Below are 141,235 nucleotides of genomic sequence, written 5' to 3' on the forward strand. Positions count from 1 at the left end.
AGCATACGCGTACACATTACAATAACAATCTCATTGAAACACCAGCATTAACTTTAACAAAAACATGGCAGTCCAGCACTTTTCTAAAGCCACCAGGGTGTACCGATTCCGATAACACCACAATGTGTAAATACAGTGAAACCTGTCAAAAGCAGCCACCTGTGAATGTTAGTAGTACAACACAACCCATTAAGACAGTCAACTGCTTAACCCAGGTCAGTTTTTAGTAACTATACTGTAATAGATAAAATTTGTTAGAATATAAAATGTGGGTTTTTAAAATAGATGGCCGATTACTAGAGGTGACTGCAATTTTACTGACAGAATGTTGAATTTGCTAATGAAAGCAGTTCTTCAGCATCTGAATTAGAGGAAATACTGTCCACTATAATGGTTATATACAACAAAATATTACAATACAGTAACGGTATGATGGTGGTGGTATGGGGTACGTAATAATCTCCTGAAGATACATATAGGTCAAAAAGATAAATGGAGTGAAGAATGAAAGTTAAGGTCAAATTGTGATGATTTTTTTAAAACAAATATTCAATAGTTTAGAATGTTTCCTAAGATTTTTGCACATTTCGTCTGCCAATTTTATTACCATGGCAGCCATATTGATGTAATGTCTCACTCCACCCACCAGACTAATTAAAATAGTTTCAGATTCATTTAAAATATATACTGATTTTACTGCATGTTTGTGATGTATTATTCAGTTCAAAACAACAGTGCTTTAGTGTATTGTGCACTAAATTAAATGAACTTTTTAGTTTAGGCTGTATTTAAAAACTGTTATTTGATAATTCCCCATCCCTACCCTTATTCATCACACCCAAAAAAATGGTACAAATAATAAGCACAACCATAACATTTCAGAACTCTAAAAAATTTAACATAAAACATTTAGCAACCTGCATCAACTTTTTTTTTTTTTTTAAATATAAACATCAGACATTAACATTTTGCTACAATTTCTGCTGTAAAAATCAACATACCACTCAGCTTATGTAAACATTGAAATAATTATAAATGCAACTTTAATATCTGAAACGACCTTTTAAACATTCCATACACCACTTGTGCGTTTTATTATTTAAGTCTGGCATTGAACTAATAATACTTGGCACATTAGTGATCATAATAAACCTCTAATGAACCCAAGACCCTCTGTTAGAAAATTATTGTAAAGTCAACAATTTAGGCAAAATACCATTAACTATTTCTTGCAGTCTGTGTATATATATATATAAAATTCATCAATTGGCTAATTTGGCTACTACAAGTAAGACCTGCAACACTAACTTAGCTGGCTATAATGTTTGTGGCAATGCTAGCATTAAAGGTTTAAAAGCAAATGTATAATTTAATATAAAAAACCAAAAAAAAACCCCAAACTTGATGAGTTGAAAATTAAAGCTGCAATTTTCCATTTAGTTTTATAAGCTGCTGGACCCTGCATATTAGCAGTATAAAATATTTTTGGTTATTACAACTTTTTTCCAATTAAACTGAACATTACTAAACACTCTTTAGCTTTAATTATCAATTCTAGCAAATCCAATGTTTCTGGTTGATCTAGTGCTCGTAGCAGCTTTAAATTAATTTTATATGAAATAAAAAAAAGTTTCAGATCTCAGAAACAAAGACCAGCAGCTTTCATGTTTAAAGTTTAGAATATATTCAGTTTCATTTTACTCTTTGATTTTCATTAGCTGGAATCTCTACTCTGTATCAAGTAAAAAAAGCAACATCTGCTATATAAATAATAAAATGGCAGAATACTTATATTTCACTTTTGTTTGACATTAGCAAATTAAAAGTTTTTTGGAAATAACAAAAAATATATACAATTTATGTGTCCAGTTTAGAAAACAACCGGCTCAAAAATAAATAACTTGTAGTAAATTCCATAGCATGAAAACAGGCGTTCCCCATATTTCTACCTTGTCCTGGTCATTTACATAACCAGAGGGAGGGGGGAGGGAGAGGGAGAGGGGGTGGGGGGAGGAAGTGTCCCCATCACATCTTACAACCCCAAGTGCACTTACAATGGTGGCGATTCTTTCCATCTCCCCCCTCCCTGCAACAAATAGAATGTAGAATAGTTATCATGTATTAACTTTAGCACCAGTAGTTAAAATACAAGTTTATTAAATCTATAGTTGTTTGATTTGCATTAGTAAGCAATGTGACAGCATAGGGAAGCTAGATCGCAGCTTTAATAATCCAACTCTAAATATGATCAAAGGTAAAAGTTGATTTGATGAAATACTATGTGAAATGATGATTATTGCAATTTATTAAAATCAAGTATTATATGTTTAATTTAGATACACATTTGAATGAAATACATTATTAAACGATGTTCCTTTTTAAGACATTAGTGACCGTTCACAATCAACAATATACTTTTGACCATACAAATCAATACATTAGCAGGGCTTATACATTTTAAATAATAAATAACAAATATTTAAAAAAATACAAATAAAAATTTTGTTTAAAAAAAACAGCAGATAAAAATTATCCATTGTAAAATCAACTATTTTTATGTATGCTTTTTTATGGGTAGAGCAATGGATTGGCTCAAAAGGTACACTTTGTACACTTGTAAAAATAGTTGTGATTGTGAACAGCCACTTAATATTAAAAACTTCAATACATTCCAGACATTACATAAACTGAAAATTGCTGTGCGAACACAATTTCCATTCTAAAATATTTACCAACCTTTTAACAGGACTCCCAAGAATGCAAAATTTTTATTTTGTTTTGGGTTAGACTATAAATTATCAATTTTTTTTCAAATATACATTGACTTAAGTGTGCTTGTAATAATTAAATCTATTTTGTATTCTAAATTGTTAATGAGAAACAATTATGAAAGTGAGAACTCTTTCATGAATAAAATCAACAGGTAATTTTTAAAAATATTTAGCCGTATTATATAAATGAACACATGGGTCTTGTCACTGTTGAATGTGTACCAGCAATCTTTGCTCTCTGGCTTCAGTACCACTACGTGGATGGACAACATGCTTTTATCTTAACCAGATATCAGCACAAAAATAAAGTAAAATGAATACTTTACATGTTTTCTGACCATTTGACAAAATCTGGTCCTGCACCATAACCTGGCATGTATGTGCAGGCGCAGGTGCACGTAAGGGTTTCAGGGGAGAATGACTCACCATTCTCTATGAATTTCCAGATGCACCTGCTGAAATTCCAGCAAATACTCCAGACGTCCAGGGGCCTATTTCACAAAACATTGTAAGTTTATGTCTGCGACTAGTGGTTATACCGGTCATACATGTGTTTGGGATCTATTCCACACAGAAAATTACATCATTACAGAAGATGGAGCATTTTAAGGACAAAAGAAAATTACATCATTACAGAAGATGGAGCATTTTAAGGACAAAAGAAAATGAAATATGTGTATTTTAAGCTACATTTGTTGTACTATAATAGTAATACAAATTTTGGTTTAGTCGTAGATTTATGTTTACGTTCAAAACTAGGCTTACGATGTTTTGTAAAATTGGGCTCTGGCCCTGCAGTGTAAGATGGGATAACCATGATAATTCATTTGTTAAAAAAATTACGGTTCAAAACTTGATGCCAAAATGGGTCAGGACTTGCAAAAATAACCCACTTTGCAAGTAACATAGACACACTGCACATGTAAGAGATGATGGGCCAAATTTATGAAGCCCATTTTTCTTAAATGCAGATTTAAGCATAACAAATGTATGTAATCAAAAAGATGCTTTGTAAATTCAGTCCGATAAGGTATATCAAATCAAAATGTCAAGACATTTAATAAGATATAAATGGTAGTACATAGTTTAATAGAAATGAGGAGCAAGGAAAAAAAACCCAAATGAACTATAAAGACAGTAACACTATCAAAATTACTAATTTGTTGGAATTAGGATTTACAAACAGTCAAATGGGCCATTGCTTGCAAAAATAATCCCACTTGGCAAATTAATAGAGATTAACACATGCACTCGTGTGTCGTACTGATTTTACAAAACAAATGTCTGGATTCTTGTATTGCCGAAGCCAGAGTGAGAGTAATACATGAATCTTGACACCGTTTCGTAAAAGCAGTACGACTCACACACAGTGTAATAATTTCTTTATCATCCATATTATTACTAATTTTTTACAAGGACCATGTCAAAACATTTCTAACTAGGAGCTGACAAAATGACGTCATTTTGTTAAGCGATGTCGCCTTCCCTTTATAAAAAATTACATCACAATGAACTACCAATGAAAAAAACAATTAATGTTACTTTATTAATGAAATATAAGAGGTTATTACAATATTTCACTAAGACTGGGGAAGCCATGCCATGTTATGACATCGCTTCCCGAAAATTACGTCATTGGTTTGTTATGTTATTACAGGTGTGCTTCATACAGTTTTTACCAACTCGGTTATCTTCAACCTGGTGTATAATAACAGAGTTATCCTGCATGTAAGAGATTATATTTTCATAAATATGTCAAATGATTCAGACGATCAAACATTATAAATTATAGGTATATGCCATAACATGGAGGCTGATTACTTTGGTTGATTACCAACAAGACTTTTGATACAGTATAAAGGGCTTAATTCAACAGAAACGAGGAACGGAAAACATTCAACCAAATGAACTACAAAGAATGGAACATTACAGAACTTTCATTTCACATTTTTGCTATCGGTGTTCTGTGAAACAACAGATATTAAAAACGATTGTAAAAGCAAAGCCTATTTGTTGAACCTAACATGACCATTTTAAAAATCAATATAATACATTAAATACTAAAGCACATCAAACATTAATATTATTGGTTTAAATATTATGCAAATTGCTTTCACCAGACTGCAAATAACTGAATCTTCAATACCAAATCTTCAGCTTGGTTTGTTTTACTCCTATGAAATCAGTGGAACATACCTAATAATTAAAGGGACATTTCTGAGTTTGCTGCAATTTTTAAGATGTCATCGACTAACGGGAGACTTTTTAATGATTATAATTACATATCAAATATATTTTCTGCATAAATTATTAGTGGCTGTATATTAAACGTGTTTCTGTTCTAATATTTGTACTAGGTTAAATTTCATTTTATGTTCTAAAATATTTTTTTTCGTACGTACGAATTTATTTAAAAACAAATTCCAATTTGGACCTCTTGCAAATATTAAGATGACCAGAAACACATTGAATATACAGACACTGATATTCTAAACCAGAAAATATATTTAGTATGTAAGTTTAATCGGAGAAATATTTTATTAGGCGGAAACATCTTATAATGCAGCAAACTCAGGAATGTCCCTTTAACAAGTTTTACAATAACTGTCTGCATAAAAATTACAAAGATTTTAGAACTGCAACCATCTTTTTCAATTTTATCAACTTGAAAAGGAACATTAATGATTATTGATCAACAGATTCTCTATAGTCTTTTGGTGGGCTATTTAATAAAATGTTTGATCAGTTTCACCTAACAGATTAAAGTTTTATTTTGTAAAATTATTTTCAATAACATGACACACTGTAGCAAGGGATATACAGTAGAAAACCATCACTCTAAACCCTGCAATACCAGTCCTACATGGACGTCACAAAATATTGGTAAGAGCGAGGGGTCTTCAACCTAAAACTCAGTACGAGGTGTCATGCGTGTTTTTATTTCAATTTTATTATTATTCTAATTATATGCATTACAGAAAAGATGAAGAGATTTTTTTTTAATTGAGAATCTGAAGTCCAAAATACTTTTCTTGTTGGGAAGTACTTGGGAATACGATAAATGTTATTTTCTTTTAAGAAATGCATCAGATTTAATCCATAATTATATTTATATACAAACCCATGCCCCTTGAAAACATTTCATGTAGATTGGTTTAAATCCCCCAGAAACTAAACCTGTATGAAAGCACATTCAGAACAAATTTAACTGAAGTTTAATAATCAAAATGCAATATTTTAAATTTTAATCTATTTTTTGTGCTCATGCCAACTTAAGTTTGAAGCACACGGTCTTAGACACCTACCCCGGACAGCAGTTAATGATTAATTTGTCATTGAAAGAGAACTTGGTGGTCTAGCTCATCCCCACATCTTCGCAAACCAAGGGTCCTATTCCATACCTACTTGATATGTACCCTTGGCAAACACAGTAAGGTCCCCTAGTGACATTTGATTATGTCCAATAGATAATGGCACTGCTGACCAATCACAGCATAATTAACACTTAACAAGAAAAAATGTCTACTTATATAGTTTATTCAAACACAATTGGATGCATTCATAATAACTGAACAAAAAATTCCAATAGTAATTTCACTTTGCAAGTTGTTAGTAGGGACATGTGATGTCATTTGAATTCAAATACTGACGTCTTTTGCAGTTTATGGTGAACAAATTGTGTCCAATGCAAATTCTTGGATGTTTACCATACAACTAAAATTTAACAGATGATGTGATTCACACATCTGGGTTTTATTGTATCAAATAAAACTGAAGAACTTCTGACATCGGAAAACTGACACCATGGGTACTGAGTAATGTCACAGAATTGGACGCTTGGTTTACAAAGATGATGCCTTTTTGTTGTAACTGGTACTGAGATGGAAACCCAGCACATTTCTGCCTGAATGGCATAGTTTAACCACAACACTGCTGAGGTTTAACCACAACACTGCCGAGGTTTAACCACTACACCGCCGAGATTTAACCACTACAATGTCGAGGTTTAACCACTACACAGCCGAGGTTTAACCACTACAACGTCGAGGTTTAACCACTACACTGGCGAGGTTTAACCACTACAATGTCGATGTTTAACCACTACACTGGCGAGGTTTAACCACTACAATGTCGAGGTTTAACCACTACACTATCGAGGTTTAACCACGACAATGTCGAGGTTTAACCACTACACTGTCGAGGTTTAACCACTACACTGTTGAGGTTTAACCACTACACTGTCGAGGTTTAACCACTACATTGTCAAGGTTTAACCACTACATTGCTGAGTATTAACCACTACATTGCCGAGGTTTAACCACTACACCACCAAGGTTTAACCACTACACTGCTACGGTTTATCCATTACACCGTCAAGATTTAACCACTATACTGCCAAGGTTTTACCAATACACTTCTGAGGCAGATATAACAAAATAAAAAATAATAATGCCCCAAATTTTAGCCATCTGAAATAATTTACCAGCATGTACGCCAGTTCATCTTTTCATCAATCGTCACTAGTTATGCCCAACTACTAATATTTAAAATTAAAAATTGATCCAGGCTAGGACAGAACACAAGCATAAACTAGAGGTTTCAATAAAGTCATACCCATACAAAATAGTATGTAGTTAAAGCCTGGAGACTTTGCCAAGTCTCGAATGCAGATTCTAGCTACAAGTACACGCCCAGATTTATCTACAAGTACTCAATACAGTTAGAATAAAAATTTATTCTATATGTTTCTCTTCCTGGTTAAATTGGTTTGTTATCTACTTTGTTTCATCAGACCAAGAGAAATTTTCCCAGTAAAAGCCAGTTTTACCAGATTTAAGAGATAATAAATGCTTAAAAACAAAAACATATTCTTTTCAGGGTTTGTGTTTTTAACCCGTTACCAACAATTGTTAATGGCTGTTAGCAGGTTTATTTTATCCACTTTAAAATCTTATTTTACCTTGAGGTCACATGCTTTTAGCTTTCAGAATAAGAAAAAGGTTTCTCAAATGCCCCAAACACATTCCAAATGAGAATACTAATGAAATTAAGTAACAACTTTCAAAATGATGAAATTTGTTTTTAAAAAAAGGCTTAATGCTGAAGAATACATCTTCATTATAAATGCTCTGTTTTGTTGTAAGAATTTGTATGCCATTCATGTATCTTCATAATAGTGGCTATAGTAATTTTTGGTATCAAGGGAGATAACTGTTTCTCTGCAAACTGTATTCCATGAATGCACGACTGGAAGAACTCCAAATGAACAAGACCACGAGAGCAAGGAAACCTCAATTATACATTCTTACAAATATTGTTTCCTGAAAAGAAAAAAATAACAACAATAAATTTGTAATAACAAAATACAAGAGGAACATTTCAAAATCAAATTTAAATTAAGTACAAACAAATCTTCATAAAAATGTTTTTTTTAAGAGAATTAACATTTAGTCAATCCTTTTAAATTTAATACAGAAACCCAACAATATTAGAATTTTGTGGGAATATTTAATGACACCCCCATTACATGATCAACAGCTATTGGATGGCTAGCATATGGTAACTGGTACTTGGAAAGAATACACTGTGCCGTTTATAACCTGTTATCGATTAACAGCATATAAGGCTCATGGGCGGGATTTAGCTCAGTCGGTTGAGTGCTCGCGGATGGCTAGCATATGGTAACTGTGGTACTTGGAAAGAATACACTGTGCCGTTTATAACCTGTTATCGATTAACAGCATATCTTTTATATGCTCATGGGCGGGATTTAGCTCAGTCGGTTGAGTGCTCGCGGATGGCTAGCATATGGTAACTGTGGTACTTGGAAAGAATACACTGTGCTGTTTATAACCTGTTATCGATTAACAGCATATCTTTTATATGCTCATGGGCGGGATTTAGCTCAGTCGGTTGAGTGCTCGCGGATGGCTAGCATATGGTAACTGGTACTTGGAAAGAATACACTGTGCTGTTTATAACCTGTTATCGATTAACAGCATATCTTTTATATGCTCATGGGCGGGATTTAGCTCAGTCGGTTGAGTGCTCGCGGATGGCTAGCATATGGTAACTGTGGTACTTGGAAAGAATACACTGTGCTGTTTATAACCTGTTATCGATTAACAGCATATCTTTTATATGTTCATGGGCGGGATTTAGCTCAGTCGGTTGAGTGCTCGCCTGAGGTGCTCGTGTTGCAGGACAGAACAACCTCGGTAATCCATTCAGCTGATTGGCGGTTTTCTTGCTCCAACCAGTGCACCACAACTAGTCAAATGCTTTCCTGTCTGTGCATATAAAAGATCCCTTGCTGCTAATGGAAAAATGTAGCAGGTTTCATCTGACGACTATATAGCAGAATTATCAAATGTATGACATCCAATAGCAGATGATTAAGGCGTATCATAAAAATATTGTTTGTTTCCGGTTAACAGACCGACCCTAATTTGAACCTGCTGACCATAAAACCTTTTTTCGTATATCCAATTTTTTTTTTTTTAATATAACAACTATTTCCACGAACACATTCCAAAACTATCACAAGCACTAATTTGGTGTCATTTAGGGGATAACCCTACTGTGTTTTCCGATTTGCAGACGTATATCGGTGGTTTTACCATCGCAAATTTAGTTTTAATGGCGACCCGTTATCCACGAAATGTTTTCTTCTAACAATTGACTGATGGAGTTACTTCCCTTCAAACTGAAGTTCGGTAACTTTCGTGAGATATCGGGTGAAGAGTCGGAAAATTGTTTTCACAAATATATGCGATCTTTTCCGATTTACTCTACATCTAGCATAGCGAGGTGTTCCGATTAATAATAATAATAATAATAATAATAACTATATTTAATCATTTACTCCAGCGACAAACTGGCCGTGTAGAAATTTAGTGACCTTCTGATAAACTAGGGAAGGGAATGTTTACTGATACTGATGAAGTTTACTGCCAAATCAAATGATTAAATATGTCAGTAAGATCTCGATGCGTTTCGTTATTTTTTGTAAGTGGTCACTGGGAACTTCGCTGGTTTCCTCTAAAAATAGTGTCAGAATGACCATGTGTTTGACGTCCAATAGCCAATGATATTAAAGATAAAAATCAATGTGCTCTAGAGGCATCGTTAAATAAAACAAACTTTACTTTTCAACATTTGTTTGAGCATCCTGAGCATTTGTACTGCATTTCTATTCATTGAACCAATTGATTGCTTCAAATCAAGTGTGTACTTTAATACTGGATGCATACAGAATAAAACTAACATTGCAAATTATAAAATTGGTAAGTCTACCATTTCTTAGATACACTAAGAAAGATAATATTCATAACATTTTAAAAAAATGTTATTGTTGGACAGATAAATATAGAACCCTTCTTTTCAATTTTCATTAAAAGAAATTGTTATAACTTATTTACTGGTTTCTATCCAATTAAGGTTCAACCAAGTCTGTCCTGGACAAGTACAGAAGTTAAGAGTTAGTATGAGAGTAAACCTTCTGCCTATTATTAAACAGCAAGGGGTCTTTTGTATGTACTTTCCCACAGATAGGTTAGCACCATGTTGCCCTCAAAATCAAAATGCCTTGCCTTTTATAAACTTATAAGTTGCCCATGTAAAAAGAAGCCGTTAAACACACCTATGTGGATAGTACTACATATTTCCTTTTTTTAATTGTTATAAAATAGATATAGAAAGTAAAATGGCCATACGGTTTTTGTCCTTTTGAAAACTGTATAATGGAGAAAAAAAGCCCTTATATTTAAAACTGCACATAAAATATGCCCCCAAAATGTCACTTCACCATGCCTTACTTCATTTCTACGGAAAACACGGTGATGAATGGTATTATTGATTTGCATAATGCATTTCTATACATGCAGAGGTTATTTTAGATACCGGTAGTCAACACCTTTATTTAATATCCATAAATAAAATTATTTTCCAAAATAAAATGTTTTTCCTACCTACCTACCTACCCTATATTTTATCCAGCATGTAATAGGAAACAAGTAAAAAAAAATTCCCGGCCTAATTAATCTATGTGCTCAAGTGTTGTCGTTAAACAAAAAAAACTTTTAACTTTTAATATGCTCTTTTCCAGAGAAAGGATAGTGTATATCATAGCATGTATTAGTTGTGAAGAATTGGAATTTTCAAGAAAATTTCTAACTGTCCAGGAAATAATATTTTAAAATAAAACATGGAAAATTGACATTAAAACCCCCAAACCACAACCCAAAACTATTTAAAAACTTACCTTGGAATGAAACTAACTGTCATGACTTGCTTGTGGAGGCTGCAGATTTAAGTTTCTTTTCCTGAAGAGCCTGAAATAAAAACAAATTTTAAATTGAAAATAAGTCAAGTGTCGTCTACAAAAGAGCAGGATTAAAAATTTTTTTCCAGCAAATAGCAATATTTGAAAGGAACTGAAATTTACTTAAATGTTTCTTGACACTTTTTCAGACATGATTTTCCAACATACTAACAATATTAATTTGTCAAGCTTACACACTGAATGAGGGTAGGTTAAAATGAGGGTAGGTTAAAATAAGACATTCTTTGTATATATATACATATATATATATATATATATACATACACGTATAGTCTGACCTCGTTACAATGACTGTCTTTATGACAACATTTACACTATCCGATCACAAACTATCAGAAACAAAGGTTATTCTGTTCATTACACTGGAATTCACACCTTCTGACACCGACAGAGCATCTTACGTAGAACATTGACAGCACACACAGCCATTTGACATCTCGTTGCGAGCTGTTCGAGTTACTGATGTCTGCTAAATCTGTAGACGTGTATTGCTTTTTCAAATAAGCCTTTAGTCAACTCAATTAAAGGATTAACTTTGAACAATCAAGTCTTCTATTTTGATATTTCATAAACAAAGTTGGTACCAATTATAGATGTCTTTAACTAAGGAATGATTAGACTAACAGTGAATGTGCCTTGATCAGTGACGTAGCAGGGTTGGGTGACCTTAATTAATATATTTTACAATATTTTTAAAAGCATATTCATGTTTTGTTGTTTTTAATAACAATGTCAATGCATTAATTATTTAAATGCTATTCAGTTTTTAATTAATATTAATAAATATTTTTTCTTCCGTCATTTTGGCAAAGGATATAACTCATGACAAATTAATTTTATCCAACGGACATTTCGATATAACAACAAAGTGGCCCAGGGAAAAACATGGTCGCTGTAACGATGTGTGACTGTGTTAGATACTTCAAGCTGATAAATGCATTACTAATGCCAGTGGTAACACTGTTGATGATAAACCTTTCAAATATGTATTATGTATATTTGTTATTACATTGTCAAATATCCTTTTTTTTTTTTTTAAATTCAAAGACAATGATTGCATATCATCATCATTATAATGCAACCAATTTTGAAAGGTTTATCATCAGTAGTGTTACCATTGGCATTATTAATGCATTATCAGCTTGAAGTATCTATTGGTGATACATACCTTATGCTTTGGACAGAGTAATGAAAACCTTTCTTCGTCCAACAAGCAGGCTTAAACAAGAAATAAAAGAAAGGAAAATGAAACAGTTAAAGTTTTGTTGATTTGATGCATGTACGCTATATATATTTCTGATCTCACTGTCACAGTATTTAAGCAACCTGGGTTAAGACTGGTAGATACTGGGTTCATTTCTCATTACCGGCTTCAAACCAGAGAGAGTCCTTAACTTGAACAGTTGAACTGAATTCTCTAAATAACCTATTTATTATTTTTTTTGTCCAGGGCAATATCAATGTTGTATATAATCCCTATACATAATCCCTAGATGCGGACTGTGGCCATTTTTAGTTAAGGTGATTTTACATCTATTTCCCTTAAAATTTAGGTACAGATTTGTTTGGCCTCCTAAAATTACCCACAATGATATAGAGCATACAGTAATATTAGCTATCCATTTATGTTCAAAATTACGCTGTGCATTCAAACTAGCAAAATCTTATATCCGACTGATCTATTTTTAAAGTTACTATTTGTAGTTCGACTGTTTTTGAAAGCACATAAGAAAATAATCCTCAAACGAAATAATTAATTTATTGATCATAAGTAAATCTTTGCAAGAGAAAATGAACACTGAATAGATTTGTATTTAAATTTATGGGGAATTCATTCTAACAATTAAGAAATATTTTATACTATTTTAAAGTATTAAGTAATTTCTATTGTTGATACTGCACTACAATAAGTGAAAATAAATTAAAAACACCACTCACCTTTCTCTACTGCACACACAAAGTGATACTTCTGACTGCAACCTTTGTAAAGACACCCAACCATAGCACCATTTTCTTTGCAACTTGAACATACCTACATATAGACATAAGGAAGAAGGGAAATGTTTTATTTAACGACACACTCAACATATTATGTAGACATAAATGAATATATGCAGGCCTATACAGTATTAAGGTACTTTTTAAATGTTATACAAAAGTGTGTTGTTTATGTAAAGTTTTAAATATATGTACATGTATTTGCCATAAAACCCCCAAATGAAGTCAAAGACACTGTTCCATGTTATGACACCCCAAATGAGGCCAATTATTATACTCATGGTTTTAGTTGTTCCTGCCCTACATGCAAGTCAAAGTGAATTTAAAGTTGCCAAATATACTGTATTAATATAGTTGTTACTATGCAAATAATATATAATATATTATTACTGATTTATCATACAAGTAACAAAATGGCCAAAGAATTCTGAAAACCAGTTTAACTATATTAAAAATAATCATTAGAAAATGTATCTACTTTTTGGAGGTAATTTTTTTATAACTTGTCAGGCCTTTCCCCAGGATTTTTTTAAGGCGCTTACATATATAGCATCATTATAACACAAAAATCAAGCCAAAAGAAGTGGGGTAGTGGGTTGAAAACAGTTAAGTGTTTGCCTTCAATCCATCAAATCATGTTGGGGTTGTTTTTGTGGGTTTTTTTTTTTTTTTGGGGGGGGGGGGGGGGGGGGGGAGAGAGGGTTGTTAAAACTTAAAAAAAAAAAAAACCCCATCAATTCCCCACCCCCAACAATTTCATAATTTACGCCATGTTGTTGCTGTTGATTTCAGCGTTGTGTTAAATGCTTGTCACCTCACAGTTTAACAAATACATATCTAGCATTATTTAACAAATATGATTATTGTAAACTAATTCAGTGTACGTTTAACTGCAATTTGTATAAATACTGCATGTTCATTTCCTGCGATCGCGATCTCAGTGCGTGCTCTCGACCATAGGTACAAAATTAACAAAGACAAAGGAAATAACGAAACTGCAGTTAGGTATTCATTGATGCAAACAACTATTGTTTTTCTACACATTCACATCAAGATTTACTTCCGTGTAATCATATTGTTCATGTCCGCAATGATGTCTCTTGACACGTGGGTGTCAGCTGACTCTGAAGCGTGACGTATATTACGCCGAGAGCTTTCCTCAGTTCAACCAACGAACGTTCTTCCTAACGTTCGCGAACTATTTGATTGGTGTCCGTCGTGTCCATTTGGTTTAACGTGAAGCGCACAAACCAGTGTAGCGAACGTTTTATTTTCGCTTGGTCTGGCTGAACTCAGCCCTTGGGATAGCCGACATGTCTTTCGGCCCTGAACTGGCATGTGTATTCAAATTGACATGCAGTGTCGGTTTGTTTTTATTACTTTGGTTCAAAGACTTTACAAAATTAAAATAATGTTGACATGTTTTACTCAAGAATTTCACCTTCAAAGATGTTTATTCAATTAATAGGTATTTTCTTTGATTTGTCTTGATACGTAATTCCCAAGCATACAGACATTATTACAACAAGCAGTTATCTGGCAGATTAGTAGTAGCCGATCACCTGTACCACGTGACCAGCACAAGCCCGCCGACAATTAAAACGGTGCGATCAATGGACCTCAAAGTGAACATCTAAAGAATTGCAGAGATACCAAATGGAAGTGTGATAATGTGTGGTGAATGACGTTACGGATCATAGCTCCATTGTTTTGTATACATGTTACAAATTAAGCCGACACGGTCCTGCAGTTAAGGCGCTTACCAGACATGAAGGCGCTTACTTGGCTGGCTAAGGGAGCACGGGCCGTGTCGGCTTATCGCTCTAGGGAAACCCCTGCTTGTACTATCATAAAGTTACATTTAATAATCATATAAACAAAAAAATTACAATGAGCCATTAGGGAAAAAATGCACCCTGGACAACCTCCGACAAAAGCCCCACAAAAAACCATTGTAGTCTTTACATATTTATAGAACAAAGTCAACTACTCATACAAAGACGGGGCGGAATGTAGCACAGTGACAAAGTGTTTGCTTGATGTGCGTTCAGTCTATGATCAATCCTCATCGGTGGACCCATTGGGCTATTTCTAGTTCCAGCCAGTGTTCCACAAATGGTATAACAAAGAACGTGGTATATATTATCCTGTCTGTCGGATGGTGCATATAAAAGATCCCTTGCTGCTAATTGAATAGAGTAGCCCATGAAGTGGCGACAGTAGGTTTCCTCTCTCAATATCTGTGTGGTCCTTAACCATATGTCTGACACCATATAACCATAAATAAAATGTGTTGAATGCGTCATTAAATAAAAACATTTCCTTCATACAAAGACAGTCCAACCATGTTATAATGACTTGTCAATATGACACTAGCATTATTATAAACCTTGTTACAATAACTTCTCAAAACAAAATTATTATTTCTACCTTCTATCAAAACAAATAAATAAAAAAACTAATAATAATTAAAAATGTATAATGCTTTTTCACATCGGAACCAACACAGTAAATTAGAACGAAACATGCAACAGTCTTCGAAAACATTTCTATATGATAACAATACACAATGATGCAATAACACAATTAACATATTAACAAGTAAACTTGTAAAATCTACGAGTACCATTAAATAGTCACGCTAGCAATTTACAGTTTAACATTGCTGTTAGTCATTCGAATTCTTGTACCAAGATGAAGAGTTTTGGTTTCAGACTGGCAGTTTCAAAATATTTTGCCTCATCTATGTCTAGTAAAACTGCCTGTCAGTTGCAAAGAACAAAATGACTATAATTATTTCAAATGTCAAGTTTTAAAGTTGCTTCAATTTGACAAGGGCAGAAAATTATAAATTCATGACAATTGAAAACCCATAATATATTGACAGAGACCACGAGACAACTGTACTACTACTACTTACAGTAGAGCAAGCCACTTTGACAGCCTCTTCGAGTCCATAAATCTTTGATCCAATCAGAAAGACACCGTCTGCCCACAAGACACAATCCTCATGCACCCACACCTCGACAGGTTTTGGTGCCGGTGGATGTTTAACTTCCTGAACTGCACTCAAGCGTCTATCGCTCGGTCGGCGCCGAGTGCTTCGCGTAGGCTCAGTCTTTGGTTCAGTGCCACTTTTAGACTGAACGTGTGTTTCCTTTTTGTTACTGTCTTCAGCTTTAACCAGAGGCAAGTGACTCTCGAGATAATACGGTCCAAACAGGTCCCCGAGGGACTTGTGACTCGTTTGTCTACCACATAATGCACACAACCAAGACTCTTCTGAAAGTATTCGATTGAACCAAAGCATCACAGACTTGTCCGACGGAATATTAGAAACCTGAATTGTTGGCACAGACACAAACCCAGTTTTGTGGTTTTTACTCGATTTTGAGTCCTTGTCATCAACAGGTGTCTGATTGAACAATTTCACAACATTTGGAAACTGTTTGGTACCTTCAATTCGAAGAAAAGGTCCCATAGAATTATTTTTCTTCTTTTTTTGACTGACCGATTCAATTCTTTTTGATAAGTTCAAACTTTCAAAGGATTTAATATGCTTTTTCTGATCTTTAATTCCTTTTCTGGTTTTGTTTTTCGAGTTGTGGGGTTTTTTGATACCATTTTTAGTATACATTGACTGACCTTGTTTGGGATCATAATGCTTGTGTCTTGTACTTTCCCTTTCCACAGTTCTTCTGTTCTTACAAGCGGCAGGAGAATTCCTGACACAGTTCTCATATTTGACTTTCAAACCATCAATAAATTCTTTATCTGACATACTATTGCTGTCTTCCTCAGCTTTAATACTTTTTGTAGAAACAAAATTCCCCCCCAATTTTTCACCGCTTTCATTGTCACTGCCACAATTCATGTGATGCTCTTCCTTGGCATTACCATCTTTAGTGCTTTCTGTCATAACAAAATTGGAATTTACAAATCTCAATGGAGAAAGCTTTCTCCTCGATATATTCTTCTTGCTGCTGTGCTCAAGTTCATCACTTGATTTGCTGCTTCGTTGCTCAGAGGTCAAATCATCACCTTCCAAAATGTGTTCCTCATTTTCTGTATCACTACCATCGGAATCATCGACATCTTCTTCCTTCTTTGTGCTACTGTCTTTAGTAATCACCACTTCTGTAATACTGGAAGATCTTCTGCCCATACCCACTTTCCTACTGTTAATATTTTGATCTATTTCAGATTCCTGTTTACACAAAACAGCTAAATCTTTTTCTTGCTCTAGATTACTTTTTCTACACGAAGGATTACACACAACTGGGTTTTGTTCCTTTTGTTTTACAGCATCGACCATCGATTCTGTTCCATCATCAGAACTATTCTTGAGCTGAGTTTTCCGTCTGGGCCTCACTTTCTTAATGGTTTCAAGGTCTAAATCCTGCACACAAACAATTTTAGTGGTCAGATCACAACTTAGATCCACAAAGCATTTATTCAATTTAGAATGCTCAAGGTCAAAATTTTCTTTCAGTGTTTCTTTTTCTTTAATTTCAACTGAATCCGATGAACTTAGTTTCCTTATTCTGCCTTTTAGCGACTTCTTAGGTGGCAGAGATTGAACAGTGTCAGATTTTTCAGATAATTTAATTTTCTTTGCTGAAACATCATTGACATCATCAGAACGCAATCGTTTTGATCTACTTAGCAGTTTTCCCACTTTACTTTCATCACTACACTTCTTATCTGGGTATTCCTCACTGTCATTCAATTTTTTAACAGAAGGGTTTTCTGACTGAGAGCTAGAAAAATTAAGTTTCTGTACAGAAGATGTATCCGACCTAACTGGAGAAGAACTAAATGGTTTTGTTACTGGAACATCAAAATCTTCACTATCACTCAACTCTTGTTCGAAATCATTAAAATCTTCCGTTGACTTCAGAAATAGTCCCCACCCTGAACAAAAAGAGCTTTCACTTTTCTTATTGCCACTTCCCAAAGTCAAAGGTTTTGTACTTGTCTTATTTATCTTCTTATTATCTAATCCAATGTTGGTTTCATTTCTTCTGCTTTCTCCTTCACAAGACTCTTCAGAATTCGGTTTTACCTCTTTTGAATTTTCATTTTTTTCAAGTATTTCATACTTATGTGACAATGGTCCATTGCCAACGTGAGTGTGAAAACCACTGTCAGATTTGTCGGTTTTTGCCATGTCTCGATTACATGACACTGTGGTATCTGCACTGGAAATAGCATTATCATCTACATCATTCTTATTTTCTGGAATATTCTTAGCCATTTTCTTGATTCTCGTTTTAGGATGTTTCCGTGCTGAATTTCTTAAAGAACTATCCATGTTATCCAACAAAACATCACCGTTAACCAATTTTGATTCACTACTTATGCAACTAATAGCTGAAGAATCTGATGCACGACACTGGTCTGTATTTTTTCCAAAAACAGTTTCAGAATTTTTATGCTGTAAATTATCAACTTTTCCCTCAACAGAGCCTAAATTTTCAGTATTCTTTAAATTATTACTGGGCGTTTCGTTCACAACAGAATTCTCTGTGGCTTCATGGCAGGCATTCTTTTTTGCTGTGCCACCTATCTTTGAATTGCAGTTTTTCTCTTCCTGTTCTCCATCACTGCAATTCTTGCCGTCAAGGCAACGAGGACTTTTACCGGAGGTGCTCACACCTCGGTCAGCTGTGTTTGAACACTCTGCAGATCCGCTGTAGTCCTCTCCCAGCCGATCTGCAGAGCTATCACAGTTTTTTGAACCATCGTTACTTTGTGGAGATGGTAAGCAGGCATCATTGACAACACTCTTGGGATCAACAACACGCGACTCGGGCAGCATCACCAGCTTCTGGAGAGACTGGAGAGGATTCGACACACAGGTGCTGGCCTGCCCAGGTTCTGAACCTGTCTCACTAACATATGGACTCGATGAGGTAGAGGGGTTGTGGTAGAGCTGAGACTGCGAGGAGCCATGGATGTCTCCCTTGGGAACAGGGTGGTACGCTGTTGTTTCCTGCTGACTCTGTGGCGAGCCAATCACTGAATAATGCTGCTGCTGCTGTGAAGAGGAAGTGCCACTGCTGCAGGACCTGTGGGGCGATGACCCCATTGGTGATGACATGTGACTGGCCGCCATCGTCCTCATCTGCTGACTCATGGCCATCTGCTGCATGTCTGATGGCGACCTCATTCCTCCAACAGCCTGATGATATCCTGGCGAGGGCACAGGAGACCGGACTGTGCCTGTCGATGTCGGACTATGCAATGAACCTGGACTAGGCATGCTCTGATGACTGTGATTGCTCTGCTGGGATATCGGGCTGTGGAGCAGCATTGGACTTACTGGCGATGTCCTGTTTGGTGGGTGGTGTGGAGAGGATGAAGGGTAGACCATGTGGCAATTCGTATCCAGCGGGTTTGGACTGTTAGACTGCATACTGTAGTGTGGAGACCTTGACATGTTCATCCCCATTTGAAGCGTGCTTGGACTGGTCTGCATGTTGTAGTGGGGAGATCGTGGGATGTGGTATGGAGTGTGTCTGTTCTTGTTATTCAGTGGCACCTGTACGGTCTGCTGCTGTGGGTATGCCGATGCCATGTGCAGTATGTTGTCAGCCACCTGCTGTGGGCTTGTACTCACAGATGGTGCCTGCCTCATGTGGTGGTGAACAGGAGTGGCCTGGGGCATTTGCTGCTGAGGTGCATTTCCATAAAATGCACTGCTTCCCATTTGACCATGGCTTTCAGAACCAGGCATTCCATAAGATGGTGGGTACTGACTGGCTGTGTTTGAGTGTTGTTGCTGCTGCTGCTGCTGTTGCTGTTGCTGTTGCTGCTGCATCATGTAGTGCTGTGACTGCTGGTACATGCCACTGTGAGCTGCCATTGGCTGCGACTGGTGGTGTTGCTGGTGCATCATCATGTGGTTTTGATCACCATAACCATGTGCTAATGGAGGATAACTAGAGTTCGGTACCATGCCTCCCTAAAATAGATTAAAATATTATTAAAACCAAGTAGCAAAATGACTTCAAATAATTTCTCATAAATATAACTTGAAACAATGAAACAATGAAACAAGCATTCTGAGAGTACTACTAAAGCAATACAGTATCCCTACCGGGGACAAAACAATTTTGTATCTCCTAAATTCAAGGGCCATAAAACTGAAAAAAATTGGTAAATCGCCATGAAAGTTAAACTTGATTTGTAACAGTACATACTACATTATAAAGCTATACACACTATTTCAGCTCAATATCTCAAGGCACTGTAGAAAAAACATGCAGAAAACTAATTTTTATATCTCCTAAGTCCAAGGGCTATAAATCTGTCAAAATTAGCTAAACGGTATGAAAGTCAAACTCGATCTCAATCTAATTAAAATTAGCTCCACTATTACATGTGGATTTAACACCAGCCAATTGGAGCTCATGTCCCCCAATCAAAACCTTACTTGCAGAATCCTGCCAGTGATTTAAAAATAATTTGAAAACATTCCGAATTATCCTGAAACGATATGTTTCATGTGAATTACGAATGCCTTAAAACATGTTTTATTTTATAAAATAAATAATTTGTAATGTAAAACTGAAGACTGATAACCCACCCCGTACGTATTGGTATGGTTCGCTGTACTGCGGCCACTAAAATAGACTCGCCCGATATTTTTAGAATTTGTATGCTCCCAAATAACGTTATAAAAGGTGAAGTGTGATTGGTCAATGTTTAAATTATTATTTGCAGACAAAATGTTACCTGGACATTGGGGACTACATAGTGTTGTTAGCAATCCGATTAAAATTAGTTCTACTGGTCTAAATAAGGCATTCGTAATTCACATGAAACATATCGTATACCCTCAGGATAATTTGGAATGTTTTCAAATTATTTTTAAATCACTGGCAGGATTCTGCAAGTAAGGTTTTGATTGGTGGACATGAGCTCCAACTGGCTGGTGTTAGATCCACATGTAATAGTGGAGCTAATTTTAATTAGATTGACTCGATCTCTAACAGTACATGATAAAACTAAACACAAAATTTCAGCTCAATATCTCAAGGCATTGTGGAAAAAACCCCATGTGGTAAACAAATTTTCACATCTCCAAAGATCAAGAGCCATAACTGTCAAAAATAAGTAAATCGCCATGAAAGTCAAATTTGTTAAGTTCAATATCTCACGGCATTGTGAAAACCCCCATAAAAACACTATATGTGGGATAGACTGACAGACTACAGACTACGAACAGACAGAAAGACAGAAATGAAACCTATAGTCCCCTCCGGTTGGATTGGTAGGGGACTAATAGCATGAGTAATGTGTTAATTCCATGTGCAATCTTCCCACTTTCCTTGACACTTGCATGAAGGTTTTAGGAGTGGCCAATTGATTGCCTGACAATACAAATATTAATACTTTTTATTTTAAACTTCCAAATGATTGTTTGCCTAACAGTACCTGAGTATAATCTTTAGCTCGCCTTGACTTTGCTCAGGGCAAGGTTGCATGTGTGCAAAATCCTGATTCAAAAGACGTAATGGATGTGGAATTAATGAGCTCAACTCTGTATGTGCTGAGTGCCGGTAAATATTCCGTACCTTTTCCAAATTATATATACAGAACCAGCCTTTGTAATTCATATAAACTGCAGTGATAAAAGTAGTTTGCTCCCGATAAAATACACTTTGTACTTTAAATATCTATAAAGCGACTCAATATTTTTATGAATAAAAAAATCTTTAAATTTATGACCTAAACTAATATCTTTAAAGAAAGAGAAACATTTATTAAATCCTAGAATATGAATTAAATTAGAACTGCTTTAGAACCTACCACATTAACATCATCGTATCGACTTGTATAGCCCATGCCTGCCATCCTACCACCACCAGCATCAAAGCTTCCGTACTGATCAGAATAGTGGTTCATACTTCCTGAAACAACAAAGTACAGGTGGTTAATGTTGATAGTCTGTCATACACAGGTAGCAGTAACAAACCATCTTACCAAGTTGATAAATGAATATCAGCAATAATTCTCAAATAAAGTATCCTGTAACACAACAATTCTGCAATAGTTCGGAAATAGTGATGTCACACAAAGGGGATAAATCAAGAACACCATGCATCAAACACCAATGTCTTAATGCTGAACCATAACGAAAAAGTAGTTTTGCAAACTTGTCGTTGCAGGATAAAATTTGAAAATATTTTTTAAAATGTATTTCTGCAGTTTGTTAACAAGTGAAAAACACATGATTTATGACCCAACAGTATGTTGGCCATTATTCTAATGATAGTGTCACTCATACACGTAGTAAAAATTTCATAAATAGATCTACTTAATTTCCCTATGAGGAAATGACATACTAATTGTTATGGATGACAAACATTCACCAACTGAAACTAAGGAAACAAACAGACCTTGTTCTATGACATGTAACGCACATTATTTACAATAATCAACAAATCCTGCCCTTTCAAGCCAAGTGAAATAAACATACATGTATGTATCACGTAACTCACATAAATCTGTCTGACACGTCACTTATATTATGTATGTTCAACAAAAGACAGAGAAAAAAACCAAGAAGAAAGATGTGAAAATTATTCAAGTGAATGTTTTTGAATTATTAAGCACCTCACTACTATTGGGTACAGAACAGATCAAAGTGTTAATAAAAATAAAAATTGTTCGAACAAATGGGTTTTTTTCATTGGTTATAGGGAATGGTACTTTTGTTTTACATATAATAGGTCAACATCTGGCCCTCGAGTTAGCATTCATTTCATTCATTAAGTTAGTATTCAATTCATTCATAAATTGACCTTTGTTTAACACCCAAAAGCTGATGTATTTTTTGTGCTGGGGTGTCGTTAAACATTCATACATTCAATCACTGATATGTATCTTTACAATAACAATATAATCATTTATTAATAACTTTGCATAAGTAACAAGTAAACCACCTAGCAAAATAGTACTGAAAATTTCCCCTTTTTGTCGATATTAATTTCTCGTTATCAGCAAATAATATAACAATAATAGGTGATTTTGTCTTCTAGAGATTTTTGAATAATTACTTTATCGAGTTGATATGCTCTTTTTAATGAATTTTAAAAAATCATTATCCATACTAAATTGTCCAGAGCATGCCCTCGAACCCACCTACACACTTTTCTTGGCTCCTTTAACTTTGGCAAACTGAAACTTGCCCTTTTTAGCATTTTGTGACCACTCCTCTTTACAAAATCCAGGATCCACTCCTGATTAATTAATTTTGATATTATTAGAGGCTGATTTAACCTGTACACTACTATAAATCTTAAATATACCGTATATCTTCGCCTATAAGTCAAATTTTTTTCACCCAAAAATTATTTTATAACTTGGGGGGTCGACTTATAAGAGGGTAAAAAAATTTCACCAAAAAATATTACTGTTTTGGGGATTATTTTACAAGTTTTATTGCTGAAGTATGCCATGTATTTATACTCAAATATGTTAATTTGACACATTTATTTTTTATAACCTATTTTTTTTGGCATTAGAACGGTTTTGGTTATGCGAAAAGGCGTACGATCTCTCACATGCCAAGACAACAGTCCACTTAGTTAAATTAACAGTCATAACTAATAGTAAAAATGTAAACAATACTAACTACCTGTTGCCTGAGTTTATTTTGAAATCTGGTCACTGGCATTAATGGTTGTTCAAACAATGTTTTGGCGGTGATTAACTTCATGAATATTACTAAGCTTTCCCTTAAAATAGACTGATCTCTGCAGTTCACTTATCTAGAGCAATAGGGACACACATCATTTGGTACAAAAACCAGTGTACTTTCCAGAGTTATCCTCCTTACATGTATTAATATGGGGGCAAAACGTGATACTTTCAGTTTTATCGTAGTGATCTGTTGTCAGTGTTTATAAATAAAGTTATTGTCTGTGCACAAAACCATCTGTACAGTACTATACAGTAACAGTCAAACAGCTTTCACTCTCTACTAAGGGAATATTTCGTTTTGATGCTATGTAATAATGATAGTTTGATTGGAATAGTCTGATCATATTGCGATGTACAAAACGTGAAAACCGAAGTTTGTAAAATAATTTTCTTTTGTTCAAATTTATTGTTCTCATGTGCTGAAAATAAGAAATATTTCAATATATATAAGTAGTTTTTCATGGGTCGACTTATAAACGGGTCAATAAAAAAATACGTTTTCAGGGCTTGAAATTAGGGATTCGACTTACAGCCGAGATCGACTTACAGGCGAAGATATACGGTACTGACAAGCACTATCTCTACACAAATACTGAAGATCTACCTGAAATTAATACGACCATAATATTAATTCACATGAATAATATTACGCATTTATTTCTATATGTATCCCACGTTATTAAAACAACTACAAAAAATATTAAAATTCTAATATATTTATAAAATAGAATGGAAAACAATTCATTGTAGGCGAGACAGACTAATTGTTGAATAGTCCAGTAAGCTATGTGTCACACGCTATTAAAACAAAGATTAAACATTTTAATATATTCATAAAACTGGAGCACAATTCATCGTAGACGAGACAGACTAATTGTTCAATAGTCCAAGCAAGATTCCAGCCATGTGTGACGATTGCAGGGTTTTTGGCTACCCTGTCAATGCAGGGTCTTTGGCTACCCTGTCAAAAGCTCACACAATGATCGGATCCATCGCGTGTGAATGGGTTTTAGCAAGCTAATGCTGTGGTCGATCGTTGCTTTGCCATTACTGTTTAAGTTCCATGCAACTGTTGGCATACAGTTGTAATGGTACTTGAATTGCATGCTAATGGTTAGCCAGATTTATGTAACTATACACGTGGTAATAAAGTGGAAACTGTCCATATGCAAGGGTGTAAAGAATATTAATTATTAGGTGTGAAAAGGAGTACGACTAATATGATGATATACTGTGGATTAGGAAGATTACCACTGAACATGAATAGAAATATACACATTGTTGAATATTGGTTGAAATTGTTGGAAACGGATAACATCAGTACTATGATACATTATATGATAATTGTTTAAGAAAACCAAGCACGGTGAATTTGGCAAGTCTTGTATATGATTTCTTCTGTAGCCTTGGACATGCTAATATTTGGTAGCACCAGAAAGTTCACAATAATGTTATATTTCTTACTGAAATTAAACACAGAATGAAAGACCAATTCACCCAATCCATGTATGCTATTCTTGACACATATGAAACTACATATAAACAACTTATTCACAACACCCCACTTCACTTTACAGGGCTCCAAACTTGACAGGGTACAAGAAGAAATGGCTGTTCAAAATACACAATATACTGTCTGATAATATCAATACCTAATACTGCATCTTAATTTCTAGCCATTGCTTTAAGGTCAACGACAGTTACTTTTCGCACTCTTGTTTTAGCTTTGTACACAATAAATAAAATATATTCAACGGTAATTTTTTGACATGATATATTTGACAAAAGGTACTGTTTATTTTTTTTTCATCTTCATAAACTTAATAATTTATCCAGAAGTATGAAAAAAAAATATATACTGACCTGTAAAAAGCATTGTCTGCTTGTTAAAGACGTTTGACAGGGGTCAAGGTTAGCAGACCAGCTTTTATTTTAATGTGGTGAAGCACTGCAACAATATAGCTACATGTGTATTTTGAATGATGTCAAAAGCTGGAAAAATTCCAATGCAAAATTGCTATTGAAATTTGTTTGTTTGAACATTACTACAAACCTGAATGTGTTTCAAGAAAATCTTGTGATTAAAAAACTGCATCTTTTACGAAATACGGATTTCAAGTGAAACTACGGTAAGATATGTTATATTTATTGCGTTATATTTATTAAGTCAAAACAAGGGTGCGAAGAGTGACTGTCGTCAATGTTAAGATTAAAATTTGAGAAGCAAAGATGGCTTACCACTTCACAAGCCTTGATCTTATCCAACAATTTTCTTTTAGGTAACGAGTGGGTGATGAATCCGAAAATCATCAACAAAAAAACAAGTATTCCACTTTTATTAAGTAACAGTGGAACTTTGTTACCTATAGAGATATGTATGTGAAATGTAACATTTCTTTTAACCCTTCTTACAATATAAAGGATACCTTTTCGAAGTCAAATCAATTAAATATGTAGTTAAAATGGGTATGTTATGTAACAGGTTCATTTAATGAACATTAACCAGTTGGCCAGTGAGTCACACTGAATCACACAAAACATATATATTAAATGGGCCATTGGCAGCTCATTCATGCAGTATTTACGAATTACAGTCAACCCTGTGTTAAGCAGCCACCTGGGGGTGTTACACAAAGAAGCTGAGGGCGTTACAAAATAACAACCTCTTAATACACCTCAACTTGCACTGTATTTGATAATTTGGAAGAATATTTAGGTGACCTTTTAGGAAAAGCTTAATGGAGATAGTCTGTGTGTCTTACCTGGAAGCATGAACAGCTTACTGCTATTTATGTTATGTTATGTTTACCTTGTTGTGACCTCAAGTGTAGTATGCCTGATATGCTCTGAGCATGTCAAGTCACTTGTCTATTATGACTATTTTTAGAACATGTCTACCGTATATCTTCGCCTATAAGTCGAATTTTTTTCACCCAAAAATTATTTTATAACTTGGGGGGTCGACTTATAAGAGGGTAAAAAAAATTCACCAAAAAATATTACTGTTTTGGGGATTATTTTACAAGTTTTATTGTTGAAGTATGCCATGTATTTATACTCAAATATTTTAATTTGACACATTTATTTTTTATAACCTATTTTTTTTGGCATTAGAACGGTTTTGGTTATGCGAAAAGGCGTACGATCTCACTCACATGCCAAGACAACAGTCCACTTAGTTAAATTAACAGTCATCACTAATAGTAAAAATGTAAACAATACTAACTACCTGTTGCCTGAGTTTATTTTGAAATCTGGTCACTGGCATTAATGGTTGTTCAAACAATGTTTTGGCGGTGATTAACTTCATGAATATTACTGAGCTTTCCCTTAAAATAGACTGATCTCTGCAGTTCACTTATCTAGAGCAATAGGGACACACATCATTTGGTACAAAAACCAGTGTACTTTCCAGAGTTATCCTCCTTACATGTATTAATATGGCGTCAAAACGTGATACTTTCAGTTTTATCGTAGTGATCTGTTGTCAGTGTTTATAAATAAAGTTGTTGTCTGTGCACAAAACCATCTGTACAGTACTATACAGTAACAGTCAAACAGCTTTCACTCTCTACTAAGGGAATATTTCGTTTTGATGCTATGTAATAATGATAGTTTGATTGGAATAGTCTGATCATATTGCGATGTACAAAACGTGAAAACCGAAGTTTGTAAAATAATTTTCTTTTGTTCAAATATTATTGTTCTCGTGCTGAAAATAAGAAATATTTCAATATTTATAAGTAGTTTTTCATGAGTCGACTTATAAACGGGTCAATAAAAAAATACGTTTTCAGGGTTTGAAATTAGGGACTCGACTTATAGCCGAGATCGACTTACAGGCGAAGATATACGGTACATGTGTACAGACATACACAATGGAACTTCTTACCCACAATAGTAACTAGTTTGTTTACTTGTACTTCGCTAATGAAAATATAGACATCTTAAATCGTTGAAAAAAACACACACCTCCAGCTTATAAACCAAAGATTAATCATACATGTACACATTACATACAGATTTACTCTTTAACTTAATAAGTTGGGTGACTAAATTAAAGATGGAATACCGAGGGAAAGGAAACATGCATACAAACATTTCCTTACTGCTACCGATAGATCTTCTAGGACAAATTGGGCTTAGCCAATGTGTCAAAAACAGAATTCTTGCCCAACACTAATATATTAGTACTGTAACCTCTGCTTGCACAGCACAATAGGACTGGACTAGAGTTGAATGTAGGCATGAATCTAAGTTACATGGCCATCAGAAAATTATCTAATTGGCAGGACGTCAAACAGAGAAAAATAGCAAGAACTAAAGGAAAAAGTGATTCCACTAAAGGAAATAAATGATTCCACTGTTATAACATTGTGTCATTAACCTTCACTTGCTTTCTTTTATATTCTGAGTGATCCTTTAAATGTAGTAAATTCTGACACTGTATCATTTATTATAAATGGAGTCGGTAACAGTATCATGTCTTCCACCAGATACAAATCAATATATATATGTAGATACTGCAACTACAAATTGATACGGTTTAGATTCATGTTTGTGTGTTAGCTGGCAGCATTGATTTTTTTTTTGGCAGGGAGAGGGTGGAGGGTATGAAGCATTAGGCTGGCACTTTTAATGCTTCAGTCTCAGCACGAATGCCTTACCTCTCAGATAGCCGGCATTTACCGCTACTGATTGGAGGGCAGAGCTGGCAATATTCTCCGATGAATGCAAACGAGATCTCTGATTGAAATGAGATGATTTCTGGTTTCCAGCTGGAAAGATATTGATTGAGAGTAGATCAGACAGTTTTTCATTTAAAAATGTAACTGGCTGTGCATGTGTTTTCCTCAAGATGAGGCACCGGCTCCAGTCCTACAATACACAGTAACATTCTACTGATCAATATTTCAAGTATTTCTGTAATAATAACCACAGTAGCACCAGGTTCAAACAAATCACACTCAAATATGGAGGGATGACACTTCAACCAGGGATTGCTAAATTAGGCCATGACATGCATTAGGATTTTTTTTTTTTTTTTTTTGATTTGTATCTATAATACACTGTCCAATTCCAGTTTTCATTATTACACAATTTAAGTTACTAATTAAAATAATCCCCAAACTCAGTCTTTTCAACAAGAAGTATTTCTCTCCATATTGAGTAATAATTACTGACACAAATCTTTTGGCTTTGCAACCTTGTTCCTGCCTCCTATCTTTAACAACAATAGGTTCACTGCTGTTGTATATGTTTATAAAACTGATCAACACGGTTTGCCCTCCATCACCAAGCACTTCCTAAATAAATGTCCACCATCAATTTGGGTATAAAAGGTATCAGGGCTGTTTGCTGTTTGCTACTCTCGATTTACTAATATCAAAACCCATATTAGCTCGGCCATTTACCTTTCGACCGACCGTTCAAAATTGCGCCAAATTCCCTCAATCAAAATTGCACACCCTTTTCTCTTTGCATAGCACCACCACCACCCCTACCCGCCTACTACCGATTTGATCGGACTGCTGGTGCTCCCTTGCACCTGCCAGTGCAGGCGGTCCCTCCTCTCCCCTCCCCCCACCTTTGCTGTCATGGACGGAGGAGCCGGCCAAGGCCGGCTCTTGTGCCCACGACAGCCGTGCGCTACAACAGCTTGTTCTGAATGTGCACGTAAAACCCTATGACATGACATGACATTTGCTGTGAACATGTTTATATTCATTGAGCATCTTATGGCTAGTTGTGTCTATCAAATGGTTATTGCAACACTTGGAGTGAGACAGTGAGAGATAAAATCCTCTCTTACTGAATAGCAGCAGCAAGGTGGTTTCTGAAATAACTTTTCCAGACTGGTCAGCATATATCACGATATTTGATATACCAGCTATGGGGCACTGCCTGGGATAGTGGAAATTAAACTGTCCTGTACACTCATTTTTATACCATACTATTCTTTGACTAGTGGACTAAAAAAAAAAAATTACTTACCAAGCAAAAAGGTTGCTAGCCACATCACTACTCCTTTTGTATGAGTGTTATTCAACCATCAACTGTTTACATGCAATGTGTGTGCCTATGTATGTATGTGGAAAGTAATGCTGAATATCATGATTGCCAATGACTATGATTATGACTAATATAAAACTGCATGACTGTCAATATGAAGTCACATGAAGTAACAAGAAAACCATACTGTGGAAGGAGCAACGAGGAAAGCTGTAACTCATAAGGGTGTATACTACCAAATCAAATCCCATAGACGACAATAGTAACATATGCGGCTAAAACTCCTAACTGCAACGTATCAACCGACATAAACGCCACGGATATAAATACTACCACCCCTTACACTTAAAGTGAATCAGAAAAAAATGGGGGTCAAGCTGCTCGTTTCTGAGATAACGGGTAGCGTCTATGACTACCCTAGTTTCGCACAAAATTCGAGTACTTTTTTTTACAGGTACCCCATACATGTTTCAAGCACAAGGCTACTTGACACATTGGTACTAGATGAAATAAAATTGCACATTTATTTTACCCAGATGAAACTATTATTTTTTACAACCAACACACTCACATTTATAACCAATCACAGGACTTGTGGTGTTCACTTCTCTATCAAAAGTTGGGTGCACCTCGAACTTTGACCCAGCCGGAAGTTATTTGGTATAGTACTACCATAAATTCATGAAGGTAAGCAATAAAAAAAAAAAAACTAGATGAATTTTGTAAGTAAAACTACTTTAGTTTATTGTAACAATATCATCAGGCCTCTCCGTGTGAGGCGAGAGACTTGTGCATGCCTCATACTCGCCTAAACCTTAAAACTGGTGAGTAGTTTATTGCTCGCCTCAATCATTTTGCTATAGGCTATTGCTGAAAAAAGTCATGACTTAAAGAACTGTTTCAAATTGTAAAGCCATTAAGGCAATATCGTAAAAACAGCCGTTTCGTTCTTTAACACTAAACTATCACTGCAACAGAACGCGTAGACGTTGATAACGGGCTATTATTATTAGCGTTACTTACTGCTTCTACGTCACATCCACCGGTGAACGATTAAGAAAATACCTCTTGAAAAATAACCCTAGTTTTAAAAATCAAAATGGTTTGCACACAAATAATTAGTTATTCAACCACTGAATATATTTCAATATGTGAGTTGTGTCATCTGTCAACTGTTTCAAATTATTAAATAGAAACGTTTTGCATGCTTGCGTGAGAAATCCGTTTTCAATATGGGTACGTTTTCATCATACATCGGTGGACGTTAGATCGTAGCTGAAAGGGGTTTCCGGTCTATTGCCAAGATGATGAAAGGAAAATTTGTAGAACTATCAACCTGTTACATTCTAAATAAAGCTATACACAATTTGTTGTTTATTTTTAATTTTTGAAACTAATCTCCTTATTTGGTATTTCTCGCCTGGGATCATATTCAGGACAGCAGTGGATTGCTCTCCTGCTATTTTCAAACAGAGAGGCCTGAATGTCATGGAATGTTTTTAATATCTTCTCTATCTAGCACATTTACCAATGAATTTTGAAGTGCCAGGGATCTTTTATATGCACATGCAGACAGAATAGCACATACCACGAATGAAAAATAGCCAAATGGTTTTTCATTAAAAACAAAAACAAAAAAGTTAAAAGTTATATTAACCCAATATTATTTTCTAATTTTCAAAGTTCAACAAATCCACTAACCCGATGCTTTTTAACACAGGGCTAATGACAAATGCCCGATTGGCTAGTGGGTTAAAAAACCCAAAACACATGGCTAACTTGAAATGATTTTTTCCCTCCACTGATGCCTGTTTGATAAATGTTAACCTGACATTGGTCACTGCATATCAACAAATCAATAAATATATCCATGGTAATTCCAGCGTTAAGGACGTGGCATTTTGTACAAAAAATGTGTATATTTATTCAAGTGTTTATTTTGATGATGGACTATGACTATGATTATGATTATGTCCTTATGTACAAGTCTGTATAATACATAAGATCACTGTGTACTCGTTAGTTAGTGAAAACCTGTTATGGACATGGCATGTTTTGAAACACTTTGACCCCCAAGTGTATTATATCTGCAAAACTGCTCTGTTTAATATGATTTTTTAAATAATAATTATTTATATACTGGTAATAATAGTGATACTGGATGTAAGAATAGTTTGTTTTATATAGTAAATAATCAGTGCTATCTGCAATATTGTGTGTTACGGACGTGGCATCATGCAAACTGTACAACAGGATCTGTCTTCATTTGTTTAATTTTGTTTATTTATACACATAAATGAAAGAAAATATTATAAAGACTTGGCAAACTGTTGTACTAGGTGCTTAAAGGGACTATTCCTGAGTTTGCAGCAATTATAATGTGTTCGGCAAATGTAACCTTTGTATTTATTAATATACATGTATGTATGTATATATTTTAGCTTAGAAATTGAATATCTGTGTATTTAATGCATTTCTTATAATTCTAATGTTTGTTAATAGCTCACTACTCAGGCCTGCACAAATTAAAAATTTGCATAACCGGAAAATCGGTTATGCCAAAAAAAATTGCATAACCTATTTTGATTTGCATAACCGGTTTTTTTTAAAAATGAAAAAGAACTTTAAAATAATTTTAATAAAGAACACCATTGTCATGTTGAAGTAAAAATGAACTGTAATAATATACCTTTATAGTATACACGTCAAACTTATACAGTCAAATTTTTCATCGCCATGTGTGATATTTGACAATTTCCCGTAATCAGCCGAAGTTTACCGATTAACGTTTATTAATGGAAGTATCGCAATTTCTGATTGGCCGCATTTTGAAGGAATTCCCTTCGGTGACATCCAACAACCAATGAGAATATCTTACACTTCACAATATAAGTATTTTAGCTAGACTGGTATCTGCCATTTCCGTAACATTTAATTATAATAACACGTCGGAAACCAGTCAAGTTGTTTGTACCCGCGATGTATCGTACGGTCACACGTTTTCGATCGACACGCGTTTCTGATCGTTCACATTTGTAATTGCAATAGTGCGAGAATGTGCGAACACTGATGTCACCACAAGAACGAAAACGAACACGGAAGTCACTGCTTTGTTCCGAGAGAAAAATTATTAAATACTTATAATTTTTTATTTATATTTTATTCATATATTTCGCTTAAGCGATCGAAAACCGGTGACTCTAGGACATTTTATTCAGAAAGTTTTGCACGAACGGTAAATCGGTTATGCGAAATAAATTTGCATAACCGACGCACGAACGAAACGATCGTTCGTGCAATTTGTGCAGGCCTGAGCTCACTACTGACTTCTGTCTACAATCATTTATATATATATATATCAGTTTACTTTGTCTTCCAACAGCCAAACAAAATTTGAAATAATTGGCTAAACATATTTATCAATATGATACTTTGTATTTCAACCGTTTAATACAATTTACTATTACCCAAATATAATTATTACAGGCGAATGGATTCATCACTGTCTATTTTAATGGCTACAAACATAGTATAGTTCTTTTAAATTAATACTTTCGATGCCAATTACATGTACATGTTCCTTTAATTCGTTTCATATAATTAAACAAAATGTATATAAAATATATCTTAAAAATGCATTTCAAAGATGAAAAGGATCCTTTGATTTGAAAAATGACATTGTATCTTACATATATGTATTAAGTGATAATTATTTAAATAATTAAAAGTTTATTTTTCCAAAGCCACATTATCATCTGATATCAAGTACCAGTTGCTTCCCTACATGTCACGCAAAATGTCATTTTATCTGACCGACCATCTTTGTTCACATGCACAACTACAAAAGTGCCCTGATAGATACATGTTCACCACAGTATATGTATGCCTGAACTTCATGTTTAGAAGCCTATACTGATGGTCTTGTTGAATGTTCATTGCTGAAAGTTAAAAGTCCAGTTTAAACCTTCAGATTCATATTATCACTCATGAAACTAAGGGATAATCAATATGTATCTGAAATACTTTAAAACACACACACACACGGAAAATAAAAAGTTGCTTGTGAAACAGATTCTTCAAATTATTTAATATTGTGCATTTTAAGTGGAATTTGTTGTCTACCCCAACCCCACAATTCAATTACAAGTATTGTCAATATGGTGTCTGCTCCAATGCCAGGTAACAGCCTCGGTGAAACAGTGGTTAAACCATTGGTAGGTACTGGGTTCACATCCTAGTACCAGCTCCCACTCAATGTGAATGGGGAGATATTCTCACACTAACCATTAATAAAAAAAATATAAATCCACACTAGCCTATCAGGCTACTGGGTTTGTATTTATCACTAGCCTGGTGTTAAAAAGCATTAGCCTCGGGCGTCGGGCTAGTGGACGTTTCTAACTCTGCCAAAGACTGCCAACTAACTAGGGTTGGGCATCATGAAAAATAATGTACCATGGTATACCACATTAGTAGTGACATCAGTGTTCTTACTGCTCCATTTAAGCGGGGTGGTTTGCCCCGATATTGCATTTTCCAGCCGCAATCCTTTATTTTTCTGCACCCTCTTTTATTTTCCCGCACACTACTATATTTTACAGCACCCATCTCTGATATTTCCAAATCATCGACACTTTTTTCCACACCAAACTAAATAAATTGATCAGTCTGTGCACGAGACATCAAAGCAAACAAGCTGTGGTGTGTATGGAAAAGAAAATGATATTTACTGTAAAATAATTTAACAGTATTTTTAACAGCCTCTATTTTGTCCCATACCTGTATCCAGTTGTATGTTCTATATATTTTATTTGAGCAATGAAAACATTTTATTTTTTATCAATTCAGTAATCTCCAACTGAAAAACCACTTCTTTGGTGCCAAATTTGTCACGTGATCAGATCCACTAACTATCATCTGAAATTCTGATATTTTGTCCTCAATTGCAGATTCAATTGGTTGTAACTGATGATTTTTACTTTCTGAAATTTGTTTATTAAAGGGACACACCCTAGTTACGGCTAGTTGTTAACCATTACGGCGTTGTTTTTCGCTATTAAACCCATTTTTTCACAAATAAAATTGCACTTTACTTACTGTTTATTATTTAGAATATACATTTCCATTCACCTGAAGTGTTTTTTGGTAATCCTGGTAATCCTGGTGTTTGTAATACCACAAAATGCATTTTTCGTATTTCTGAAAAACGGACGCACGTTTGAGAAAAAAACGTTGAGCAGACAAGGTCTAATCTATTTTTAGACAGGATATTTCCATTTCAATGTCACAGACGTTAGTATACCACATGACCGTTATCATTTTGGTTCGGTTTGTTTTCTCGTGCACGGTTCGCGCAATCAACATCCGATTTGTTGTTGTTCATTTGTGAGATTTTTCTTCACAGTTCGTGAAAATTTTCAGCAACAATAAAGTTCAGACAAGTAAGTATCTCAATACAAAACGTTACAAACCCTTAAAACCAATAAAAGTCCTACGATATCTGGAGAGGGGATACAACCAGGACAGAACAGTTGGAACATGTCCAGGAGAGGTGAAAAGAATGCACCCCAAGTCTGTGCGCACTCTGTGAAATTTGTTGTGTGACGTAGGCATTGTTGTGCTTCGAGCGACATCTACCGGTGACATCAGAATACTAACTTTCAAAATTATTTCAAGCAATTGGGACATGGGGATTCCCATGGTATTTATCGATATAAAACCTGCTTTTTCACTCCATTTGATAAAAACGTGATCTAAGTGTGTTACAGGTTTGTAGATTAACCAAATTATAATTTATTTTCACTGGATGGAACTAGGGTGTGTGGCTTTAAGCAATTCTTTATAAAATATTTAAAACAAATTGGGGGATATCACTGCTTATAAAACAACGGAAGTGGTAGTGTTCATTATTAAAATTGTTTATCTTGAGTGCCAAATTATATATATACACTGCCTTTACCACAAAAAAAACCCAAATACTTTTGATCAGCTGGCAATATCAAAGCGATCGATTTAACTCCGAGAGTTCAGTCCCGTGACCCCGTAACAGGCCTAACATCAAAGGCGATTCACAGCCTTTCAGACATTTTACATGGAAGTGGAACACGTGCATTTTTAAAATGCGAAAATGTTATTCTATTAAATTGAAATGTATGTTTGGAATATTATTTTGAAGATATCTTTCAAATGTGAAACATGGTGAACCATTGTTCGGTGTATGGATGTACAAAAGCTGCAGTTAAAGGCAAAAGAAGTTTGTATATTTTTCCGAAAGACAAACCGACATTGTTTGCACGGCAGGGATTTACCTTGTTTTTCTGAAATGGGGGTCCCTTGGACTTACCTCTTTCTTTTCTGGGGGTCCCAACCTGAAAACAAAGGGTCCCAAAACCACACAAACGACAGAGAGCTGCAGACAACAAATCACAGGTATACTATATGTTTCATTAAAGTAAATTTAACAAGCTGTGTTGTTGTTTTTCCTTTCGGGAAATCATTGTCGGTATTCATTGTTTATTCTTTCAAAATCAACATTTCACTTTGATCTGTGTAATTATTTGAACCATTTCCTGCAAACTAAATGACACTCACAATACCATGCGTTGTTTATGAATCGTGCTACTTGTTTGTTAATGCAAATCAGAACATTTAACCAATTTGTTTTATTTGCCCGGGAATTTCCGATTGTGTTCGGCCTGTTGACAAGAAGTTCCGAATGATTGCAAATCCGCGATCTCTTTCCGGAAATTACTAACTTTAACCGATTAAGCACAGCAAAGGATAAAGACACAGTGTTCCCAGAGATTAAAACTTTTTGTTTTCGATATGGGGAATCCCCATTTGAATACACAGTTTATAGGTAGAAAAGAAATAGTGTGTTACACAGAATGATCGATCTTTGATAGTGGACAGGGTTACTGAAAATTTCAGATATTTTATGCATCCCACGGGACGCAGTATCTCTTTTTTTGCGGGTCCAGTTAAGTTTTAGTGCGTCCTATACGCAAGTTTTGTGCGTCCGGTAAATCCCTGGCACGGAAGCAGTTCTTAAACCGAACACGTGCGTAATGGAAAGGACTGTCAAGATAGGATTCGATTTGCAATGACCACTTCACACCTGGGGATTACGACAATTATCAAAGATGGTCAGTGGGAATGGCACCAAAATGTTTGCTAAAGAACTTGTCTGTTCCATGCCTGTACTCCCTTGTTCAACACGATGCATTTATATATGTTAAAAAAATAAATGTAGGAAAAATATTTTTTAGAAGAAAAAAAATCGCATTTTTCATGTACATCGCCCGAAGACAAAAACAGATAGGCATACCGAATGTTAATGCGATTTTGTCAACAAATTTTTTTTTCCTACATTTATTGTTTTAACATATACAGTCAGACCTCGTTACAACGACCGTCGTTACTACAACATTTACACCATCTGACCACAAATTGTCGGGAACAAACGTACATCAGTGTTATTCTGTTCATTAAAACGGAATTCACACCTTCCGACACAGACAGTGCAAATTAGGAACAAACATGCATCCGACGTCTAAAAACACCTCTTTCCAACGACATTACATAATCACAGATACCGTAGCATATTGACAGTACACACACAACCACTTATATTCCTTGATCTCGTAGTGAGCCAACTGTGTCACAGGGATTTACCGGACGCACAAAACTTGCGTATAGGACGCACTAAAACTTAACTGGACCCGCAAAAATAGAGATACTGCGTCCCGTGGGACGCATAAAATATCTGACATTTTCAGTAACCCTGTCCACTATCACAGATCGATCATTCTGTGTAACACACTATTTCTTTTCTACCTATAAACTGCGTATTCAAATGGGGATTCCCCATATCGAAAACAAAAAGTTTTAATCTCTGGGAACACTGCGTCTTTATCCTTTGCTGCGCTTAATCGGGTAAAGTTGGTAATTTCCGGAAAGAGATCGCGGATTTGCGATCATTCGGAACTTCTCGTCAACAGGCCGAACACAATCGGAAATTCCCGGGCGAATAAAGCAAATTGGTTAAATGTTCTGATTTGCATTAACAAACAAGTAGCAACGCATGGTATTGTGAGTGTCATGGTTCAAATAATTATACAGATCAAAGTGAAATGTTGATTTTGAAAGAATAAACAATGAATACCGACATTGATTTCCCGAAAGGAAAAACAACAACACAGCTTGTTAAATTTACTTTAATGAAACATATAAATGATATAGTATACACGTGATTTGTTGTCTGCAGCTCTCTGTCGTTTGTGTGGTTTTGGGACCCTTTGTTTTCAGGTTGGGACCCCCAGAAAAGAAAGAGGTGAGTCCAAGGGACCCCCATTTCAGAAAAACAAGGTAAATCCCTGTGTGTCACATGCTGTCCGAGCTACCGATGTCTGCGAAATCTGTAGACATGTATTGCTTTTGTAAATAACCCTTTAGTTAACCAATTAAAAGATTAACTGCGAACAATAAATCTTCTATTTTCATATTTTGTAAACGAAACAGGTACCAATTGTAGATGTCTGTTAACTAAGTAATGATTAGACTGACGATGAATGCGCCTTGTTTAATATATTTAATTATGTTTTTAAAAAACATATTTAATGTATGTACGTGTATTTGTTGTTTTTAATAATAATTGCAAAACATTAATTATTTAAATGCTATCCAGTCATCAGTTAATATTGATTAGTATTAGTAAAAAATATTTTTCCTACATTTATTTTTTTAACCTTTAGACTACTGGATTAATTTTTAACAAAAACCACGTTGAGTGGGTACAAGTTTATAATTTTTACTCACATATATTCACTTAAATGTTTCATAAATACATGAAATAAAGTTCATATATGAATTGTAAGTATTATTTTCGTTTCTTTTTTTGTAATTTTTATTATTTTATATCGGCTAATGGTGATTAAAATTAGGCCAAAAATCGAAAAAGTTGCGTTTACTTACGGGCATTTGTGGCCAGCTGTCCAGTATTTATGTCCATTATTCCCGATAACAGTGGTTTTCTGACCAGAATTTTTTTTAAAACCCGAACTACGATTCATATTGCAATATTTGGTAATTTTCGTTGTTGGTAAAACGATCAAATTTATTATCAAATTAGCTGTCACAATCAGCTATCGATCCCTGAAAATTACCGTGACGTGCCGCCATTGTTGTCAATCGAAAATACTTGCCGAAAACCACTTTTTTAACTCAAAATTTCAAGATATTTTCAATTGAAAAAATCAAAACAAAAACCACCATTTTGAAAAAAAATCTTTTTTCTTTAATTATATTTCCGTTTACGGTGAGTGGTGTGTGCAAAACGGCGGGAAATATGAATTGGGGAATGCACTGTATACAGTATATTGACTGACGTGACGTCGGGCGAGAAATCTCGCCTGCAGTAGTCAGAAGGTTAACATATATAAATGCATCGTGGGCTAACCACATAAATGCCATTATTAAAAAATCTTATTTATTATACATTTTTCGACAAAACAGAAAATATCTTGACCAAAAGACCAGATTAATATTCTACAGCTCTTACATATTACCTCACTTAGACTATTGCTCCACAATTTGGGGAACCTGTTCAAAACATTCTATAGGAAAACTTCAAAAAATCCAAAATCAAGCTGCAAGACTTATTACTGAAAAAAGCAAAGAAATGTCCACTGCAGAAATAATTAGCTCTCTCAAATGGCTTAAAATCAAAGAGAGAATTGACTTTAGAACCTGCCAGTTTGTCTACAAAGTCCTCAACAAACTATCTCCATCATATCTAGAAACAATGTTTCAAACAACTTCAGAAATTCACTCCTTAAATCTGAGGTCAACTCAACATAATCACCTTTATGAATTAAAACCAAGAACAGAATTTTATCGCCATAGTTTTTCATGCAGGGGAGCTAAACTGTGGAACACACTACCTTCAAAGATAAAATATTCTCAATCCCTCGCCTCATTCAAATCCAGTTATTTTAAGCACTATTCAAATAATAATCAATTTTAAGATATACCTTTGTTGTTGATTTTGTGTTTGTTAAAATAATTATGATGTATTGAGTTATCACCGACTCAAGTTTCTTAACAAATTGATTTAAATATTATTTATATATTCATAATATGTGCTATTGTTCCTCATGCTATACATATTACATGTATGTTGATGTTGTTTCTTTGAATGTATGTATGTATAATATCATGTATAGATTAGAGAGGGCCTCATGGGAGACCAGTCACCGTGTACTGAATGTGTTTACCCTCTGAAAATAAAGAATTTTATTATTATTATTATTATTATTATTATCGTGTTGAGGTGTATCTTTGTGCCAAATATGAACAATGTACACCTCGGCATTAACATTCGGGGTTTGTTTTTGTCAATGGGCGATGTCCGGGCTCTGGGCTGCAAATAGGCTGACCACATTTGGCTCAACGGATCATCTTCGGTGTACTACGGTTCAAACGGATAGGTAAGTACCCCTAACGGATTTTCTCCTTCCTCACCAGTCGAGGTAGCATTAGAATAAATAGATAAATGCAACAAGTCCGAAATATCCAAACTAACGTCTGATTAGAATGAGCTATTTTCCAAAGAATCATTACATGCTGTCGCCATGCTAACCTACTAATGAATGAGTGGAATTCACCTGATGTGACATCACAGGTCAGATGCGGGTCAAATCGACTGGGTCAGTGTTTATTCCCCCCCGAGCGTTTTACAAAGTCGCTTTATTAATAATTGGGGTGGTATTTTCGTTTTTCATGTTTAATAATGTAATCTTTATGTATTTCTTATATATACTATGTATTAATAATGTGCCATGATTGTGGACCTTTAAATCTTTTGATCGGTTCAGCAAAACAAATGCCCGTGAATGTCAGATCGACAACATCTTCGGTACATAAAAGATGAGTCCACTTGTATTTCGTACCAACTTTTTTGTACCAAATACTGATGGTAAAAATAAGTATTATGTCAAGTCTACAAAGTCGACCAACACACAACAATCAGGGGTTCAAAAAATCCCATTGCCCGACGCCCGTGCCAAGTGGAATTTTCATGCCGGGCAAGTAATTATGTTAACTGCATATGCCCGATAACAAGTGACTATATAATTAACACCTAAAACATTTTTCTTTTCTTTTTTTGTTACAAATCTCGGTAAAACCTTTGGAAAGAGTTCCAATCATTCGAGCATTTACATAGCTCTAAGGAGAACTAACTCTAAAGGCTGGAACAATCGGAACTCTTGCCAACGCTTTAACACCAAAACAGAAAACAATGTGTTGAAAAGTTCAATAACCACTTTAGAGTTATTCCTCTTTTACTATCAACTAAGATCGGTAATTTCCACCACTGAACGTTTGACTAAATTCGTACAAGTAATCGGTTCGATGATCTTCAAACTTGGAAATAGCGTCCAATATGCTTTACAGCTTATGTATAGGGGAATGTCCGAGTAACTCTCAATTCCTGAAAAATAATGGAGACGAGTCCCATTATTTTTCAGGAATGGAGAGTTACGAGGATATTCCCCATCTTAAAATACACCACTGAGTAATAATTTTATGTGAATATATGTTAGTATGGAAATTAACACTAATGATTTTAGTGGGTTAATTAAGTAGGGTTCATCTTTTAATTACTGAAAAATAATGGAGCGTTGAGACAATACTGTGACTTCGCAGGTGTATTTTAAATAAAAATAAAATATACATGCTTTATGAATGCAATCAAAATGTTTAATCCTTACAAAAATTGTCATATTCAAATTATATTAGACGTTAATGCGGTGGACTCTGGAATCTACTCTTTGCAAATGAATGGGAGCATAAAGCATGTTTATAATTTCTGAGTTCACTTGAACAAAACATAAATATTATGAACTGTATTCTTATAAACATTGCAAGATATATTTTAGTTTAGATATCATAAACCTTGTAGCAAAAACATACTTAATGTTTTTCAGTACTTTGCAAATGTAAATCTACATCCATGTAAAATGAACAGGTAAGGTGAAGTTAGATTTCATAAGCCCTACGTCAAAATCGTGACAAGTTAGATTTCATTAGCCCTACGCCATAATCATGATGGTGTGATGCTCTCTAAGCATACATGAATATATTATTTTTTTCTGCTTTATTAATAGTTTTTAACAAATAAATTATGCTCAATAAATTAAAAATACAAGGCTGCAATCAATGTACACCCCGTCCCCTTCTGTTGTTAACCAAACATGCACTTTTTAAAAACATAAACTCATGTTTACTTTGAGCCCAGCCACGGCTGTTTGCGAGACTTTTCTCAGCTATAAACAGGGTAAAAAAAAATTTTGGGCATGGCGCTATGAAACTGAATGTAACCACATAATGAAAATGGGTTAAGTTTAGTGTTAGGGTTAAGAAAATCATACAGTAATGATAAGAGTAATTAATTTCGTGAAAAAGTCAACTGTAAAAAAAAAAAAATTGGGTAAATATGTTGAGATGAACAAGTTGACACTACCAAACAAATAAAGTTTAAATCAACAACAAATGGACACTATTTAAAAAATAAAGTTTAAATCAACAAATAGAGAAGACAGTGGATACTACTGGACAGACATATACATTTAGTACTTCCTGAGTAAGTGTTGTAACCTATTGGCAAAATTCTTTATTTATGTAATCAAACCAATTACTTTCAATATTATTACATTATTAAGCACTGTATTAAATTAAATAGGAGTAACACAATTGGTTACCTTACGAAATGAAAAAAAATAAATAAAAAAATAGTAATACAGTGAAACCTGTCTAAACCGGATGACGTCGGTGACCTAATATTTATCCGGTTTAGACAGGATCCGGTGTTTAGAGGGTCGCGTTTATATAAAACAGAGTTATTGCCCTTGGCGTGCACTTTGCAATGAATTACCCGAGAATGATTTGATTGATCCAATAAACCTGTTTTGTAACGTACAGTTATATAATCATTTATTTAGTTAATGATAACATTGTGCTGCAATATTTACTAATTATTAATGCATTGTTTGTTTCCACAAGTTTCTTTTGCCATGGATCTAGAACTTTCTTTCGTAAATTCTCTGATATGTTCGTAGCTAAAAACGAACATGTCCGAGAATTGCCGAATGAATCTGAATGTGGTAAAGGCAACAAGGGCTAATCATCTCGCCGTATCCCTATTATGTTATATATATATTTGTGAACTAACTTTAAAACAAAACAAAAAACAAAACAAAACAAGTTTCAGTATAATTTAGTTTTTATCGAAACCTTGCATGATTTTCACCAAAAACATGGACCCGATCAACGTTTAAAAAACGAGTCCACAGTTTGTTGTTTTGCTTCTGATTTGCTTTTGAGGACAGTCTTCATAGACATTGATTCAAGTTTCAGAATGTGTTCTAAATAGCGTTCATCCTTTGCAAGAGCAAAATTTCTAAGTTTTTTAATCATAACCAGTGCATCATTGTGCGATATTTCACAACCGTTGGGTTGCAAACTTTCATCGGAACAACTTTCACTCTCGTCATCACTTGATTTTCTGAATCTGAATCTTTAATCAAGTCAAATTTTACCTTCAAAGATAATTCTACACGCCTACGTTTAGCCTGAGGTGGCCGTGACATTTTTTTTCTCCTAATTTAGTAAAGTGTAGCAAAATTCAGTGTGTGTATCTCTCGTTTATATTGCAGAAATGATAAAATTCCCTATTAGTGTTTATTCGGTGTATAAAATATTATGTCACGTGTGTACATTTTACTTGAAGTTTAGTTTTTTCTATCATTTTACTCTAACTGTGCCTGTATTTCAATGTTAAATTGCATTGACCAAATCAAAGGCGGAAACCGTAAGGCGTGAGTAGCGGGCATGTGTTTGAAGGTGAGAAGTCGACAGTTTCAGACAGTACAATTGGAAACAATCAAGCATTAATTACTCTGTCTGCTATTCTGGGCTGAGACCGCAGAAAGCAGTGACCTGTGACGTAACACCGGATGTTGGTCAGTGGAAATTCCGGTCGGTTTTGTTAGCTGGAAGTTGTGTTTTCACGCGAAGTTGACTCTTCATTCATTTACACTACGCCGGTTTGTTCAGGTTAATTTATTAAGGATTTAACATTTCTGAGCGAAAAATCAATCCGGTTTTCGGAATTGAGAGGTTCCAGTTTTATCAGGTTTTTATACATGGTTTAAATAGCAAAAACATTCGGGACCATGGAACTTGGCTGGTTTTGACAGGATTCCGGTATGTTCAAGGTCCGGTTTAGACAGGTTTCACTGTAATAAAAAAAAGCTTCTCCCTTTTCAACATTTATTACATATAATTATATGTGCATTAGAGGTGTGCAGTATTATCAGTATTTTTTTCTGTTGTAGTATGTGCCTATACATTTTGTACTGTACCGATATACTTCGGGACTTTCCGTGAACGATAACGTTACGGAAACTCCCGAGAAATAAATTATCAGTGTCGTGAAACAAAATACATATTTTGAGAAATTATTTAAAAAGCAAAATAGTAAATGTCAAATGCTATTGATTGCTCGTGTTCCATTAACAAATCTTTGAAAAATAACAGAATTTCTTATAGTATTTAGAATCTCAAAACATTGCCACAAAGTTTTAAAAACATGGTAGTTTGTTGTTGTTTGCATCACGTGTGAAATCGGCCATTTGCAGAACTTGCTCTGTTGTTTACCAAAGTCGCAAATTACAAAAAATAATAAAAATTGGCAAAAGAATTTTTGGTGTGGCGAAATAAAATTATAAAAAAAATTCATGTTGCATTATTGATACTAAATGTTTGATTGCTAGCTACAAGAAGTTTTACTTTTTATTAGTCATGTTTCAAGCGTTATATCCGATAATGTTGTAAAATATAGGTCACATGGTTGAATTCATTTCCACAAAGTCTTTTGTATGCACCATCTCACAGACAGGATGCATGGTACATACCAATGCCTTTGATATGCCAAGGCAGTGTTCTAGCTAGGATTTTGATGGGGCAGGGTGCTAATTTAATTGTAGGGCATTTTTAACGCGAAAATCTTATTTTTGAGGCAAGTGCTGGATATGATCGAATTTTTTACATTCATAAATATAATATATGTAGGAATATCTATGCTGGTTTTAATTTACAAAACATTTTTGGAGGGAGGGGACAATCAATTTCTAAACCCAAATTTATTATTCTTAAATTTGGATGTTTGACGAAACAGTACATTCATCGCCATATGCAATATTATTGTACTAATGTATTAAATATAGACACTATTAAAAAAATATCGTTCCAGTTATGCCTACATAGACCAAATAACCAGTGTTGCTAGTTTACTCTGTGCCATATTATAAGGATGCAATCAATATGTCATTGATAAAGGACTACTGACATTAGTTAAAACTACATGTATCTTGGTCTGGATATTTGCAAAGGCAAACATTACTTTCAAATATGTACTTATCAAAATAAATTTCACATTTGACGTTCTGTCGAAGTTTATCATGATGGTCTGCTTTCAACTAGGTGTTTGCTAGGTGGTGTGTGGTGGTGTGTGGTTATGTGCGTGACGGTGTGAGGATTACTTCGCATTCAAGCTCGTCTGCAGTCATATCGACTAACAATAGAAAGAAAAAAAATGCCACCTTACTGCTGTCGGCTTTCACAACTATGGCTAAGCAATGTATTGTCAAACTTTTTTAGTTGGGAATTCAGACTCGTAACAACACTGTACACGCTTTGAGAGGAAAGCAAGATTTTGTATTTTTGTTTGGCAATGAATTAGGGCAGGGCGGCGAGGCGGTGCAGCAACAAACACGGCAGGGCGGCACAAAACTGGGGCAGGGCGCAGCGCCCCTCTATTTATTGCTATCTAGAACACTGCCAAGGATTTCCGATTGTGACAATTTATAAATAGTGACACCATCACACAGGTGTTCTAGTAAACTAGTACTGTGTTAAAAAAATAAAAATGACCAAGAAGAACATTATGCTACTAATAAATATTGTAGTTTATAGATCATTTAGGTCTATGATGGAATCAATATTACAAATATTTCTATTTATATAGTTAGTATTACTTATTTTTTAAAAAAACCCATAAATATTAAATTTAAATAATATCAATTATATTGCAATACATATTGAAATATGGTTTATTATATTGCAATACGGTTTTGACGGATATTTAGTGTCATTATGTAATATACAATCCCATGTCTTGTTTCTCATTGGATACTGAATTAATATTCTGATTACTATTAGAGAATGAGAAACAAAGATTGTATCCTGTTATTAATATTAGACATGGTGACATTTTGGTCCTTGGAATGTTGGGATGGTATGATTGATAATCCCTGCATATAAGTTGTACACCTGATATCATTATCAAGAGATTTGGGCGATTTGGGTAAACAGATTTGAGGCACATGCAAAACGTGCTTACCCAACAGTGTCTGTCTTAAGATGTGAACATTCTCTAGTACTTTTTCACAATGATCGTGTGAAACACCCATTGCCTGCAACTGCGACAATTGTAGCTGACATACCTACAATAACAAAAACAATTGTTAAAACTGCGTTTTAACGGGAATGTATACACAAGATGAATGAGAACGCGGCCATATTGGAAAAACCCGCGATCGCTACTCACCGATTGGAGAGTTTTAAATCCATACGCATCAAATGTATCTGCATATTGTTTACACATAAATGTTCCCAACCATCTTTCAACAGGACCGGGCATCTTCTAATAAATATCAAACAAAAGATAGTAGGAATTTAGTCTCCAGTAAATACGAAGCCATGATTCCGTAACTTTAGCATAATGGCTGAAAGTCACGTGACTTATTTTAGGTCACCTCGTGACACTAACGTTTTACAAAAACAAGCTTTCTTTGTTAGTCTAGTAACTTCTTGTTCACCCTATCACACATTTACATTAAATAGTTTGCATTTTTTTAATTTTTGACTAAAAAATGTAATTACAATAACGCAGATGCCCTTTTGCGCATTTGTTTTTATGGCGCTGTTGTTCACACTGATTCATTATTAACCAGTGGCTAATCGTTGATACGCTAGCATTTTTGAACGGTTAATACCAGTTGATTATGCAATGACCATGTTCAAATCATTTATTTTATATGAAATTAGCATGTTATGTATTAGTCTATGCCTAATACCCGTGGGAACGTCATCTGGAGTGGGGATAAGAACACAAAAAAAAAAAAACTTATGTTAATTTTAAGTGATCGAAGTCAATTTTTTTTTTTCAATATGTAACTGTTTCTTCCATAAAGTAATGGTAATGGCTTGCAGATATTTATTTACAGTCCGCTCACAGGGAGCGTCGTTTATTTTTTTTTTTTACGATGGAATTTACTACAAAGTAATTTCTGAGCAGACTTTTAAATTGAACATTTTTTTTTTTTTTTTTTTTTTAATTTCCAAAATACTTTTACTTTTCGTCAAACCAAACTGAAATTATTTATAAAAAAACATTTTTGTAGGATAGGACCTACTATAAAGTCTTTGAAAAAGATATTATTAATTTTTTTTTTTTTTTTTTTATGTTGATCCATAGATCATCCCCATACTGTCTGTAATAATTAAAAATTAAGTCAAAAGTAAATCTATTATTGGTCGTTTTGTGCCAGAAATATCTGTATATGGTATAATGAAGTAAAAAAGAAAAGAAAAGAGAAAAAAAAAAAAAAAAAAAAAAGGGGGAAGAAATTTAACTTTAAAAAGTCAAACGAAAAGGTCTAGAAATTTTTTCATATTTTAACAGTTCCCATTTGCGGACCTCCACCAACTATATTCTTGTTATAATACTGATTGCATAAATACAATACTAGACCTGTAATTTTGATCAAATATGCACAGTGGTAAGTGATGTTACAATCTCTTGTAACCAATGGCACGTTAAATAAAGTGTTTTACTATTACAGATTTTCAGCTTATTTCATAAAAATTAGAAAGTTATAAAACTTTAAACCCCGATAAACTTTGAGGTAAAATGACAAATGTTTCACAAAATGTGGGTCTGTAATCTAAACATATTTTGTTATGCAAAGAAAATATTTGGGAGACTTCATAAAGTACGTACACTCCAAGGTGAAGTGGGACGTTATGGTATTAATTATGAAGAGCGACATTGTATACAATTGAATGTACCTTAAAGTGTGAACTATATCGGCGAGGTGAGGGCTTGTGATAAACGCACGAAATGTTTACACGAGGAATGGGGTTCAAAATCCCAGATTTTGCCCCTTATTAGCAATAGTTAGTTTTTGCCACTTCCGAACGTTGGTACTCATAAATAAAATCGAATTATTCATCTAAAACGTTTATGGAGAAATGGGGAATGTATACCTTGTTTTTGGATAGTACACGTAGTATAACGATCATATTTAAAAATAAGACAAACGGTCGAGATAATGTCCAAAAAAAAAGAAAAAAATCCTTTATTTTGATAATTTTTTAAACCCTGGTTTGACCCACTGGTACCATTTGGTGCAAGGCCGTCCCACGTTCCTTCAAACGTGGCAATAGAAACTGACATTCTTCAACATAGGCATAGGCATAGGCATTCTTCAACATAGGTCTTCAACATTTTTGTCCGAATTAAATGAAAATACCGGAATCTGGTCAACGATGTTTATTCATATTAGCATCACTGCCCAACGGCTATATAGGGCTACAAACAAATCACTACACATTTTTACATGGATTACAACTAATATTGTGGCTAGACTGATGGAAATATGTCTTAGTCAAGTTAATTTTGCCCAAATAGCTCCATTATTTTTTTGGCCCGAATTTGAAGATTTTCTCCAGCCCAAGAGGGGAGGCAGCGGTCTCGAACGCTTATGTTCTTCACTGAGGAATGATATGGAAGATGATTATAATTCAACTGAACAAATAAGCTATAAAACAACACTCACTTTTAAAGACAGTTTCTAAAGTGTGTATTGTGTATGTGTAACTGTGTGTGTATACACAGTGTTAAAAAAACTCAAAACATGGTTGTATACATATATACATATATACATATTTTATTTAAAAAATACATGTACATTCATATAATATGCAACTGAAGTAAATCATTTCAACTTTATGTACAATATACAAAAATATGCTGTAATTAATTACAAGTGTTGACAATCTTCCCCCAACCCTACTTCACCGAGACTTGAGTCACCAGATTACAATTAGCCAGTGATAATTTTCACATACTTTAAAGAGTACTAAGGCAATGATAACAAATTTATAAATCAGGTCTAAATATAAGAAATAATTGATATATGCAAATGTGTCTTTACAAGAATAAATATGTAATTATTCAACAAAGGTCTTATATACAGCAACTCATCACAGAGGTTTAATTATTTTCAAATTCGAACTTCTAACGTAAATCTTCACCAGGTTTGTACTACTAATATACAATGACAGTAAAAGTAAAGGATTTTTTTTACATTGTGATTGCAAAAGTCACATACCAAACTAAGTTATGACTGATACAAAGCAAAGCCTTTAAATATATATTTAGCAAGACTTTTAAACTGAACATGTATACTGTCATTTTCTAAGGGTTGTTCCATAAAAGATCAAAAGACTGATGTGAAGCATGTGAATGGATATTTGATGGGTACATAGAGAATTTCATGCAAATGATGATTTTTTTATTTATTATATCTATGAATGGTGATGCTTAACAAACCTCCCCTGAACAAAAGATACAGCTCAACACAGAATCTGATTTGGGGGAAAAAGTAAAAAGAAACCATTTACAAAATAACTTGAGACAAATGATTAATCCATAACTTTACAAATGTACATGTTATGGTTTATGAATCAAGTTTTATTAATGTTTTTAATGCAGGCTAAAACAATATCTATTCACCTTTTCCACAATTACAAATCATGCATAATCATTTTGCAAGCATGACGAGATTGTTGTTACAAGAACAATATAATCGAGCACTGTAGGCAGAATATAGGCCTCCCAAAATACTGGGTTTTGGTCTGAAAACTACAATAACATAGTTTTAACACCTCAAATATTGTTCCGATTACCAAAAAACTCACATCAGTAATAAACAATCCCTAAGCAGTTTATTCCAAGACAAGTTTTTATTATTATTAATGAGTCAATTTGAAGTACATATCTCATGAAAACTTTCAATCATAATCATTTAGAAATATTATAACAATGTGGCACATGTCATCATTCAGTTAAGTTGGATTACGCTTCAGAAAATGTGCACTGTACAAACACCATAAGAGTAAAACAAGCCGGTTTTGGCTGAAATCAATCTTCAACTCCTCAAATGTTGTCGGTGATTAAAATTCACAGACACACCTGTGACGCATAACAGATCTGTACTGATGGGTGGATGTGAATGCACTCTCACAAGATTACCCCCACAACCCCCCCCCCCCCCCAAGAAGTTGCTATTAAGGTCCATTTTTTTCATAAACTGATTTCAATGCCAAACATCTTCTGTATGTGCCAGTGTGAAACAAGGATTTAGCGCATGATACATCCAATGACTGGAAAGCACTTTGACTTGAGGTACACCAGAGTTGTCAGACAAGGTATTATTTCTTGACCACTTGTATAACATCCTCATCACACATTAAATGAGTCAGCCCAACTCTCTGTGGACTGTATTTTGTGCTCTTGCCCTAAAAGAAAAATAAATGATGTTAAAAACTAAAACAAAAACACAAATTAATACATTCATGTTAAAAAGACTGATTACTGAATATGCCAAGTGATCCAGTGAAAAACCAATTAAAGAAAGATGACAAAATTAGTCCTCTCGCGTAAAAACATGTATTACCATGATCATGATTATTTAACATGAAAAATGTTTCTGTGAAAAATGTGACCAACTTTTACCACATTTAACAGAAAAAGAAGATGTGGTGATTTGCTATTAACCAGTGTCGGCCAACAATTATTTCACTCATAAAATAAACAATAATGAGTATAACCCTTTCTTGCAAAATAGATAACCTATCCAATAAGCACAACCCAAATTAATATTTGCATTTTTAAAAATCCAAGCTAATATCTGTCAAAAATATTAATAACTCTCCCCAAAGTATCGATTATTTCGTTTTAAAGTTTGAAAAATAGGACCATAGATTTCAACGCAAAACTGATGAAATTACATCCATAAAAATGTTACCTACCCACACAAGTGCATACTTAAATTGCTCTGCTAATGTTCTGTGAATAGCATGACACTGAAAAATAAATAAATAAAATAATAATTTCAAATCTCAGTTGAATGGCATACCACTGTATTTAAAATAAGTTCAGTGCACTGTTCATAAAACATTTTTCTTTCTTTCAAATCTCACAGGTTATCATAAAATGGTGAAATTGGTGAACTTTAAAGCATGATAATATTATCTCTCCCACCTTTTATCCCTGCTCATTTCAGACCCTCCTTATCCTTAAACTTCTATTGATATTCAATTCCACATTCCAGGCCTTCTCTCTTCTAATATGACCTGGACTAATTTTTAGTGTCTATTTGCTCGATTCATCTGCCATTTCCTAAGATGTAAGCTGAATGAGACCATTATTATGTGTTTGGAGATTTACTTCTAAGAAACAACAACCATGCTCGCCTACTACTAAAATGTAGTGTCATGTGGTAGGCCAGTTTTATTAGCAGGGAAGGATGAGAAAGCCAAGTGGGCAGTAGAGTACACAATTGGTTTAGTAGACAAACATTAGAGAAAAGATAGGTGGAGAACTCAGAAGATAGAATTGGATAAACAGAAGATATTTGTTATGCTACGTTAATGAGAATACTAGGCACAAGATGTGGAAAATGACTAGAAGTTTGAACAAATCAATTGAACTTAAGAATTCAGGCTATTGGAGCTCTGTTCTCAAATTAAATTAACTTTAAAAACACCCCAGCATGAAATGCTCTCTTTATTTTTTCACCACCATAAATCCAAAGAATAAAAAAATTAAGATATAGCAACCAAAGGATGTGTATCATGTTGCCAGTGATAAACTGGTGAATAGTACCCACCACATGTTCTACTGTTACACCTTTCCGTAAGACTAAACCGCCATCAAAGTCGGGCCTCTCTTAAAAACAAAAACAGTTTTTATTTATTAAAAGGATTTTAGTAACAATAAACTTAAACTAAGGAACAAATATATTTAATTACATAAGGAATTTGAACCGCCATGAAACAATTCCACATTCAGTAAATCATATGAAAAGACAAAGTGACATGCTAACACCTGATGCATGTATAATAGAAAAATCTACCTCCTCTTAGACTCCAGTGCTCAGCCAACTAAGCTAATATGGAAATTTCCACCAGCTACAGCCAGGAGGATCACTTTATACCAACACTACTCGAGAAGTTGATTGTTTTTAATCCATTGTTGGGTATAATCAGCCAAGTATCTCATAATTTTTCATTTCAACTTATTTTCGTGATTATATCCAATTAATGTTCAAGCACCCTGTCCTGGGAACACACCTCAGCTATCTGGGCTGTTTGTCAAGGACAGTGGGTTAGTTGTTAATTGTTAGTGGTTAGTGAGAGAGAAGAGGGTGTAGTGGCCATACACCTACCCAATGAGTCATTCAAACTCACTCTGGGCTCTGGGTGGGAGCCGGTACCGGGCTGTGAACCCACTACCTACCAACCTTATGTCTTAACCACGACACACCAGCGAGGCCATTATCACTTTATACCAACATTACTACAAAAGTTGAATGGTTTTAATCTATTGTTTGGTATAATCAGCCAAGAATCCCATAATCATATCCATTTTCCCTCTCTGTCCTTTCTTTCATCCACTTACCTCCCCTTTTCTTTGTATAAACTCTAATGAGAGCAAGCTCCTCCCACATATAGTATACAAGGTAATCCAAGTTCAGATTCATATTGCAACTGTCGCCATGAAAAATACAAGCATAGTAGATTAAAGTAACAGTATAATTATTTTAAAATTGTTACTCATGTTCAACTGTAAGTAACAGAACATGTATTAAAAATGTATTATATCTTTAATAATCAACAGTAAAGTAACAGTTGTAAAAAAAGAAGTTTATTCATGTTCAATAATCAACATCAAGGCTATATTATTCATGTCCAATAGTCAACTTCAAAGCTATATTATTGCAAGTATCTCTGAAGAAACGGGTCGAGATTGGTAGTCTACCAACTGCAAATAGTACAGGGTTTGCAATTACATGGAATCATGCATCCCGACTCGTAATTTGCTTCCACCCACTTACACTTAAAAAACACAAGTTAGGGTCACAACTGACTAGCAATATTTGTTGAAACTTTCTAGGAGTCAAAATTGTTGACATTAACGTAATGTTATATTAATTCATTTTACTGACATACAAAATACAATTTATTTGTGCTTTCACTATGAAAAGTGTCTTCCACAGATATATGACTGTCAAAACCTGTGGTAGTATGTGTGAAATGGGTAAAGTTCTAACTGATAGGCTTATAGCTGCTGACCCTAGTTTCTGAGGTACATACCTTTGTTTGTTTCAAATAAAATTATTTTTAATTACTACAATGACCAGACACATTGGATGTGCCACAATCAATAATTTAATCCAAACATTGCAAGTAATATGCATGTTAACATTAAAAAAGGCTGTCATTGCCGAAATATGTTTACACTGCCTCAACATTGGGACCAGCAGATTTATAGCTTTATTTTCAATTTTTTCTACATTAAACTTATGAATTAGTTTAAAAACAAAAAAACCTCATGCTTACTGTTAATGCTACAGCCATAGATGAATGGTTCAAGAGAAGAAACACTGCCTTTGGAATTGTGTACTGTGATAAAATATGCATAAATTATAACCCGACATGTTGTAAATTCCCTGAGTGACTTACCTAACAACAACACTGTGTGGCTGTCGGGCTAGTCTGTCCACCTCTTCTATAGAAATCTGGTCAATTTTGTTATATACCTGAAACAAAATATATTACATGTCATATAGTGTCTTCATCAGACCTGAATATAAAACAACAAAGTATTAGAAGAATCAGTCATGTGCACTGATGTGGGATAAAATTAGTTTTTCCAGTAAACCAGATCACACGGTCATACCAGACAGATTTATTCTGTGTAAGATTACATCATAGAATATATACCGTACTTGCAAAGCTAGGGATGGGAGAAATGTATATATTTGAATATAAAGCTACAATGTCACCTCTCTGGCCTACACCATCATTTACTAATAGAATTTTACATCACAGTTAAAAGATAAAAGTTGGAAGATTATTCCAAATGTACTCACATAAAGACATGGCATGTACACTCTACTGCCGAGAATAACATCAACAAACTCGTCAGATGTGCAGTCTTCTCTAAACAGTACTTCACAATTGAAGATTTCTGTTGTCATTAAGGAACCAAACACAATATGTATAATATGAACTTGCATGTAACAAGTGTCCCCCCTCCCAGTTGCTGCCATCTTCTGACACCTATGAATTATCATGTTACCTCAGTACTATTAAACTGATATGCTGCAGAATATTGGCGTGCTGTGATGAACCTCGATTCTTTTAAAAACAAGCCTTAACACTGGAGTAAACTCGCACTAGCCTCATACTCGCACCCAGGTGAAAAGTGGCGAGTTTCTGTACTCAGCTTTTATCATTTTGTTTTGTGTTGTTGTGATTTTTTAATCTGTGGAACTGTTCTCCTGGTTTGAAATTCTCAACTGGAATTATTATCAGAAGAGCAGTGGATTGATCTTCCGCTAATGCCAAAATGAAGTGGCCTGAAAAGTGTATTTCAAATTTAATAAATAAAAGTCCAATGGTTTTATTATGATATTCATCTGTGTTCTGTAAAACGTTAACATACAGTAAGTGCTACTTTCAATAAAATATTTTTAATATCACCACATAATAATGGGTCAGGAAATTATGCTCAAGACACATTTAAATATGATTATCAAGGAGATATAATTTTAGCCAGGTATGAAAATTATTTACATTATGAATCATGAATTTGTATACGCCCATCTATGAACGGGTCGTATTATGGTATGGCGTTATCCGTCCGTCTGTTAACCTTTTCTTGTCCAGACCATATCTTGCATACAGGACCATCAAACCTCACACGTAGGATCAACTTCAGATGGCGGTGTGTTGCGTACTATTACTAGGTCACTGTGACCTACTTTTCACGGTCTACTGCACATAACAATAAATCCTTTTCCGGACCATATCTTGCATACAGGACCATCAAACCTCACATAGGAACAACTTGGGATGGCGATGTGTTGCGTACTATTACTAGGTCACTGTGGCCTACTTTTCATGTCTACTGCACATAACAGTAAATCTGTGTCCAGATCATATCTTGCATACAGAACCATCAAACCACATGTAGGAACAACTTGGGATGGTGGTGGGTCCAAAACAAACTGTTCATCCATCCCATTGCAAATTTCACATAATTAGACTTGAATCATACCTGTAACATATTCATTAATATAGATATGGTTTTCCATCAAACTCCTGGTGGGCATATAATGTACCTCACCAATACTCGTTAGAATCACACATGACCACGTAGACAAATAGTGTGAAATTCAGTTGGGCATAGGTTTTTAATCCATGGATGACAAAAATATTTGGGAAAAAACCCCTAAAAACTATTTAAACATTTACAAAACCGGTTTTTCACTTTTTAAACACCTGCATTTAAAAAAACCAGGCTTCACAAATTTGGCCGTTTATGAATGCTCATAACATTAGATGATAAATTAAATCATCTGGTTCACTGTATTAAACAAAGATACTATATTCATGTAATATCATCTGAACCATCTTCTCATTGCACTTGGTCAAGGTCACCATGGAATTGAAAGACACACCTCCACCTTTCTTTGGCTAAAAGAAACAAAAACATTCCAGTATCAACTGCCCTTATGAAAAGCTAATCGCATCAAAATGAAAAAAGTTGCCATTCAATGAACAAATTCTTAACATAAAATCAAATAACAAAAATGGATTTGCTATAATCCAACTATTTTAGCAGTTTTTTTTTTTTTTTTTCAAAAATAGCACCCAAAATACGGTTATCCTTACTAAACTAAAAAATTATTTAAGATTAATATTAGCAGGTAATAAATATCCTTATTTAATAATAATAATAATAAATATATATATATTTTTTTTTTACAGGGTTGGCCTTCAAAATAATTTATGTTGTGAATGTTCATATGCTTGATTTAAAACCTGTTTCAGTTAACAATTTTGGAATTATGATAAAAATATTAAATGATTTTACTGATCTAGACAGGCTTTGTATTTAAGGTGGACTATTGCCCACACACACACCATTGGCCACGTAAAGTGCTAATCAGATGGGTTACAAACCATCTGCCTAACACAAAATAATGTTGAAATGTTACTTACCTTAAAATATATATTAGGCTTCTGGGCATTTAATCGAATACCCACACTTTCAAGTTCAGCCTCCAGTAAACGTCTAGAGTAAAGAAACCCAAGTAAATTTTAGGAATTGAAAAACCAATTTGAAATTCTAAAACATTTACTAGATAGAATATATGAAGAGTTCAGGCGCATAATGCGATATAAACCATTTTTTTTCTTGTTTTTAGTTAAAGCAACTATTGTATGTCAGTAAGGGCTAATCGTAGGCCCGCTGATTTGCTGCAAAACATGACTGATCCTTATGAAATTGTATTGGGTAAATCCCATTTTTTTAAATTATCAAAACGCGATATACGTCAATTAAAAAAATCACTTTTACTGAAAATGAAAAAAATGGATATATCATGTTTTGTGCCTAAACTCTTCATATATAGAAAGACAACATAAAATCTCCAAAGTGATTAACATATTTGCCAAAGTACATTTCACCAAATCTGTACACAGGTGTCATTGTAAAACTAAAACCTAGCAGAGTGGCTTTCTTGATAAACATAAAATGTTCTATTGAAATAGAGAGATAGTTAAAAGTAGCCAGCCATTTGTGACACCATACTCTAGTCCTGACTCCTGATTACAATAGGTGAGCTCACAGTAAAATGGATGCATTATTTTCAGTTAGAGGACACAAGAAAACTGATAAGAGCAATACTTCTGCACATCTCCTTTAGTGGCATCCAACATTATGATAATGAGATCTGCTGTTCTTGCTACAGATATCACTTGTCGTCCTCTACCTTTCCCTGAAAGATAAAACAAACACGAAAGTCATGACCTGACCATAAACATTCCTAAGGGTGTCTTTAAGACTATACAATGCGATAATCAAAAGAATCAATCCTAGTGTTGGGAATCAGTTGGGATTTCATCATCGATTATCAATTTGGTTTGCACCAACCCATCTACTTTAGAATTATATAAACTTAAAGAAATTGAATTATTGTCGTGTTAAATACACCCTACAAATTATACTAATTTTACTGTACTTACTTCCTATTTAATATCTGGCATTTTTACTAACACATGAAAACAAATTCAATACACGAACTAGCACACGAAGTAAACATGCAATGACACACAACTGAAAATCATACAATTAAACCATCACTAAGAACAAAGCTTAAAGGAGCTCGGACACCAAAAGACATGTAGTGTGTAATGGATTAAGTTAGCGTCAAAGACTGCATTACTCTAACGCCTGGCTCGCTGCGAGGCACCGGTCAGCTGCGCGTCTTAGGTTTGGGGTAAAAACAGAAGTGGGCGGGATTATGCATAGATCTGAACGAAAGTGAGGCAATACATCATCGGTGAGAGTTACCAAGCAATACCGGTATACGTGTTGATTCTTTAGTTGTGCCTTTTAGTCGTCTTTTGTTTTTTTGTCTCCAGGTTTATCGTAAATTTAATTTACAAGATAATTAGTGTTATTATATACTGTCGACGTAATTATATGATGGTTAACTGCGCAGTGTTCAACTGCAACAGTAACAGCAATGCATCCCAAGAAACGGCCAACATCATGGTTTCGATTTCCAAAAAAACCCCCGAAAGTTGTTTTAAAACATGGACGCATTATTGTCATCGAATGGGCTTTACACCAACTAAATACAGCAGGTTATGGTACATTTACAATGTGAAAATTAAAACAAGTATGTACTTAAGATATACATTAAATAAAGGTATTGCAATTTGTTCACATACGAATATTTAAACTTCACATTTATTTACCTATAATTACCAAATTAATTTTCACCGACAGCCCATAACGACTCCATACTAATGTCTCTTGATCTAGTTGGTTTGTTAACCTCATAATAAAACACCTGACAGACTGGGTATAAACTCTACATCAGATTTTGGTTACAATGGCAAAAATTAATGTGATAAAGAAAAGCTCACAAGTAGGGGGCACCCCTCCACCCCAGTTCCTACGGGCCTGTTTTATTACGTACCCACAAATTATTTTCTGGCAGAAAACCTGGTACCTTTGGTAGAGGTTGAAACAATTGGTCGTCTAATTTTCGACTGTTACCATAAAATAATATAATTAATCACTTTTGGCATCTAGCAATTTAAAGCAAAATTAACAATAGTTACCACATGGAATAAGCATCATATATTATTTTGTTTTACCTGTAATATATTTGACCTGTAATATATTTTCATCAGGACTTCCTTCTTCCTCCATGAATGATTAAAGAAAATAACACTGGATATATTGTAATTATTTTAATTTTATTCCAATATATAACAAATTTGTTTTATGTCAGTATGTGGAGCAAACTACCTGAAACAGTTGGTTTGAAATCATGATTACAAAATCATAAAGATAAAAGGAAGTGGGGGGGAGGGGGGGGGGAGAGAGGGGGAATACAGTCTCTAGTGAGGGATACAAACTAGATTTTTTATCTTTATATCATCTTTATTTATGCAAAGAAGTGAAAATTTAAAACATACATTTTCTTCCTAGAGTGTGTGATGGAGAACAAGCCCCTAGGCCCGCCCCTCCCCAGTTCCTACGGGCCTGTTGTATTTTATATTAATAAATGCAAAAAGTACATAATAATATTGTCGATAAGACCTATTAGTTGTAAAGTGATTGTCAGTATGTGGCAACAGTATATTTTCCAACATTTCTGTGTTTCTGTACCCGGCTGTGGACAGTTTCGGCAGACTGGTAACACATTTTCTTAATAATTAAAAATACACGGTTTAACCAAACACATTAAAACTTGGAGGGTAACTAGTTAAGAGAACAAAGTTTTTTGTTAAATTATTATATCTTGCTTTGGTGAGGAGGGGGATGCTTTTTGCAAATTTGCAAAATCGGCCTCTGGAATATCCCCTGACGTGTCATATTTATATCTATGCTGAACAAGATTTATGATGAAATATTATTACATTTTGGGTGCTTTTCTTCTAATTAGGTCCATTTGCTTCAGTTTACATTAAAAATGTCATAAAAAATTATGTTTAAAAAAATGCTTGTATGCTAGTCTATGACCGTGTGGCTTCCTCGTCTTCGTCGACAGTTGATTCATCCAAATTTTCATCTAAGACAACATTTCCAGGATTAGGGACAAAGTCTTTGATAAGTGGTTCAAACTGATACAGTTTGATGCCATTAGCACAAGCTGGACACAATTCTTCGTCACTCGAATCGCTAAATTCGTCCATGTTGCTTGGTAGTTTCTTCAGTTTTCCTCTCATCGATGACGTCACGGGTCTAGCTCATCAATTGTCGACAGTTTCCGACAAACATCGGCGAAAAAAAACCCCAACCAAGACTGGCACGCTTAACTTAGTCAATAAGGGGAGCGCGGTAGTTGCGTGTTGTGGTTTATGACGGCAAATAATTCATTACGCCGTATATATGATTTAGTGTCAGGTCTCCTTTAAGCCAAAAAAAAGAAGAAGTAAAACGTTGGTCTCTGGTCAGACCAAAGTTCCAGAATTCATGCGGCAATGCGGCTTTGTTTGTTTCCCATTCTTTTCTCAAAGAATGGATTGCACAGAAAACGTGGGTATTTTTGATACCGAAAATTGTGCACACTGACCATGTAATATTGTGGATTGTAAACTTGATAGGTTTGTCGTAACCTGTGAATGGGTTACCAGACTCTCTGCTTATTTCGATGCCAGCGGTCTTGTTATTGTTTACCTACCTTGAGCAGCTCCTTCTATGATACCTGGAAGATCAAGCAGCTGTATACAAGCACCATTGTACTGAAAAATTAAATACACTCAGTGTACTGTATGTTTTCCCCACAATATCCACATACACAGGTTGTTGAATTATACACCCTCACTATATTTGTAGAGTAAAAGGCAGTCCATTACATCATTTAACCTCATCATATCCACATATGGTTTCTGAATATGTAACCAACATATAGCTACTTCAACATAACGAAGAGTTGGTTTAGGATACTTTATTTACCGTTCTGTATCTGTACTGGAATGACATTATGACCGAGCCTTTATGTGATCTTTTAAAAAATTATTTTGTTATTATCCAGTTTTGAATGCTCGACAAAAAGAGAGGCCTAAATCAAACAATACTCAGAAACTCTGACACATCAATCATTTAAAGATATAATGGATTATAACATGCATCTCATTTCTTCAATTGAGAAAGGAACATATAATACAAAATCATTTCACAAGGACTACAGTTCATTTAAAGATATAATGGGATATACAATTTTATTTTAAAGATGCAAACCCTGTGAATGGCTTTCATTTCTTTAATTGGGAAAGGAACATATAATACAAAATCATTTCACAAGGACTACAGTTCATTTAAAGATATAATGGGGTATACCATTTTATTTTAAAGATGCAAACTCTGTGTATTGGCAAAGCTATTCATGAATGCAAAATGTTGCAATTTTTTTTGTTTATATCCCAGTAAAGAAAATCCATAAACATAATTTGAAACATACTTACAAATAATACATTCTATATATGATTCACTCCCCACCCCAAAACAATAACACTCAATAATACAAAGTCCAAAAATAAAATTGATGTCATCTGATGTTCCGTTTATCAATGAAATAATTTTACCTGCATGCAAATCATTTTGCAATGGCATACCTTTAAAATGTACTGATTATAACAATTATAACAAATTAATTTATAAATGTTTGGCAACATGTCTGTTGCATAATTGCATTGCTGCAATCAGCAGTGTAACATAAGCCGTGCTTGGGTATATTAATAAGTTAACACAAAATTACCTCAATTACTCCAGGAATACATGTCAGGGTTGTGAATTCATAGTTTGCAGACTCGCTATGCGTTGATGTCAAGGCGTTCAACAGAGTTGACTAAAAGTAATTAATACACATGAATACGTAATACATACAAACATATCTTATCTACTTCTAAACTGATCTAATGTAAGCAAAACATTATCTTATTATTTTCTTTACCTTTATGTTGTCTATGACAGAGTATGACAAATATTTTGAAAAGTCACTAGCCACAGGGCTAGTGGGTTTGTGAAAACCACTAGCCCACCAAGATAAAGCACTAGCCCAAATTCCTGATCAATTATATCTGGATTTTTATATAATTTTTGTAACATTACACATTTACGTGTATAACAGTAAAATAAAACAAACACTTAAATCATGTTGTAACTTTCAGTTTTTTGTCGTGTCGTACGTTTTGTCTTTTGTCAAGTGTGATCCATCATCATTGTCCCATTTTCGTTTTTGCCCTCCCCCCGGGGAAAAATAATTGAGCAAACTCTTGGTTGGTATCTAAACACACTATCAAAATAATTAAATTTAAATGAGGGTACGACAGTGTGACACACGGTAATAGATGGTTCAGTGTATTTGGTAGTTAGTTATATATTTAGGGCCTACTATTTATGTCGCCAGGAACGGTGATGCCAAATAAAGGGCATTATTCCGTGTCAGACCGATATCAAAAGAATATAACGGCGACATCTAATCCGTTGTTAATTGATGAACAAAAAAGGTATTATCTTGTATCGGCAGCTGTGACATATTATCCAAACCGCTACACGCAATAGGCCAAGCCGAGTCATTGCATATGCGGTTACCATTAAAGTAAATTGTTTTCCTGATTGCCGATAACCACATGTTAGCAAAGTGTTAAATTAGAAAACAATAGGTAAATAAAACAAACACTGAAATTCAAAGCATGGCTGGGGTTTACTTGATTGAGATTAACCTGTCGTCGTGATTGGTGATTTCCAAGTTCTTAGCCTAAAACATGTGTGAGATTAACTACCACGTGACGTGTCTAACCAATCAAAACACGCATGTCATTAGACTTTATTTCCTGTGCCAGAAACTTGAAAGGGAAAGGTAAACAATGCATGCTGTAACTGTGACGATGTAGAGACAGCATGTTACTGCAGTTTGCAGACCTAGCTCAAGTGGATTATTATTATATACTGATTGCAGGGGCTAGTGGTTTTGCATTTCTCACTAGCCCGAACTTAAAAACCACTAGCCACAGGCGTTGGGCTACCGGATTTGTCGAACTCTGTCTATGATATATCAAAGGCTGTAGTATGTGCTGTCCTGTTTGTGGGAAAGTGCAAATAAAAGATCCCTTGCTACTAATAGAAAAATGTTGTGGCTTTTTCCTGAAGAGTACACATCAAAATTATGTTTGACACCCAACAGCTGATGATTAAATCAGGGGTGGAAAATTGAATTGTAAAAAAGAGGAAACTTAGAGGGAGCCAGACTGCCATTTTTACTTTAGATATCCCACGCTGCATTTCGACACCAGCTAAAGCTTACTCGCTCCCTTTGCAAATGAAACCAAGTAAGAAACGCAGCCGCATTTAGATTCATAATCAGTGCATAAAATTTGATTTTTTCAGACAAACGATATGTCGTTCATGTGGTTTTAGTGTTTGCACGAACAATTTTCTCCAGTGGTTCAGATACAAATATAAAGGTGAACCGGCAACGGTAATCAAATGAGAATCCTCATAAGATGGGCGATTTTCATAGCTTTTCTCCAAATTCTTATCATAAATACTAAATTATTATTATTATTTGGTATGCTGGGACTAACTTGAAAGCTGCCATTTACATTTCAGCACACTACCCCATCGGTTCTGTTACAGGGGAGTACTTGTTGGCACCAAACAAGTCTGAATGAAACAGGGATTTCCCGAAAGCTTTTGAGCTTTCGGGTCTGAACGGAAAGAACCGAAGTTCTGCGAATCCTGGATGGATCCAATCGATGCTGCAACTCAGTGTTTCATCATATTCTAATTTCCACTTGTTATTTTAAAAGTCCCTTATTAAACATACTATTTTCTTCGCTGTGTGTGTCATATTTTAATAAATTGATTTAGCAAGGGTTGTACTTGTTTTCATTACAATACATGTTTCAGAATTAATGTATATATTTCAACGTAACCACACAGGTGACAAAAAGTAAATAAATATACAGAACTTCACATAGGTTTTTTTCGCTTCCTATTTATTGCTCGAGTTTATTGTGTGCAAGAATATTTACCACGAGACCGCGTGGTATCTTCCTGCTCACTACATGCGACTATGTTATTAAATGTTATTGACACTTCTAATGACAGTGCCAACTTTGTAATTGACAGTGATGTCGAGTTCAAACGGCCCGTTTTCTTATTATTTTATTCCAAAAATAGTTATATTAGCCAAAACACGCCAGTTTACATTTTCTGATGAGCGATTATAGTTTTTGCACAAACGATCCGTCGTTCGTGTCGATATTGGTTTTGCATAACTGACAGACGAACGACAAAATTGTTCGTGCTAAATTTTATTCCCCGATAATGATGTCACAACATAATTTGATGTATAACGTCACCATTTAGGACAGTTTTATGATATCATAGCGCTAAGATAGCTTCAAAAATCTGGCCCAGAAGGTACATAACCGATTCCCCCCCCTCCATGAGAGAAAATCTGTGGATCAGAGGAGAATTCCCACCCCTGTTAAATAAATTAAATTAACCTTTAACCTTTTACCTTTTTCAAAAACCAGGTCAAGTATCAAAATGTTACTTACCTTTCCAACTGATGGAAAACCTATTAAGGCAACACGAGCATCACCAGATTTCATAACATCAAAACCTTCTCCCTAAAAAGAAATAGTTAACGTAAAAATTATTTACTGCTTTTTTAAAAAGTCTCTGTAAAGGCTCACCATGTCAATGAAAAGTAAAGTATAAAAAATCCACTAATTCCCAAACCAAATTTATATTAATGTAAATTAAACTTCAAGAATAAATATTTTGTCTTGAAATTCAACTTCTGGAGTCGAAACTGGCTGGAATTCCTGCCGGACATTTGGTTTTGACAAATGCCTTTAGCTTTTGTTTTGTTAAAAATAAGCAAAAGAAAAAAAATTCTAATAAATGTTGTGGTTTATAATCATTACTTCCAGGGAACATTTTGTTTTCAAATCTTGATTAGCGATATTTCAAGTCAACTGAAAATTTATTAGCAACTACTGTTTAATGTTTTAAAATTGTGTAGCATCTCTGAAACTTGCGTAGCAAAGCACGACACTGAAAATGTTGCCTGACTTCTGTAGTGGAATAAATTTTACAAATATTTGGAATAAAGGAACAGACCCTAATTTTTAAACACTAAGGCATATTTTACTATTAGAGCTGTTTAGGAGATCTCACTGAAATCAAACATTACTAATATTTTGTTTAGATTATCTATTTCCATACAATAGAAGTGTTTCTGGTCATCCTAGTGTTTCTAATACCACAAAATGAATTTTTCATATTTTTAAAAACGCACGTGTGTCTGAGAATTAATGGTTATGGAGCCGGATTTTAGTCTATTTTTAAGGGTATTTCAATCTCACAAACTCTTGTTTCACTCTGCTGGATCCAAATTTTTACAGGTTTGTAAATTAACCAAACTTACTGTCCATTTTTACGGCTGAAACTAGAGTCTAGGTAAAAAATATGCCTTAGTGTTTAAAAACTAGGGTCTATCCCTTTAAGATATATATATTTTACTGAAACTAAGGTGTGAGTATAAAATCTAAATAATTGACGGTCCGATGGGATGACTGGCTAAAATATTTCCTGGCCAATCATGGCATGGTCATGCTGACTGACAAAAACTGATCAGGATGGTATTATTTCAATCCCTGAATTTTTATATATTTTATAGACCGGCCTTGGTGGCGTTGTGGTTAGGCCATCGGTCTACAGGCTGGTAGGTACTGGGTTCGGATCCCAGTCGAGGCATGGGATTTTTAATCCAGATACCAACTCCAAACCCCGAGTGAGTGCTCCGCAAGGCTCAATGGGTAGGTGTAAACCACTTGCACTGACCAGTGATCCATAACTGGTTCAACAAAGGCCATGGTTTGTGCTATCCTGCCTGTGGGAAGCGCAAATAAAAAATCCCTTGCTGCTAATCGGAAAGAGTAGCACATGTAGTGGCGACAGCGGGTTTCCTTCCTCAATATCTGTGTGGTCCTTAACCATATGTCTGACACCATATAACCGTAAATAAAATGTGTTGAGTGTGTCGTTAAATAAAACATTTCTTTCTTTCTTTCTATATGAAGATACAGTGAAGCATAAGACAAAAGATAACTAATAATTTGTGTGAACACACTCTATACCTGCATGCAAATATGATCATCATGAACATAATGAAGATACCACAAAGAAAGTGACAAAAATGGAATTGCTTTGTAGATTTGGTAAAAGTTTGAATACAATCTACAGGTTTATCAAACAATTCATTAGTTTTCCAACTGTAAAAACAACTGGTGAACTATATTTGATTTAGGTGAAATATTTTAATGTAATTATTAATATTTTGTTAGAAAATAATCGTGTTTTTGAAGTTAAAAGATAATTTGGTAAAATGTTCTGCTCACCCAGAACTAGCACTGTTTTTTTCAAAGTTTGAATTTATAATCTAAGATATGGATGTTACATCTCAATTATAGATAAAATAAACATAGGAGGTAACATGAAAACAAACATCAAGAAAACATAGTTAGGTATGAGTTAAGTGTATAATATTATAATACTATGCATATGTTTAAAGTCACCTTTGGTCCTGCCTTCCCCTGTGGTTCTAACAGCTGTTGTCGATATCTGGCCAACTTGGCTTTTAGCAACCCCAGATGATACTCAGTGGCTGAAAACAAGAAAAATAAATGAACTTTATGATGCTAATATTATCATGTTCTGCAGAAAAACTATGAGATACTGTAAGTTTAGTCCCCCCCCCCCCCCACCACCACCACCCTCCCGATATATAAGCAATAAGCTAGGTGTCATATATGTAATATAGCAATTGAGGTGGACTTAACAGAGAAAAAAGCTAAATGTGTATAATGAATGTAAAACAGAGTTTTAAAGTCTCCCCTCCTGCTCCGGAGTTAGTCACTGGCGAAGTCAGAGGCTAAATCCGTAGTGGGCGTGCCTGAACCTTTTTGGATAGGGGCACGAGAAAATAGTTCCCACTCCCACATTAAAGTCTCAAAAATGGCCGATTTGAAGATAAAATGGCATTTTAATGATTTTTTCCATTGTCTACTGGAAACCAGCAGTCTGCTATATATCAGACCTTCATAATCTTCTTAATGCTCATAGAAAATTCCACGTCTCTGTATACATTACTTACTGAGATAATGGGACTTAAAATATAGCACAAAAATGATAATGGCCATTTTCGAGCTACCGTTTGGAATACAGAGCCCAAATTTTGGATTTATTCATGAGGATAACTAAGGAATATTTTATACGAATCTGCAGTGTATCCGAGACTGAAGTGTGTGGGCAACCTCAAAAATTGATTGATTTTAGATGAAATGAACAATTAGCCAGGCACTGATCTATGTTGGAAAAAGAAGAAATGATCATTGTACCCCTTTCCAGAACAGACGGAAAGAATTTTGATAAAAATGGGAGAAACAAACATTTATCAGCTACATTTTATAATGTTTCATCACGCTCTATGTTCATATTAGTAAAGGTTCTAAATTATACTTGGGATTCATATTTCATTATCATTTAGGCAATAAAATTTAAGCCAACCAGATGATTTCCATTAAAAATGTGAGTCAGTGTTTCTGCCAGAAAGACATTTTTGGGTATGGCATATGAAACTGAATGCAACCAAAGTCAGTAGAGACAACAGAAACCATTACAGCACTTTCTTTTATTATTCATCGACTACAGAGGAAACCTGCTACATTTTTCCATTAGTAGCAAGGATTCTTTTATATGCACCAACCCACTGACAGGTTAGCAAATACCACAGCCTTTGGTATACCAGCCATGGTACACTGGTGGGAATGAGAAATAGCCCACTTGGCCCACAGACGAGGATCGATCCTAGACTGGCCAATTTCTAAAAGAATAATTCTGTTACAATATTGACATAACTTATATATAGGAAGGACTTTCCTTTGGCACTGTCACTAACCCTAGTAAACCCTATTTTAAGTATTTATGATAAGTATTTATAATCATATTCTTTATACGTGACAATGCCAAAGGAAAGTCCTACTGAATTCAATACGAGTATGACTATGAGTGTCAGTCACAGAATAGTAACTGAATTAGTGTAAATGAATACGGAATGATGTATCAGTTTAGGTTTTTGGACTGGTGCCGTGTACTACGGTGTAGTGGAATGGCGAATGTGACAGTCACAATGTCTAGCTCTCACCCTTGTTCTTCTGGGTTCTGGAGATTTCCCGTTCTATTTCAGCTATTTTTTCTAAGATACCCATTGTTAAATAATATATGTACAAAAGGCGAAGTGCGGAATAGAATAGCAGTCAAAACAAACTGTTGTTTAATCAAACAATTTCAAAATTCGAGAACACACGTGCGAAAAATACCCTGTCACAATTTCGCCATTATCTACTAAAATCCTCAAATTATTACGCTTCATTAGTATGTGTGTATTTCCTTCTTACCTTAAAGCTCTACTTGTTAGGCTACGTCGCGTGTAAGTTGTCAGCGAGCTCAAAAGTTAAAAGAAACAAAATTAGTGAAAGGAAAAAAAACATTTTGTTAGCATGATAAGCACTATAAAAGTATTCAACAAAAGATATTAAAATTTAAAACAAAACTCATGCTATAAAGCATTTCACACAATCTCCTCAGTGGTCAAAATGTACTTTTTCTACCTCTGTCACTGGGATCAGCTAACAACGGCTATATGTTTTGTGTGGTGTAAACATATCGTGACTGTAGTTTTTAATAACGTAATATTTTATTTTATAAGAGCCCAACTCTACAAGGGATCCTTTTTTAGAAAGAAGAACATGCCAAACGTAAAGAACAGAAAAAAGAAAGTGCCTAATGTTAATTTGGTGTAATTTAGAAAGGAAGACTAAAAGACACATCCGGGTACCTGCATATTTCAACATGTCCGATACCAGTGTAAATCTTGATTTCATGGCATCATAGTAACCAGGGTGACGTGAATATAAATTAAAAATTTCATATATATTTTGTTGTATTTAATCACCAGGAAGGTCTATGCGTGTGCACGTATGTTCTTAATGTTTGTAACAATGTTTGGTTGTGTTTTAACATCACAATTAAAAAAGATCAATGAAGGAACAAAATTTAAAAAAGAAAAAATAATAATGAAAATGAAAATACAAATTCAGTCACGACCATTAATTTGTATATCCAGATACGTTTTATATTTGATGCAAACCTTTTTTTGGTCAATTCAGTGGTGTTTCAATATGCAAACCAAGCATTAAATTTGAGATATTTTTTTTAAGGATTTATAAGCAGTGTAATATTCAATATTATATTGATATTTTGCGATTCCATCTCATAATTTTACACTTCCAACTTGAAATTTGGGATTTGCGAAAGCATAGGATCTTTCTGAATTCACAGCCTGTAAAGGGTTTACCATATGCCAGATCAAAGCTACCAACATGTTACAATTTCACTAAAAAAATTATATTATATACAATTCTGCCCATACAAATATAATTGTTTTAGACTGATTACCATATATATCAAAATCTAAAACACAATATTATAAAACATGTATTTGATGCATGAAATAAAAATAATTAAAACCATTACCTTATATGGTTGTCATGGTAACAAAACACTCAAAATAATATTAATTAGGTACATCTAAAATGTGAGTGCAATTACACTAGGATAGTAGTGGTCAAAATACTGCCGGTCAACATCACCACGGGTCTGTAGATACATTTTTGCCCATCGGACCGTCAGTTATTTTGTTTGTACTGTATGATCATATTTAGTCTGGCAGAAATTGATCGAATGATCAGAAGGATTATTCCAAACACTGGATCAGTAGATCAAACTAAACACCAAGATGATGTTCATTTGAATAAATATTATGTTAACACTGCATAACTATTTTTGCATTATATAATATATGCACTCAAACCAATCTCAAAACATGAATGTTCAAATGACAAAGATAGCAGACAAAGTTTGGTTTGTTTAATGACACCACTAGAGCACATTGATCCATTAATCATTAGCTATTGGATGTCAAACATTTGGTATTTTTGACATTTAGTCATCAGAAAAAACCCACTATATTTTTTCTAATACAGCACAGGATCTTTTATATGCACTTTCTCACAGACAGAATAGCACATACCACCACCTTTGATATACCAGTCGTGGTGCACTGGCTGGAACGAGAAATAGCCTATGGGCCCACCAACAGGGATCAATCCTAGCACTTTACCATTGGGCTACATACTACCCCAAGATAGCAGACAAATTTTATGAAGGAATTTTTGACAAAAGGATCGTTCTTAACAGAATATTTTGGTCAGTAAATTTTAGTTGTTGTTTAGCAGGACTTGTTTCATGATATGAAATCCCATGAGATGTTAATGAAATTTAAAAAAATGGCAATAGGAGTTTTCACCACATAAAAAAATATGATGAACATATGTTATTTCATTTGGGTATAATTTGTTTCTGTAAGATTTGTCACCTTAGAAAATTGACAAAATCATATGTTGTAAACAAAAACAACACAAACAAAATATTAGTTACGGGAAAACACCAGGTTGTAACTGATTACAAGATATGACCAATTGTTAGTGATTTATTTCACGGGTTGTAAATGATATTTTTTATCTTCACAGTTTAAACAGTAAATGCATTTTCCAAATATAGAATCAAAATTATATTAACATGATATCTGTCTTCGTCGTGAACAAAATCAAGATGAACTGAAGATGACTCTTGAAATGATACTAGGCAAGAAATCACACCAAATTTTAAGTAAAATTTAATTTTTATTGTTGTAAACCGATTAATTTGCTGCTCCTGGCAAAAACTGATTTAGGCTTTATATGATTTGTTTTGCTATTGTCAGTTACTAAAATGTAATGTTCAAATCATACCCACATTTTTATCTTGTTTCACATGAATTATATGTATTTAAAAAGAATCAAAATAAAGTACCAACCATAGATTACTTACAGTACTGTAAATAAGATTCTTTATCTTTATTTCGTATAGTTAAATATTGCAGACATGCTAAAGAATTTTCAACTATCATCATTCACTCAGTTTTTTATGGTATAATTTCTTCATATATCTGAAACCATGAAGAGCTCGCTAGAACTTGCTATAAATATATTATATGTAGTTAGTACTTGAAGATCTGACAATAATTACATACTTTGTTGTTAATGTAACAGAAAAATTAACTTCCACTGAGAGGATTCGAACCATGGACTCTCAGTACAAGAATCGAGTACTCTACCAACTAAGCCAATAGGGAAATTCCCACTAGCTATCGCCAATAGGAGCACTTTATACCAACACTACTATATTAAAATATAAAAACATTTTTTGTAATCATTTTTAGTTTAAAATATAAATTAAACAAAAAAAAATCATATTTGATGGAAAAATGCTTATGGTATCTCGTCTTCAGATGCAGGCTTAAAAAGTTTTGATTTATGATAACTTACAATATGTTTGTTTTTTTACCCCACAGGATTTTAATATTTAAGGCATGGCTGTGTACTTCGACCATCGCCTGGAAACAGCCCCAGGGACGATTAGCACTGAATTAAGTTGGTTCAGTGGTGCTCCATTGTTAGCAGTCACATCATATGGAGAGGAAAATGGTGGATTCGTTACACTTTATAATGAGGTTCATATGAAATGTTATTTTGACAATGCTAAACAAATTCCCAACCCATCTATTTTGATTTTTAACTAATTATATACTATAAATGGTCGGATGTCTGTATATTTATTGTAAGGTTTTATAAATGTTTTTTAAGTTGGTTAACTTTGATGAGACCTGTGTGATTACAGTGTTCGAGATTAAAATTTGGGGCAGTTGGATACTAAAATTTCAAAATCTGGTATCCCACCTGAGAATTTAGTATCCCACTTAAATGAAATTCATAAATAACATCGTAACAAACTTGGACAACACTGTTCTCGTTCCCGGGATATTACAACGCCACAATCGTGATTGTGGCATTCGTGAAATTTGCAATCAAACGGAATCTATTTTTGAATAATACTAACATAAATTAATGATAAACCTACCTGTATCAATTTTCTGCAGATGTGGAAACAATAGTGACTTAGTGGTTCCCAGTCTGTTGCTACGACGCTATTGCTCCAGTGTAGCATTAGACTGGGTATGAGTTGAGGGAGATATTGTTATGGCATAGCGTTAGACTGGGTATGAGCTCGAAAATGACGATTTTCATTGTTTAGTGAAAAATAAAAAAGCAGGATTAAAAAACCCAATAACATTATATGGTATCCCAATGGGATACTGGGTTCTTGAAGTCTGGTATCCAAAATTAACTTCTGGTATCCCCGGGATATCGGGATACTGTTAATCTCGAACACTGGATTATGTATCTTAATGGAATTAAGATTTATTTATGATTTAAGACCAAATTGAATAACCTACTTTTGCCATAATTTTAAAGTTTGGTCTATGCTTTGACAGGCTTCATAATTCCTGTTGGCAATTATGACAGTTGCCATTCTTTGCCTAGAGTTTTATTAAATGTCATAGTTACTTAACATTGTTGTTACAACTATGTGTTGATGGAGAGGCTGTCAAAGTGAAAATAGTGTCAGTGTGTCTGCTTTATTATTCAGGAAAGATTTCTAAATTTACCATTTACCAAGCCATATTAAATCACGAAAACATAATAATAATGTTTATTTTGTACAATTCCTTGTGATTTTATTATGCAGGGGGAAAAAATCCTTAATACACGCTTAGAACAAGCTTGCCATGCAACATCTGTGTGTTGGCATCCATCAAAGAAAATTGTTGCTGTTGGCTGGGAAAATGGAGAGTTGCTTGTCTGGAATGAGCAAGATCGGGAACTGTTTGAGGGCGTACATATGCATAAAGAACCAATCACACTATTGCAGTGGAGCTCAAACGGAACACGTCTGTTTACAGGAGACAAGGTTATTTTTATTCCTGTTTACAAGTCACTGAATGTATCAGTCACTATCTGATTTTATAAGCCACTGAATGCTGTTACTGAATATGTGTATATATAATCAATGATGCTATTTATTAGTTGTACATATAGTTTTGTTAACAGAGCAAAACATTCGGCTATTTTCATGTTTAAAAGTATCAGGCGAGTTAAAAATAATGTGTCTAATAAATTCATGTAAATGATTAGCATTCTAAAGGAAACATGTTGACAAAAGATGTTTTGAATAGAACAGATTGAACAATCACTGTATCAAACAATATGGCGCCAACCCCGATGTAAAAGTTTGGTCACTTTCAGAAGTTTTAATTTACAAATGAATATATACCAAGTTCACATTTTAAAATTAATAAATGAATTGGTTTATCATACAATTTTATAGTTTACCAGCTAAAGGGACTATCATGAATTTATAGCCATTGTTTGTAATTTTGCTATTAGGTATGGTTGTTATTTTAATTAAGCGGACTGTTGTCTTAGCATGTGAGATCAGTTTTTCTCCCATCCCTAGCCATGCAAAACAGGCATATTCCATGATGTCAGCCCATGTGGAATGAATCGGTCTTGCATGACTATGTGACTTCTGTTGTTTGAGCTGATAGAGCTGATATTAACATTGGGTGATGTGACGTAAAAGGCAAAATAACGCAAAAAATGCTTTTTATATTTCATAAAAACAAGGAAACCTGCTGTCACAATGAAATTATACAATCATTTTTGGTTTATACTTTTAGTATAAACCGTTTTTGGGTACAATCTTTTCAGTGGTTATGATTATTTTATTGTAAGATAAAAAAAAAAAAAAGTAGGTTTTTCACCTTTTCCCAAAATGCTTGTTTTTCATCTACTGGATGGGAGAAAATTTACTAGGGACTTTCATGAATTAATCTCAACACAAAAATAAATATCATTTCTCAGTATTTTACACTAATGATTTTGTTGAATTAATTATAAAATAAGCTAATATACATAAAAAAGAAAAAATGAGCATTGTGGCAAATGTTTAATCCTCGCATTAGGCTGTGTGTCCACGTAGGATGTAGGATTTGTAGTCATTGTCTCGGAATGTTTGTGATACCTTGAAACATAAATGTAAATGATTCCCACTTTAGTTAAACCAGCTTCTTTTCAAATAACCAGTTGAAGGTGGCCGTTAAAATATTTTGGGTGGACGATGAAAAACACTCCTGAGATGAAATAAGGTGGTTTAGATATGCAAGCGATCATGCAAAGGACCGTGTATCAGATTACAATTTTTTGTATTGGAAAGATTATTATTTGTTTTAATTTGATGGTTGCCCAGTGGACTGTGTGTGTAAAATGCATGTTTGCCTTAGTTTAGCTGGGCAACTGCCAAGTTTCAACTTTGATAAGACAAACTCTTCCTGTATATGAAATGTGATAAGCTTATTTTTAATTTATTTTTAATTTATTTTTAAACAAACATCATATGCATTTCTTACAAATTAAAAAGCACTACTGATTTAGTTTATTGTTAATGTCAACATTGTACAATAGATTAAATAATAATTGTATTTTACAGAAAGGGATTTTGATAGTATGGAAATCTGACAGCAAAGGAAGACTGCAACAAAATCCAGTTTGTCAGCATCACATCCAGGAGCCGCTCACTGACATTGTGTTAAAACCACCACCCCCGCCTGATCCATCCACGTGGGTGACAGAAGCAGTTATTTCTATATCAATCACGTTATCTCATTGTTTCAGTTGCAATAACCACCTGCTCTATTTTAATAAATGATTAAGTAGATTTTCAACAACTGTTTTGGGTTTTAATTTTTTTTCAAAATGTATGAGATCTTTTTATTATTTGGCAATAGAGTGGACTCCATCAAAACTGGCATCTGTCTAAACTGGCATTTTGTGTAAACCAGCACAGTTTTAAAGTCCTGTCCAGCTACCATTAATTTATTAGGAATAACTACACCGGAAGTTGTCTATTCCAGACTTCGTATGCAAATCCAAGAACAAAGCAATGATTTATGTAGTAATTAGCTCTGTCTACACTGGCACATGATCTGACCTTTACTGTCTGCCAATGGTCACCTTTGAAACAATGATGGCAGTTCCCCAGTAATTAGCTCTGTCTACACCGGCACATGATCTGACCTTTACTGTCTCCCAGTGGTCACCTTTGAAACTGATGGCAGTTTCTCAGTAATTAGGACACCATAGAAAGTGGTATGAAATAATCACGCCTCTTTGAAGGCGTAATAGACAATGAATCACACTTGTTGTAACGGGTGCAGGTAGCAAGATAAATTGGATTATTAATTGTATGTGTTCATACCTGCATTGTATCATACCGATCTGTTGTTTTGTCAAAACTAGTACCTGTATAAATACGAATGACGCTTCCGTTTTGCATTGTGTAACTGAATTTATAATGGTGGTGCGACCAAAAAAACCGAACTTGTCCCAGCCTGCTTCTCACCGACGACCTGTCTTATTTTGTTTATCTTGATTTTGATTGGTTTCTTAGAAATACAGATATCTTTCAGATTTATACCAATAACTAAAACAAGCATTGCTTAGCCATACAGATGTTTTATTTACATTGGTTTTTCTGATAACTATATCGCAAGAACCATAACTCTGGACAAACTCTGTCTACACCGGCATATTTTATCGGTCCCAAGTGAATCCTGTTTAGACAGAGTCCACTGTGTTGTGATATTCCATTGTACGGTCAAATTGACAACTCAACTTGATGCTTTATAAAGTTACCATATTTTGTGATTTAAGCTTATTTGCATTATGTTTATTTACATGAAAAGTGCTAAATATTGACATAAAGCCTGGTATATTGCTGCAGAGACATCAGTGAACTAGCGCGGGCGGCGGTCAGTGGGGATGAAAGTGCTCTCGACATGTTCAACTGGAAACGAGGCAAGAACAACAAGATGATGACCACCCAGTTTGGACCGTCTGAAGCCATGTCCTTCTTTGTGGGCGGGGCTAGCGGTCAGTAGGGTTTTATTACTAACAGTTATTCCGTTTGTTCCTTATCATGGTACATGGGTGGCAACATTCTCATGGGTTTACTTGAGTGTGTTGAATATAGCATATATTCGATATCTCTTGGAAATTTTAGAACAAGTTCTATAAGCATCTGTGATAATATTTTCAAATATGTTTTTCATTTTGTGACACTATTTCCTTGTTTGTTTGTCTGTTCAAAGATTTAATTTTTGGTATGTTGTGTTTACTTTCAAATCTGGGTTTTTGTTTTGTCTTAATAATTTGGTTCAATATTGTTTTATTGGTCTGACCATTGCATTTGTTTTTGTAGTTTTGATGATTTTATATTTTGGTATTTGGTATGCTTCATTGTTTGTTTCACAAATGTGACTTTTTCTCTGATGTCTACACTATTTTTATTAATAATTTTAGAATTTTACATTGATGTTGACCATCGTATAACTTGGTTTGACACCAAATGGCCCATTTGGCTAGTGTGTCGTTAAACATTCATCCATTCATTAATTTTGTTCACTGCGAGAGTGAGAGTTAAAAATATTTAAGGCCAGTTGTTTAATTTGAAATAGATGGGAAAGCTAATGAAATATATCAGATTGATAGAGGGTCTTAAACTGTGAAGTTTGGTTTTGCATTGTTACTGGGAGGTTTTATATTTAATTTCCAGGTCACAGTCATATCTTTACCTTTTTTTATTACCCTTTTCATTGCTCTAAGGTAAACAGAAAATTATTAAAATGTTGGGTTTAAAAAAAAAAAAAAAAATTCATACTAAGTAATGTGGCTGCTGTTTTACAGGTGGTGTGTATTTTGTGAATGAAAGTGGGCAGTGTATTCAGGCTTTCTCTGTGGATGGTCCAGTGAAAAAGCTGATGTATTATGAAGACAAGAACATTTTGCTAACCATCACAGACAATCTGCTGCTATCCCAGCATTCAGTCATGTCTGAAGGAGACACCAAGGAACTCCTTAAGGTATACAGTATTTTACTAATGTATGATACACAGATATTTTCTGTTTAAACTCTGTTGTGATTCCAGTTTAGAATATTAGTGTCTGTTTGTTCAGTGTGTTTCTGATTGTTATAGTAGATAAAAACTTAATTTTGTTTTCTAAAATGTGTTTTCATTTGTATGCAAATATTGGGAGGTAAAATCCAGTTTAGGCAAGTACAAACATTAGTACAACCTGAAACACATTAAATATACAAAGTTTGGATCTGATGTTAAATAAAAGATAAACAACTTTTTGAATTGCCATTTTATATTGCTTTAATATTCGATTTGATATTTTCTCTTAAAGAAACTGTCCTGAATTGCTGCAACTAAAACAGAGCCTTTTAATGACCAAAATTACATTTAAAAATATGATACTAATCATAAACAGCTTGGACCAGAAATCAAAATTGTGCTACAACCAGGATTCTTGTCAAGTTTGATATATGCATAATTTGTTTTCCTTGAAATGTTAAAATGTTACAGTTACATCATTTTATTAAAATCTTGTCTTAAATAACTAAACAATTTAGCTTTCTTTGATGTATTTAAGCAGATAGTAAAAAAGTTCAAATTATTCATAAATGTATAAATGTTTCAGGTCAAGTTAAGTGGTAAGACAGATCAGCCCAACTTTATCTGGGCCAGTAAAGGTCTGCTAGTCACTGCAACTGGGGAGATGGTCATAAGGTAGGTGTATTTATTTATATTTTCTTTCTTTTTCAAGTCTTGAATATGCAAGAAAAGTGATTTTAAAACACAATATAACTTACTGAAAAAGTATTTTTGAGATGAACAGTTTTATCTAAATATACTTGATTGAAATTTGATTTATTATAATGCATATTTATTCAGTTATGAGTTTGAAATCCCATCATGTGCATAACTTAAACTAAAAAGAAAACCGAGAATTTCATCCAGCCTGTACTCCCTGGTATAAAACACTATAAGAATTTTCCTAAGACACTTTGTACACCTGTACTCCCTGGTAGAAAACACTGTAAGAATTGTCCTAAGACAGTTTGTACGCCTGTACTCCCTGGTATAAAACACTGTAAGAATTGTCCTAAGACAGTTTGTATGCCTGTACTCCCTGGTATAAAACACTAAGAATTGTCCTAAAACAGTTTGTATGCCTGTACTCCCTGGTATAAAACACTGTAAGAATTGTCCTAAGACGGTTTGTACGCCTATACTACCTGGGATAAAACACTGTAAGAATTGTCCTAAGACGGTTTGTACGCCTGTACTACCTGGGATAAAACACTGTAAGAATTGTCCTAAGACGGTTTGTACGCCTGTACTACCTGGTATAAAACACTGTAAGAATTGTGCTGCACTCCCTGCTATAAAACACTGTAAGAATTGTCCTAAGACGGTTTGTACGCCTGTACTACCTGGGATAAAACACTGTAAGAATTGTGCTGCACTCCCTGCTATAAAACACTGTAAGAATTGTCCTAAGACGGTTTGTACGCCTGTACTACCTGGGATAAAACACTGTAAGAATTGTCCTAAGACGGTTTGTACGCCTGTACTACCTAGGATAAAACACTGTAAGAATTGTCCTAAGACGGTTTGTACGCCTGTACTACCTGGTATAAAACACTGTAAGAATTGTGCTGCACTCCCTGCTATAAAACACTGTAAGAATTGTGCTGCACTCCCTGCTATAAAACACTGTAAGAATTGTGCTGCACTCCCTGCTATAAAACACTGTAAGGATTGTGCTGCACTCCCTGCTATAAAACACTGTAAGGATTGTGCTGCACTCCCTGCTATAAAACACTGTAAGGATTGTGCTGCACTCCCTGCTATAAAACACTGTAAGATTGTGCTGCACTCCCTGCTATAAAACACTGTAAGAATTGTGCTGCACTCCCTGCTATAAAACACTGTAAGAATTGTGCTGCACTCCCTGCTATAAAACACTGTAAGGATTGTGCTGCACTCCCTGCTATAAAACACTGTAAGGATTGTGCTGCACTCCCTGCTATAAAACACTGTAAGAATTGTGCTGCACTCCCTGCTATAAAACACTGTAAGAATTGTGCTGCACTCCCTGCTATAAAACACTGTAAGGATTGTGCTGCACTCCCTGCTATAAAACACTGTAAGAATTGTGCTGCACTCCCTGCTATAAAACACTGTAAGAATTGTGCTGCACTCCCTGCTATAAAACACTGTAAGAATTGTGCTGCACTCCCTGCTATAAAACACTGTAAGGATTGTGCTGCACTCCCTGCTATAAAACACTGTAAGAATTGTGCTGCACTCCCTGCTATAAAACACTGTAAGAATTGTGCTGCACTCCCTGCTATAAAACACTGTAAGGATTGTGCTGCACTCCCTGCTATAAAACACTGTAAGAATTGTGCTGCACTCCCTGCTATAAAACACTGTAAGAATTGTGCTGCACTCCCTGCTATAAAACACTGTAAGGATTGTGTTCATTTGCAGACTGTGGGACCTGGATCTGGATGACAACTATGTTCTCAGTCTAGACGGTCATAGCAGCTACGACCAGAATGAAACCATTATTTGTTTGGCCTACAATGCTGAAAGAGGTAAGTTATTTAATATAGTATGGATAACTGCAGTTGCCATATCCCTGTTATAGACGGGTTTATTGGCCAGTGATGTCAAAGTACTGTGTGCGGCCATGTTTAGAATCACGTGATCGGTCCGCCATTAAGGGAGTGAAACTCGCACAATAATAATATGTGAAGGCATTGCATCTGGGTGCATTTTCAGTATTTATTACCTTTTTAGTATATTTTGTGAAAGCAAAACCAGTATGTCGAATAATACAACCTCATTTAAAGATTGTAGATTCATATCAAAGTTGGTGGTAGTGTATTAATCATTAAAAACGTAAATAATAAAGCATGTATATATACACACGAACATAAAAGCATAACAAATAATTTAAACTTACGCAAACAAATATAATTTCCCTGGACACTTGTATAGCCTAATATATTGAACTTTAAAACAATATTTTAGCCTCAGCAGACGAGGGTATCAGATGACCCCCCCCCCCCCCCAGCATTATCTCCTGTTTTGTTTTGTCAAAGTGGTTCGTTTTGTAATTAACTAGCATATAGAAAATTTTCGGGGTAATTTAGTGTTGTATATTGCGGATGATTAAAAAATTTTTCCAAGAAATAAAAGATAATAATTAAAAAAATATATATTATAATTATAAAATAATAACAAATAAATAAATTATTTATTTTATTTATTTATTTATTTTTATCATTATTATTTATTTATTAATACTAAAAAAAAAAATTATAAATTTTTTCGACGAAATGGGTGTGTGCGATTTTTGGTGTGGCATGCATGCGTGTTACATCAGTAAATTATTTATTTATCATTTTATCGCACACATTTAACATCATAACTCGTATGTATAAAAAAAAAAAAAAAAAATAAGAGATAAATATTTGACAGTATTAACTGCGCCCCACTTCAACCCCATGTGACCACATCTGGAATATCCCAGAGCTAATAATAGTAACAACTAAACGTTGACATCTATTCTAGATCTAAGGTCAGTCTTTTTTCTTAAATGGTACACCACGTTTTCTACAAATGTACATAATTGAAATACTTTTCTATATTTTAGGGTGCATTCAGTAAAATTTCACTTAATAACCATCAAAATTATTTTCACTTGGCGTATATAGGTGCTTTATTATTTATGTTTTTAATCATTCACAGATTTCCACCGATATTTATATGAATATACAATCTTTAAATAAAATTGAATTATCCGTGAGACTGGTTTTGCTTTTGCAAAACGTTCCAAAAAAGCCATAAAGACTGAAATTACACCCAGCTGCAATGCCGTCACATGTTATTGTTGCGTAAATTTCACTCCCTTAATGGCGGCCGTACGGTAAGCCATCTATCAGCAACGTCATAAACTGCTGGGTGACAATCGGGGGAAAAACCTGTCTGTAGGAGTCTTCATTCAAAGATTTATAAGTTCTGTTCAAATTGTATGTATTTGGCCTGTCTAGGTGGGCCGGTCATTGAAGGTTACCCAAGGGACTAGCAGTAGATATCCTTTATGTGCAGGTAGCTTTTTATGTCGAGGGTACAAAATATATGCCGCTTGATAAGTTTTTCATATTATTTTTCCGGATTCTACTCCAGTTATATTCGTTTTAATCATATATTAGTTGCATTAATAAATCTTTTTGTCAAATAAAATTTGACTTATGTCATTACTTTTAAATAATGTTATTTTGTCCCCCATAGGTATCATTGCAGGAGGTACAAATATGGGTAACATTGCGATGTGGAAGTACTCCCCTACAGCTGGTTACCGGAAGGTAGATGGAGATGAGAAATGGAAACTGCAAGCTCCTGCCACGGTGGAAGGACCAGTCCGACAGATTAAGGTAGACTACTGAAATACACAAGATGAATAGAATGTCATTTTGATATGTGGGGGTGAAATTTAACTCGGTTGGTAGTCGAAGAGTACTGGTCTGAGATGCTTGGGTCCGAATGATCAAGTATTTGACATCCAATAACCGGTGATTAATTAATCAAAGTGATGTCGTTGAAACAGTCTTTACAAACTTTAATGAATGAGTGACTGAATGATTAATCAAACTTAAGAGCACATTTTAATATTATTTCTGTTTTCAGTCATCCGTATAAAAAAAAAACAAGACTGGTTCCATCTGAAATGTTGTTTACACTTTTGTATTCATTTTAATTTTTTTGTTTTAATTTATTTTCTTATATTGCATCAGACATCACTGGTAATGTAATGAAACATTTTTGATTCTTACAAACTGTGTTCTTGTAATTTGGAAAGAGGCAGTGTGTTGCTTCACTTTCTCTCTAGACATGTTGCAGTAAACATTTACATGTAAAAACCACTGCTTTATATGACGTACAGCATTCCTTTTCTTTCTCGTCTCCTCCAGCAGTCTTGTGTATTTGAAGTGGGATACGGTTTATTGATTAATTTTTTGTGCAGCTGGTTATAGAATGTAATTATATATATATTTTTAAAGGTACTAAAATATACCAGGTTTATGTTAAAAGATTTCAGATTTCCCAGTGTCTGTGACATGGATGTCTAGTTGAATTTCAGAGATAAAACACAGATATCATTTTATTATTTACATATTTCCTAATATCTAACTGTTAACCGTGCTGTGACAAGTTGCTTGTTTGTTTTTCAGTGGGGCAGCAACAGGGCACTTATGGCTGTGACCACGATAGCTAATGTGTTTATCCTCAGTGAGCAGGTCATGACCTCAAGTTACATGGACCAGGTAGGTGATACTTTTCATAATAAAATTATATGGAGGTAAACATTTGTTTGACAAATTAATTCAATGTATGCAACTGGATTATCATGACCTTACAATCATATCATTGTGACAAGCATTAAAAATAGACTGGTTACTTCAGAACACCTAACAGATCATGGTTTATGGGTAGATATTAAAACTTAGGGACTAGTAGTCTAGAAATGTTACAAATCCCCATGAAAAACAATAGGAGCCATTCTTAATTGGAACCATGTGTCTGAAAGATACACAACATGTATAATAATCATGTTACAGGAAACAGTTTGTTCCCTGAGTTGTAATTGCCCAGTTATGTGGTTTTTCATTTTGAATACTGATTTATTTTAGTTCTTTCTCTTGAAGTACGTTTTGTTATTATTTACAATATTTAATTATTGATAGTGAAGTTATTACATGTTATAAGCAGATTGTCATGGATTTGTTTTCTCTTAAGACTGCTGTTGTTCAATATGGACCAAGCTCGCTGTCTATAGAAATGTTCACCACAGGAAACCACCATGATCTGAAAACTGATATCCAAGTGAAAGGCATATGCACAACAAAGGTAACTGATTTCTTTGAAAACTCTATGTAACACTAGACTCTTTTATAGGCCCTGCCTAATACAAAGTTGTTTTAACTAACTACTGGATTCATTTGGAATACTAAGCACTTCTACTGTATTGCTAAACACATGTTCAACTGTCTACAACTGGAAAATCTATATAATCTCCTCATCAGTTTTACTTGTCTTGGGTTTGTGCTACTATGCCTTGAATGCTGTAATATCAAGATTATTTTTAATACTAATACATACTGAGTAGATCACCTTGTGTTTTACCTTCTAGGTTTTTTCTTATATTTTCTTAACTATGTCATTCATAATTACATTGTGGTAGCCACTTGTTAAGCAGTACTGTGGGGGTTTACTCCCATTTTTGGTCGAAGTGCCGTTTGGTCGGAGTACCGTTTGGTTGAAGTGCCGTTTGGACAAAGTGTTAAATAAACAGTAGAAACGATTTCTTTTCAACATCACCTGTCCTCATAACTAGTGCATATTCCCTACGATTAGTAGACTGGTTCGAACATCCCAACAGCCAATGGGATGGCTTAGATTCTTCCACTGTGTACCACTTTCTGTTCTGGTCACGTGACTATAACTTCCTTCTTTTTCCTTCGCTTCTAGCGGTTCGGACGTTCTTTATTTGCTCTGTCGTAATCTGAGCCATCTGTTTTATTACTTTGGTTTATTTTTCGATTTATCGTGGTGACACATTCTTTAATGTTGTTACTTTGCTATTATACCATTATTTTGGTTGTAATCATTTTAGTTTAAGTGTTATTTACACTTTAATTTATTTTTTGCCATGTGTGCCGGTTACTCTGTAGGTCGACATTTTAAAATGGCATCTAATTTGTTTACCGGATTTGTGCATTTTTATGTGTTTGCTTTCTCATTACAGTATTGTTGAGAATGTCGGATACTAGCTCTTCTAGAGTTATGCGTTCCTGTACCAAATGCAGGAACTTTCTGGCGGGAGGAGACCCGCACGACGTCTGTTCCGGGTGTCGGTCACCCTGTGATGTCGAGTCACGTTGTCTACTCTGTCTTCCTCTCGGAGCGGCTGAAGTGACAACTATTTGAAGGTCTTGGCTCAGCGGGCTAAGAAATCGGATTCTGTTTCGGCGGCTTCCCCTCCAGCTACGCCGACTTTGGAGTTTGTGGCTGAACTGCTGAACTATGGTGTGCGCTACAGTGACCACGGCTACTGCACCGACGGATGCTATGGTGTCTCGACCGCCTAGGGATTCCACTGCGGATCATTGCCGATCTACTTCATCTGTTTTTGGGCATCGCAGCCGTGAACGGGGCCGTTTTTCACGATCTACGACTTATTCCAGTCGCCGTCATCGGTCGCGAAGTGTACAGAATCATGTCTCACGGTCACCCTCCGGTTTCCGTTACGGCCGTTCACGGTCTCAACGACCTTCAAGTACTGCGGATCGGCATGCTTGTGCTAGACTTTTGCGGGACTTCCCTGAGAATGAACCACACGGTTCCTTCGTGGATGATACAGATACCGCGGATAATATGACTATGAAGGTCTGTTTATCCGCTGTTACAAGCTTCTACCATTGCTACCTCGGCCACCAGCGCCTAACCCGGAAGGGACCGGTTCCCATGATTATTATCAATGCAGCCCCAGAGGATGTTGTGATTAAATCTTCACGGGCTCCATGGTTTATCGTCGCCGATTTTTGGCTGAAGCGGCTTCCAGAGTTTCTGAGGGTTCCAGACGGGACCGTTTACGGTTCGGTTCGGTTTGGTTCAGCTGCGGCTTCCACTATTGACGATCACCTTACCGGTGTGCACATTATGAGAGCAGATGCGTCTTCGACTGCTTCCGTTATAGATACAGCTTTGCGGACTACATGACGATGAGGGGTTGTCTGGTTGTAGTTTACGACATGTTCCATCACGTCTACCTCCGCCGACGCATTCCAAGATGGGTCCGACACCGATAATTGCTTTGGATGTTCATTGACAGCCGGTACTTTGCAGGTCGGTGCTACCGACGATGTTGCAGAAGACGTTTGTTTCCATGACTGCCACGGTTTCTGCGATTTAAAAAAAAAAGAAAAAAAAAAAGAAAAAAAGAAGGCGGGTTCAGTGACGTTTCCAGCGACACCTGTTACCAGCCCTATCTAGACTTGCCTGTCTTGATGTTTCCGGATGCGTTCCATCCTGCGGCTTTATTTTGCTGTTTACTTCGCCTGCGGCTACTGTGGAAGGGACTGGGTTAGCGTTCTTCATACTCTTTTCGTGACCAGTCTGAGTCGTCTCACTGGAGCCGTGCACGCAGTCGGTCTTTATGGCCCATCAAGGGTCTCATGGACCGTTGTCACCGATCTTCGTCTGATGTTCGCTTCTAGGTTCCTGGGGGATTCCGACACGCCTTTTCATGGTCTCCGTCTCCAGCGACTGCCTTTCTGTCCGTTGGTCTGCTTATGCGCCCTTTATGACGAATTACCACATGATGATCCAGTCTCATCTGTGGTTGAGGATACGGTGTTCTTACTTCATATGACTATGCGTGTTTGCCTTGCTGCTGTTATGAAATATTAGTCGCATGGAACCTTCGACGATATGTCTCGCTCTGAGGTTGATACAAACATTCCGCCTGATGACAAACTGTTTTCCAGTTTCCTGTCGATTGTCGGTTTGCCGCTGTTGCTGTTAGGCCACACAGTCAGTTGTGCTACGGCATCGATTCGACATTACATGCGTACCGGGTTGGTGTTGACGACAGAATGCGTCGGTCTGGTGGTTGTTGATAACTTTACCGATATATTCGGAAGATCGATCACTACATCCGGTGGTGTTGCCAGTCAGTCGCTACTTCCTCTGACTCAGGAAGTTATCCAATCGCCATCACGCGGTTTGGTTTTTTTTACCGCGACTATTTTACTATGGTCCAGTGCCGTTTATCCTCTCACTGCGTTCACTGTTGTTTCGTCAGAGTTGTATCTCAGGTTCGTACTGCAGGGAGTGCACTACGAGTGGATGGTTTTGCCGTTTGGCATTTTGGTAGTTCTTTGGCTGTTCACAAGAATAACAGCCTCAATGGCACGGGTTTTTCATCAGAAGGGTATATCATTTTACCCATGCCTGGACGACTGTCTTTTGAAGTGCCAGAACAAGACAAAGTTAGCGGGCCAAGTCAGCTACGTACTTCAGTTCTTGAACCGTCTCGGATGGATTGTCGACCAGGAAAGGTCTCTACTGCTACCAACACAGAATCTCCAGTTTCTTGGGATTCACTTGCGTACCGATCTGGGACTCCTTCAGGTTCCTGCAGCCCGATGGACGAAGATTCAATCTGCGGTATCCAAAGTTCTGGCCGAACTTGTGACTTTCCATGCGTGGCAGAGCCTACTGGGTCTTTTGACCTCAACCCAAGTCTCGACTGGGGTACCTGTCACGAGGTGGCCGTCGTTGAGCCTCGGGGGGGGAGCTTGTCGTCTACTAGCGGATGGTCTAAAGATCTACCGGTCACAAACCTTGGTGCAGGGGGACTTGCGGCCGGGGACGCCCCACCAAACGCCCATCCGTCCAGCTACGGGGTCGCCTGCAGTTACAGCGTTTACAAGTCTTCCTCATTCCGTACATCACGTTGAACAACCCCCGACTGATGATAACCCTTCTCGACAACCTTTGATCCTGTCTGCAATGGTAGCTTATTTCGTCGAACGTCTTAGGCGGAGTCTCTTTGATGCCATTCCAAGCGACCGACCATCTGTGGACGCCTCACGAGAAGGTTGGGAAGTCATTTCAACAGTCAGACATCGGGGCTGTGGTCTGCCGTCGAAGCCAGTTTCCACATCAACGTGTTGGAGCTTCTGGCAGTGTTCAGTGCGATACGTCATTGGCGTCAGCACTTGCTCCATGCAACTCTTATGGTAGCGACCGACAACGTGACAGTGGCGGCCTACATCAATCGTCAGGGCGGAACTCATTCCAGCAGTCTGCTCGATCTCATCTATCGTCTGTTCAAGCTGACAGATGCAATCCCGCTGTAACTCGGAGCATGTCACATTCCAGGAGTGTTGAATGTTCTGGCAGACATGTTGTCAAGATCGTCTGCTCCACAAAGCACCGAGTGGATGCTCAACCCAGAAGCGTTCCGGTGGGTGTGTCACAGGCTGTGGACTGGTGATCTTTCTGCGACATGCTTCATTTGTCAACTCCGATCGTACGTGTCACCGGTACCGGATTCCGACGCATTGGATCTCCATGCCTTGGCCATCAGTTGGGACAATCTGGATGTGTATGCGTTCCCGTCACCAGTGTTGCTATCGAGAGTCCTCCAGTGGTTTCAGGAGTTCCATTGTCGGATACTTCTCATCGCTCCAAAATGGCCAAGCGGAATTTGGTATCCAGACCTTCTATGTCTTGTGGCACCAGATCCTCTACTGCTACTTGAATGGGATCACCTCTTGCTTCATCCCACGTCGAGACAGCACCATCCACATCCAAGCTTGTACCAACTACATGCGTGGACCTTATCTCTGGCGGTTTAAGGAAGAAGGGGTTTTCTTTGACCACATCAGCGATTTTGTAAACTCCATGTTCAAGGGTTTCACGCACGAGGATCAGATTCAACGGTTTCGGCCACCGAAATGGGACCTTAATCTAGTTCTGAGGGCCTTGTCTCAGGCACCTTACGAGCCTGCTGCGAAGGCCTCTTTAGAGGTTTGGACAAGGAAGACGGTGTTCTTGATAGGGTTCACTACAGCGGCAAGAGTGTCAGAGATACATGCTTTGGATGTCGACATGGTGCGTTTTAATCGCGACTACTCTTCATTTTCACTTTGTTGCTAAAAATCAGTTGCTGGATCAATGTCCTTGCACCTATGATGTTAAAGTACTCTATTCCATTGTGGGTTCACATGATGTGGAAGATTTGTCGTTGTGTTCTGTTTGAACTCTTAAGCTGTACCTGGAGAGAACTGCCACCTTTCGCAAACATCGACAGAGAATTGTTTCTCTCTTGCAACCAGAGACATTTGAAAGACATTACTAAAAACACAGTGTCTACTTGGATACAATCCACGATTTTGTGTGCCTACCAATCAGCAGGGTTACCTCCACCGTCGGCGTCTTAACCCACATGAACTGCATGCCTTAGCCGCTACTATGTCGCTGCATTGTAACACTCTGGGTTCCAGCATCGTATTATTGGGCCACCCATTCCATCTTCGTGAACTACTGTCTGCGAGATGTATCGACCGAAGACGTAGAGGAATTCCATCATCTGGTTCCGGTGGTTGCAGCTCAAACTCTGGTTAACTCTGGTTGTCCTCGTTGTCGTTGATGTCGGATTCAGGACTGTACCCCAAGATGTCCATTGAATCGACAAGTGAGGACTTCATTTGACAAATTGTTTTTGCACACCTTTCTGAAGTTTTGCACTGGTTAGTGTCGGAACTTTTTGTATGGATAACACTAGTTAGTCAATGCACAGCACACTAACGACCTGTTTTCCTATTAATTGAACTAACTTCTCCACCGTTTTACTAGTAAGAAAAAATCGGGGTTTTGTTGGTTTAATGTTCTGATGGATGCTTCCACCATATTTGTTTCCGTTTGGTATACAATTATTGGTTGGTTGGTTACCTAACACCTGCATCTGCGGTGGTGACGCTTACCCACCATTCAGAACTTTCTTGTTGGAGAACGAAATTCTGACCCTTTCCGTAATTCACGACTTCGTTCATCCACACCACTGACGGATGCCACCTTTCCCACTGTCAATACTAACAGCATGGATATTGGTTGTTATGCATCGCTTGGAGGATGGGCTAATTTTGGTTGGCTTTTTTTTCTTCCACTGTCAGTTTCCTACCGGTCCATGGGGAGAAGACTTGTGCATCTTCGGAGTACGGAACCCGCCACCATCTGTTGAATGCTGCACTAGTTATGAGGACAGGTGATGTTGAAAAGAAATGGAGAAAACTTGAGGTGTTTTCTCTTTTATAGATACATCACCTGTCCTCATGGGATAATTCCCACCCTTCCTCCCCACTTCCAGTTCTCTGTGCGATTCGCTCAGGGAAAAGAAAGAAGTTATAGTCACGTGACCGGAACAGGAAGGGGTACACAGTGGAAGAATCTAAGCCATCCCATTGGCTGTTGGGATGTTCGAACCAGTCTACTAATCGTAGGGAATATGCACTAGTTATGAGGACAGGTGATGTATCTATAAAAGAGAAAACACCAAGTTTTCTCCAATGAGTGATTCACTAATTACCTGCCTTTTACCTGGAAATATGGAAAACTTGGACTTGTCCGCATTTCATTGTTTATTAAAAAGTGTCACATGGCAGTAAACAAACCCACGTAAAATAATCTGTTATAAGACTACAAGAAATACAGAAATCACTTTAAGATATACAACTTACAAGTAAAATATAGTCTGGACATAAAAACACATTTAACATTTAGCATTTAAAAGTAAAATAAAATTATGGTAGAATAACTATTTATAACTTGTGTTTATCCAAGTTTAATTAAATGTCCAACTGCATGGGTATATTTTAAAAATTACATCAAAGAACTGGTCAGAGAGTATTTCTGAGATTATACCCAAGGTGAGAAGCGTATTCACTTCAACCCAAGCGAACTCTTCTCCAAAACATGCTTCACCCAGGGCCCTTTTACCTGACTAGCCATGAGTTCATTAACTAATTATAGGTAATGACAGGTTGTCATCTTAGGTCCTTACTCTATTTTTTTTCAACCAAATGGGATGATACCACTGGGATGTTGGGACACGAAACATTCCTTTCTTTTCCTTCATAAATATTTGATATAGTTGAGAAATCTGGTTCTAACTGCTGAGGTTTGAAGTAATCCTGTATTGTTTTGTACAGGATGCCCTGGCTATTTGGAATGGCAAACGTGTTATCATCTATGAATATTCATCAGACAAGTTAATCATAAAAGCAGTAGGTAAGTATTAATGTCACATGACTATGAACATGAAATTGAACAGTATTTTACATAAAACCATTTTCTCACTTCGTTCTAATAAAACTAGTTATACTGTAGAAGATGTGCATGTAAAGAAACCTTGTGAACAATTAAATTGCATCTAAGTAGGGAACATTTTGTTTTTATAATTCTCATTAACTGGTTCACTGCTGAGAGCCATGATCGTGGATTCCGTCGATACTGCGAAGAGCCACGATTATGGCTTTCCTACTGTACTTTGTAAAACATTTTTTCATTGGATTATTTATAAGAGATATAATGAGAAGACAGTTAGGTTATGACAAAGCGTTGATGAGACGCAGTTTATGATTGGTTAAACCCTCTAGAGGCGTTTCAGTGACCTATAATGGTTGTATTTCCTGATAACAACATGTGACATGGATTTAAGGAATCAGACATTGAAAGTATTGACAGTATTGACTTTGACAATGAATTAGTCAGTAATATTGATGAAGAAAACTGGGAAGAGTGGGACCGATTTGGCCGGCGATAACTTTGATCTAAATAAAACAGGTGTTCCACCATTTTTTAAAAACACAGGACCATGTAATATACCAGAGGACGTTACAAACCCCGAGGATTACGTGTTACTTGTTTTAGGTAACACATTTCTAGACAATTTAGTTTCAGAATCGAATAAATATGGCGACAAAAAAGCTCAACAAAACATTTAGTCAAAAAATTAAAGAAAACAAAATAAAGACACAAAAAACAGTCATGTGAGTCATATTGTTTTATTGTCTTAAATAAGTACCATTTTTCAATGCATTTATATATAGTTACACAGTTTATACAGTGATATACCACAGATAACGTAGCAGCAAACCAGTTAATAACAGTTGTCAATCAGTTTAAAATAGACTATATAACTACTTTATAAGAATTAAGTAGAAGTAACTGAAAAGTTTGAAGTTAATTGTGATTAATTCTAAACAAAATGTTCCTTGCTAAGATCATATAAAAGACAAGACAACAAAAGATGTGTTTCATTTTCAGAGATTTTATACCAAATGAATACATATGTTCTGTTAATTGAAACAAAAGTCATTATTTGGGTGTGAAATTCAGATATAAAATTGTTTTAAATTGCCTACATAATCTCAATTTGGTAGATTTGAATCATTCCATAAATGATAAAGCCTATCTTGCTCATCTTCATAATTCAGAATCACACAGACTTTGTCATTCTGGAAAGTTCATAGCTGCATTTGTAATTTATCAGTAATAAAAATCACATGCACACACTGTGAGAATGATCTTCAAGTAAAAATATGATCTGTTTCAGGTTCTTTCACCACCGACTCCATGATGATCTGTCTGTATGAACAGAATGTCTACTCTATAGAACAAAACAAAGTGCAAGTGAGGACGTTCCAGGTATTGATTTGTTTCTGTGCTGTTAGGATTAAACACCAGACAACATTTATACTTATAGTTCTTCAATGTGTTGTCTGTAAAGCATGGGGTATACACTGGGCTTTTTCATCTGGCATTTCCTTTAGGGAGCCATAGTTGAGTTATCATGCAATATCTGTTCTGCTGGTCAAAGACGCAGATTCACCTGGAAATTTAATTTCCACACAAGAAGTCTTGATGTGAATAATAAGGTTCTGTTGTTATAATATTTCTGAGGAAATGTTTAAAAAAGTAAATGCTTTCTGAATATTAAATTAATTTCTGAAATTTTTTCGTGAAGTAGTTAAATTTAAAATAATAATAGTCGAATGTTTTAAATATCACAATGCTAAAATAAATGTCAATGAAAGAAAATCTTTTTAGTTTTATTTATAATTTAATTTTAAAAATAAAACAACGAAATAGATTGGAATTAAATCAAAGCTATCTAATTGTGTTTGTAAGATAATGAGATACAATACTAACACAGTAATATATGTTTTTGACAGGGCACTGTAAAACAGCATCTCGTTTTCACTGATCTGGAAGGAGATCCCGTTTCAATAGATGTGTGTGGGAATTACCTTGTCATTGCCACTGAACACGGCATCCTTAAAGTCTACGACCTTGTACGAAGGTAAAAAAAAATTCTTAGATTCTAAATTGTTGTACTTTTTCAGGTCAGTTTTATTAAAGAAATTAATGGTTATAACCTGATGATTCTTAAAATCTTTCCATCTACATTTGTGTTTTCACCAAAATGTGCTTCGGTTTTAAATATATAATACCCCCCCCCCCCCCTCAAATTGCCATTTTGTCCCAGAAGTATATATATATGGTTTGTTTTTTACTTGTTCATTATAATGTTAAAGATAAAGAAAAAACAAATGCCTGTTATTACCAACACACTGGTGAGTCATTTTAATATAAGGAGGATTTGATAATGATGATACATTTTTGAATATTGGTATTTTTGTTTAGGGAGGCAAAAATGCACTGTAACCCAAAAGACTTGGCTGATTTTGTTCATGATTTTGGAGGAGTGATCTCAATACGGTGTAATGCTGCAGGAAACAGAGTCAGTATCCTAACCAGAAAGGTGAGATTTTTTTCTTAGAGACAAGGACATTTTCAAATGGTTTCTGAAATGGTCAGATACCAACAGTGATGCCTTCTTCTTGTATGCCTACTTGGATAGGAAATCTTTCTCCATGTTTGCATGACCAGGAAATTGTTTTTAGTTTTATTAGGACATAAGACCAATATGTACTATGTTACTAAATGCTTACTTTAAAAATGGTGTACTGGTTGACTCGGACCATTTCGTATTAAAGCTATTCCAGATGAAGGTCCAGGTGAGTGATGCAGTAACATATTTTTTATCTACTAGAAATACGTATACAGGATAGGAATTGCCTCCTTTCATATGTTTATGTTTTTAATGGGTAGGAATTGCCCACTTCTTTGATGCTTGAATCTACTTGTAATTCTTTTAATATATTCTATGGATAATGAGTTACAGAAAGAAAAATGACCTATTGTCCAAGAACATGTCTTTACCTGTTGCTTTGCTGTTGACAGAATAATGGTGTGCCTGATAACAAGCTGTATTTGTGGGATGTTGAGAACGACTCTATCCAGTACTTCAACTTTGAGACTGGCCGTGGGGAACAGGATGATTACCCCCCACCTGATGGCAAAACGGAGGAGAGTGATGCTGATACCAATGATGCTGAAAGGTTCGTGTGTCCTGTTTTACTGATACATTAGTACCTTAACATGTAGGCATCGCAAGAGAAAGTTAAAATTTGTTTTAATTAACAACACCACTAGCACATTGATTTACTAATCATCGGCTATTGGATCTCAGCGGTAACCCACTACTTTGTTCCATTAGAAGCAAGGGGTGTTTTATATGCACTTTCCCACTGACAGGACAGCACATACCATGACCTATGATATACCAGACATGGGGCACTGGTTGAGATGGGGAAAAAATGAGTTAGAGAATGGCATTGGAAGATATCAACAACTGTTATATGTTAATTTATCTTTCAACTGGTGGAGAGGATAATGTAGAATCTTCAGAATTACGGTGGGTAGTTCCATCCATCCATCCCCCCCCCCTGACTACTTTTGATGTCTATGTGACAATACTGCTATTGCTCGTTACTACATCGCAGGCGTTTTGTGTTTCAGAGGTAAAAACCAGGCTGCCAAAGACATTGCTGGGCGACGCCCCCTCACCCACTTGTGGGATCCGAGCGAGCCGAAGCTGCTGGTGTGTGAGGCGAACATTCTTACTGTGAAGGAAGAGAAGGATCTCAAGAGAAAGCCATCGCTGACCAAACCAATGGAAGAGGAACCGGTCAGTGCTTTAAATGAGCTTTTCATCGCAAATATTATTTTAAAAGATCTCTTTTTGTAAGATATACCCTTTTACTCAAGAATGATACACACGGATTCTTTATGCAGTTGCACTGCATTTTGCAGAATTTAATGGAATTCAAGGGTTTTTTTTACATGAGGATATGAGATGTCAGTTTGCGAAAAACAGTGTTATGTTTCATACAGTTACATTTTTCCGGGAATTTAATTGAGTTTGGGATAACCACTATACCTGTAACCTTGCACAGTATATCAAACACAACTTATGTTGTAATCATTCACCCCATTTTTTTATTTAACAATTAAATAAAAACACTCTTAAATTGACAACTAATGTGAATTGTTAATAATATAAGTATATAAGTTTATTATGCTAGAAAATTAAGTTATTATTGAAGTAAAAATATTATGAAATGCCTTATGAAAATAGGCAGTGTAAAATTGTCTATTAAACAAGTATTTCCTGATTTAGTCAACACAAAGAGAAATACCAGTTTAACGACTGCATGGAAGCCACTGCCATGTTTTTAATTTTATTGTTTTAATAAAAGGACCTTCCTATCAGCTAAATGAGCTATGAAAACTGTTGATTTTTGTAAACAGTGGAAATAAATATACCCATCTATTTTACGTGCGCCGTTTGTTGAGTGTAACTTGCACTGTTTTTGCACACGTTAGATTGAAATTACATGGGCTGTACGAGCGTGATCGTACCCGCGCACCTTAATAAGCAAGGTCTGTTGTATTAAATGGTTTGTACATTAAGTGTCTTCATGGCTTTAAATGTGTATTTGTTTTAAACAGCTTTAATGTTTGTTTTATAAGCAAGGTCTTTTGTATTAAATGGTTTGTACATTAAGTGTCTTCATGGCTTTAAATGTGTATTTGTTTTAAACAGCTTTAATGTTTGTTTTATAAGCAAGGTCTGTTGAATTAAATGGTTTGTACATTAAGTGTCTTCATGGCTTTAAATGTGTATTTATTTTACACAGCTTTAATGTTTGTTTTATAAGCAAGGTCTGTTGTATTAAATGGCTTGTACATTAAGTGTCTTCATGGCTTTAAATGTGTATTTGTTTTAAACAGCTTTAATGTTTGTTTTATAAGCAAGGTCTGTTGTATTAAATGGTTTGTACATTAAGTGTCTTCGTGGCTTTAAATGTGTATTTGTTTTAAACAGCTTTAATGTTTGTTTTATATGTTTCCAGGTTGAAACGATGATTGTGTCACTGTTCTGCACACCTGAGAATGGTGTTCTTATTCAGGACAGCTTTGCGATACCTGAACAGTATAATTCTCTGCTTGGAGTGCAAGTTCCCTACCATTACTTTGTTAAAAAGGTGTGTTTGTGTGTATATATATATATATATTTATCATATAATATCTTACATTTTCAGTGCAATCAAAGTATGTGATATTTTTCAGATCACATTTTAAGAATTTGATAAATTAATTGAGGTCACGGCACTAGGTTTATTGAAATTTAAGCAAATGTATTAGGGTGACACTCCATAATTGACGTATGCATTCATAGTCATCAAATAAAAACATTTCAATAGTAATTTTACACTTAAAGCTGTCCAGCATTCAGAAAATAAAAAACATTACGCACTAGTTTATTTTGATGTAAGGACATCCAAAGTGACGTCATTCGAGTTTGACGTCATTCGAGTTTGACGTCATATCCATTCAAAATGATACAGCGCCACATATTCTTACGTCATTTGAATATCTAGTAATGGGGGACTGGAATTAAAGTTGCGTGTACAGTTTACAAAAACACATATTAAGCTTGAGATTATATAATAAAGAGATTATTACCCTCGTGTGTTTCGGTATCGTCAATATCATAAATTAAGAATAAAAATAATGTATTATGCTCGCCAGAGGCTCACATAATACAATTTTTATTCCTAATATATGATATTGACGATACTGAAAAACACTCTGGTAATAACCTCTATGTACAGTCAAATCCGCTTATTTGGATGTGCCTCATGCAACAAAAATATATTCAAATAAGCGACATATTCAATAAACCGAAGGTACAATTTCGACATACGATATACCCAATTAAGACCTCTTGTTGATTTATGCAAACCCTAATTACGATTCTCCCAATTTGGGCCTCATGACATGTGGAATTTTCATCAGAAACCGGTAAGTATTTTGTGTTAATAAAATACCGATTTCAAGTTCCATATTGTGACTCTGTTATCATTATCAAGTTTGTCTATAAACTTGATAAATACAAGAGGCAACAGTTAATGCCGTTTGTACGCCTAAAAGTAGAATATGACTAAACATCTAATGACCCAGATAAAACCACCGGAAGCTCAATTAGACTGGCCACAGTCAAATAATTAAAAGGCCGTTATTAACTTCTTGATAATTAAACGGCCGTTATTAACTTCTTTGTACATTTGTAAATCAAATGCAACAAGACCCCACCCCCACCACCCAATATAATCTTGAATAAGTAGTCATTTCCATGTTCTGTATTTTACCAGGACGTCTATTTGACTATTATCTGTGTGCATTTGTAACACTGATTTGACAGGTAAACTAGACTGGCCAAAGTCAAATAAGTGAAAGGCCGTTATTCAATGTAACAGAAGGAAAAACACAAAAACAAACACATATCCAATTTGAAACAAGTAGTAACATACATGTATTTATTTATTTATGTAATTTAAGAAATGATGGTATGTCATTCAAATACAGCAATTTACAACAAAATTAATAAATGAAAACATACTGTAGGCCGTAGGGCAACAAAACACAATTTAATAGCAACAATATATCAAATTGTCATTGAGCTATTCTTCAAAATAATTAAATAAAACCAAACACAAATTAATAGCAACACTATATCAGTCATTAAGTTCAATTCAATCATGGGATCCAGTTTATGAATTCAGTGATCTTTCGTTGCCGTTGGTTTGTGGCTGCTACCTTGTCAAACTGATCTTCTAAGTTGTACAAAAGACTGAAGTCGTCGCAGCTGTTTTCTTCAAAGTACCGACGGATTCATTGAAAATGGGATCTTACTTCGCTTGCCATTACTGGGATGATATAGTCGTCGTCATCATCTTCACTGTCATCAGATACGTCGGGGGTTGGAGTTGGTGGCGGTACTATTGCCGAACAGATCTCTTCATCAGTTGGTAAACTGTGGCATTCCAGCTTATCGTCATGGTTGACAAAGGTGTTGAACTCATCGTTTGTCATGCCAGTGGATGGTAATGGTTCGGCTTCTTCTGTTTCTACTCTGTCATCCATGGAAAACCCACCTTTCTTAAAACAGTTTACCACTGTGACGGGTTTCACATTTCTCCAAGCTTTTGTTAACATATGGATAGCGTCCAACAAGTTGAGTTTCTTTGCAAGCTCATTTGCTGTAATGTCTGCCGTTTCATCGATGTCTTCAATTATTTTATTCACCACTTGAGATCGATAATGACCTTTCAAATTCCGGATAATTCCCTGGTCGCAAGGTTGAATGAGTGACGTCGTTTTGGGAGGCAGAAACATCATGTTCACGTTTTCCAACTTATCAGTTGGAGGATGCGTAGTGCAGTTGTCCACTAACAAGACCACTTTTCTCCCTTGCAACTTCATGTCCTTGTTGAAATCTTGCAGCCATTCGGTAAATAATTTACCCGTCATCCACGCATTTTTGCTGTTTCTATATGTCACTGGAAGGCCCTTTTTACCTCGGAAACACCTGGGATCTTTACTTTTACCGATTACAAGAAGTTTTCGTTTGTCCATCCCTGTCATGTTGCAGGCTACAAGGACAGTTACTCTGTCCATCGCCTTTTTGCTACCACTAACCTGGTCTTTCTTGGCTGCCAGCGTTCCATCAGGTAGCGCTCTGTAATACAGTCCCGTCTCGTCAGCGTTGTAGATATCCTCCGCCTTGTACTTCTGTAGAATTTCGGGAAGGACCGTCTTCGACCAGTTGTCAGCAGATGCGACATCCGCATCCTTTTTCTCGCCGTGAAGTTTCTTGTAAACAATTGTGTTCCTTTCTTTCCACCAGGAGAGCCATCCGCTTGTTGGATTGAAATCGTCTATATTCATCTTCTCTGCCAGATCTTTCGCTTTTGCAGCTAATATTGGGCCCGATAATGGAATGTCTTTTTGTCTGGCGACGGAAAACCATTCTGATAAGGCCTTCTCCACATTGAATGCTTTTCCCGTTCTCTGTCTTTTTCGTTCTGAGTTAGCATTGGTGAGATACTGGGCACATATCTCGTCACGCATGTTGGATATCCGTGAAACTTGTGGTTGTGAACATCCAAGTTTCTTTGCAACCTCTGCCTGTGGAGTTTTTTTAATTAGCAATTGCACCGCGTCGTATTTCTGAGCCAAAGATAAATCGTTTCGTTTCCGTTTATTTGCCATGTTGACATTGTGAGAAAAAAAAGTTCTTGTCAATATTTATAGCCAAAAGATGATTAATCCAACTTGCTAAGAAAATCTTCTACCACTTACCTTTTGTCGGCATTTAACGATTTAAACAGTAATCACCATAATCGGTCACCCCAAATAGGGCCTCACATTGTGAGCTGCAGAGGAAAAATCACGTGATCAAAAGATCCCACTAAAAATAACACTAGTAGCCAGTGGCTTTTGTTTGTTACTGTCGCCGACAATTCATCGAGAAAAATATCTGACAAGTGTTTATTTATGGATTAAACATACACTGCTTCAAAAGTGGCTGACATGAGATTAAGGGATGCCTGCTTACGAAACGCACGTGGCCGCCAACAAGGTGGGAATGACCGACTTTAATCCTTGATTATCCTGCATTGTCTTGGCCATTGGGTCACATTTGAGATGAATCTCAGAGTTCATGGATTAATTACGATGTAATTAGGAAATGTATTGATTAATAACGAGTCATCCGAAATAATTTAAGAAACAAGAAAACAAGTTTGTTGTAAGTCTTTAATTTTTTTAACAATGAAATTAAATAAAATTAAAAGTATTCATTTCTGCATGTACAATAGTATGGTATTACGTACGATCATAAATTTTACAAAAATACATCAAGTAACAAAAACTTTCCTATGTTTTACATGCAATTGCCATTCGGCAAGGATAATTTTATATTCAAGTATCCGAAAACACGTTAAAAAACACATCCAATTAACCGTTGATTTTGTATTGTCATAATGGCAAATGGTTCCGTGCAGGACAAACATATTCAAATATCCGAAATATACAATAATCCGACATCCAATTAAGTGGATTTGACTGTATAATAGCTGTCACATTTAACCGTTTTATTAATTAAATATAATAATATACTTGTTGATATTAAGTAACAATGTGCATTATAGATTGTTGAATATGCATATCAGACCAAAAGCCTTGCTTAAGCATTCCTTTAAACAAGCACACAATAGCAGGGAAGTGAGAACAGATGGTTAATTGCTCAAGACATTAATCCCTTAATTGATACCAGTCTACTATGTAAAGACAAGTGGACGTTATCTGATTGGACTTATCACTGCAGTTGTTTTGGAAGCTTTACCGTTAATGCTACTGATTGATAAGATGCATGTGTCAGTGTGTCAGTGTTGCAGTGTTGCATGTGTTGGATACCGGTAAAATGTCAAGGAAGTGACAGGGACTTAAACAAGCGAACAATAGCAGTGAAGTGAGAACATACCGTTAATTGTTCAATACATTACTCCCGTAATATATGCCATTCGACTACGTAAATACACACAGACGTTATCTGACTGATCTTATCAGTATAGTTGTTTTTGATGCATTGCTGTTAATACGATTGATAAGATACAAATACGATAAAAAAAAATTATGATCGGTTTGCTGTGTATGCACTAATTTACACTGAAATTCACAATTTTGATCAAAAACTTGGTTCGTTTTAACAGTTAATTCGCTATACATAGTTCGTTCTATACATTCAAATTTATTAATACTATATAGGGGGGGAAATGGGACTTTACAATCAGTTCATTCTAACCAGTAGTTTGTTGTCTAAAAGTACTTTACTGTATATATATATATATATATATCTATATCTATCTATATCTATATTTTTTTTTTTTTTTTTTTCGTATGGCTTCTATGGTTTATTATTCATCTTTACATCTTCATGTGAAACCTTTGTTTATGAAAATCTGCATTTGCTGTAATCCAGTCAGGATCCAGTTAGAACCCTAAAATGTACATTAAATTTTTTAATAAAGGTACTATCAATAAATCAACTGTTTAGTATTTGAACTATTAATAGGAGCCAGGAGTTTTTATTGAAGAACACCAAGGCAAGCATTTCCTATACAAGATAATCACAAAGGCAACTTAATTTGCATAAAGCTGGTTTGGTAAAAAAACCTGGCCTTTGTGTTTTAGCACGATATAGATGTTTTTTTATCATTGAATTACCAATGAATTTTTCTAGTGTGTGTTAACTCTTGCTTAATGAGAGGTGCAATGGCAGGTAAAGAGAGCATCCATGGTACATGCAGTCTGTGCTGTGGTAAAATTTAAACCATGTACAACATACATTTTTATTAGTTGCTCTGATTGATGGTATTCAATTTTAAATTATTTTGTTTCCAAATAGAAGAGTTAGATGTCTTATTAAATTTGTTTCAGCCTGAAAATTTGATGGCTGATGACGGAACCTCAGTGCAGCATGACCATGTTCTCAACTCGGAGACTGGTACAGCCGTATATCCTAAACTCGTGGCTCGCAAAGTGATGCGTGACTTTGTCGGGCTGGAAAACAGTGACAAGGTGACAAGAGATGCCATGATGAACTTCAGCTACTATCTCACTATTGGAAACATGGATGAAGCATTTAAGTCCATCAAACTTATCAAGAGGTACTTTTAGGACTAGCTTTTCTAGAATTCTGTATGTCTTGTTTTTAGTGTTTGTGCCAGTCCACAAGTAATGATGAATTTAGTGACTCTTAAAGGGACACACCCTAGTTACGGCTAGTTGTTAACCATTACGGCGTTGTTTTTCGCTATTAAACCCATTTTTTCACAAATAAAATTGCACTTTACTTACCGTTTATTATTTAGACTATATACATTTCCATTCACCTGAAGTGTTTTTTGGTAATCCTGGTAATCCTGGTTTTTGTAATACCACAAAATGCATTTTTCTTATTTCTTAAAAATGCAAGAATGTTTGAGAAAAAAACGTTGAGCAGACAAGGTCTAATCTATTTTTAGACGGGATATTTCCATTTCAATGTCACAGACGTTGGTATATCACGTGACCGTTATCATTTTGGTTCGGTTTGTTTTCTCGTGCACGGTTCGCGCAATCAACATCCGATTTGTTGTTGTTCATTTGTGAGATTTTTCTTCACAGTTCGTGAACATTTTCAGTAACAATAAAGTTCAGACAAGTAAGTGTCTCAATACAAAACGTTACAAACCCTTAAAACCAATAATTTTGCTAAGTCTTACGATATCTGGAGAGGGGATACAACCAGGACAGAACAGTTTGTCCAGGAGAGGTGAAAATAATGCACCCCAAGTCTGTGCGCACTCTGTGAAATTTGTCGTGACGTAGGCATTTTTGATCTTCGAGCGACATCTACCGGTGACATCAGAATACTAACTTTCAAAATTATTTCAAGCAATTGGGACATGGGGATTCCCATGGTATTTGTTGATATAAAACCTGCTTTTTCACTCCATTTGATAAAAACGTGATCTAAGTGTGTTACAGGTTTGTAGATTAACCAAATTATAATTTATTTTCGCTGGATGGAACTAGGGTGTGCGGCTTTAAGATTACCTTACAGTTAGTTTCATAGATAAATACAAGATGTTTATTGCATTTTATTCTGCTATTAACTTCAGCTAAATGCATGATATATAGTTAAGAGAAAATCCTACAGTAATTTTTAAAATTTGGTTTTAATATCAACATATGCCTTGGAAACTGGTATACTTGACAGAATTAAAGAATATAGCCATTTGATAAGCTGTTAGGATGTAGGATCAGTCCATATGAAAGTGGGGTAGGAGATGAGATGCACTTAGTGAGAAAGAAAAAAATGTTTTATTTAACGACGCACTCAACACATTTTATTTACGGTTATATGGCGTCAGACCTATGGTTAAGGACCACACAGATTTTGAAAGGAAACCCGCTGTCGCCACTATATGGGCTACTCTTCCGATTAGCAGCAAGAATCTTTTATTTGTGCTTCCCACAGGCAGGATAGCACAAACCATGGCCTTTGTTGAACCAGTTATGGATCACTGGTTGGTGCAAGTGGTTTACACCTACACATTGAGCCTTGCGGAGCACTCACTCAGGGTTTGGAGTCGATATCTGGATTAAAAATCCCATGCCTCGACTTGGATCCGAACCCAGTACCTACCAGCCTGTAAACCACTCTTAGTGAGAGGTCAAGTTAAATGTTCATGAAATTTTATAATTATCAGTTCTCTTCATTGATTATATTTATGATTATTATGATTTTTTTTTTTTAATTATTGAATGCTGTATTGGTAAGTATGCATAGAAAAGATGGGTTTAATGAAAGATTGATCATATGACCCATCACATACATGTTTACTGTTTTGTCACTTATCAAAATCCTGCTCCTTAAAGTAATGAAATGAGTTTGTTTTCACTGAGTGGTTTATCTGCAGCGAGTCTGTGTGGGAGAACATGGCTAAGATGTGTGTGAAAAGTCGCCGTCTTGACGTGGCCAGTGTGTGTCTGGGCAATATGGGACATGCTCGAGGGGCTAAGGCATTGAGGGAAGCAACCAAAGAACCAGAACTGGATGCAAAAGTGGCTGTCCTAGCCATTCAACTGGAACTTTTTGTAAGTTGACTTAACAATAACATCTGGAGTTTTCTTCTTTTTAAAAAAGATGTTATATCCATCTGTTTGATCAATGATAATCATTTACTATATTTAGCTGTGTTTAGTCACTGCCAAAATGTACACCATTTATGTAACATAAATATTTACTGTGTTGCCTAATTTAAGTTTCATACAGTACATTCATTTGTTTAGTTTTTACATGGTCAGTTTAAAAATAAATAAATTATTTTACAGGAGGATGCAGAGAGACTACTTAGGAACTGTAAGCGCTATGATCTGCTGAATCAGTTTTACCAAGATAGAGGACAGTGGAGCAAGGTGAGGTTGAAAGTAGTTTATTATGATCTGCTGAATCAGTTTTACCAAGATAGAGGACAGTGGGGTTAAAAGTAGTTTATTATGATCTGTTGAATCCGTTTTACCAAGATAAAGGACAGTGGAGCAAGGTGAGATTGAAAGTAGTTTATTATGATCTGCTGAATCAGTTTTACCAAGATAGAGGACAGTGGAGCAAGGATGGATTTTGAAAGTAGTTTATTATGATGTGCTGAATCAGTTTTACCAAGATAGAGGACAGTGGGGTTAAAAGTAGTTTATTATGATCTGTTGAATCAGTTTTACCAAGATAGAGGACAGTGGAGCAAGGTGGGGTTAAAAGTAGTTTATTATGATGTGCTGAATCAGTTTTACCAAGATAGAGGACAGTGGAGCAAGGTGGGGTTGAAAGTAGTTTATTATGATCTGCTGAATCAGTTTTACCAAGATAGAGGACAGTGGGGTTAAAAGTAGTTTATTATGATCTGTTGAATCCGTTTTACCAAGATAAAGGACAGTGGAGCAAGGTGAGATTGAAAGTAGTTTATTATGATCTGCTGAATCAGTTTTACCAAGATAGAGGACAGTGGAGCAAGGTGGGGTTGAAAGTAGTTTATTATGATGTGCTGAATCAGTTTTACCAAGATAGAGGACAGTGGGGTTAAAAGTAGTTTATTATGATCTGTTGAATCAGTTTTACCAAGATAGAGGACAGTGGAGCAAGGTGGGGTTAAAAGTAGTTTATTATGATGTGCTGAATCAGTTTTACCAAGATAGAGGACAGTGGAGCAAGGTGGGGTTGAAAGTAGTTTATTATGATCTGCTGAATCAGTTTTACCAAGATAGAGGACAGTGGGGTTGAAAGTAGTTTATTATAATGTGCTGAATCAGTTGACAGTGGAGCAAGGTGAGGTTGAAAGTAGTTTATTATGATGTGCTGAATCAGTTTTACCAAGATAGAGGACAGTGGAGCAAGGTGGGGTTGAAAGTAGTTTATTATGATGTGCTGAATCAGTTTTACCAAGATAGAGGATAGTGGAGCAAGGTGGTGTTGAAAGTAGTTTATTATGATGCGCTGAATCAGTTTTACCAAGATAGAGGACAGTGGAGCAAGGATGGATTTTGAAAGTAGTTTATTATGATCTGTTGAATCAGTTTTACCAAGATAGAGGACAGTGGAGCAAGGTGGGGTTAAAAGTAGTTTATTATGATCTGCTGAATCTGTTTTACCAAGATAGAGGACAGTGGAGCAAGGTGGGGTTGAAAGTAGTTTATTATGATCTGCTGAATCAGTTTTACCAAGATAGAGGACAGTGGGGTTGAAAGTAGTTTATTATAATGTGCTGAATCAGTTGACAGTGGAGCAAGGTGAGGTTGAAAGTAGTTTATTATGATGTGCTGAATCAGTTTTACCAAGATAGAGGACAGTGGAGCAAGGTGGGGTTGAAAGTAGTTTATTATGATGTGCTGAATCAGTTTTACCAAGATAGAGGATAGTGGAGCAAGGTGGTGTTGAAAGTAGTTTATTATGATGCGCTGAATCAGTTTTACCAAGATAGAGGACAGTGGGGTTAAAAGTATTTTATTATGATCTGCTGAATCAGTTTTACCAAGATAGAGGACAGTGGAGCAAGGTGAGGTTGAAAGTAGATTATTCCATTAATGTAGCCCTGTTCTTGAGCCACTAGCGTGAGGTGCTGATAGTAACAAGAACAGATTTCCCCTTGACAGACTCCATGTGGTTAATTTCTGTTCCAGTGCAGAAGAACTAGCTTATTAAACTTTACGCTATCGAACTTTTTGTCTGTAAGAAAATGAATGTAATTTGAATTAAAATTCTGTGGACATAACTAGAATTCTGGGTTTTAGTTGAACTTACATGTGTTTGATAAAAATCTCACAGTAACCCCATACTTCTCAAGACCCAAGAGGATCACTGTGGTACAAGAGCCCTTGCTGCTGATCATACAGAACATCCTGTGTGTTGACCAAAGTGTGTCAATAACCTTATGTCTGACACCTAAGAATTGTTGATTAAAGAGCATGCCAGGGTGTCCTTAAACATTTCTTTCCTTTAATTTTGCAGGCTTTGGAGACAGCTGAGATGTATGACAGAATTCACCTACGAACGACGTACTATAACTATGCTAAACATCTTGAAGAGAGTGGAGACCCAGGAGCCGCTATCCCACAGTATGTTATTCCTTAGCTGCATAAATATCACATCAGATATCAATTGTGTGCTCAGAACTCTAGAAAAGATAGTAGGCATAAGGAGGCACTACTAATTTTTTTATTAACATGATGGTAATGTTTGTTAGTAATGCTATGTTAGTAACTCTATGACATGCAGACAAACTGGAGCACTGCAGTGTTTTGAACAACTCTTTAATTCTGTATAGATTTAGCTGGTTGATGCATGTTTCTGTACTGTTTCCAAACTATGTTCAGATCGGACTCGTTAACAGTTAACTTGATTTTCTTCCTCAGCTTTGAGAAGTCTGAGACTCACCGGTTTGAAGTTCCACGGATGCTGCTGGATGATGCCGTTCAGCTGGAGCAGTACGTTCAGAAAAGCAAAGACAAGTAAGACGAATTCATTTGTTTCTGGCAAAAAGATAAAATATCAAACTTACATTCCCATCCCATAACATGAATGAGAGGCAAGTGCAAAGAGATGCTATAGTCACTGATATCTCAGAACTGGCTAACTAGTTTGGAGCAGACATGTGATGTTATTGTCTCATTATCAGCTTATACAATATTCCAGTGATGGGCCATGTAACATTTTTACTGAAAACATAACTAAAAGTACAAAGCATACATCATGGCTAAAAGTTCAGATAATTTTTATTGGTCGGTTATAGCAAGCAATATGTTTTCAAATGTTGACTTTTGTATGTTTGCATTGATTATGGGTCAGCAAGCTTGTCTCACTTGCAGATGCTCGATCCTATACACAAGCAGGGACTTCGTTCTTTTAGAACATCTTTGGTAACCTTTGCTAAATGTTCAAAACAGTATTAAAAGGCAGATTTTGTTGCTATGATTTTGCCCTATGCCTGTGTTGCTGTCCCCTACAGTCGTTCAGTTTGTTGAGCACTGTATAGTTTGTGTTCAGTGAATGATTGAATTGTTAACATGCCAAACAGCCATGGTTTAGAATGTTCTGAGGTGATGTTGTTACACTGACACTTGTGTTTGTCTCTGCAGGTCGTTGCGCAAGTGGTGGGCCCAGTACCTGGAGAGTAACGGGGACATGGAGGCAGCCCTCCAGTACTACGAGGAGGCCCAGGACTATATGTCTCTGGTGCGCGTCTACTGCTTCTGTAACAACATGGAAAAGGTAACTCGTACGCCAAGTGTATACAGTTAATCTTGGTCACAGTGCTTAAAATATGTGTGTTCAATCATGTTTTTATAATATATAAAGCCATAATAAGGCATCATAAAGTATGGGGAAGGATGTAGCCCAGTGGTTGAATGATCGCCTGAGGTGTGATGAGTCGTAGAATTAATAGTCATCAATGGAATAATGTTTTCCCCATCCCAACAACTGGTACATGAATGGCTGTACTATGTACCTGTACTTGGGGAAAGTGCATATAAAAGATTTGTTGCTGCTTTATAGGTACGAGTAGCCTATGTGACAACAGGAGTGTTTGTGTTGCTCTGTACTGTATCTTGACCAAAATAATATGTTCGACACCGAAAGCCTCGATTTAAAATGTGCTGAGGTGTCATCAGGCTAGGATTCCTTTCCTTTGATACAGTTTTTAGGGTAAACTATCATAAAAGTTGACACATATGTTTTGAATCTTGACGAATAGCAACAAATGAAATTTTAATTAACATTTTACACATAAATATGCCTATTTTGACTTGATAACTTTATAAATTGCATGCTCTCTCTGATCTGCTTCAAGTCTGCCTACTTTTCCTACTGAATTTGAGGAATTTAGTTAAAAAATATTTAAGAATTGACCGCAATTATGTTTTGGTTCATGCAAGTATGAACCGAAAAAACGATGTGCACACTTTTGTATGGACCCCTACGCGGAGTCATACAGTGTGCACATCGTTTTTTTTCTTTTCATACTTGCATGAACCAAAAAATAATTGCGGTCAATTCTTAAATGAACGAAAAAAAAAAAAAGCACCTCTGGACCAATCAGATTGACGTAAAGTGTATAGACGCAAAGAAAATTAAATTATTTCTAAATAAACTATAAATATTCTGAGATTACACATGACTGTTTGTTATTCTGAATGACAAACTATGCTGATGTGTGTTTGGCAGGCAGCTGAGGTTTGCAATGAGACTGGTGACAGGGCAGCTTGCTACTACTTGGCCAGGCAGTATGAGAATCAGAATCAGATCAAGGAAGCTATTCACTTCTTTACTAGGGCACAAGCATTTGGTGGAGCCATCAGATTGTGTAAGGTAAGCTATTCAGACTGCATACTGTTAGAGAGAATATTAAAAAACCAAATAAACACCCTGTAAAACTTAGATGACATCTTTACGAGGATTCATGTTTTTAATTGAGGTGTTGGATGATGGAAGGTAAGCTTTCCTGATTTCACAGATTTAAATTTATGCTATACTTCGTTAACCCTAGCACACGGGAAGTTGGCATTCCAAATAAAATAAGCCAACTAGAGAGCATATTGTTGATAAATATGTCAAACCATACAAGGCAGATTGGACTAGCACCGTGAAATGACAATATTGTTCAGGTGTATGTATATATCTTGAAATATGTACAGAAATAAAAATGCTCAAATTTACCCAGAAATCCACATTAAATACTATATCCCTGTCCTTGTTCTTTGCTTACAATTGAAGAACCTGCAAAGTTTTATCTAATTTTTGTCCATTATCATTATCATCCCTGTATTTATCATATGTAAAACTGTTTGGAGTATGCAGGCATTGAATTTCAGGATTGTTATTGGAAATCCAGCAGAATCATAAACATGATTTAATCAAAATATTTTGGGATTCCTTCTCATAATCTTACGCTTCCGACACAAAATCTGGGATCAGCGGAAGAACAGAATGCTGCTAAATTCATACCCTGACAAGTAAACAAAAGATTAGTAGCGATGTGTGAAATTAGTCTTTAACTGACTGATTGCTGCCACAAAACGATAATTATGTGAATTACCTCTTGTATTGCAGGAGCATGACTATGAAGATCAGCTGGTTAACCTGGCTCTGATGGGCCGGCCAGAAGACATGATGGAGGCCGCGCGCTACTATGAAGAACACCCGCGCTACCAAGACAAGGCAGTCATGTTGTACCACAAGGTGAACATACCTTCTCATTCGTTGTGTTTTGTAAACAGTCATGTTGTACCACAAGGTAAACATACCTTCTCATTCGTTGTGTTTTGTAAACAGTCACGGCACTTACTTTGCGGAGCTTTATACACTGAATAAGAAATTATTCAAATCACACTGTCTTGGGCATACAAAATGTTCATATACACAGCCTGTAAATAATGGTACACTTAACAGACATATCTACAAAGTACTAACATTAATTTAATCAAGGCTACTTTATGCAATCAATTTTGTTAGTTCTTTTTTGTTTTGTTTAACAACACAACTAGAGCACATTGACTTATTAATCATCAGCTATTGAATGTCAAACATTTGGTAATTCTTAGAAAAGGAACCTGCTACATTTTTCCATTAGTAGCAAGGGGTCTTTTACATACACCATCCCAAAGACAGGATAACACATACCACAGCCTTTGGCTGGAACGAGAAATAGCTCAATGTTTCCACCAACAGGGATCAATCTTAGACCACTTTACCACTGGGCTAAGTCCCACCCTTAATGGCAGTGAAATTCATGTACTTAAGGCTTGTAAGTACTGGGTTGATGACTGGCATTGGCACCAACCCAGAGGACAGCACTAGGCTCATCTGAGATGAGTAAACATAAACTGATCCATGCTACTACTGATGGCATCTAAGGCTATAGTATATGACATTTTGTTACCCACTCGACTGAATTAGCCAGCTTTTACATAGTGCTAGATAAGTCTGTCTAGCCAGATGTCATAACCCATGATTTTCAAAATTCTGTTGAATTAGGTATTCCCCAACGTGCCATTTTATGTTGTATCATTGTTTTAAAAATATTTAAACAAATTAATATTTTTAACTTTACATTTATTGTCAAGTTGTTACATTTTTATGTCGTTTCATAATATGGACAATATTTTTCCACGTATCATTAAATGAGGTTTTAGGTGAAATGTTTATGAATCGTTCTACAATAAATAAACAAATCATAGCTTACAAAATTAATGTTTTGTTACTATAATTAAATGGGCAAGAAAAAGAATCAATCACTGTTGTGAGGTGTATGTAAGGCAATTCCAACCCAAGGGACAAAATGTTTTTGTAAGGGCCACAGTAAACCTCTGCCCTCACAAAAAAAATATTTTGTCCCCTCGGATTGCCTTATCTACACCTCACAACGGTGATAGATTCTATTAGTCTTTGACAACTGTTTTGATGTGGCTATATGAGGGAGAACTCCTTTCATAATGCTAATGTAGTTAATAAAACCTCTATGAAACAATATTTAATTTGATTTTCAGGCTGGCAATTTCTCCAAAGCACTAGATCTTGCTTTCAAGACGAAACAGTTTGGTGCCCTTCAGCTAATATCGGGTGACCTTGACGAGCGAGCAGACCCAGAGTTGTTACAGCGGTGTGCTGATTTCTTCCTCGAAAATGAACAGTACGACAAAGCCGTTGATTTGCTCGCCATTGGCAAGAAGGTAGATATACAATGTATGAGTCCTGTGGTGCCATTTTCACCGTGTATAAATAATAAACATTAATTAATTTTCATAAACTTAAAGGGACTGATCCTAGTTATATGGCAGTGTAGAGTATTTTTGGCTGTTATAGTTTTTTTTATTATTAAAATACCAGTTTTTCAAAATCGTAGTGTTTTTAATTATCCTAGTTTTGAAGTAGCATAAAGTTATTATTAATATGCTATTTCCGCTTAACTTTTGTTAAATAATTTCTTTTTTTTTCCTCCTAGACCCAGACCATTTCAGTTAAAACAGGATTGTGATGTATAAAAATAAACGAGATATTGTTATTTTTAAGTACTGGGAAGCACTGAGAATCTGCATGGACCAGCATGTGGATATTACTGAAGATCTAGCGGAGAAGTTGACCCCGCCCAAGACGGATGGTGAGAACGACACCATGGAGCGCTTGAAGATCCTCGAGGCTATAGGAGAGGTGTGCATGCACCAGGGCCAGTACCACCAGGCCACCAAGAAATACACTCAGGCAGGCAACAAAATGAAGGTAGGAAATAGTACCTGCTTATGCTTCTCCATGAATTGTTTACAATACATTCCTCGTCAGGATTAACACCTTAAAACAGTGTTGTCTTAAATTAATCATAACTAGCAATAACAAAAATAAAAAACCGTGTCAACATTATATGTTCAATACATGAGATTTAAAATTATTTTAAGTCTACTTTTTCTCTCCATTTTGTTGTTGGTGTTTTAACAGAAATGACACAAAAGACACCCAAAAAATGTTTGTTTACAAGATACTAAAACTGCTATAAATATTGAAATAATTTTGTGTCTGGTACATCAGGAATTTAATATTTAAACAGCAGAATATTGTTTTTGACCCTTTTGTTCAGTTTAGAATTCTGTGGCTAAATTTATGATCTGTATTTGTTATCCCTTGTACAACCTTTATAAAGTCTCTGTATATTTAATAATTTATGATAAACATTGTTTTTTTACCAAATCTTCTATGCATGTAAAATAAATATGCAATGATCGTCTTTGATAAAGTTGACTGCTAATGTTTTACCAGTCCCATTATTGCACTGTTGGCACCATGCAAATTGTATCCAAAACAAATATTTTATACAGTTAGTATTGGTTATCTAGAAGATTGTATTTTTTCATGAAAATTATTTGTTGGAAAAAACGTGTTGTTTTCAGTACTTCTTGTCAAAACTCAATATCGGTATTAATTATTTAATACTAGCCTTTAACTAAAACACACATGGCTGGAGCGTGACACAAGTATTAATATGTTATTGCTTCATGAGTCTAGCCCACTTATCCTAAGTTACTGATATTATTTAATACTAGCCTTTAACTAAAACACACATGGCTGGAGCGTGACACATATATTAATATGTTATTGCTTCATGAGTCTAGCCCACTTATCCTAAGTTACTGATATTATTTAATACTAGCCTTTAACTAAAACACACATGGCTGGAGCGTGACACATATATTAATATGTTATTGCTTCATGTGTCTAGCCCACTTATCCTAAGTTACTGATATTATTTAATACTAGCCTTTAACTAAAACACACATGGCTGGAGCGTGACACAAATATTAATATGTTATTGCTTCATGAGTCTAGCCCACTTATCCTAAGTTACTGAAATTATTTAATACTAGCCTTTAACTAAAACACACATGGCTGGAGCGTGACACAAATATTAATATGTTATTGCTTCATGAGTCTAGCCCACTTACCCTAAGTTACTGAAATTATTTGCTCTTCAGGGCGGGATTTAGCTCAGTCGGTTGAGTGCTCACCTGAGGTGCTTGCATTGCAGGATTGAATCACCTAGGTGGATTCATTCAACTGATTGTTTTTTTTTTCTTATTCCAACCAGTGCACCACAGCTGGTCTTGTCTGTGCGAAAGTGCATATATAAAAGTTCCCTTGCTGCTGATGGAAAAATGTAGTGGGTTTCGTCTGATGACTGTGTCAGAATTACCAAATGTTTGACATCCAATAGCCGATGATTAATTAATGTGTTCTAGTGGTGGTGTTAAACAAAACAAACTTTTTTATCTACTCTTCATTTTTATTTCTTAGGCGATGAAAGCCTTGCTGAAGTCTGGTGACACAGAAAAGATTGTCTTCTTTGCGGGTGTTTCAAGACAGAAAGAGATATATGTGATGGCTGCTAACTACCTGCAGTCCCTCGACTGGCGCAAAGATCCTGAAATCATGAAAAACATTATTGGCTTCTACAACAAAGGCCGAGCTTTAGACTCGCTAGCAGCATTCTATGATGCTTGTGCTCAGGTAACAGGGTTATCAGAGCTGGGTGGGGGAGTGGGGAGAAGTGGGGTGGGGAGGTCGTTTTTACTCTTCTATTTTAAATTGATAAAAAAGATGATTTGAAATGTGTGACACGGCACCTGAGGGATGTCTTAAATATTTGTTTGTTTCTTTTAATAAAATAATAGCAAATACATTGCCTACAGTATTGTGGGTAAAAAATATATCTGAAATTAAAATCTTGATAATTTTTTTGTATAGTATAGCAAACAATGCCATGAACAGCACCCTTGAACACTGGGTTTTCAATGAATGTTTTCTGCTAATATGACATAATAACTATCTCTCAAAAATTAGTTTATGCATTATGCATTATATTTACAGTATAGCTTTTCTTATATATAATTCATGTGCTATGGTAATGAAAATTGCAACTTGGAAAGTAAAAAAATTGGCTAGTAAACAATGTTTTTTTTTTTAACATATACAATATTTAACATTGAAAATACTTTTTTAACGTTTTTGTTTTCAGAACATTTTTCTATTTTGTCCATTCTTTCTGTTTATAAAACATAAAATTCTTAACTTGTACTTTAATAAAGTGTTTGCTCATACAAGTGCATAACATGCAGTTAAACTGTGGAGGCTTCTCTTAAATTAAAGATTTATAAGCACAGGCCCAGAAAGCAAGTTAACAGTTATAAACCTCAATACTGTCTGCCATGACATCAAATACAGGTGTTTAACAATTTGGTGTCTTTGTGTTGTAGGTCGAGATAGATGAGTATCAGAATTACGAAAAGGCCCTTGGAGCGCTGGGAGAGGCATACAAATGTTTAAGCAAGGCCAAAATGCAGGATGCAGCAATGCAAGAGGAGAAACTCGCACAGCTCAACCACAGAATGGCTCTAATAAAGAAGTTCATCACAGCAAGAAGGTGTGTATAAGTTATTTTCCGCCTGGTTAAACATAAACAATGGTGTGATTATCACATTTGAAACATGTAATAACTAGGACAGGTAGCAAGAAAGTGTGTGTGTAATATAGTTATTATCCATATGGTTAAACATTAACAGTGGTGTTGTAATTGTATTTGGCCTGTATAATAATTGGGCTCACTCATGATAAACATTAAATTTTGTAAAAAAAAAGTTTAGTATTTACAGAATAGTAAGGGATATTTGTTTTTAAAGTACTGTGTGCTTGTTTGGTATATATGGTGCAGTTGTTGTCAAAATGTTGTGGAATAGTGGGAGAAAAAACCCCAAGTGCCACCACATAATCTACATAAGAGGTGTGATTGATAAGTTTGTGGCCTAAGGTAGAAGGAGATGTATTATTAACAGTACAATTCAAAACTTAATCCATAATATTTTGGTTGCTAATGTAATGAAAGAATTTATCAGTAAATGTTTTAGTGTGCTTGTTCCCATGTATTAGCCTTGGTATTGGAAGCTATAACTTTTGATGTTCTTATGGGACTTTCATCAGTTATTAACATGAACGGATGTTTTTACAAACAGGATTTACACAGAGGATTCTGAAGAGGCAATGAAACAGTGCCAGGTGCTGCTGGAAGAACAAAATGTGGATTCTGCTGTCAGAATCGGGGATCTCTTTGGCTTCATCATCGAACATTATGCACGGAAAGAAAGATGGAAGGCAGTACGTTCAGTTTGATTATTGCTGACAAACAAAAATATTGTTTATTTACTGCCACCAGAACACGGTGTTTAATCTTGGTGACAAACATAGAGTAGTTTTACTCTATTGAGAGTTTTACAAATGAAACACACTGCTACATAGTCTCTTGCTAAGAGTTAGTGGCAAGAGATCTTTTATATGCACTCTCCCATAGTCAGGACAGCACATGTCACAACCTTTGATATATTACTCATAAAGATCTGGTTGACTTGGGGGGGGGGGGGGAACCTCAAGAGAAATTAATCCCATGAGCTTCCACACCTTAGGAGACCATTGTTGGTTATTGGGGGGGGGGGGGGGATGAGGGAGGGCAGTACAAGAAAAGGAATACGATCTTAATAATATCGGGTTATCTCCAACTATCTCCTTTGTCTGGAAGGTCATAGTGTTATAAAAGTGTAGCCTTCTAAATCTGGAAACAACCTGAGACCATCACAACTTTTGAGATACCTGATCACCCTATTTATAGGTTGTATTATTTATTATCCATATTAGGACTGTTCTACAATTATTGATTAAAATATTATTTCAAAACTTGTGTGTGTGTGTTAACTTATAAGGGGGCCAGAAAGCAAAACTATTACCTGTTTGGGGGTGATATTATTGAATTATGCTCACTGTTTATGCTCAAATATGTTAATTTTACAGTGTCATTGTTTATAACTTTATTTTTTGGCATTAGATTGGTTTTAGTTATTAAATGTGTCAAGGGACAAACACATGATCACACTTGCCAACACTGCAGTCCATTTATAAAATCACAGCTATCAGTAATTGTCAACTGTAGACAGTGCCAACCACTTGTTGCTCATGTTTATTATAAAATCTGGACATTAGCATTAATTACTCTTCAATCATTTATAGGCTTTTTTCATGCATTGACTTAATAAACGTATCTGTAAAATATTACCATTTCAAGGCTTTAAATTAGCGACTAGACTTCCAGCTAGGATCAGCTATTAGGCGAAAAGATAATGGTACCCACCACCCACAAAATAATTTTATTTAAACCACGAATAAACAACAAACAAACAGAACCAAAAACAAACAAACAAACAAACTTGCAACCGACCCATCAGACATAAAATCATAATTGCAGTGCCTTGTGAATCCTGCATGTGATATCCTTTTCAGAACATCTGGCCTCATATCAAATTACAAATGAAAAAAAGATATCACTCGGAATATAGATATCACTGACAATGTAAAAGTTCGATATAAAATAAAAACGTTTATTTCTTATAATTTATCTCTTTGTTTCAGGCTTACGCTGCTCTAGAAGAAATGAGGGGACGGATTCGGGGAACAAATATTACTTACTTTGTGAACTTGAAAACAATCGAGGAGATCCACAATGCACTGAACATTCCACTGAGTCGAACAATCAACAGCAGCACGATGAATGGATTCCACACGAAGAATACGGAGAATGAGGAGGAGGAGGAAGGGGAGTTTGTGGAGGAGGATGTAATAGATGAGATGTACAACACCGGAGGCAATGTCTGATAGTCAAGGGGGGACAACTGGTGACTAAATAATGTGATAATTGACGAAAGACAAACCCAAACATGAACAGAGCTTTCCCTAGCGGTAGTTATGTTGACCACTTGCACATTTTTAACACTGTGACCCTTCAAAAGTTCATATTTGGTTTATAAACTTTTTTATAAGTTAGACTTCTCAATAATGCTTTATGAAAACATAAATAAAAAAAAGAAGGGCTAAAAGAAAATCCTTTGTGGTATGAGTTGTAAATAAATAAAGCTTGTAGTGTGATTCAAAGAAATGGCGATAATGGTTCAAGACAAAGCTGTTAGCACACACATACCATATTAAAAAGAAAATGTGTATGTTGGCAGGATTCCTGCTGGCTGCATTGATTCACAGTTAAAATGGGTGGTAATATTGTACATACCAAGTAATAAATGTAGGAAGTAATTTTCTTCTTTCTGTGTGTTTTATTTATTAGAAATGTGTTACGTATTTAATCATTATTCATAGTGGCTAAACAAACTACCAAATCCAGAGCTGATGAAACTTGTGGTAGAAGCATCCGTCTGAGACTTGAAACATTTCCACCATACAATCTGGATAACTTTTATGTGTTAGACTCTGATTTGTCTGAAGTACAAATTAACCACCCTTATGGTTGATGGGTTAAACCATTGGCTTTCTAACCAGTAGGTGTTGAGCTTGAATCCCATTACTGGCTCGGACTGAGAGTGTCAACAGCCAATACTTCAAGTTTCCCTTTCATACATTGACCTGACCTCTCACCTTAATTGCAGTCCATCCCAATAACCTAACTGAACTGACACTCCCAAGTTTCCCTCATTCTCTTTTAGTCTTGAGCAGGTCTTGTATAACCGAAGCCAGTCTTACAAAAACAACATTGGTTGTCTGTATCTCGGATCACTCGTAAAAATACCTCAGACTCACATTTTCTTTCTGTCATAATTGCTTTCTTTTCATAACGTAATACACAAGAAATGAAATATATGATAGTGGAGGAGATTATTTTGCCATGTTTTATATACGGTGTAATATATATCTATATAATCATATGGATATGTTAGACTTGTTTTGTCTTGAAACATTTTAGTTTATGTTTGGGATCATCAAAATATTATATTGTGTTTGGTGGGCTTAACTTGTTTGCAAGTCTGGTGCATTAAATAGCCATTGCTGTATCAGTTTTACTACATTACAAATGTATATAAATTTCAATTTATTTTGTAAAAAATGTCTTATGTTTGTGAATGGTAGTTTTGTGAACAAGTGTTACATAGAATACAATCAAAAGGTTAAATACTTAATAGCATACCAATATGTTATGCTCAGTTTCCTCTGCATTAGCAGAACAAACTATTACTTTGACTGGTGGATCAGGGGAGATTAATATATTGGGGATGAGGAGGTGTAGAATATGTGACACCACTAGACAAAAGAATTAAATCTGTGCTTTTTAGGATAGTCAGCAAGCCTCAAAATTAATGATTTTTTCACACATTTTTGTAGAAATAAAAATGCCCTAACTGGATACAATTTTGCAAATAAATGTCATTATATAAGACTACAAACTGAATATTGACTAATTTCTGTTCATGTTTTAATGTTAGTTTTAATGTAGAGTGTAGACAGAATTCACAGAATTCATCTGACACGAATCATCCTGAACAGTAACACATCTGTATTGGTATTGGTATGAACTATGTGATAAATACATTTGAAAAGAATCATTGCATTAAGAGTGTAATGACTGCCTGTACTCAAATATAAATCTAAATCTCATTCCAAATAGTAAATCTATCCAGACATTTATCTATAATGAAACTGTTTATTGCATCTATGAGGACTCAGTCCTGGCTGCACCGGTGTAGAGGTGGTTTGATACGGTGACGAAAAGTATCTTTTTAACACTACTGTAGACTCTGGTTGGCTTGAAATAGCAAGGGTCATACAATACTAGGACCAAAGTTGATTGTTTTTTAAATTCACTGTCTTGTTGAAGGGTCAGATTACCCATGAGTTGAATATAACCCTTTATACAATGATTTCGGCCTACTTTGATCCAAGTCATTGTCATGTAACTAGTGATATTTCACTAAAACTGATAGTTGATAAGATCTCTAATGGGCCCAGCACACTTCCATGTTGATTGTATTGAAGTATCAAATTATACGGTATAATACAAGCAGTTCATAGTTCCTGGGGATGATTATATGTGATTTATAGAAAGCAAGTGCTGAGATTGGTTTTTTAAATCTGTTTTTCAATCTCAAATATGCATGTTCAGATTGTCATGTATTACTGAGCTTATTCTATTTTGTTTTGATGTTTTGTTATAGTTTGGCCAATTCTGGGTTTTTTAAAACCACATTAAATATTTGTGGTAGTGTGAAGATTAGCTGTGAGGGGCAGTGGTATATGTTTTGCTTGGAAAAAGAAAGGAAAAGATTAATACGTTTTGCTGGAGTCAGTTTCCTTGTAAACGCATCCATTTCATATCCCCACTATTTATACAAGTCAGTTTTATACTAGTGTTGTTCACCAGTCATCAGGGAACCTTTTGTTCAGTATCACATTGCAAGTATCAAAGACTGCTACACAATTGTAAAATGTTAAATAGTAGTTGTATTGCTAATCAATTTTCAAGTGATTAGCAACTGTTTCTTTTAATCAAAATTAAAAAAACCAATGTGCTCCCTGGTAATTAAAAATCGTCACCACTTGAGTCCGTCCAACTTTGCAAAATAAAACTTAATAGTTTATTGCACAAGACATGCAAGTGTTTCTATCCCACTATTAAATGTTGACAACAGCATACAGACTTATGCTTCTCCATACTTTATTCCTGACCATTCATCTGTCCGTCCATTGTATCTAAACGTGAGTTTTATTTGTCCATTGAACTGCCTTATCTGACCCATATGTCCAATTTTTGATAGACTTTTTGTTTGTTTGTTTAAACTGCAGAATTGTCCGATATCATATCACTTTTGAAATAATAAAAAGGCTACTTTAAAATGACTCAAAGTAAAAATGAAGCTGTTTTAAAATTAGCTTGGGGCAAACATTTATTAGTATAACCCGTTTTTTTAAAGACTGGCTTTGTTAACTCTGTGATGTTTTGGTACATGTATGGTGTTTGAAGTGCTGTGGTGCATCCAGTAAATGAAGCATATGATGCACATGTACAATTTCAAACTCTTTAACTAGTCCTCATACACAACTAGGCCTTTGTATCAAGTATTTAATGAGTTGTGATACCATGGCCATGTTTATGTTGTAGATAATGTACAACTAAGTACAAACAATGTTGTGACCAGTTTGTCAAAACATGAATCAAATTTAATTTGCAAAAAGAGTATGTGCTGTAGAATAGTGTTGGAATGCCTATCAGGTGTTGGTTGTGGTTATGGTAATCTTTGAGTTGGGGGCAAGTTAAATTTAATCACTTTTATAACAAACTAAATTTGTAAATGTACCAGTCTATTCATCCGTCCACCAGTGTTGCTAGATATGATATGTAAATATATATTTTACTTATTGTATACAACAGTAAATTGTTGTAATGTGGTTCATAATCATTATATGCTTATTTTCAAATTACCTGTAATTTGTGTGTGTTTATTTTATTTTATCAATAACCTATGTACATTTACTAACATTATACTTTTGTCTTATTTTGATCTCAACCCTCCTTAGTTTGACTCACATTTGTAGAGTTTTTTTCTTTTCTTTACTTTTTAATTATTTTTTATATTTAGGCCAACCTTAACAAATATATTGTTTTCTGTAGCATGACTCGCTTCTTTTTTCTGGAGTAAAAATTTCTCCATTTTGTTTATAAGATTTATATGGTGACATTCCGACTGACCCACTGCTAAAATAAAAAAGGTTTGTTGGGTTACGGTAAATGAGTGATTTGTTAAGAATGGCCTGAAGTACATTCCATAATGTAAAAGTCTGAACAAGACAACTTTCATATGTTGTAAGTTCCACCCTGATTTAAACATCTTCATATATCTATGTATGTTTTAATGGTTTATAACGTTTATATGTATATTTTACACCGTCCATTTAGTACAAGTGCATTTCACACAGATATAGATTTTATAATCTTAAAATGTCTCTTGCCAAATAGGGGCGATTCTGTTTAAACATGTATAAAATATTTTCTAATTAATTTGGCATTCCACACTATCAGTGTAAAGGGCCTATCACACGATTATAGATGAGTGCTTTCCGGTGTGATTACGAACTGCTTCCATTTTAAACCGTGCACAAGATTCTTTCTTATGTTGTTTAATTGTTGATGAACTTGACCTGTTTTACAGCAATGTTTCATAGTTGGGTGAACTGACCCATTGACAGTTGACTTTAGATTGAGTAACCATCTCTCAGTAATAACGTGGTTTAGCAGTTCACCGTAAAGCTGGTACTTAGATTTGATGATGAAACGCTGAGACTACTAAGATACAAGGTCCACAATTTGATACAGTGATTTACGACAGCTGTATTGATCAATACTTACACACAATTTATGTCTCAAACTAACTGACTTTAATTCTCGTGGTATGTAACTTTTCGAGTTTGCTTAACGTGAATTTTAGACTACTACAGGCATTGGGAAAACCAAAAACACTTTGGATTTGCTAAAATTGATAACTTAAGCTAGATGTTAGTGATATGTAATTTGGTGGAATTGCTGAAAATCATTTAAGCTGACTAATAACTAGAGTCCTGTGAATAAGATTTGTGATATGTACTGTATCGCGACACACATATATCAAGCTACGGCCGTAAGCTAAAGAAAGTCCCATACCCCAAAAAATATTTAAAAACTGAACATATAACTATGTTGTGGTGGTTTTTGTGTGTGTGTTTGTGGGGTTTTTTAATCGTTATTTGTTCCTAAAATGTAGCTCAATATAAGTTAAAATCTGGCACTAATACTTTAACTGTTCTAAAAAGAAAACTTACACGAAAAATGTAGTAAGGGCAAATACTTAAGCCATTGACAATTATCAGCACTTTCACAAGTGTATGAAGCATATTTTGTTTTGTGATACCCCACCCCCAACTAAAAGCATACATTAAAAAAATTGATTTTATAAGGAATATTTTTATCAATATATTTCTTTTAAAATCATTCTGTTGTGAAAATGTCGATAATTGTCTTTGAACGGCCCAAACATACATGTAGCTTATAAATTTTACACTAAATATTTGTGAATGATTCTTTTGAAATATTTCATAGCACTGACATGAAATGGGATGCCATTGAAATACATGTACATGCATATATATATTGAAAGAGTTGTGATCATAACAAATGAATTATATGTTAGTTTGTAAATAAATGTTTTACAATCTTGGTATGTTGGTTCTCAATTTTGAGATATAAGCAAACACACATTTTCAGTGGGGTGAGGCGGGTTGTAGTCAATGGACTATTTATTCCCCCACCTCAACTAGTATCTCATGAATACACCAAAGGTCATGGTAAGTGTTGTCATGTCTCTGGGGAACTGCATATAAAAGACTGCCACTGACTCTCAAACCTGCAACATTTTCTCATTAGTGACGCAAGATCTTTTATATGCACTTTCCTACTGATAACATATGGGCTGATCACATATATATCAACCGTGGGACACTGGTTTGGACGGGAAAAACCAGATGGAATGCAATGTGCAGTGCTATTATTAGCTACAGGTCCTGGAGCTGGCCTGAGACTGTTTCACCTAGTATTTTCATCATTCTACCCACAATATTAGTCATCCATGTGAATATGCGTAGTGATTCGTTTGCAACCCTATATAACTGTTTGGCAGTAATGCTACTATAAGTAAATGTTATCGAGATTCGGGCATTTTTATAAAACTCGGCCTGCCCACCCCCCCACTCCCCACCTACAAGAATGAGAGCCCCTGAATACATTGAATTCATAAATTAAAAATATTTTTCCATCAGTCCTCCAAGCTTTCCAGGCCCGTACGCAGAAATTTATATGGGGAAGGGGGGGGGGGGGGTGCGTAATCGACGGCCCAAAAGGCCGGAATTGCTAGGGGGGTCCGGGGGCATGCCCCCCCCCCCCCGAAATATTTTTAAATCTAGATTGCAGGAGATGTATTTTCCTGCATTCTGGGAAGTAAATTTGTCACATCGTCGGACTATTTAAAAATTTTTTTACACATCCACGGATGGACCTCGGCAGACTATGGACCTGCTTTCTAGGGATATGACATTTTGAAATTTGGATTAACGTTTTCTGTCAAATGACGAACGTGAATTCAGTTTGAATTTGACGCCACAGAGGGAGTAACCACTGGCGTAGGAAGGTGCCAAAAAGTGTGTGTGGGGGGGGGGGGGGGGGGGACACTTATATTTACACTTGCACTATTATAAAGCAAAATATCTGAAAAGTTCACCCCTCCTTACCCCCCCCCCCCCCCCCGGCTTCCTACGCCAATGGGAGTAACAGAATCTATGACTCGACCAGAGTGCACAATTTTGGACCACGTGATCGTATTGTCTGCGATTGTGAAGAAAAATGCAAGAACTAGCAGGCGACAAGAAGATTGTCGTCTGTCAAAGATTATGACGCACGTGAAGGCAAATTAAAAACGAATTTATAATTAAACACTGATAACGTATTAGAGGTGCGTGTATTTACACGTACAACGTATTTACACCAACACAATTCCATAACTAGAGGCGAATCTGGGGGAGGGGGCAGGGGCCCGTCCCACCTAAATTTTGCGACAGTTATAATTTTATTATATATTAATTTTCATTTTTTTACGATCCCCCTTCAAACCTCGAAAGTTCCCTTGGCATTCCCCTCCCCCTAAATGTATTTTCTGGATCCGCCACTGATAACAAATTAGGATCAAATCGGGCTACACCTTCTTTTGGCATATCTTCATACCAGTCCGATACATTCCTTTCGACCGAACCGTCCAAATTGAACGTAGTCAGCAGAATAAGTCAGTTTGTTTTGTTTAACGACACCACTAGAGCCCATTTATTATTAACCATCGGCTATTGTATGTCAAACATTTGGTTATTTCAACATATAGTATTGGAGAGGAAACCCGCTACATTTTTCCATTAGTAGTAAGGGATCTTTTATATGCACCATGCCACAGACAGGATAGCACATACCACGGCCTTTGATATACCAGTTGTTGTGCACTAGCTGGAACGAGAAATAGCCCACCGACGAGCATCGATCCCAAAACGACCGCGAATCAAGCGAGCGCTTTACCACTGGGCTACCTCCCACCCCCAGCAGAATAAAAATAAATGCGCATTTTACCTTTGGCTTAATCCTTCAGGGAATATATAGATACGAGTACACATAAATACCGAAAAGCAGGCGGGAGGAGTGGGGGAAGTTAGGGCTCAAAGCCTCCTATTCCATTGCAAATCTTCTTCTTTTCAAATATAATGTATGGGGTGCATGACCCGAAACCCCTGGAGACTTCGCTCACCAGTCTAAACCACCACTTGCATAATTTCCTATACAGGCTCCTGAATAAAAAGTTAATTAAAAATTATACAGACAAAGCAAATAAAAACATTTTATGTACAATGAGTGGTCTCTGTTGGTATTGAAAATATAGTAAAGACGAAGTTAAATAAAGTAGTATTGTTTTATTTCCATTCTTCCAAGTTTGTATTCATTTCATTTTGATTTGTGGAGCAAGTTTTCTTACAGGCGCGTAGCATGGTCTGGACCTGGAATGGTGGTGGGGGGGGGGGGGGGGGGGGGGGGGTGTGTGTGTGTGTGTGTGTGTGTGTGTGTGTGTGGAATACGAACCACACTGACCCTTTCGTCTACATTTGTTCAGGGCATCTATCCGCCGCAGCCTAAGGGGACCCAATTTGTTTCTTATTTCGCTGGCTTTCCACGGATGTGTCTTGATTTCAACCAGACTGGTTGGTTCATGACCCGAAAGAAACAACAACCACACCCACGACTACTACTAGGCCTACTACTAATCTGATGATTAAACAGAAGAAAAATGGCTTTTGATTAAAAAAACAACACGCGTTGTGTTTCAAAACGTTTTTATAACAGCAAAATTATTATCCAATAGAAATTGATATAAAACTAGTGTTGGTGGTGGTGGGTTATGGTTTCCAACGCACACATTTATTTCTCTAACAAATGTGTCGGGTATAAAAGTATATAGTTATTTCAGCATTTACTTATTTTTAAAAGTCCTGGCAATAGTGGGGAGTACACCATCCTTTGACTGTTGAAGTTGAATGTATTTTTGGGGTTTTGGGGGATTTTTATTAATTGATTAATTTATTTATTATTATTATTTATTTATTATAAAAAAATTTTGGGGTGGGTGGTGGTGGTGGTGGTGGTGGCAGCGCACTATCCTTTGACTGTTCATGTTGAACGTTTTTTTGTTGTGCACCATCCTTTCATTGATGTTGAATGTTTATGGAGTGCACCCCATTGTTTGTTTATTGATATGATTATTTTTTGTGGGTGCGCACCATACTTTGATTTTTTATGTTCAAAGTTTTTGGGGTGCACACCATCCTTTGATTGTTAATGGATGTTGAATGTTTTTTGGGTACGCACCCATCCTTTGATTTTGATGTATGTTTTGGGGTGCACACCATCCTTTGATTGTTCATGTTGAAAGTTTTTGAGGTGCGCACCCATCCTTTGATTGTTCGTGTTAAATGTTTTTGAGGTGCGTACCCATCCTTTGATTGTTCATGTTGAAAGTTTTTGGGGTGCACACCATCCTTTGATTGTTCATGTTGAATACTTTTGGTGTGTACACCCGTCTCCTTTGATTGTTGATGTTGAATGTGTTTGGGGTGCGCACCCATCCTTTAATTTTGATGTTGAATGTGTTTGGGGTGCACACCATCCTTTGGTTGTTCATGTTGAATATATTTTGTGTGCGCAGTCGTCCTTTGTTGATGTTGAATGTTTTAAGGGGTGCACACCCGTCCTTTGATTGTTACTGTTGAATGTGCTTAGGATGCGCACCCATCCTTTAATTTTGATGTTAAATGTGTTTGGGGTGAACACCATCCTTTGGTTGTTGGTGATGAATATTTTTGGTGTGCGCATCTGTACTTGATTGTTGATGTTGAAAGAAAGAAGTGTTTTATTTAACGCACTCAACACATTTTATTTACGGTTATATGGCGTCAGACATATGGTTAAGGACCACACAGATTTTTTTAGAGGAAACCCGCTGTCGCCACATAGGCTACTCTTTTACGACAGGCAGCAAGGGATCTTTTACTTGCGCTTCCCACAGGCAGGATAGCACAAACCATGGCCTTTGTTGAACCAGTTATGGATCACTGGTCGGTGCAAGTGGTTTACACCTACCCATTGAGCCTTGCGGAGAACTCACTTAGGGTTTGGAGTCGGTATCTGGATTAAAAATTCCATGCCTCGACTGGGATCCGAAACCAGTACCTGCCACGACGCCACCGAGGCCGGTGTTGATGTTGAATGTTTTTTAATTGTTAATTTAATGTGTTTGGGGTGCGCACCCATCATTTAATTTTGATGTTGAATGTGTTTGGTGTGCACACCCATCCTTTGATTGTTGATACTGAATATATTTGGGGTGCGCACCCATCCTTTAGTTGTTCATGTTGAATATATTTGATGTGCATATCCGTCCTTTGAATGTTAATGTTGAATGTGTTTGGGATGCGCACCCATCCTTTAATTTTGATGTTCAAAGTTTTTAGGGAGCACACAATCATTTGATTGTTGGATGTTGAATACTTTTGGGGTGTGCACCCATCCTTTGATTGTTAATGTTGAATATGTTGGGGTGCGCACCCGTCCTTTAATTTTGATACTGAATGTGTTTAGGGTGTACACCATTCTTTTGGTTGTTGATGTTGAATATTTTTGATGTGCACACCCGTCCTTTGATTGTTAATATTGGATGATTTTTGGTTGCGCACCGTCCTTTGGTTGATGTTGAATGCGTTTGGGGTGCACCCCATCATTTGTTTATTGATATTGAATAATTTTTGTGTTGCGCACTATCCTTGATTGTTAATGTTGAATGTCTTTGGGGTGCGCACCCATCCTTTGATTGTCTATTTAGAATATTTTCTGTTGGTGCGCACCATTCTTTTTTAATTAATTGATATGACATATATTTGGGGGTGCACACCATCCTTTGGTTGTTGATGTTGAATGTTTATGGAGTGCACCCCATCGTTTGCTATTTGCTACTGAATTTTTTGTTGTGAGTGCGCACCATTCTTTCATTATTTATTTTGAATGTTTTTGGCATGCGCACCATCCTTTGTTGATATTGATGTTTTTTTAGGTGCGCACAATCCTTTGATTTTGTTGTTGAATTTGTTTTTAGGGGTGCGTACCATCCTTTGATATCTTTAGTAGTTTTGAGTACACACCGTCTGAATGAATGAATGCTGAATGATACATCAAAACGTTTTCTTGTCTCTGAAACATAAAACGAATAAAATATTTTAAACAATACTTTGAAACACTATAAAGAGAAGAAAGAGTTTAAGATACATATATTAAATAATTAAAAAATAACAATAAAAACAATAATAACTATATAGATTTAAAACTAACCGTGATGATGGGCTAACGATGCTTACATTGTCTATGTCGTCACAATGCTAAACCTTCCCACAACTCCAAGCCGTCAAACTCTGGGTAGGGTGGTGGAGGTAGGGGAGGGTTGGTGGGTGTATGGTTTGGGGGAGGAATCGACTGATTTTTTTTCAAAATATAAATTTGTCACTGGCTTAAGAAGTGTGTGTGTGTGTGTGTGTATGTGTGTGTGTGTGTGTGTGTGTGTGTGTGTGTGTGTATGTGTGTGTGCTGCCTGTTTTGGTTTTATGAAGTAATTATCCACAGAATTGGGGACAGCGAAGCTTAACTTAGAAAGATAATAACGCATAAGTTCTTATTGATTATTTTGTGGTCATCGATTTGGAGATAAACTGCAAATCAAAATGGCCGTTAAAATGAAATATTTAACCCACGCATCAGTTGTGTATTTGGCACACTGGGATTCTCCCGGATAGCTACACGTGAAAAACCCCCAAACACCCATGGAAAGTAAATTATGCAATCACAAACGCGCAAAGAAACAAGATAAAATATCCAATATGCACAATGTATATAACACAAAATAACACTATAACCATCTAGATTCTTGAAATTTACCTAGATATGTTTATATAAATGAATCCCCCATTCTACTATTTCTTTAAATCTAAGGGATGGGGCTCTCTTGGGTAGGCTATGTTGAATTTATGATTACGGACGTAAGACAATAGGGCGCAACCATAACACGTAATAAGTAAACACAAATACAGCAAGCAACTAATTTATAACAACACACATCTAACACAGGATCCATCAATGAATCCGAAACACTATAATGGCCCAACAATTAATGTATAAATATGTCAAGCAGAAGCAGTTGAGGCTCCTTTAAGAAGACAAGACCAGCAAAACCCCGGGATAACAACACGGCGCCTTACCTACCGGTGTATATACACAAATTGCACGAGTCTCCCCTGGGTTGTCATGCCACGACCAGAACCGGTCAGACCTTTTTTAAGGGCCCTATGGGGAACCTAGGGAGACACCACAGCATCATATAGGTCTAATTAACGAGCTACTCTCGACTCACTAAAATCAAAAGCTATGTTAGCTCTTGATCTTTCTTTTTGACCGACCGTTCAAAATTGCGCCAAATTTCCTTAATAAAAAATGCACACCTTTTCTCTTTGGCACTGTTCTTTGCTCCTTCAAAATTCCATAGCACCATTACCCCCCCCCCCCCTCCCCTCCCGCCTGTTACCACGGTCGGGCTACTGGTGCTCCCTTGCACCTGCCATTGCAGGCGGTCCCTCCTCCTTCCCACCCCAACCTTCCCAGGACAGGCGTGCGCTACAACAGCTTGCTCTGAATGTGCACGTAAAGCCCTATGAAATGACCTGACCTAATTAATGCTACATTGGAGATAAACGTGAGTGTTTGTTGTGATAAAACGTTGGTTTATCTGGTCAGTAAATTCCTGTAGTTTAATTTGAACTAGTGTCAATGTACCAACTACGATTGTGCTTGAAACATGTGCGGGATCCTACTAAAATAGCATGACAGTTTTAGTGCGAAGCTAGGGTACTCATAAAGGCTACCAGCGATATCTGAAATGAGCAGCTTCACCCCCAATGTTTCTGATTTACTTCAAGAGTGAGGGGTGGATGCATTTTATATTCATGGTGTATATGTCGATTGATACGCTGCATGTAGGAGTTTTAGCCACATGTTACTATTGTCATCTATGGAATTTCATTTAGTGGTAAAGCAGGACCGTAGCCAGCATTTCGAATGTGTGTGTGTGTGTGTGTGTGTGTGTGTGTGTGTGTGTACGTGCGTGTGTGTGTGCCTGTGTGCGTGCGTGTTTGTGTGTGGGTGTGTGTGTGTGTGTGTGGGAGGGGGGGGGGGGGGGGTCGACTAGGTATTTGCTGGGGTCTTTTGGATATGAAGTTGCCTGAGCGCGCGAAGCACTGGAGCTTTGTATGGGGGTCCAGGGCCATGTTCGCCCGAAACATTTGAAATCTCTAAAAGCCTAAAATGTGTTTTCCTAGCATAATAATGTAACTTAAAAATGTATATCTTAAAACAATGATTTTCGAATATTTTGTAGATTTTTTTTTTTTTAATATAGATTTTTTCAGATAATGAAATTCTAGCACACAACATTAGTTAAGTGTATTGACCTGAGCATAGACGTACGGGCTCCCATTTTTGTAGGGGTGGCAGGCTGATTTGTGCCCGAATTAAAGAAAAGTGCCCGAATATGGATTTGTCAGTGGGTTGAGCGTTCGCTTGAGGTGCTTGCGTCGAAGGATCGAATCACCTCGTTTTCTCGTTCCAACCAGTACACTACGACTGGTAAAATGCCGTGGTATGTGCTTTCCAGTCTGTTGGAAAGTGGGTATAAAAGATCCCTTGCAGCTAATGAAAAAATGTAGCGGGTTTCCTATGATGACTACGATGATTAAGTAATCAATGTGCTCTAGTAGTGTCGTTAAACAAAACTAACTTTTGTCTTGTTCAGCCCCCACCCAAAATCCAACGTATCTTGTTTTAACTAAAAATGGTTCCAAAAGAAAAGTTCTCATCCAGTTTCCTCTTTGTTTAAAAAAAATAAAAAAAATCTCCGTAACAGAGACGATAGTTTTCTTGTGGTGTAATGCAGAGCATGTGTTCTAATTTGGGGAAGCTCCAGGTTTCAGTATATAAACAGATGCTCTTTGTTGCCCGCGAGGTTTATTGATTACCAAGGAAACAGCTGTTGTTGACGTCAGCCAGCTACCATGTAGTTGAGCAGTTAGGATGCGATGATGACCCCGTAGGAGATGGACTGTTAAGAACTGCAGACAAAGGGATATACCATGCTGACGGGAACTAAGGAGACGACTTCTACGTGGTAAGTAAGCCCTTAAAATCCGCAATGTCAGAGGCCGCGTTATCCAGTGTTCCGATGGTGTATCGTATGTCAGTGTCAGAATTGGGTGGTGGCGATGTCTTGTATGTCAGTGTCAGTATTGGGTGGCGGCGACGATGTCTTGTATGTCGATATCGGTGTAGTAGGGGTTAGCAGGGCCGGTGCTAGATGGTGGCGTCTCGGAGATGATGCTGAGTGCTGATGTTTTCTCAGATGTTGGCGTCCATCTTGGGCGGTGCTGTTGTATATGAAGAGAAGGCGTAATATCTCAAAGCTTTTTGGTCGAAACAAGACAAAGCGGTGCTCTGGGGAACGCAGGATACTGATTGTAGGATGAACGAATCGCAAATATTGATCAAAACATAACACAAATACAATGTGTGTTATTTATTTCGGTAGTTTGCAATATGATCGCCATGCGTTATAATAATAATAATAATAATAATAATAATAATAATAATAATTATTATTATTATACTATTATATTATGTTCGAATTGTTAAACCTTTAATTATATTACTTAAAATGTAAACAAATTAGGTAAATGTCTTGTTTAACCCAACCCCCTTAAAAAAGAAGAAAAAAAAGAAGAAGAAAAAAGAAGAGCACTTTCAACCCTAGTTATTTTACTAAAGAAGTACACAAATTAGGATATTAAATTAAAAAAACCCAACTTCGTCAAAAAATAACAAAAAAGCACACTCCTAACCCACCCATATATTTACAGAAAAAAAAAAAAAATAGTAGTAAAACTCGGCAGGAGATTATATGCTAATTTTAACGATCTGTTTCCAGAAGTCGGCCACAGTTTTTAATTAGTGAAACGACTCGGTCAGAGAAATCGTTCACACGATGAAGCAAGCACGCACATCTGGCAGTGTTCCAGTGACTCATATCTAGGCGAGACATGCAGGTCAAAGCTCATCTACAAACACACTAATATTTAATTAGTTCCATCTGTAGAAATCTTTCCAGCATCGAGGTTAGGTTGTGTAACAAGGAGAAAAGCTCGAATTTGTTGCCTAGAATATTAATTTGTCTACTCGTACACCCGGGGTTTCCCTGGTTCTTCTAAATGTTTATAACTAGATGTCTTGATGTGACCGGTTGTCGAGTACCAGAATGTTGATAGATCTGGGTTTTTACAAATACCTTTTAGAAATTAATATGTCCGAGTCCGATAATGCCCCACCCGCCCTCTCTAGACATTCTGAATCCGCTACGAATTGTTTATACAGCTATATTATTTATGAAAGCTTGTGACATCGATTTCCAAACTTAATTTGGAGAGTTATTCTTCAGATTGTTTTCATGGTATTATTGATAATGTACATTCCCATTAGTATCCTAAACAAGTGTATACTGATACACTGTTATCTGTTATAGCTTTACCACCACGCATTGCCAGTAGATCAATATGACAACATAAAACATAGCAAACAGTTGGTGTATCGTATGTCACTGGATAACAGTCTCTGTCTCTGTTAAAAAGTAGGCGACTTCGATTCAATTGTAAGACCTTTTTTTTGGTATCGATTACTAGCTGCGTGTTTTAATACATACATACATACATATATACATACATACATAACGTTAATACATAATGTACGTACGTGCATATATACACCTAGGTACATACGGAAATAGCTCATTAGTGACGTCGTCCGCCTGCATGAAAGGAAGGAAATGTTTTATTTAACGACGCACTCAACACATTTTATTTACGGTTATATGGCGTCGGTCGACCGCCTGCAGTGCAATGTGTATGCATGTTCATTGTGTACCCATAATGTATGTATTTGAAGATAGGCATCGGTGGTGCAGTGGTTAAACCATCGGACTTAAGACTGGTAGGTACTGGGTTCGCATCCCGCTACCAGCTCCCACCCAGAGCGAGTTTAACGAGTTCAGTGGGTAGGCGTAAGACCAGTACACCGACCTCTCTCACACTAACCACTAACGATTATTAACCACTACCCACTGTCCTTGATAGACATCCCCAGATAGTTGAGGCGTATGCCCAGGACAGCATGCTTGAACCTTAATTGCATAGAAGCGTGATAATAAATATAAAAAAGAAAAGAAAAAAGGACTCTCTCCCCTCTCCGTCATGCAAACATGCACATACAAGTCTGCAAGGTGCGGGCGATTCGGTGCCATAGGTTCGAGTCCCAGCAACGGCATGAGAATTTGTGAGGCTAGAAAGGATTTAATTATGCCCTACGCCAATAATTATGTATGTAATAGTCAAACCCGAAGTACATACATACTTACATAGATACACACATACACACATAACGTGAGTACGTACATACACATCAAAGTACATTCGGAAATAGCTCATTAGCGACAATGTTCGCCTGAAGTGCAATGTGTAATAAGATCTGTCAGATATAATATATGTGTCTGGAAAGAGCACATCAAATGCCCTGTACACAGACATGACTGGTAGAGCTATGTGTTAGCCGGAAATGGCTCGAGTTGGTTTTCCGACACCAGTGTGCACTTTTCTCTTCTGTTGTGACAGTTTCAGGTTCAAAGGTAATATGTGATTGGTCTGTTTACGAAACTGGAGGCTTAAAGTTTTTGTTTTGTTTAACGACACCACTAGAGCATGTTGATATATGAATCATCGGCTGTTGGATGTCAAATCATCACTGACATATACAACAACGTGTAGGCCTATTCCCGTTATCATAATTTTATCTCGCACTCGAGAACATACTAGTATTTCTTCATTGAAACACCCGCGGCAACTGTATGGTGTCGAACACATAACGCTTAATCTCAGTGTTAAAGAGAGAAGAAAACTGCTGCCGTTACATAGGCTAGCAGTAAGAATTATTTTCCAACCATTTTCGCAATACAGGACAGCACATACCACAGCCTTTAATATTCCAACTGTTGAGGACTTGCTTCAAAGGGAAATAATCCATGTTGGTCCACCGAGTGGAAATGACTCTATGACTACCGGCCTCGATGCTATCGTGGTTAAGCCATCGGACTACAGGCTGGTAAGTACAGGGTTCGCAGTCCGGTACCAATTCCCACCCAGAGCGAGGTTTAACGACTCAATGGGTAAGTGTAAGACCACTACACCCTCTTCTCTCTCACTAACCACTAACAACTAACAACTAACCCCCTGTCCTGGACAAACAGCCTAGATAGCTGACAACGTGTGCCCAGGAAAACGTGCTTGAACCTTAATTGGATATAAGCACGAAAATAAGTTGAAATGAAAATGAATCTATGACTCGTCACATCTGAGGTGAGAGTTTGGGACACAACGTGCTATATGTAATATACGTGTTTGAAATCTGAACAATTTGAAACCACACGGGGAATACAGTGTTACATAAAGTGGTAGCATACGTCACCAGTGTATGCTCGTATAACGGAACATTAATACATAGGTTTGAGCACGAGTGGAAATGTTTACAGAGAGATGAGAGTAAAGTGTTTATACTACAACTGCTAGTATACTAGTAGTTTATATCTAGCTAGTATTCTACAACGTTTAAGAACTGGCAAACGAATCCAGGGCCTTTATGAAGAGGTAGGTCTGTCGTGGTTTAAACAGAGGATTTCTAGCGTTTTATATGCATTTTTTTTTTTTTTAAACACTTTTCAAAAGTCTACGAACTGGTCCAGAAATGATCACGTGGGGTTGGGACCATGAAGGTGACTTGTGCTGCACTGTGGCTAAGCAGTTTAAATAAACACGTATTTTATGGGTGATGGATCAGTTATGGGACAACCCTAAAGCTAAAAGATTTATCAAATTAGATGTTTTAATTGTGTGTGAAATATGTGTACGATTTATTATATTATATTTTGAAATAGTTGTCGATGTTGCTTTTTAAAAGAAAAAATCCATTTCCGCCGCTGACAAAAATAACAACAACAACAACAATAACAAACAGAAAAGAAAACACAAAAAGACCCCCCCCCCCCAACCCCCAACCAAACTCCATAACAACAAACAAACAACCCGCCAAAACAAAACGAAACAAAACAAAAACAAAACTCCCCCACCTCCACAACAACAACAAACAAAAAATACACAAAGAAAACCCCCAACGACAACAACCCCCAAACAAACCAAACAAATAAACAAACCAAAACAAAACCCCAAAACCCCCAAACCACAACCCACACATACTTAACGTTGACTGAAGCTGTTTGAACGTTTATTTTGTAGAATAATCCCGTTTCGTTGATAACACGTCAAACATGAAGCTCAACACAGATGAAGCGAGGTTTGTTTTCATACACTGACTCAATGGATAGATAGATAAATAACTAGTTTAAAGGGACATACCCTAGTTTTTAAACACTAAGACATATTTTGTACTATTAGAGCCGTTTTTGATAACTGAAATCATACTTTACTTAGATTTTATTGTTTAGATTATCCATTTCCGTACATTCGAAGTGTTTTTGGTTATCCTGGTGTTTTTAATATCACAAAATGCATTTATCATATTTTTAAAAACGCACGTGCGTCCGAGGGGTAACAATTATGGAGTCGAGTTTTAGTCTGTTTTTAGAGGGTATTTCACCGTTTCAAAGTCACAGACTCATGTTTCACTCAATGGTAACTTTATCCAAATGTGTTACAGGTTTGTAGATTAACTAAACTTAGTGTTATTTTTTTATGGGCTGAAACTAGGGTATGTCCCTTTATTAACGTGTTCTATTACCACTAGGGTTTCGAACACGCCCATCCAGAGTCCGACCTCCGATAAGATCGGTGGCCTGACTCGGGATGGGGGGGGGGGGGGGGGGGGGGTGAATAGAGTTGAAAATGGGCAGAATTTTGAAAATTAACTAGACGAGGTTGATAGTTTACAAATTAAAAATCACGAGCAGTGAATTGTATTTATCCTATAAGACTTCTAAAATAACATTTTAATTCGATATTTAGTAAATCAGAGTTCTGAAGTCGCCTCACCTGTAATAAGACATCACGCACTTCAACTAAATCTCGTCAAAACGTTACGCTCAGGTATACAAATCGTGTTGGCTGTAAACAAATGACCCATTGACAGCAAAACGTTATTGACCGACTTAATAAATAGAGGATATTTCATGTTGTTTGTCAAATATGATTTATATCTCATCGAGTGAAGTTTGCAATCATATCTCACAAGTCGCGCTTGCACGACGAGTGTGATATGATTGCAAACTTCACGAGATGAGATATAAATCATATTTGACAAAAAACATGAAATTTTCTATTTATTATATACTTTTGCCAATTTACCTTTATTTTTAAAATGCCAGCAGAAAAATAGTTCCGGCTTTTTTACAGTGAAGATAACATTTTATACAGTGATGACAACACATTTTAGAGATAAATAGTGAAATTTTCACTCTAAAATATGTTATCGTCACAGAGTGACTGATAACACTTTTATTTCACTGATATTTTAAGATATTTCACTAAATGTTATATAATAATGGTAAATATTAAATGATTTTATAACATGGGTAATGATAGGATAAATAGTGTTCTTTAGCTAGTAATTGTTTTGTTATACCATTTCGAAACAGCACCAGGAAGTTTTCTGTTTTGTTACAATTCTAGTAAACACATTATGTATTCATATATAATATTATACATAATAATGTCCTTGCAAAAGATAAGTTTCATGTATATGTTTAAAATTAATATATATTGTATCCAGTTATTTAATTGTCAGCAAAAATCGGCCATGGGTGAACATTATTTACTAATAACATACATGCATGTACGTTACTATCTGAAAGAACCACATAATACGCATTCATGCATACATTGTGTGTGCGTGTGTGTGCGTATGCGTGTGTGTGTTTGTCTGTCGGTCTTTCTCATTATCTGCGTACGTGGAAGTCTGTGTGTGTGTGTGTGTCTGTGATGTGTTTATTTGTATGTATGTATGTATGTACTGATGTATGAATATCTATATATTGTATGTATGTCGTGTGTGACTATTATATACATAGATATTAACACACTGGCGCAGGGGATAATAATATTCTTACTGGCTTTCTAGATGTACGTACGTATATATGTATACATGTATGTGCGTGTGCGTGTTTCTGTGTATGTATGCATATATATATATATATATATATATATATATATATATATATATCACGTGACTGTCCACAGGAGTTCGTACGAGAAGCTGGACGAGGTTGAGGAGGAGGAGGTGGAGGTTGAGCCCATGTCTAAGATCCGCGTCATCCTCATGAACATGACTCAGTTCGGCGTCAACTTCATGGTCCTCCTACTCTGCGTGGAAGGTCAGTCTACACAACAAAACACTCTCATTTACAGTTACAGTGTTGTATTGCTTTTTATTTCTTCATATAAACTTTCATTCTCCATGCCCATATTCGTGAAATCTCTACTAATAATGGCTGAAAGGTAGTAGCCGGAGAAGCAGGTAAAGGTGAAGGACAGGGAACAATTGCCCCTCCAGAAAAATATGAAAGAGTGCCATTTTTAATTTAGAAGTGTTCCTTTTGTCTGGCTAGAGGAAACCCTATCGTACTGTGCTCCGATGTTTTGTTCACTATGCATTTCTATGTGACTACAGTATTTAAATGAGAATTTATTAAAAACATATTTATTTAAAAACATGCATGTTAATACATTTATCAAGGAATTGTTTGGGTGTTTTTTTATTTCAAGAAATTAATTAATATCAGAAAGTACCAGTTAAATTGTAACAATATATAACTCTGTAACTATATTGTGTCTGTGTGCCCGGTTCACATACCGTTGCTACGGCCCTGTAAATCAAATCACCTGAGTTTATACTTTATAGTGTATGTTCATGAATACGTAAATAGAACACAGGGATTGATACGCCCTACGAGTTCCCTGGGAAATGTGTACAAAATAGAGATAATTGATATTGAGACGGAATATTCTTATTAACAAACTTAGTGAGTAATGTTATGTTTCAATCCAGAACAGAACAGAACAGAACTTTATTACACTCAGGCCGTTATGCAACGGTGTAAGAGACATACATAGTCTGATTTTGACAAGATGGTTTACAGGAGGATAAAAAAAAAAAGGAATACATTTCTTGGTTCATATATAAATACAAATACAGTACATAGTATTACATTATAAAGATATAAGTATTAACAATATAGGAAATGTTTTATTTAACGACGCACTCAACAAATTTTATTTACGGTTATATGGCGTCGGTAACCATATTGATACATGGTATTACATTATATAGATATGTGCATTAACAATATGAATACATGATATTACATTATAGAGATATGTGTAATAAAAATATAGATACATTCCGTGATGTAACAGAGTATAGATATATTGTAAAATATAATTATTCAATTTTATTTTGTCGTTTTAGTAATTCCCGCCCAGGTTGAAGCTTTGGTAGGCAGTGCCGCGAAAGGAACATGCTTTGGTGGGATGGTGGCCGGTGGAGCAGGTAGGCATTTGATATAAGATAACCCCACCCCAGACTCGATGTGGAGATAAACTGAAATTCATTTAAATCAGAGGGTCTTTCCACAGTGAACCAATCTAATTAAAATTAACTCCACTGGTTAATTACTATTACCTGTGGATCTAACAGCACCCCGTTGGAGCTCATATCCAGTTGACCATTCATTCGACCAATCAAAACCTTACTTGCAAAATCATGCCAGTGATTTGAAAAAACAAACAACCCCATTCTCCCGAATAACGTTATAAAAGGCGAAAGTGTGATTGTCGATATTAAAATATTATTTATAGACGAAATGTCACCTGGACATGGAAGTCCACGCAATGCTGTTAGATCTACTGGTAGATTAGTAGAGCTAATTTTAATCAGATTGACAGTGAACGTACTAATTGTTTAACACATGACAAGTGGAAACCATCCAGTAATTCGAACTTCATAATGTTTGCCTTACTTCTTCTTCATCATCATCGTCGTCGTCGTCGTCGTCATCATCATCATCATCATCATTGACGTCATCGCCATCATAATAGTCATCAACAAGTGAAATCATCCAGTAATTCAAATTCTATGTTTGCCTCATTTCATCACCATCACCATTACCATCATCATCTTCATCATCTTCATCATCATCATCGTCAGTATAACACCTGGTATTAGTGACATTAATCCTCTTTCCTAAGCCAATAAAATGCAAAAACAAAAGCTGAGACAACAACCAGGGCCTCCCGTGTGAGACGGGAATGTGCGACGGGTATTTCCTTATCCCAGAATCTCCTCCAACTCCTCCAAGAATAAGTGTGCCACTAGACTCAAACAGGAAGTGGAGGCACATACACGTACAGGCACTTCACGACTTGTAAGTTGTACACTGATTTGAAGAGAACGCACCACGTGCTATCCCACCTGTAGGAGTATGCTGCTAGTATTTTAAAATGTCCGTGTTTGGTAGCATTTTAAAAGCTAAAAGATTTGCGTGTCATAATCATCATAATCATTTTGATATGGTCGTGATGGTGGTGTTGATAATAAAAAGGGTGTTGAGATCCAAATTGTAGCTTTGTACTTCTGTTCCAACAAGGTCGGGACATAGCCCAGCGGTAAAGCGCTCGCCTGATGCACAGTCGATCTAGGATCGATCCCCGTCGGTAGCCACATTGGGGTATTTCTCGTTCCAGCCAGTGCACCACGACTAGTATTTTAAAGGCCGTGGTATGTGTTATCCTGTCTGTGGGATGGTGCATATAAAAGATCCCTTGCTACTAATGAAAAAAGTGTAGCGGCTTTCCTCTAAATCTATATGTCGAAAGTATCAATGTTTGACACCCAATAGCCGATGATTAATAAATCAATGTGCTCTTGTGGTGTCAGTAAAGAAAACAAACTTTAACTTTAATTGTTCCAACAATGTTCCAGCACGCATATGCAGTGTGTCCGGGACGCAGATATACACATTGGTCTGGAAATAAGCTCTACAATTTAGCACGGCCAGGTTATTAATTACCATGTAATCTATGTCCGTCCCAGCACTCCCTCATTACCTTATGACTGGTTAATTAAGGGAGTGGCGACATGTGTGTGGTTGTTTCTACAAACTAATGTCATATAATACTGCCAGCCACAGATACACTATATCCTGTTAATTGATATATATATATATATATATATATATGAATGAACTTAATTGATTTTCTACAAGTACTAATATCAACAGAATAAACAATCCAAGATATAAATTTGATTTTCGTGAAATTTTACATACTCCTCTTATTGAGTACAATTCCATTCCTATTCGTTTGAAATAGATGCTTACTGGTTTTGGCCAAATTGTTATTCTTTGGTCAGATCTTGACCACAAAATAGTAACGTAAAATATTCCGAAACTTATTAGTCAGTACAAGACCGTATCATATTTGGCCAAAACAAAAAGTCAGTTTTGTCTTAGATGGTAAATAAGAACCAGCACCCCATTTTACATACTGTAGGCTTGTGAAACCTTCCTTGACAAACGTCTGATTAAAGCCATCTGCGTCTTAGAGTACTTACTTACTTACTTACTTACTTAATCCTCTTTGTGTGCGGTCACACATAAGGCCGACACCAAACAACGCCTATGTTGTCTGTCCGTTGCAAGCTTCGTCATCTGGCCCCAACTCCACCCAAGAGCCTTCATCTCCCGCTCCACCAATCTTCTCCAGGTCTCTTTGGATCTCTCCCCCCCCCCCCCCCCCATTCTCTTGCCACCAAGGGTCTAGCGTATGGCCACTCTTGGGATGGATGTCAGTGGCATTGTGCAGACGTGTCCAATCCATTGCCGTCTTGGATTACGTTACGTTTTAAAGTGGACAAGACGTAGGCCAGTGGTCGAGCGTTCATCTGAGATGAAATCGTTTTTTTCTCACGTCCCAACCAGTCGTAGAGTACTGGTACATGAAACGCCATGGTATTTACTGTTCTGTTCTGTCTAAAGTCCGAAACAAATTGTTAACAACTACGATGAATTACTCTCTTACCTTTATTTACCGTTAGATTTACTCCAAACCGTTAGGTTTGTCCAAACATAAATTGTGAAAAAACCCCAACATTACAATGACACCGATTCAACATACGAGACTGTAACGATGTCGCCGATAACGACTTCGCTGAGATTGCATAGGACAAAATACTGTGCTTTTAATACGTTCAGTCTAAAGTTTATTTAGTCGTGTAATTTGTATACCGTTGCCATAACATTGGAGTCTTCAGACTTTAGTGTAGTAAAAGCGTGATTCTGAACATTAAAGAGACATTCCTGAGTTTGCTGCAATTTTTAAGATGTTATGGACTAACAGAGCCTTTTAACGATTGTAATTACATATCAAATATATTTTTCTGCGTAAAATACTAGTGGCTGTATATTAAACGTGTTTCCGATCGTTCTAATATTTGTACTAGCGTAAATTTTATTTTATTTCTTAAAAAAGATATTTTCGTACGTACGAAATTATTTAAAGACAAAATCCAGTTTGGGCTTCTTACAAATATTAAGACGACCAGAAACACATTGAAAATACAGACACTTATATTCTAAACAAGAAAAATATTTAATATGTAAGTTTAATCTTATAAATATTTTATTAATCGGAAACATTTTGCACTCAGGAATGTCCCTTTAAAGTTTATAAGCACAAGGTCCGAATTTTGTTAGAAAAATATATCTAAATACTAGTAAATATATATATTGTACATTTATTTGCATAAGAGATAACAGGATACACATAAACGTAGCCAAGATTTTATACTGGGGGTGGGGTGGGGGGACCACCTACTTTGGACAACCACACTATCAGTCTTATCATGGCACGACAGGAAAATATAAAATGTAGTGGGGGGGGGGGGGGGGGGGGGAGGAGTGATTTGGGTAAGGGGACCACCCCCTCCCTTGGCTACGCCAGTGTGAATACCTTATTGTGAACAATTTCAAAAGCTGTTTTCTGTCTGTTTTTGTTGTTGTAGTGGTGACGTTTTTCACCAGTCCAGTGTTCGGAATGATCAGCGACAGACTGCGACTGAAGATGGGACGACGACGACCCGTTATGATCGTAGGGACTATATTTCTGTGGTACGTCGTGCTACTCAAAATGTCCAAATAGATACATATTGTCTCACCGAGCTTGAACTTTAAAAACACGGGTCTGTCGTTGTATACTAACTAATATCTCGTCCGTCTCTCTCTCTCTCTCTCTCTCTCTCTCTCTCTCTCTCTCTCTCTCTCTCTCTCTCTCTCTCTCTCTCTCTGTGTGTGTGTGTTTTTGTCTATCTCTCTCTGTCTTTCTCTCTGTTCTCTCTCTCAACCTTTCTTGATCAAGTAGCAGCAGCGATGGTTTATATATATATATATATATATATATATATATATATATATATAATATATATATATATATATATGTGTGTGTGTGTGTGTGTGTGTGTGTGTGCGTGTGCGTGTGTGTGTGTGCCCACCCACCCCCATCCCACACTTTATGGCATGCTTGTACTCAGTTATAGAATGTAGGAAAATTAGACTGTCACCATTTCGGACAATAGCTTGGAATCATTTCGTACCAATTTCGTACAATAAATTGTGGTGGTTTTAAACTACAGTGATTCTAAACCATAGCGCATAATGCAATGATTAAAATCATGTCAATTAGAATTATTTATAATTAAAACAATGTTCTTACAAGATTAGTTTAATTTTAAAATGACAATGTTTTCATAATTTACAATCTCAGTTAAATTATAATATAAGAATTGTAGACCTAATTATCGCAGGTCTACTTTAAAACAATATAATAAAACAATAGTTGAATATCTTTGCACATAAAGAATAACTGAAGTCTTGATTTTCAGTATTGGTTTGACTGGGATGGCGCTTAGTTGTGGCCAAGTCATTGTGTAAGTATCAATAGTTTAAGAAAGTTTATTTTGTTTGACGGCACCACTAGAGCACATTGTTTTATTAATCATCGGCCATTGGATGTCAACCATTTGGTAATTTTGACATATAATCTTAGAGAGGAAACCCACTACATTTTCCCATTAGTAGCAAGGGATATTTTATATGCACTACCCCATAGACAGGATAGCTCATTCCACGGCCTTTAATACACCAGTCGTGGAGCACTGGCTGGAACGAAAAATAGCCCAATGGGCCCACCGACGGGGATCGATCCTAGACCGACAGCGCTTCAAGCGAGCGCTTTACCACTGGGCTAAGTCCCGCCCCAAGTATCGAAGAGACAGCAGAGACAATAACGACCAAGACAAAATTACCCCCACCCCCTTGTAGTGACATTTTTAAACACAGACCATAGTTCCTGCCACAAACAACAGAAATCCACTGAATTTGCTTACATAGATAATTTAAGCAAAACCTTACAAGTAATGTCTAATGTAACAATAAAAAGCTGTAATTGATGAACATATTTTACACTGCCTAATAATTTAGGGTTACTGTCTTTAATACTGAAACGAATCAAAAACATATCACCCAGTCATTTTGAATTGTTGCAACAATTTCCTTATATCAAAGACCTTGGTGATAACTATCCTGTAAGTGTAGGAAAAGGTGGGTAATGAACCCGTTGCTGTAGGTATTGCGTTCACTGTAGAACTGTCGAACGTACCTCATATCATGTTAGATGTTCAGTAAGGAAGTGGGTCGTACTTTTCATCCGATGTAGCAGACGACCGGACACAGTGCTGCCCTATTTATGAAACATGTACATTCCAGTAGGTCATAGATAAGTAAATGTGTAAATATCAATTTTCATATCAACATGAGCAGCTGGCAAAACTTTACTGCGTCTTAGAGCAGTGCTCTTTTGGCAATCTGTTATCTTGCCTGTGTGAAGGTGCATATGAAAAAGATCCCTTGCTGTTTTGAAAGAATCAAAAAGGCATGATTAAAATGCATCCCAGAACATTTATGATTGAGAAATCTGAAGGATTGTACACGCGGTGCCACAAGTTCACAATTCTCCCCAACAATCCTAAATACCCCTCTCCACCCCCAACAAGCCTAAATACCCCTATCCACCCCCAAGAAGCCTAAATACCCCTCTCCACTCCAACAATCCTAAATACCCCTCTCCACCCCCAACAATCCTAAATACCCCTCTCCACCCCCAACAGGCCTAAATACCCCTCTCCACCCCCAACAATCCTAAATACCCCTCTCCACCCCCAAAAGGCCTAAACACCCCCTCTCCACCCCCAACAATCCTA

The 141,235-nt window shown here is 35.8% G+C and overlaps 4 protein-coding genes across 9 annotated transcripts; 2 read left to right on the top strand and 2 right to left on the bottom strand.

Moving 5' to 3' along the window:
* Positions 1–5,244: 5,244 nt before the first annotated feature.
* Positions 5,245–46,879, bottom strand: LOC121378840 (putative mediator of RNA polymerase II transcription subunit 26). Of its 2 annotated transcripts, XM_041507179.1 has the most exons (8): positions 46,508–46,879; positions 46,301–46,403; positions 21,931–22,031; positions 16,034–20,080; positions 13,054–13,147; positions 12,284–12,333; positions 11,035–11,104; positions 5,245–8,092 (listed from the first exon to the last, which is right to left on the bottom strand). In XM_041507179.1, the coding sequence occupies exons 1-7, from the start codon at positions 46,598–46,600 to the stop codon at positions 11,054–11,056; spliced, it is 4,539 nt and encodes a 1,512-aa protein (XP_041363113.1). In that variant the 5' UTR covers positions 46,601–46,879; the 3' UTR covers positions 5,245–8,092; positions 11,035–11,053. The 2 variants fall into 2 exon arrangements, with proteins under 2 accessions (XP_041363113.1, XP_041363114.1); XM_041507180.1 differs by lacking the exon at positions 5,245–8,092 and having other exon boundaries at positions 11,034–11,104.
* Positions 46,880–48,882: 2,003 nt separating this feature from the next.
* On the bottom strand, positions 48,883–67,750 carry LOC121378969 (developmentally-regulated GTP-binding protein 2-like). Its single transcript, XM_041507379.1, has 14 exons — positions 67,560–67,750; positions 65,932–66,020; positions 63,907–63,978; positions 61,098–61,187; positions 60,021–60,081; positions 57,008–57,098; positions 56,320–56,392; positions 55,701–55,791; positions 54,183–54,280; positions 53,773–53,849; positions 52,709–52,797; positions 51,918–51,976; positions 51,058–51,111; positions 48,883–50,544 (listed from the first exon to the last, which is right to left on the bottom strand). Exons 1-14 carry the CDS (start codon positions 67,621–67,623, stop codon positions 50,458–50,460), a joined length of 1,095 nt encoding a protein of 364 aa, XP_041363313.1. The 5' UTR covers positions 67,624–67,750; the 3' UTR covers positions 48,883–50,457.
* Positions 67,751–68,261: 511 nt separating this feature from the next.
* LOC121378369 (intraflagellar transport protein 140 homolog) lies at positions 68,262–119,863 on the top strand. Its single transcript, XM_041506508.1, has 32 exons — positions 68,262–68,392; positions 70,869–71,027; positions 72,104–72,325; positions 73,904–74,034; positions 75,197–75,345; positions 76,159–76,334; positions 76,957–77,045; positions 78,816–78,922; positions 80,625–80,767; positions 81,566–81,658; positions 82,131–82,241; positions 89,111–89,189; positions 90,517–90,608; positions 91,136–91,263; positions 91,608–91,725; positions 92,208–92,365; positions 92,826–92,994; positions 94,223–94,354; positions 99,654–99,883; positions 101,681–101,858; positions 102,096–102,179; positions 104,263–104,369; positions 104,667–104,762; positions 105,390–105,522; positions 106,477–106,620; positions 107,362–107,490; positions 108,798–108,980; positions 109,321–109,527; positions 111,091–111,303; positions 112,050–112,216; positions 112,803–112,944; positions 114,247–119,863. The coding sequence occupies exons 2-32, from the start codon at positions 70,887–70,889 to the stop codon at positions 114,487–114,489; spliced, it is 4,494 nt and encodes a 1,497-aa protein (XP_041362442.1). The 5' UTR covers positions 68,262–68,392; positions 70,869–70,886; the 3' UTR covers positions 114,490–119,863.
* Positions 119,864–127,793: 7,930 nt separating this feature from the next.
* Positions 127,794–139,925, top strand: LOC121378792. 5 transcript variants are annotated; one of them, XM_041507111.1, is made up of 6 exons: positions 127,794–127,988; positions 132,208–132,265; positions 134,164–134,297; positions 135,392–135,472; positions 138,983–139,088; positions 139,859–139,925. In XM_041507111.1, the coding sequence occupies exons 2-6, from the start codon at positions 132,240–132,242 to the stop codon at positions 139,905–139,907; spliced, it is 396 nt and encodes a 131-aa protein (XP_041363045.1). In that variant the 5' UTR covers positions 127,794–127,988; positions 132,208–132,239; the 3' UTR covers positions 139,908–139,925. The 5 variants fall into 5 exon arrangements, with proteins under 5 accessions (XP_041363045.1, XP_041363047.1, XP_041363046.1 ...); XM_041507113.1 differs by lacking the exon at positions 127,794–127,988 and adding an exon at positions 130,455–130,547; XM_041507112.1 differs by lacking the exon at positions 127,794–127,988 and adding an exon at positions 130,566–131,020.
* Positions 139,926–141,235: the final 1,310 nt, after the last annotated feature.

Source organism: Gigantopelta aegis, chromosome 8 (genome assembly GCF_016097555.1).
Source record: "Gigantopelta aegis isolate Gae_Host chromosome 8, Gae_host_genome, whole genome shotgun sequence".
NCBI lineage: Eukaryota > Metazoa > Mollusca > Gastropoda > Neomphalida > Peltospiridae > Gigantopelta > Gigantopelta aegis.

Excerpts from the sequence above, each read along its gene's own strand:
- LOC121378840 (XM_041507179.1), bottom strand. The coding sequence starts at position 46,600 with ATGCCCGGTCCTGTTGAAAGATGGTTGGGAACATTTATGTGTAAACAA. Across the intron at positions 46,404-46,507 it reads GATTTAAAACTCTCCAATCG|GTATGTCAGCTACAATTGTC; the intron begins GTGAGTAGCGAT and ends TTGTTATTGTAG. Across the intron at positions 22,032-46,300 it reads CTTAAGACAGACACTGTTGG|GAAGTATGAACCACTATTCT; the intron begins GTAAGCACGTTT and ends TTGTTGTTTCAG.
- LOC121378969 (XM_041507379.1), bottom strand. The coding sequence starts at position 67,623 with ATGGGTATCTTAGAAAAAATAGCTGAAATAGAACGGGAAATCTCCAGA. Across the intron at positions 54,281-55,700 it reads GATGATATTACATGAATATA|AAATCTTCAATTGTGAAGTA; the intron begins GTATCTTTGTTT and ends TAATGACAACAG. Across the intron at positions 50,545-51,057 it reads TTAAGTATGCACTTGTGTGG|GGCAAGAGCACAAAATACAG; the intron begins GTAGGTAACATT and ends TTTTTCTTTTAG.
- LOC121378369 (XM_041506508.1), top strand. The coding sequence starts at position 70,887 with ATGGCTGTGTACTTCGACCATCGCCTGGAAACAGCCCCAGGGACGATT. Across the intron at positions 78,923-80,624 it reads GGCCTACAATGCTGAAAGAG|GTATCATTGCAGGAGGTACA; the intron begins GTAAGTTATTTA and ends TGTCCCCCATAG. Across the intron at positions 105,523-106,476 it reads TCTGTAACAACATGGAAAAG|GCAGCTGAGGTTTGCAATGA; the intron begins GTAACTCGTACG and ends TGTGTTTGGCAG.
- LOC121378792 (XM_041507111.1), top strand. The coding sequence starts at position 132,240 with ATGAAGCTCAACACAGATGAAGCGAG. Across the intron at positions 134,298-135,391 it reads CCTCCTACTCTGCGTGGAAG|TAATTCCCGCCCAGGTTGAA; the intron begins GTCAGTCTACAC and ends TTGTCGTTTTAG. Across the intron at positions 139,089-139,858 it reads GTAGGGACTATATTTCTGTG|TATTGGTTTGACTGGGATGG; the intron begins GTACGTCGTGCT and ends CTTGATTTTCAG.